Source organism: Balaenoptera musculus, chromosome 6 (genome assembly GCF_009873245.2).
Source record: "Balaenoptera musculus isolate JJ_BM4_2016_0621 chromosome 6, mBalMus1.pri.v3, whole genome shotgun sequence".
Lineage (NCBI taxonomy): Eukaryota > Metazoa > Chordata > Mammalia > Artiodactyla > Balaenopteridae > Balaenoptera > Balaenoptera musculus.
The window spans coordinates 21,917,282-22,035,073 of NC_045790.1; the positions used below are offsets into that span (position 1 = coordinate 21,917,282).

General features: G+C 37.3%; 2 protein-coding genes across 2 annotated transcripts; both read left to right on the top strand.

Moving 5' to 3' along the window:
* The first annotated feature begins 4,079 nt into the window (after nt 1-4,079).
* LOC118897252 (serine/threonine-protein kinase MRCK alpha-like) lies at nt 4,080-59,107 on the top strand. The gene is made up of 13 exons (XM_036856287.1): nt 4,080-4,176; nt 4,552-4,682; nt 7,390-7,454; nt 10,213-10,289; nt 32,218-32,301; nt 36,079-36,218; nt 45,095-45,176; nt 46,801-47,017; nt 48,148-48,210; nt 50,975-51,571; nt 55,849-55,946; nt 57,084-57,168; nt 58,812-59,107. The coding sequence occupies exons 2-13, from the start codon at nt 4,555-4,557 to the stop codon at nt 58,940-58,942; spliced, it is 1,767 nt and encodes a 588-aa protein (XP_036712182.1). The 5' UTR covers nt 4,080-4,176; nt 4,552-4,554; the 3' UTR covers nt 58,943-59,107.
* Nucleotides 59,108-85,091: 25,984 nt separating this feature from the next.
* LOC118896969 (V-type proton ATPase subunit B, brain isoform) lies at nt 85,092-102,548 on the top strand. The gene is made up of 14 exons (XM_036855642.1): nt 85,092-85,101; nt 85,858-85,913; nt 90,211-90,309; nt 91,419-91,512; nt 91,644-91,721; nt 92,192-92,331; nt 92,972-93,073; nt 93,454-93,551; nt 94,201-94,324; nt 95,928-96,078; nt 97,895-97,977; nt 99,254-99,358; nt 100,203-100,332; nt 102,273-102,548. The coding sequence occupies exons 1-14, from the start codon at nt 85,092-85,094 to the stop codon at nt 102,410-102,412; spliced, it is 1,410 nt and encodes a 469-aa protein (XP_036711537.1). The 3' UTR covers nt 102,413-102,548.
* The last annotated feature ends 15,244 nt before the right edge of the window (nt 102,549-117,792 follow it).

The window sequence follows — 117,792 nt, forward strand, 5'->3', positions numbered from 1 at the left end:
TTAATAACATTCAGGTAAGAATGATCAGTGGATGAAAGTTTGATGAGGAACAGGATAACTGCTTAGTTTTGAAATATTTTCCTACAGAACAGCTTATTAGTTAGAAATGGAGAACAGAAAATTTACAGTAAAGAAACAATCTGGTTATCCAAAGTTAATATCACCAACAAATAGACATCAAGTGTCCCTGGGGCGCATGGTGTTGGAGTTTGTGCCATCTTAGAGGGTGCAATTGGGCAGAACGTCAGTTTTATGGAATTCCTCTCCAAGCTGCTAACATGGATCTAACCATGTGGAAACCAAACTGAAAATAATTGATCTGTATTTGTCAAAGTCTCCAAGTCATAAAAGACAAAGACAAACTGAGGAACGTCTCCAGATTAAAGATGTCACCTAAATGCAGCTAGCAGTCCTGGATTCCATCCTGAACCTGGAGAAAAATAATTACAAAGGACATTATTAGGACAATTAACAAAATTTGAATAGAGTCTATATTTTAGTTAATAGTGTTGTGTTGATGTTGAATTTCCAGGTTTTTAATTTTGTACTGTGATTATGTAAGGAGTGTCCTTATTCTTAAGTATTTCAGGGGTAATAAAACTTAATGTCTGTGACTTACTTTCAAATGATTCAGAAAAAAAACAAAACAAAACAAAGAAACAAATGGAGTGAGAGAATAAGAGAGAGGTAAAGTAAATGGGGCAAAATGTTTAAAATGGTAAATTTGATAAAGAATTTACAGGAGGTCTTTGTCTATTCTTAAGCTTTTCTGCAAGTTTGAAATTTTATCAAAATTAATGGTTACCAAAAGGAAATATCTCAACAAAACAAAACAGAATAAAAAAATTATGAAATGACTTATAGCGATTTCTGCTTGTCCTATATATATATATAAAATCATATATATTTTGTATATATATGTATGTATATGGAAGTTCAGAGTTCAAAGGCTATGTTGAATGATTCAGTATCACAATGTCATCACCAGAATGCCCTTTTGGATTTCTCCCACCCTATGATCCAGGGAAGGATTTCCTCCTTTCCCACACGATGGGCCATTATACATGGATGCCCATCAAGCCTGTACAGTTAGGTCTTCTCATTTAACTGCCACTGAGGCCAGTGCCTTCCTTGGAATCCTGGAGCAGGACCCTTCCAGCCTCAGGGAGCAGCAGTTGGCCTCACACCAGCAGCTCCTTTGGACAGTTGCAGGACTTGGAGCTAGACTTTCAGGCCTCCCTGCTCCACCAAGATCTCCAGGACGGGAAACCCTGGGACTGTTTGTGTCACTATGAGCAAGGACAGAACGCCCTTATTCTGTAGGGTGAATGATTTTAAGCCCCTACAGAATGCCTCAGGAAGGTACTTAAGGCCCATGTCTGCAGTTCTTTTCCTATTAATTTACCAGTAATAACTCAATTACACTTTTTAAAAATACATGCTAAATAGTGTTTATACTTAGAGCTGGGTTTTAGGGCTTCTGCTTTCAAAAGAATACTTATTTTTTTAGCTAAATTTCTATTTTCTTTTCTTACAAATTATAACAGGAAATGGTGCTTTGAAATACAGGTAGCACTATATTTAAATACATCATGAAATTAATGAATTAGGAAATTAAATGTGTTTATTACTCTTAAACATTCTTCAGCTCACTTTCCTGAATTATCAAGTCTAAAGTTTTGACTGAGATTAAAAATTAAGACAATTTCTGTAAGCTCTTTTTTGGTGTGTATTTAACAATAACAACAAAAAAACTGTGTGTCCACAATGTGCAAATATATATATATACACACACATATATATAAAGAAAATTAACAAAATTTAAATATAGGCTGTATTTTAGTTAACAGTGTTGTGTTGATGTTGGATTTCCAGGTTTTTATTTTTGTACTGTGAGTATGTAAGAAGTGTTCTTATACTTAAGTATTTAAGGGGTAGTAAAACGTAGTGTCTGTGACTTATTTTCAAATGATTCAGAAAGAAAAACATATGGAGAAAGAGAGTGAACAAGAGATAAAATAAATGGGGCAAAATGTTTATGTGTATATATGTATATATATATCTATATGTCTATCTTCAGATGCATGTATACACACACACAATTTTTTGAATGTATATATTTCAGATGCTTCTAACTACTCTGCCAGTTAAATACATATTAATACTCCATTTTGTGTCTTAATTCAGATATGCTTTTTTAAAATTTTATTTCTTATTTTTATTTATTTTTTGGCTGCGTTGGGTCTTCGTTGCTGCACATGGGCTTTCTCTAATTGTTGTGAGCGGGGGCCACTCCTCTTTGCAGAGCGCAGGCTTCTCACTGTGGTGGCTTCTTTCGTTGTGGAGCACGGACTCCAGGTGCTCAGGCTTCAGTAGTTGCAGCACATGGGCTCAGTAGTTGTGGCGCACTGGCTTAGCTGCCCCGCAGCATGTGGGATCCTCCCGGACCAGGGATCAAACCCGTGCGCTCTGCATTGACAGGCGGATTCTTAACCACTGTGCCACCAGGGAAGTCCCCAGAGATGCTTTTAATATACTTAGGTTCACATAAATCCTAGCAGCTAGAACCAAATTGGTTCCCAGGAATATGTGACCCAATGCCCATACTAGTTTCACTGTTGTTTCTTCCCTGCACATATTTTGGTTTGCGTTTGTCTTGTGTTTTGCCTAAACTTTTTAAATTGTGATTTGTTCGTAGGCAGTTATTTCCTTTTAAATTCCATAAGAATTTGTTCAAGCATTGTGCTCAGTTTGCTTCTTTGATTATTAACATGCAGGGAAGCCACACAGGAAATATTTTTTTCTCCTGAAAGCCCTTCATATCATGTATCACATGTAAGTATATGTGAGATGCAGCTTTATTTCAAAAATTTCCACTATAATCACACTTAATACAAAAACATCATAATTGAGCCTAACAAAGTTTCTGGAGATCAGATTCGAAGAAATGTATTTTTCAAGTTCAGTGATATGAGAATCTGTGATATTACCTCTTACTGTAAGGATACAAGATGCTCTAAGTTTTCATTAACAATAAAAATATTCAAAATTGTGTAATTTGTTTCTATAGGGCACATCTTTTCTAAGGTGCTCAAAGAATTTGCTTATTTACTGGTAGGCGTTGATTTTGATCCAACAGAGTCATTATTCTATGACGACTGCTGCTTCATGAAGATTGAATGCCCAGTGGAGACAGTGAGAGTAGGACTCTTGTGTTCTCCCTGCATTTGGCCCAGAACTCTGAGAGTTCCACTCCAGATCTAACGCTGATATCATATGGGATTTTAGATCCAGATTATAATTTATTGACAGTATATTAGACTTAATCATAAGTTACAATTATAGTTGTTGCCACTGTTCTTGTATCCTGTTTCCCTCTCTCTTGAATTCAGCTTTTGTTTTGCAATAGAGAACATCCTGGAAGAACTCTTTCAGAAAAGTCTGTGTGTTATAAACTTTCTACCTCTTTGTATGTCTAAAATTTTCTTTCGTTCTCTTTTATACCTGAGTTTTTATTTGCCAGCACAGAACTTGCTAGGGAGTGATGGGACTAACCATCTCATTAACTGAGCAATCCTTCTGGGAATGGAGGTTTAAGGCTGTTATAGTAATAAGTGGTGTAGACTGTACGTAATGCTTACCAGTAAGCTATTTTACAGATGGGTGTAGTGTAGATTTTCAATGCTTACATTAATATTTACATTAATCTCTAATTAAGAATAAACAGTTCGGAATAGTGACATTTCTTAATTAAGTCCATAAAACTGTCTTTGCCTTGAATTAATGATTTCCCCAACTACGTGGTCTGAACCTAGGAATTCGTCTACTCCTGTCCAATGTTCCTTAAATCTAGCCAGCCACTTCACATTTTCTAAGAGCATTGTGAAAATCCAGGGCTATATATTTTGGTAGCATCTCTAGATTTTTACTCTTTTCTGTTGGTCGTAAATTACTTGTTATGACTCCTTAAATAGTCTTATGCTAAGATTTGCTGTCATGTATCTTTCTCATATCCTCATTTAGGTTGATTAATTTTTTTCCATGTTTGCATTTTATATCTGTTTTTTCTTTCTATATTGCAGCATCAAGGACGAAAAAGATGCCCAGGACTTGATCTTAGAAAAAACCAAAGAAGTGGAGTCTTTACGAAATTCCAGCTTGATTAAAGGAGCAAGAGTGAGTGTCAGTCACAGCCCAGGAAGACTCATAGAATGGAAAAAAGGAAAGCTAAAAATGATGATAATAAAGTTGCTGAATAATGTCAATTTGTCTAGATCTCAACCTGAAAAATGCCTTTTCATAAGAGATGAGCCCTGCTTTTTTGGGAGGGGAGGCAGCTATCATAGTTATAAGCAGAAAAATGAGACTGTTCATATGAATCTTTAACAATATCCCCAAATTTAATGAAAATAATACAATTTAACAATCAGTTTTTCTATTCACTATTCAAGAAAACTAATGGTCCCCAGCACCTCCTAAGTTTTTCTAGAAGTGATTTAAAATTTTGTAAATATAAGATGGAAATCAAAACCTTCTTATCTGATTTTGTAGAAAATGCCAGGGGCAATGGAGCGATTTGATAAACTGGATATGTCAGCTATGCTTAAGCTGGAGCCGGCTTTCCACAGAGAGCGAGTTTCCAGAAAGATCCTCCCAGAGGCTGCTCCAAGCACTCTAAACTGGTGAGACCGACTGACACCATTTTTAAAACGACTTATTTATAATCTGGTTACAAAGTACTTAAAGCATAGTTATGTGTTTAGTTTCTTACTATGACATAAAGTTTAGTGTTTTTTTTTAAAGAATAGTTTTTTTTCTATGAAATGAAAAGTAATGAAAATTTGAAAGCAATTAGTTACTTTTAACATATGTACTTTCAACAGGCTTTAATTGATTCTGGCATCTCTACAAAATGGTATCAATAATACTGAAAACTGAATCATCTGTGAATGAAGTTTCTGTTGTTTTCTCCTTATTTGCAAAATTTCCTTGATTCACAGGCACCCAGAATCCTCTAGTAAGAAACACCTCGTATATGTAGAAAAAAAATTTTTGAATGAAAATAGAATGAGGTAAACTCAAAATGTGGCCTATTTCCCATAGACCTTTAACTTCTAAAGGGTCTACTGAGGTTGGTTTTCTCATATTTTTAATTATAGCTTGTAACTTGTATATTGCAACATGTATATTTTTTAAAGGGCTCCTCTCTCCATTCTGTTTGCTGGTTAGTGAAGCAGTTTGTTTCATTCTTACCACAAAAATAGAGCAAATTAAACTCCAACACTGTGGATGATGATCATACAAATAGACAATAAACATAGCTAATGAATACATCAGTGTAGGTGAGGTGGTGTAATATTGGAGAGTAAAAGGAAGAAAAGAAAGAAAATTCAAACCAGTGTGAAAAACTATATATGACATCCATTTCTTACATAAACGTGCTCCAAAAGAGTCATTTTAGTGAGATGAGAAGAAACATAAGCCTCTGAGGGCCACTTTCATGCCTAAAGCCTTATTCACTTAACTGTAATCGTTAACATGTGGATCAACTTCAGTGCAAGAAGTTGAATTATTTAAAGCCAAAAGCTTTATATGCTGCAAATGATCCAGTTATAAGACCAGTATACTTTATTAAACATGAAAAGGAAAAGACATTTCTCATTGTGTGAATGATACAGTGTAAAGAGCTATCAAATAACATCTGTGTAATCGTCCACAATAAACATGTTATTTCATCTTATGCTTAGGGCATCTCAGTTCTCATATCTGCTCAAAAGTAGGCATGTAAATCAGATTGAAAGTTAATATATATACACATTTATTTGCTCCATTATTTGGGTTCCTTATGAAACAAACCTTGATGCAGTTGTCAAATCTTTCAGTGGAACTACTTTTTTTCAGCATCATGATATATTTCCTAAAAACATGTTTGTCATTGGTAAAATTTTTCAATTCATACCAGTCACTTCCCAGTTTTGGAATGCTCCCATGTGTTGCAGCATGAGGCAAACCACTCTGGCGATGGGGAAGTCGGCTGTTGTTCAAATTGGACAGAGTCGAGGCAACACGGGTCCGTGTGTTCAGAGCTGTAAGAGGCAGAGTGGGATACGGCAAAGCACAGCTGCGGAGACGTCATGGGAGACTCCCTCAGACTTGCATCTCGATGCCCCTGATCCTCCTCCGCTCTTCATCCTCCGCGAGCCCGCTTTAAGCCATTTTCAACTATCTCTTAACCTTTTTGTTCTCCACTAGGATTTCCTGACATTTGCCCATGACTCTGGAAGCTAAGAATGTGTCACCCTTTTCAATACATGGATTTCTTAAATTTTTCTCATTATGAGGGTATTAATAATATGAGAATTTAATTAAAAAAATACAACTGTGGATGTTACCTTTAACTGAAGGGATATTTTATTGTCTTAACAGAAGCCACTTCTTAGGCAAATGAGTTAGCGGAGCTTCTACTTGTGTGAGTTCCCCTTTCCTTTCATGCCACAGTTTTTTGGCTCACATTGGACTGAATTAGAGTCCAATGACTCTGGGCCTGCGCCAGCTGATGAATATTCTGGAAGGGAGAGAGTAGGATCATAAGGAATTCAGGATAGGCAAACTCTGGAAGTAAATATTTGTCCAATAAATAGTTGTGAGTGTACTTTTTTCTGGACAATAGAAAAACCAATGTCAATATATAGAAATAAATATATATCACGTTGATATACTCAAATCAAATGTATTTCTATATATGAAGAAGAAATATTAAATAATTACCTTTTTAAACACACACCATTTACAATAGCATAAGAAATCAAGTATTTAGAAACAAATCTAACAATAGCTAAAAGGCCTCTAGGAAGAAATATTATAAAATTTAAAGAGGGACACTTGAAAAGGCCTAAGTTAAATAGAGAGTTATACTATAATCCGAGATTGAAAGACTCAATATTATAAAGATATTAATTCTCCCTTAACTGATAATGTATCAATTCAATCAAGATTCCATCAGGATTCCAGTTATAGGACTAGTATACTTTATTTAAACATTTCTCAGTGTGTGAATGATACAGTGTAAAAAGCTATCAAAGAACATCTGTGTAATCTTTCAGAATAAATATGTTATTTCATCTTATGCATAGGGCATCTCAGTTCACACATTTGCTCAAAAGTAGGCATGTAAATCAGATTGAAAGTTAATAAATATACACATTTATTTGCTCCATTATTTGGGTTCCTTATGAAACAAGGAATGTTATTTGGAATGTTGTAAGACGTTCAGCTTGACTGAAGACTAACTGTATTAGCCCCACATTCCAGTTATGTGGGATCCAATTATAGGTCAGTCTCTTGCACTTAGCACTTAATGATGTCTTCCCTTCTTTCTGCCTCTTTTAGTAAAATGAAAGCCAGAGAGAAGTACCAATCTGACCTGTGGTTAGAAATTGAACACCTGAATAAGGGTGAGGAACTCAGATCTAAAAGGGTATGGGGCTAACTGTTGCCTAAATCAGGACCTATTGCGCTACACTTCCATGGGCCCAGCTGGCTACAAGGGAGCCAGTTTACTATGAAGGTGGGAGATTAGCTCTTGTAAGCCAGCTTAGAGCCCAAGGTTAGTGTGTGTGTGTGTGTGTGTGTGTGTGTGTGTGTGTGTGCGCTTCTACTCTCATTTGGTAAAATATTCGAAGAGCCATTTTGTTGGGTTTTATTTTATACAATTTAGAGATTTTTCTATCACAAAGAAAGCAAAATATTATGCTTAACTGGAACTACCTTTTTTTCAGCATGACGAAATATTTCATAAAACATGTTTGTCATTGGTAAAATTTTTCAATTCATACCAATCACTTCCCAGTTTTGGAATGCTCCCATGTGTTGCAGCATGAGGCAAACCACTCTGGCGATGGGGAAGTCGGCTGTTGTTCAAATTGGACAGAGTCGAGGCAACACGGGTCCGCGTGTTCAGAGCTGTAAGAGGCAGAGTGGGATACGGCAAAGCGCAGCTGCGGAGACGTCATGGGAGACTCCCTCAGACTTGCATCTCGATGCCCCTGATCCTCCTCCGCTCTTCATCCTCAGCGAGCCCGCTTTAAGCCATTTTCAACTATCTCTTAACCTTTTTGTTCTCCACTAAGATTTCCTGACATTTGCCCATGACTCTGGAAGCTAAGAATGTGTCACTCTTTCCAATACATGGGTTTCTTAAATTTTTCTCATTATGAGGGTATTAATAATATGAGAATTTAATTTAAAAAAAAAAACTGTGGATGTTACTTTTAACTGAAGGGGTATTTTATTGTCTTAACAGAAGCCACTTCTTATGCAAATGAGTTAGTGGAGCTTCTACCTGTGTGAGTTCCCCTTTCCTTTCATGCCACAGTTTTTTGGCTCACATTGGATTGGATTAGAGTCCCATGACTCTGGGCCTGTGCCAGCTGATGAATATTCTGGAGGGGAGAGAGTAGGCTCATAAGGAATTCAGGATAGGCAAACTCTGGAAGTAAATAAAACTGTCCTATAAATATTTGTGAGTGGACTTTTTTATGGGCAATAGAAGAAACAATTAAAGAGAACTTGAGTACCCTTGCAAAGATGAGAACCAAGACAGGTTCTAATTCAAGAGAGGCGTAGGAAGCACTGAATGTAGGATAAGTGATGTAGCGTGCTCAGGTGGTGGTGCTTCCGGGGCTGAGGCTGAGGCTCCAGCAGAGAAGTCAAGGCCAGAGTATCGCTCACTACACAGCACCAGCGGATGGGGTACTTTGGATAACAAAACACTGATAGGTGGGAGTAATGATAGGTTTGACAATTTTTAGAAGGAACCTAAAAGAGAAAGACTACATATATATCTATCTATATCTATCTATCTATATATATATAATCACAATACTTTATCAAGTTAACATTTTTATCCTGCAATTTTATTTTTACCATTAGTTTTTCTCTAAATGCTGCAGAGCAATACAATCTTTGTGCGGTATTATGTGGCATTTCTGAACACCTTTCCTTATTTGACTATTAAGCAATTGTGTTTAGTAATTTATAGCTGGAAAATTCATACTCCCGGCAATGTCAGTTGCTAAAGGTGTGCTTGTTAGAGAAAGTCTGAATTCGTGCTTTTTCTTCTCTCATATTTAAGTAAAATTATAATCTTACAATAAAACTTCATTTTGAATATATTTAAAGTTAGTAAAATTGCTAAATGATAATGCATGGAATTTCTTTAAAGTTCCTTTTAGGAAAAAAACCTTGTAGTTGGATATTTTATTCTGTCTAAATAAATAAAGCCTTGACAATATGATAAAAGTTTTAAGTATAATTAACATTTGTTTTATGTCTGCCTGTGTTCTTCTTATAGAAACTTAGCCAAAGAAATGCATACATTTGACCCTCCATATCTGCGGGTTTCGCATCTGTGGATTCAACCAACTCAGATCAAAAACATTAAATTAAAAAATTCCAGAAAGTTCCAAAAAGGAAAACTTGAATTTGCCATGCACCAGCAACTATTTACATAGAATTTACGTTGAATTTGCCACCTGCCAGCAACTATTTACATAACGTTTACATTGTATTAGGTACTATGAGTAATCTAGAGATGATTTAAAGTATACAGGAGGATGTGGGTAGGTTATATGTAAATACTACATCATTTTATATAAAGAACTTGAGCATCAGAGGATTTTGGTATCTGCAGCGGGTACTGTAATGAATCTCCTCTGGATACTGAGGGGTAATTGTACTAGGTACCTAAGAGGAATCATTTGAAATTGATTCCTGAAGTGGGGAGAAACTAGCATAGGAAAAGCAGCCATCATTGGCTTGACCATATTGCTGAAATCCCCTTGGGGCTTCTAAAATTGTTTCAAGTTCTATATAAACCTAATACTATTAGGGAAAAGAAAGCTATGATTTGACACACAGGAGTTAATTCATGAAAACTTATATAATTTATTTATATACTTCCATTATAAGTTTACCATAAATTTGCTAAAAATTATTGTTTCGTTTGAGATGCAGAATGCTTAGATATATTAAATGTACTTAACACACACAAATAAATATAAACATACTTTGACTTAAGTATATATAGATGATAAATCAGATTACCTCTGAAAATATGGTTTGAGAACAATTTTAAAGAGATTAAGGTCCAAAAAGGCATGAACGTTAGTTTCAATTTTCTGAGTTTAATAAATGTTTGCTGTTGTGTTCCAGGTTTAGTGCTACCAGACCCAAGTTCATCTTCCTTGGCACGTTTTAATACAACTACCTATGCCGTGGCTCAGTGTGAAGTAAGTACTAAACTTCTTGAGTATGTTCTACAGCCACTTCAGAAGTCACTGATGTGCTCAGAGTGGCACTTTCTTCTTGCAATAAAACTGTTTTTAATATTATTCCCTGAGAGAGGCCTGAAGTCTTGATATAAGCACATAGGAAAGAAACAGTTTTCATGGAAAGTAAGGCTGCAAGTTTATGTAAGTTACAAGGTCATCTGTATTAGAATTAAAATAACAAACAAAACATTTTACACTGTAAACTATGACACACGTACAGAAAAGCGTAAAAACACCTCTATAGCCCGCACTCAGGTGAAGACAGGAAACACGACTGATGCCCCAGAAGTGTGCCCTTCTAGTTGGTAGCAAGCCCTCCATCTCTGCTGTGGGCAACTGCTACTCTGCTGCTCATGGTAAGGACGTCCTTGTTTTTGTTATGTTTTTACACACGATGTATGCATCCCTACACAAGAGGATTTAATTTTAGAATGTATGTAAGTGAAATCATACTGTATATGTCCTTTTGTGTCGCAGCATGGGTGAGTTTCATCCACGTGCAGCAATAATATGTTCAACTGTATTTCAATATATATGATGGTCCGTTATATGAATATATTGTAGTTTATTTACCCATTCTATTATTGAGGAACCCTTGGATATATGTCTGGCTCCAGTCAGAAAAATAGGAACTATAACAGTTATTTTAATGGAGACATTTTATTTTATCTATTTATTTTGAAAAGCTTTATTTAGGTGCAGTTGATATACAACTGATGTACATATTTAACGTATATAGTTTGATGACTTTGTACATACACATACACCCATGAAACCATCACCACAAAGTAATAGATATATCAATTACCTCCAAAAATTTCCTTGTGCTTCTTCTTTGTTGTTGTAAGAACACTGTTTTTGTTTGTTTTTTATGCTTCTTTGTTGTGTGGCATGCGGGGTCTTAGTTCCCCAACCAGGGATTGAACCCTGGGCCCCAGCAGTGGAAGCTCGGAGTCCTAACCACTTGACTGCCAGGGAATTCCTGTAAGAACGCTTAACATAAACCCTTTTAACAAGTTCTTAAGTGCATTTAACCATATGGTTAACTATCGGCACAACGTTGTACAGCAGATCTCTAGAATTTATTCATCTTGCGTAACTGAAACTTTGCACTCACTGACAGACATTTCCCCATTTTCCTCTCCCCGCAGTCACTGACATTCACCATTCCACTCTCTGCTTCTATGAGTCTGACTATTTTAGATTCTTCTTATAAGTGGAATCATGCAGTATTTGTCCTTCTGTGACTGGCTTATTTCACTTAGCATAATGTCCTCTGGGTTCATTCCTTCATTTTAAAACAGAGAATTGGTTAAACAGACATTGGAGGACTAAAAATGCAAAAAGCAAACGGTGAGGTGACACAGAGGCAGGAGAAGCTACCATCTCTGGAGCTTGAAAAACAAAAGGAAGGGGCTGGGGTTTAAGAACCTAGAAGCTTAGAAGACGGGGCTGGTTCACAGAGTGTAGAAGGAGACTGCAGACCAGGACCCACTGCTGCTGGAAGGAAGGGCTCTGCAGGCAATTACAGAATCGTTGTGCACTAGGCAAAAGGAAACACCAGACTTTTCAGAGATGGTAAACACTGGCTCTTTGTCAATGCTAATTTCTGGGACACAAAGCACCACCAATGTCCACAAGTCAGCCTGGAGCTACATCATATAGGAGGTAAATGACATTTTGGGCTGGGACTGTGTCTCAGTGGACTCAAAGGGACCGTGAATCTAACCTGTGGTTACTGAATATATAATTTGAATAAATATACTAAAAAACTGGTATGATCCATGCATGATCTCTGCAGTCTGGGGAGTGAGGGAGGCCTATTACAGTAAGAAGAGCCAGATGGAAGCCCTGAGGCCTTCTCTTTGGGGTAGTCTGGTAGGCAGAATTTGAATTGACCTTTAGAATTAGTTTTTGCCACCTGCTGTACATACCCTGTAAAATCCCCTCCCCTTGAGTGTGGGGAGGATCAGTGAAAATGATAGAATATCATTCTTATCATTAGGTTACTCATCAGTTGACTTTGAATTAATGAAAAGGGAGACTATGCTAGGTGGACAAGACATAATAAGGTGAACTCTTTACAAGAAGGTTGAGTGTCAGAGAGATGCTATTATGCTGACCTTGAAGATGCAGCCCCCGTGAGTTTTATAGCTGCAAGGAAATGAGTTCTGCTAACAGCCACATGAACTGGAAAGAGGACCCCAAACCTCAAATGGGATACCAGCCTTTCTGATACTTTGATTTCAGCCTTGTGAGACTCTGAGCAGATTACCCAGCCATGCCAAGCCCAGATTCTTGACATGCATGACTGTGAGATAATAAATGGGTATTGTTTCAAGGTGCCACGTTTGTGGTAAATGGTTACTCAGCAATAGAAAACTAATGCAAATAGTAAAGCAAAAGCAATACCAATGTCCTGGGGGCAGTAGAAGAGGGTAGTGCAAAGATTTGAAAAATGCAGGGCTGGTTGTCTTTTTCAATCTCTTTTAATCACCTACTTGCCCTGTGCAAAAGCACATAGATATTGGAGAATGCAGTAGTTTATTGAAGCTTAATCAAATGGTGGCTGTAGTTTCAGCTCCTATTCTGCATCTCTTATATTTATGGGAGAAAAATTTTAAGAAGCTCTTGTACCTGGTTCATAGTTACCAATCTTACAAATGCTTTTGTTCCTTTTATACCAATTTGTAGGTTCGGTTTTGTGCACAAAATGATTTGGTTGCTTTTTGGCTGATGAAAATTGTAAAATAATAGTGATTTTCAGAAATATCTCTATTTCAAAGATGTTAAAATGTAAAAAAAAATGTGCATCTTAGAATTTGTAGAATATGGTCAATGATAAACTTGGTAATAAATTCAGGGAAGCAATAATAAAATATGGCATGGCATATTTAAAAAAAGAATCAGTGGTCATAACTGGCAGCAAAATGAAGACAGTGGAAGGGAGAATTTGTGAATTAAAAGACAAACCAGAACAAGATGGAGAGAGAAAATAGAAAATACAGCAGAGAGGATAAAAATTGTAGGAATTAAGTGAGAAATTCCCAGCAGTTGGCCCAAGTCCTGAAAGGTGAGTAGAGAGAGCAGAGCAATAGTTAAAAATGTCATAGCGGAGACTTTTTCAGACTCAAGACTAGATCCACAGATGCAAGAAGCTTAGAAATTCCAAGCATGATAAAGGAGAATATATTCATGTCTAGATACATTGTAGAGCTGCAGAAAATGATGAAGAACAAAATCTTTAAGTCATCCAGAGAAAAAAGATTGATTACCCTAAAAATAATAACAGAGGGAATGATAGTTGAATTCTTAAAAATTTCAACAGAAGCTGGAAGAGGAAAGATATATTCAATGTACTATAAGAAAATAACTGTAAACTATCTATCAAAAATGAGGATGAATTTTTTATTTACAGATAAATGAAAATTAAGAGAAGAGGATCTGTCAGCAACAAAATCTCATTAAAGGAAATTCTAAAGAGTGTAGTTTAGGCAGTAGGAAACTGATCCCAAATGGTAGGTCTAAGATAGGAAAGGAAAAAAGAACAAAGAAAGTGGTAAATATATATGCAAATGTAAATTAGCATTGACTGAATAAAACAGTGATAATCTCTACAGAATTAAAAAACAAACCAAGATGGACTTTCAAATGGAGATAATAACATTTAATTCAAAAGAGGGGTAAATGAATTGAAAGTATTCCAAGATCCATGTATTGCTCAGGAGGAGGGTAAGGATTTGATCAAATTCAGATTTGTGGAGTTAATTGTACATGCTTTAATTTCTAGGGAAACTACAAATAGGATAGGAACAGTATTAACAAGTTCAAAGGTGAAAAAGTAATTATAACCATATTTGGCTAATCTAACAAGACAAGAAAGGAGAGGAAAAGAAACAAGGAATAGATGGGACAAATAGCACAAACTAAGATGATAGAAATAAATCTCAGTAAGTCAGTAACTAAAATGATTAAAAGTGAAGAAAATTACGCCAGTGAAAAAATAAAGATTGTCAGACTAGATAAAAATAAAATCTAACATATACTGTCCATAAGGGAAACATCTAAAACATAAGTATACAGAAAGCATTAATATCTAAACATTAGCTAAAACAAGTTACATAAATATCAGATAAAATAAAATCTAAAGCAAAAAAAATTATTGTAGGTAAAGCAAGTCAATTATATAATAAAGGTTATTTTACCTGGAAGTCACACTAATCTTAAATATATATTGACCATATAATGTAGTCTAAATATAAATAATATGGAATTTGACAGAACTACAAGAAGAAATAGACAAACTGACAACTACAGTGGAAGATCTGAACACACATTTCTCAGTAATTGACAGACAATATTTGAATAAAATGATTAGCAGAAGTGGACAAATATGGAAAGTGGACAAATATAGAACAGTTCACATAACACATGCTGAATGCATTTTCTCTTTAAAATCACAAAAACATTAACAAAAATAAGCAGATGGACCACAAACTAAGACTCAACAACAAATGTAAATGGATTGGACTCATGGAAAGTATGCTCTCTGACCATGAGAAAGCTAAGTTATAAATCAATATTTTAAAATATATGTTAACTTCCTAATGTAAATCAAGAAATACCTTTTTAAGTAAACTATGAATCAAAGGAGAAATTCTAATGGATATTAGAAAATAGTTTGAAGTCAGTAATAAAATACTACATATCAACACTTGTGGAATGCAGCTAAAGCAGTATTTAGAAAAAATTTATAGCCTTATGTACATAAGCTAGACAAGAAGAAAGACTGAAAAGTTAATGGACTAAGCATCCATTTTAAGAAGTTACAAAAAGAAAAGCAATTTATACCCAAAGAAGGTGGAAGGCAAAAGTAAAAAAATAATGAAGTAAAAAAGTAACATAAAATAGAATGGAACAGTAAAGCCAATAGTTTCAACCTTGATAAAACTAATAAAATTGACAAAAGTGTGACATGGTTCATTAAGAAACAAACAAAGACACATAAAACCAATATGAAAAATGATAAAACAGACATTATATCTGGGGCAGATAGTTAAAGATAATAAAGTATATAATAACTTTAGACCATTTCAAAATATGCAGAAAATCATGTCACTATATGAAAAAAAGGACAAATTGTTAGAAAGTATCACTTATCGTAATCAACTCAAGAAAAAAAATGGAGAAAAGCTTATATTCCTATAATCATTAAAGAAATTGAATCTGTTTTTAAATATCTCCCCACACATAAAACTCCAGGCCAAAATAGCTCTATCAAACATTCAAGATGAAATAATTTTAATTTACACAAAATCTTCCAGAAAATAAGAAAAGAAGGAAATCCTTGTGATGGTTAATTTTATGTGTTAACTTGAGTAGACCACAGGGTGCTCAGACATTTGGCCAAACATTATTCGAGTGTGTTTGTGAGTGTATTTTTGGATAAGATTAACATATAAATTGAGGGACTAAGTAAAGAAGATTGCTCTCCCCAATGTGAGTGGGCCTCATCTAATCAGTTGAAGACATGAATAGGTCACAAAGACTAACCCTCCAGAGAATCACTTCTTCTGATTGACTACTGAGCTGGGACATCAGTCTTTTCCTGCCTCTGGATTTGAACTGGAACTTTGGCTCTTCTTGGGTCTGAAAGCCTGCTGGCTTTTGGACTGGAACTTACACCATCAGCTCTCCTGGTTCCCAGGCCTTCAGATTTGACTGGAACTACATCATTGACTCTTTTGGGGCTCCAGCTTGTTGACTTCAGGTCTTGAGATTTCTAAGTCTGCATAATCATGTGAACCAATTCCTTACAATAAATAAATATATATAAAATATACATATAAATATATATTTATATAAGATAAAAACATATATATATATATACACATACATAAGGATACATAAAAAGATACAGATATTAAAAAGAATTGGCTCACATGATTATGAAACATAACCAATAGGAGATATAAATATATAGATACAGATACTGATATACATTCCTGGTGTTTCTGTTCCTCTTGAGAACACTAAGACAGATTTTGGTGCTTAGAAGAGAAGTGCTGCTGTAACAAATACCTACAAATGTGGATGGCTTTGGAAGTGGGTAAAGGAGAGAGGGTGGGAGAGTTTTGAGGTGCATGTTAGGAAAAGCCCAGATTGCTATGAAGGGATTGTTGGTAGAAATATGGACATTAAAGGTGATTCTGCTGACAGCTCAAAAAGAAAAAGGGAGAGGTGGAGAGAAAGCCTCCATCTACTTAGAAAAATATATAAATATTCATGAACAGAATATTGGTGGAGTGTAGATGTTCAGGGCCATTCAAATGGAAATGAGGAAGAGCTTATTGGAAATTGGAGGAAAGGTGATCCTTGTTATAAAGTGGCAAAGAACTTGGCTGAAGGGTGTTCTAGTGTTTTGTGGAAGGTAGAACTTGCAAGCAATGAGATTGGATATTTAGCAAATGAGATTTCTAAGCAAAGTATTGAAGGTGTGGCTTGGGTTCGCCTTACTGCTTACAGTAAAATGCAAGAGGAGAGATATGAATTGAAGAAGGAATTATTAAGCAAAAAGGAACCAGAAATTAGAAATTTAGAAAACTCTCAACCCAATCATATTGCAAAAAAAGAAAGCTTGTTCTGAAGAGAACACTGAGGGTGTGGCTGAACAGCCACTTGATAACAAGATCACGGGTATGACGCAGGGATTTAATGAGTCATCTCAGCAGAGGCCAGGAATAGAGATGGCATTAAACCAGCAGAGACACTGCCAGTTTGAAGTAAAGGGGACCGAGAAAGCCAGGGAGAATGAAGGAAAGCTGTCAGACTTCTTGGGTTCTACAGAAGAGGACCTAGAGCTATGTGGCTGTGAACTTGCACTATTCTTAAAGGAAAGGCAAGAATGACCCGAAAGGCAATTCAGAGATCATAAGGGCTGCCACTCGCATCATAGCCCCAGGGGACAAAACTATTTGCTCCTCTGTTTCAGAGGCAGAGCTTCTGTAGAAAGCCATGTGGGCAGGTCCCATCTAGCTGAAGGGGCAGGGTCACCCCACAGAGGAGTGGGGGGTGAGGGTGATGCTGCCACCTCGGTGGGCCAGGAAGGTAGGACATTGAGGCAAAGAGGATTATTCTGGAGCCTTAAGATCTAATGGAGTCTGCCTTGCTATGTTTTGAACTTGCTTGGGACCTGCCACCCCTTCCTTCTCTCCTATTTCTCCCTTATGGAGTAGGAAAGTCTATCCTATGCCTGTCCCAACATTGTATTTTGGAAGCACATAATATGTTTGGTTTTATAGATTCACAGCTTGGAGAGGAAGTTTGCCTCAGGATGAACTGTACCTCAAATCTCAAACATACTTGATTTAGATATTTAGATGAGACTTTGGACCTCAGGCACTAGGGATGATGCTGAAATGAGTTAAGACTTCGTGACTGTTGTGCTGGAATGAATGTATTTTTCATATGAGAAGGACATGAATTTTGTGGGGCAGAAAACTATGAAATGAATTTTGTCCCCTGCTAAATTCTCATATTGAAACCCTGATCCCCAGTGTGACTGTATTTGGAGATAGTGTTTTTAGGAGGTAATTAAGGTTAAATGAGATCATAAGGGTGAGACCCTAGTCTGTTAGTATTGGTGGCCTCTTCCATGTGAGGGCATAGTGAGGAGCCGGCTGTCTGCAAACTAGAAAGAAAATTCTCACCAGAAACCAACCACGGTGGCACCCTGATCTGAAACTTCCAGCCTCTAGAACGAAGAGAAATAAATCCCTGTTGTTTAGTCACCTAGTCCATGGTATTTTGTTTTGGCAGCTGTAGTTGACTAAGACACTCTCCAAATTATTTTATGTGGCTCCTGTAACCTGATACCAAAACCCGATGAGGACAATATTAGAAGGGAAGATTGTAGTCTAATCTTACTTGTGAACATACAGAATTCTTCTTTTGACATTAATGAGTATATTGTTGGTTTTATACCTGTTGTGAAAAATAAAGGTTTTGTCTTAACTGAAAACAGAGCTTTAATTTTTAGCCACTGATTTAAAAGATTATTGAGGGTAAGGCTAGGATAACAATGTTCCTATGGCTGTTAAAGACAAAGGTACACAATCCAGGCTTTTGGCTGAAAATACAGAAGCATTCTTTGAACTGTAGTTTGAATTTTAACAAGAACATGTATGGCTTTATCTGTGCTGATAGCAATGACATTCCTTGGAACACTTCAAAGATTATATACATTGTTTTCAGTATATTTCATCATTATTGCCCAATGGTAGAACATCTTCATAAAACACATACCAAATCTGATCTTTTGTACACTCTTAGCTCTACAGTGGGAATTCCCATGAAATGCTGAACATAATGAATTCTTTAAAAAACATTGTTAAATGGAATCCAGTTATATATAAAAAGAATAACACAGCATGACTAATTTGGTATTATCCCTGATACACAAAGTTTGACTTTAGAAAACGAATGAGCATAACATAGTAACAGATTAAAAATAAAAACCATATATCAATAAAAGCATAAGAACATCTGATAAAATTCAACATACTTTTATGATACAAAAACAAAAGCAAAACCCCTCTTCCCAACTAGAAATAGAAAAGAACTTCTTTAATCTGATGGAAGGTATCAGCACCAGCAACAGAATTCATAGCAAACAGTGTAATTAGTGGTAAAATACTGAAACTTTTCCATTTTTATATTTAGGGACACCACAAAGATGCCTGCTATGACTATTTCTAATCATTATGAAATGGAGGGTCTTTCAATAAATTTTTAGAATTAATAAAAGAATTTTGCAAGGTGGTTAACTACCATGTCAATGTACAAAAATCAATATACAGAGTATATTGTATGTACAGAATATATTGACTACAATGTCAATATACAGAAATAGATATATATCATATCAATATACTCAAATGTCTTTCTATAGACGAAGAAGAAATATTAAATAACTACCTTTTTAAACACACACCATTTACAATAGCATAAGAAATCAAGTATTTAGAAACAAATCTAAAAATAGCTAAAAGGCCTCTAGGAAGATATATTATAAAATTTAAAGAGGGACACTTGAAAAGGCCTAAATTAAATAGAGAGTAACACTATAACCCTAGATTGAAAGACTGAATATTATAAAGATATTAATTCTCCCTTAACTGATAATATATCAGTTCAATCAAGATTCCATCAAGATTGAAGATTCAATATAATATATCAAGATTCAATATAATCTTGATTAAAATCCTATTTTTTTATGGAATTCGCAATTTATATGGAAACACAAAAAGCCAAGAAAGTAAAAATGCTTTTGAAGAACAAATTGGCACTAAAAAGTATCAAGACATTATAAAACTACAGTGATTAAAACTGTATGGTATTTGCAAAAGCATAGACACATAGACCAGTGGAACAAAACAGTTCCCAGAAAAAATGTATTAGGAATACTTAATTTATTATAATGCTAGTAGTGTAGAACAGTGGGAAAAAGACCATTAAAACACAAGCCTTAGAGTGGAGATAGATACTTGTAACACATACAACTAACAAAGGCTCATATCCAGAATATGTGAGGAGCCCTGTAAATCAATACAAAAAAGACAGTCAACCCAGTGGGAAAGTGGCAAGAAATTTAACAGGCTACTCATAAAAGAGGAAATCCAAATAGACAATAAACGTATTAAAAGTTCTAAACCAAATGAGATGCCACTAGTTAAAATAATTAAAATAAAATGACTATAAAAGCAAGTGCTGGTGAGTATTTGAAGCAATATGAACATGCATATACTATAATTTCATTTCTAGAAATACATCCTACAGGAATGCTTGCACATTTTATGCAAGGAGATACATAGAAGAATGTTTGTAACAGCTAAAACACAAGTGTTCATCAAAGTGTAGAATGAATAAAGAAATTATGTTAATATAATGGAATACACTATAGTAATAAAAATGAATAAATTATAGCTGCATACAACACCATGAATGAATCTCTCAGCATAATGTTGAGTGAAAAAAGCCAGGCACAAAAAAGAACACACTATGAGCAAAATTAAACTATGGTTTTTGTGTTAGTTTCAGTCGATTGGTAGTGATGCTCTTGGCTAGGAATGCCCGGGGCACTCACCTGGCCCATAGTACTTGTAGTGAGTCCCACAGACATTCCTCTCCACCACCACAGGGGCCATTGTTGTGGCTGGACCAAGCCTTGTGGTTCTTATTATGATAGCAGGATGTGCTTCAGTAAAAACTATCAGAGAACTTTGAGGAACAGGATTGATCACTCACAGGTCCTGGAGGGTATATGGCATACCCAGTGGCCACACAACGAGGTGGCAGGTAGAGAGAATGGGAGAGAAAGTGGACCCAGGGCTCTGCTTTTGTTAGGATGGAGGGTAGGGTGTCTCGGGTTTCAGGGTTTCACTATTGTCTAATTTAAAGCTTAAGAGCAGGATTCAGGGCATGGGAAGGGATAAACGGGTGGCTCAAGTGGTCAGTTATCTAGGTTGCTGAGGGCTTTCTGAAAGGAAACTTCATGGCTGGGGGTGACAACTCCTTATATGGTTGTTATGCTGGTAGCTGAGTCATAGGCAGGCAAGATGTTTATTCACGATGGATGTCTTTTGTAATGGATGCCTCAGCAATCCAAAGTTTAATATCATGCACTTACACTACAATCCAAAGTTTAATGTCAGGCACTTACACTACAGTAGTGTTTAGGGATGCAGATGTAATGTGCTAAAATTCTAAACAAATGCAAAGAGATGATCAAAGGTAGTTTCCTTTGGGGAAGGAAGGCAGTTGACTGGGACACAAGAGGGGCTTCTTTTGCCATAGGCGGTATGTCCCTGGTTGTTTGCATCATAATACTTAATTAGCATTATATATTTGAGTTATGCCCTTTTTCCATTTAGTTGCTACACCTCACACTGAAAAACTAGTTTGCAAAAAAAAAAAGGAGAGAGAGAGAGGATATAAACAGACCAGCTGGTGAAGTAGAGGGTAGTGATTGTGAAGGATGTGGCTGTGATCTGAGGGTGGGAGGGTGGCATATGGAGAAGGCAGCTAATGGAGGTGGGAAGACTTGAGTTTCAGTTGTGCCAGGCATTGTGCTGAGAGTTGCACACGCACGGTGGATGAGGACTCTGTCCCAGTGAGGCTCATGGCCCTACCAGGAAACACGTCTATTAGCAACAGGCAAATCTTGCTGGTTTTAAAGTTCCAGCCTTCAGTGTTAGGCTCAAGTATTTTGTTGGGAGACTTGTTGATCTCTAAGGTATTAGCCACATAGAAAATTGTACCAGGAATCAATCCAAAAGCAAACTTTTAAATTCGCCACACCAAAAAAAAAAAAAAAAAAAATTAATCAAATGTTATATGAATAGTAGTACACTGTATTTCATAACAGTGGTCACATGAATTAACAATGGAAGATACTCAGAAAATAAACTGGGCATTTGGGGATTTAAGCCACATGTCTGATGCCACCTTGAAATGAAAGCAAGCTTAAGAAGTAATTTACTAACCAAAGCTTTTTGCTTTGCACATCATCTATTATTTCTGTTCCTTATTATTTGGCCTTATTCTCTAAAGAGAGTTTATTCTGTTGGCCAAAAAACGTGCTCATACAAACCCATAGGACTTTCTAAGAGTCTACGACTAAGGTGTGCTCAGGGCTGTGTTAGCCTTTCTATAATCTCTACCAGCTCCCCCCACCCCTAAATCCCAGTTACAACTGCTATCACCACCACAACCATCTCATGTATATTACATATTATGTGTAAAGAAAATAGCAAAACACTATTTTTATTCTCTAGAACCATATGAAGTACCATATGGAGGGTATGCAACTCCAGGAGGGCTGCCCTATAGCCTCCTCACTAAATTATGCACTACAGTGTAACAGGGAAGAGCAAATTCTGACTCCATGATTCTGTTTCTTTTACTTTAACATTTGCTTTTCATTGTTTTTGTTATTGTTACAATCACTGGCCTGCCACAGGGAACCCTGTCTCTCTTCCTGACTGTTAAACTAAAAGACCTTTGTTCACCTCACAGGGAGACATTCTGACCCTGCCCACCTGTGAATTGCTACAGAAAAGAAGAAATTAACACATCCCCTCCCCAATGCGGGCCAAGTGAGCAGGAGATATTTTGCAATGATAAATGGCCTTTTCACTTTACTTCCTCCCCTCCTCCCCCTCTCTGTTCTATAAAAGAAACTGGCAACCAGACCCCATAAGATGGGTTTTTTGGGTACACTAGTCTGCCATTTTCTCAGTCCGCTGGCTTTCCGAATAAAGTCCTTATTCCTTGCCTCAGCACCTTGTCTCCCAATTTATTGCCCTGTCATGTGGTGAGCCGGCTTGGTAACAATATGATCTTCCAAAGTAAAGTTTAAAAATTTCCAAACATAAAAGATGGCGACCCCTGAGTGCCAGTATTTCTACACTGTGAAATAAGCAGGGGTTTGCATTTGCACTATTAGTCACAATTATTAATCACAATGATTAGTTTCTTTTACTTTCATTTAATGCCTAATCTGGTGTGGGGGAGGAAAAATTCTTGTCTACCTTCTTTGGGTCTTTGGCTGGGCCTAAGACTTAAATTGACGTAAGACAGATTAACAGGAGAAAAGCATACACATTTTATTGAATTTTTACATGTACATGGGAGCCTTCCCAAGAGAAAGAAGACCTGAAGTGACCAGAGTAAGATTTTATACTTTTTTAGTCAAAGAAACAGTAAATTTGTGAAGAATTGATAGACAAAGTGGTTTGGGTTATGGGTAATGAATGGTGAAGTAACAAGGAAGATATGGGTTGTTTAACAAGGTTTGTTTATGCAGCCTTCATGGCCTTAAATTCGCTGTGTCTGGTGATAAGAATGTCTTCCCTCCTCCTGGTACAGGGAGGGTGCCTTTCACAGGGGAGGTCTATATCTTGCCTTCAGGAGGACAAAGGAGGGTCACAGTGTCCTTGCATGGCTGTTTCTCAAGTATTTAAATTCAAATAATTAATATGTCAAAGTGGCATATTTTGGGGTGATATATTCTGAATCTTTTTACTAGGTACCCTCAGGGATAGAATTCTTATCTTTAGTTTCTAGTTCATTTCTCTATTACCCACTGTGGATGAAAGCTACCTGCTCAATTTTTTTTTTTTTTTTTTTTTTTTTGTACCTCCACATGGGATGGAATGATGGATGTGAAACAGCACCTGCTAAAGAGAAGGCGCAGGTGGGAACAGCTGTGTCCACTATTGAAGCATTATGGCTATGGTTTTGTAGGTTGACATATTTCTAACAAATATACTAAAATAATAATTTTGTCACCCATTATTAGGAAGCATTGTAATGTTCATGACTTCCATTAAGAGTCCTGAATTCTTCACAGTGATCTCTTAAATTTTTGTTTTCCCTAACTTGTTTTTCTAGGCTGATCCAATTGAGAACATATTTGAACAGAATCTAAATATCAAGTTTTACATCAGTTCCAGATCCACATCTCCATCCTCATACAGTGGAGACGAAGCAGACCCAGTGAAGGTGCCTCTCTGGGGTAGCTTTGCTTCAGAACTTTTCACTTGTAACAAACAAAGGGAGACTGAATCCCATTCAGAAACATTGCTGTTTCTCTCCTAATCAGATGCATTGCTTAGGAAGAGTCTATAGAGAATATTAAGTTTAACTGATAACACAGGAAGATTTGAAATTCAAATGAGAAAACTGCTCCTGAAAATCAGTGAAAAAAGAAAAAATTCTACCTGCACTTGAACAGAGAACTTAATGATGGGGTCTACTATGAAGCGAGGATTTAAAAGAGCAGAGAGCACAGTTAGGTGAATGATGAAATGGTCAGTAAAACTTGTGGTACAAAGCATGAGGGGACATGGTCTGGCAGGGAAAATTTTCTTGTTATTTGCATTGTTTTAATTAACATTACAGAGTCATGCTATAACAGGAAAATTTTACACAATCATATCATAACATCAAGTCTGGTATTATGTAAGGCATAAAAATACATTTGCTAAACAGACTCACAGACTTCGAAAACAAACTTATGGTTGCCAAAGGGGAAACATAGGGGGGAGGGATAAACTAGAAGTTTGGGATTAACAAATACACACTAGTATATATAAAATAGATAATCAACAAGGACCTCCTTTATAGCACAAGGACCTCTACTCAGTATTCTGTAATAACCTATATGGAAAAGAATCTGAAAAAGAATGGATATGTTTATATGTATAAATGAATCACTTTGCTGTACACCTGGAACTAACACAACATTGTAAATCAACTATAATATAAAATCAAAAAAAAAAAAACCAAACAAAAAATACAAATAGCCCTCAGAGGCCATCCATCATGCAAGAAACCACAAACAAACAAAAACAAAACAAAGAAATACATTTGCGACTGCACTTAAAATTAAAGATAATTTCATATCTCCTATATAATGGAACATAAAACAACTATTTGCCCTTCATGTTAATCAGAGAGCTTGACTCTCTGCAAAAGAAAATGTTTCCTCAAGTGAAAGGGTTTGGTGTCTCCCAGCTCATATTCTCCCTCTTCAAAAATGCTATTCCCTTCTTTCTCTGCATCTCATTCACCCTGAATAATCTGGGCAGGGTTCTTTGCTGCACATTTTGGAATCCTGGAGGCTAGATGGAGAGTTCTTCTGGAGACATGTGGTCTGCTTTGGAAAATTTCAGTGTGGTTTATAGCCAGGCCAGACCTTGTTTTCAAATTCTGCTCAGAGCCTCTAAAATTTTGATAACACTTTTATTTTATTGTTTTAAATTTTTAATAATAAAATATTTCCATCATGGAAGAAGGTACAAGGAATAATCTGTCACAAGCCCATATACCTACTACCCACAAATTTAGCAAAACAGTTTGCCATTTTTGATTCAGATAAAAAGAAAATTAATTTGATACTGAACAGTTGAGCCCATCTAACTTCATTCTTCTTTTTCCTGGGAGGTGATTGAATATTCTGAAATGGTGTGCATTCTTCCCTTCACCTTCTTATATTTTATATCATAAGCAGGTATCCTTCAAGTTCACAGGATTTCTTGGTCTGCTTAAAACACACAAATATTATCCCTATTGTTTTACAACTTATTATTTTCACACTATTTATTCATGTCAAAACAGCTCATTAATTTTAACTTCTGTGTAGTATTCCAGTGTATAAATATACTTGGATTCACATAACCATGCTCCTTTTGATCGGTTGATGACTTTTTTTCCTTACTACAATTTCTCTATTATAATGAGCCTGTTGGGACCCACTTGCCTATATACATATGGGAGAATTTGTTAGTTGTTGGGTGGTGAAATGCATATTTTCAATGTAAAAGTTTGCCAACTGATGGCTTAATTTTTTTGAAACAATCACAAATTTTACAGAAATATTTCAAGTAGAGTATAAATTTATTTTTCCTAGACTATTTGAAAGTTGTCATTTGATTTTCCATCACCTTGAGTTCTTTATCTTGTACTCTGACCAATAAGAATATTCTCCTACTTCCTATACATATATAATACAACCATCTCACTAACATTGATGCATTACTATCATCTAATCCTCCGACCACTTCAGGTGTCACGAACTGTCCCCATGTGTCCATTATAGCAAAAGGATGCAGTTCAAAATTGTACTTTGCTTTTGGTTGTCATCTCTCATTAGTCTCTTTCCATATAGAAGAGTTTCTTAGTCTTTCTTTTACTTCATTACCTTGATACTCTTGAAAGTCACAGGCTGGTGTAGAAGAGAATGTCTCTCTTTTTATACAAGTGTTTCCTCACGACTTGATTCAGATTATGCATCTTTGTTAAGAATATCACAGAAGTGATACTGGGGTCTTCTCATTGTATCCTATCAGGTGGTATATGATTTTGATTTATTCCATTATTGATGATGTTTACTTTGACCTCTGCACTAAGGTGAGATTTTTCCAGGCCTCTCCATGTTGAAATTACTTTTTCTCCTTTGTAATTAATAAGTACTTTGTAGAGAGGTACTCTGAAATGGTAAGTACCCCATTTCTCACCAAACTTGCAATTTATTTATATCTGTATGGACACATAGTATTTTTAATTTTATCCATGGCTTATAATCCATTATAGTCTTAATTTATTCTGGCGTTCAAATGGCTGTACAGCTCATCTGTATTTTCCCAGCCCTAGATTTAGCCATTTCTCCAAGGCACTCTGATTGCTTTTAGTGGAAAATGGTATTTAGAAGTCAATATCTGGGTGTTAGGTGTGTTTATTGCTATTGGGGTATCAGTATTCCAGAACTTTTTATTGGATAGAGATGGAGAAAAATATATTATATATCAGTCTCTCTATATGTATCTATTTATCATCTATTTGTCCATCTATCATCTCTACCTACCTAGCTGTCTACTTACTTACCTATAAAAACTATGAGTTCATACACATGTTCATACCTCTAATTTCAATCCAGCGTTATAGGGTTCATTCTGGTTTTCTCTCTTTCCATATTTGTAGCTCCTTTCTGTGATGATAGTGAAAAACTTGCCTTTTATTATTCTCAATATGCTTATTATTTGAGTGACTCTATTCTCTGTGACCAATCTGCCATCTCTGCAGCTAACCCATCACTTCTCACACTACATGGGCTCTGCGTCCCCACCTTAAATTACCCTCCATGTGCATGCTCTTCTCACCTTGCTGGGCAATAGAGTTTTTAAAAACCAGTTTCCACTCTCACTTAGCAGCATGTAAGAGTTCTCATTTTGTTATACCCATGTCAACCGTTGCTGCTACTAGACATTTGAAATTTTGTAGTTCTGATGAAGTGGTGTCTTATTATTGCTTTCATTTTGTCATGCAGAGATTTTTAATTCTAATTACTAAAATTTATCAGTCTTTCCTTTTATTGCTTGAGCTTTTTAATTGTTTTCTAAGAAATCCATTTCTATAGTATCTTTCTGTCCCCAAAGCTTTGAAAAGATTTAAAGTTTTGCTTTTTTGCATTTAGGTCCTTAAATCACCAGGAAATTATATCTTTTTTTTTTTTTTAAATTTATTTATTTATTTTTGGCTGTGTTGGGTCTCCGTTTCTGTGCGAGGGCTCTCCCCAGCTGCGGCAAGCGGGGGCCACTCTTCACAGCGGTGTGCGGGCCCCTCACCACCGCGGCCTCCTCCGTTGCGGAGCACAGGCTGCAGACACGCAGGCTCAGCAATTGTGGCCCACGGGGCCAGCTGCTCCGCGGCATGTGGGATCCTCCCAGAGCAGGGCTCGAACCCACGTCCCCTGCATTAGCAGGCAGACTCCCAACCACTGCGCCACCAGGGAAGCCCCGGAAATTATATCTTTGTTTGCTATGAAGTAGGAATCTAACTTTTGCCACCCTGATACTATGAAAGTTAGTTGTCCAAGTACCATTCACTGACTAGTCTATCAGTTCCCTAATAATTTGTAATGTCACTTCTGTCACATACGAGCTATTTTTAGTTAGTTACTTATTTGTTTTGTTGTAAAATATACATAACATAAAATTTTCTATTTATTCATTTTAAGTGTAGAGTTCACTGGCATAAATTACGTTCACAATGTTCTGCAAACATCACCATTACAGTATTTATTTCTCAAACTTTTCCATCTCCCCGCACAGAAGTAAGTTTTATCCTCATTAAACAATGACTTGTCATTTCCCTTCCCTTCAGTCCCTGGTAAACTCTGAAGTACTTTGTGTCTCTATGAATTTGCCTATTCTATATATTTTATATAAGTAGAATCATACAATATTTGCCCCTTTTTGTCTGGCTAATTTCACTTAATATCTTCACATTTCATCTATGTTATAGCATGTGTCAGAATTTCAATCCTTTTTAAGGCAAAAGAATGGACAAGTAGATCAATGGAATATAATAAAGAGCCCAGAAGCATACAGTGGACCAAAGAGAGTCTCTTCAACAAATGGTGATGGAACAACTAGACATCCACATGCAAAAATATAAACCTAGACACAGACCTTACATTCTTTATAAAAATTATTTGAAATTGATCATAAACCTAAATATAAAATGCAAAACTACAACATAGGAGAAAATCTCATTGACCTTGAGATTGGTAATGTGTTCTTAAATATAAAACCAAAAGCATGATCCACTAAATTATTGATAAGCTGGATTTTATTAAAATTAAAAACCTCTGCTCTGCAAAAGACAATGTCAAGAGACTAAGAAGACTAGCCACAGACAGGGAGAAAATATTTGCAAAAGACAAATCTGATAAAGAACTGTTATCCAAAACATACAAAGAACTCTTAAAACTCTACAATAAGAAAACAAACAATCCTGCAGTTTAGCACCTTGGTATTTACCCGAATGAAATGAAAACTTACCTCTACACAAAATCTTGTACGTGGATGTATATAGCCACTTTATTTATAATTGCCCAAACTTGGAAGCAACCAAGATGTCCTTCAGTAGGTGACTGGATAAATAAACTGTGATACGTCAAGACAATAGAATATTATTTAGTGATAAAAATAAATGAGTTATGGAGCCATGAAAAGACATAGGAATCTAAAGTGCATCTTACCAAGTGATAGTAGCCAATCTGAAAGGGCTACATACTGTATGATTCCAACTATATGACATTTTAGAAAAGGCAAAACTACATGCTGTAAAAAGATCATGTAGTTTCCAGGGGTTGGGGGTGAGGTGATGAACAGGCAGAGTAGAGAAGATTTTTATGAGAATGAAACTATTCTGTATGGTGCCATAATGATAAACATATGTCATTATACATCTGTCCAAACCCATAGAATGTACAAAGCCAAGAGTAAACCCTAATGTAAACTATGGACTTTGTGTGATTACGATGTGTGTGTGTAGGTTCATAAAGTGTAACAAATGTACCACTATGCTGGGGGATTTTGATAAAGGGAGAGGTTATCCTTGTGTGGGGCAAGGGCTGTATGGGAAATATCTGTACTCTCCCCTCAATTTTGTTATGAACCCTAGAGTGTTCTAAAAAAATTAAGTCTCAGTAAAAAAGTCTATTTCCAGTTATTTATTGCTCTTATGTAGAAATATGATTAACTTTTGTGTTAATTTTGTGTCATGACTTTGTCAAATTCATTTAACAGTTCAAGATTTTCTTTTTCTTTGACATTACTAGGCATTTTCTATTCAGATAATTAATCATGTCATCTGCAAATAAGATAGTTTGATTTCTTGCTTTCTGATCTGTATGCCTATTATTTCTTTTTCTTTTTTTTAACATCTTTATTGGAGTATAATTGCTTTACACTGTTATGTTAGTTGCTGCTGTATAACAAAGCGAATCAGCTATACATATACATATATCCCCATATCTCTTCCCTCTTGCAGCTCCCTCCCTCTCACCCTCCCTATCCCACCCCTAGATGGCTTCACAGGACCAGATGGCTTCACAGGCAAATTCTATCAAACATTTTGAGAAGAGCTAACATGTATCCTTCTCAAACTCTTCCAAAATATAGCAGAGGGAGGAACACTCCCAAACTCATTCTATGAGGCCACCATCACCCGATACCAAAACCAGACAAAGATGTCACAAAGAAAGAAAACTACAGGTCAATATCACTGATGAACATAGATGCAAAAATCCTCAACAAAATACTAGCAAACAGAATCCAACAGCACATTAAAAAGATCGTACACCATGATCAAGTGGGGTTTATCCCAGGAATGCAAGGATTCTTCAATATACACAAATCAATCAATGTGATAAACCATATTAACAAATTGAAGCAGAAAAACCATATGATCATCTCAATAGATGCAGAAAAAGCTTTTGACAAAATTCAATACCCATTTATGATAAAAATCCTCCAGAAAGTAGGCATAGAGGGAACTTACCTCAACATAATAAAGGCCATATATGACATACTCACAGCCAACATCATTCTCAATGGTGAAAACCTGAAACCATTTGCACTAAGATCAGGAAAAAGACAAGGTTGTCCAGTCTCACCACTATTATTCAACATAGCTTTGCATAGTTTTAGCCACAGCAATCAGAGAAGAAAAAGAAATAAAAGGAATCCAAATTGGAAAAGAAGACGTAAAGCTGTCCCTGTTTGCAGATGACATGATACTATACATAGAGAATCCTGAAGATGCTACCAGAAAACTACTAGAGCTAATCAATGAATTTGGTAAAGTAGCAGGATATAAAATTAATGCACAGAAATCTCTGGCATTCCGATACACTAATGATGAAAAATCTGAAAGAGAAATTAACGAAACACTCCCATTTACCATTGCAACAAAAAGACTAAAATACCTAGGAATAAACCTACCTAAGGAGACAAAAGACCTGTATGCAGAAAACTATAAGACACTGATGAAAGAAATTAATGATACAAACAGATGGAGAGATATACCATGCTCTTGGATTGGAAAAATCAACACAGTGAAAATGACGATACTACCCAAAGCAATCTACAGACTCAATGCAATCCCTATCAAGCTACCAATGGCATTTTTCACAGAACTAGAACAAAAAATTTCACAATTTGTATGGAAACACAAAAGACCCTGAATAGCCAAAGCAATCTTGAGAAAGGAAAATGGAGCTGGAGGAATCAGGCTCCTTGACTTTAGACTATACTAAAAAGCTACAGTAATCAAGACAGTATGGTACTGCTTATTATTTCTTATTCTGCCCGAATAGGAAAAGTGGTAGTGAACATCTTTGCCTTGTTTCCATTCTTAGGGGAAAGCATTTGGGTTTTCATCATTAGTGGTAGTGTTTGCCTTAATTTGTTGTAAATGCCCTTCATCAGGTTAAGGAAGTCTCTTCTATTCCTAGTGTGTTGAGAGTTATCATGAATGGGTGTTGAATTTTGTCAAATACTTTTTCTGCATCAACTGATATGATAATTCCCCCCCGCCCTTCGGACTGAAGATAGTCTCTTTTTAAATAAAATTAAATTAAATTGGAGCTAAGGCATCAATAAATTGCCTCATAGGAGGGATTCTTTATTATATTCATTCTATGAATCCATATGAAAAAGTCTATTTATTGGGATGCATAGTAAAGAGGCATTTTTTTCTTCATAACTTTGAAAATTTGGCAAATGTTCTGAATCTCCTGCATTTACTATCAATTTCTTGTATTTTTTCTCCATTGTATTTGTCATTATTCAAGTCTATGTACTTATATGCTCTGCTCAGCTGTGCAGCATCTTCACTTACAATCAAACCTTATTCCCCAGTAACATCTGTAAGCATCCAATTCTTTCCATTTCAAAACGTATTTTCTACTATTTCCTCAGAAAGAAAAATTTTATATCATATAGACAGCCAAATTTCATATGCTCTTGAAGTCTAATTTAAGAAATGTAATCTAAGTTACCTGCACCCATTTTTAGATTATTAGTATTCACAAAATCTTGCTGAACCCTCTATAATTGATTTTAATGTATTTCTACATATTTACAGCCATAAATCCCTTCTACATTTATAAGACAAGTAGTTCAAGAAATCTTTTGAAGATTCTGATCGTATATCTACTTAATGAAAGTATCTTTAAATACGTTTATGATTAATATTCTCCTTTTAATGTAGTCTACATGCACATGCTATGACACACATTTAAAAATAGCCAAATTGATATAAAGTATATGAAATATACATATATTTTGTTTGTAGAAATTGAAAGCATAGATTTAAATTACTTAAAATATATTTTCAACTTTGTGAGAATTTTAGTTTTATTGTGTTTTTGTCTAACAAGTATTATTCTTTTGTCTTACTTGAGAAATAATTTAATTCTTATAATTTTGGTGACATAGGTAACTTGCCTATATTTATTTTTGTCTCTTTGATTCAGATCACAGATTCTGCTCACCTTCCAGTTCACACACCAACGATAAAGAGAAAGGAGTATCATAATAGAATCCTCTTTCCAACTCAGGTACTTGATTTAGTTATAAACTTAGCAGGTCCTTGAAAAATGAGAATAAGTTCGTTTTGGTCTCTAACCCCTCCCTCCCTCCCTCTCCCCTTCCCTCCCTCCCTTTCTCCTTTCCTCCCTTCTTTCTTTTCTTCCTTTTTTCTTGGAGACTTCTGGTTAAACATAGTAGATTCAAAAATGCCTACACTTTTGCTTTCTAATGAAACTTGTTAAACAGACTAAAGAGAGAGAGTAGACAAATAAGTCAACATAATTTTGAAAGATGGAAGAACCTGAGTGAGGGGTTAGGAGAGCTGAGAAATATGAATGTCAGGTGCTTAGAAATGACTTGCCAAAAAGTCACAAGATAATTAATACTTTGGAAACCTAGAAGGATTCAGGGATTAGGGACACCAAGTCCTTTAGGAGGCAGAGGTGACATGTGGTGCTGAAAAGAGGGGAATAAATTGAAGATCTGAGAAAAAGCAGGTAGCCCCTGTACACACTCAGGGCCCATGGCAGGGACTGCAATCTGTCCATGTCACAAATCAGGAAACAGAGACAATGAAGGTGAGAAAATTTCCCAACTAGTATTTGGAGAAACTGGATTTTATTGTAATTTAGATATTGCTAATTTACGATAACAGTAATTTCAAGTCAAAGAGGCATGATACAGAAATGGAAAATCCATAGTGGATTGTCAAATTGTTGATAATTTTGTGAAGACATCTGCAGTTTTATTTGTTGGGGTTTCTACACCTAGAAAGTGTAATATGGCTTGCTTAATTGGAGTGTTCCAATTCCCAGAGCACATTATTTTTTTATTGATAATAGAAAATGAAACATAATTTTCTATAGAGAAAAAATTTAAAATTATTCTTTTTTTTCAAAGAAGGTTAAAAAAAACATATTATTTTTGCTACCCCTCCCCAGTAAAAATATGTATACATAGGCAATTCTGACTCCATTCCTAGTTAAGTAATCATTTGAAGAATTTATCAATCTAGAATTTTTAAATGTTCAGGATATATTAGCTCAAATAAAGGCCAGGCTTAATTTATTTGGTTCCAAATAGTAGTAATGAACATTTGGTCACCACTTAAATAATTCTCCTTCTTCTTCTCCTCCTCCTCCCTTCTCTTCTTGATAATTTTTGGATCCTTTAATCAGTATTTTCCAACTATGAAGTAATTAAGGGCAAGAATCTTAAATGCTGGTAAGAAAAGGGGGAGCTGCTTTTCTTGGCATATAAAATGATATTTTGGGCAGGGTGGGTTGAAGGAATCACCAGAATCACCTTTTCATAGTTATTTAACCGTCGATGTATGTTTGGTCTCTTCATTTTGTAGCATAAGACCCACAGGTTTTTCCTCACGTCCTTTACCGTTCCCACCAAGTGTCACCAGTGCACATCTCTGATGGTGGGCTTGATAAGACAAGGCTGAACCTGTGAAGGTAAGACCCGAGGAAGGGACACATGGAGTCAGAGCCATAATACTTGTACCTAAGTGTTTTAGTCAACTCGGTGGTTTAGTCAGCTGCCATAACAAAGCACAGAGACTGGGTGGCTTCTAAACACAGTCATATATTCCTCACTGGCTGGAAGTCTGAGATCAGGGCACCAGTATGGTCCAGTTCAGGTGAGGACCCTCTTCCAGGTTGCAGACTGCTGACTTCTTGCTGTGTCCTCATGTGGTGGAAGGGGCCAGGGAACTCTGTGGGGTCTCTTTTTTAAGTGCATTAATCCCATTCATGAGGGCTCCACCCCCCATGACCTCCCAAAGTCTCCACCTCCAAATACCCTCACATGGGGATTAGGATTTCAACATGTCAATTTTGAAGGAACACAAACACTCAGTCCACTGCATTTAGTTGGTAAGAAGAAATTTCGTTCTCTTTGAATTGTAGAAGCATGACGGTGAACTGATTACTTTACTAAAAATTCCTCTGACTCTGTTTCATATGAACAGGTGGTCATTGGGAGCATTTGAGGGGGACCTCTGCATTGTACAGCTCCAAAGAGCCTCATGCCCTCATAGCCTGTGTGAACAGCACCCCAGGGAGGCATGCTGTGTAGTCTGCCCATGCAGGCAGGGCCACACTTATTAGGAAAATGTGTTTAATGAAATTTTGTTCTCTGTAGCACTAGTAGAGTATGAGGATGACATCCACCAGCTTATGTGACAGGAAAATGGAATACTATCCTTGAGTTGTAATCCTTTTATTTTACTCAATGAATTTATTACAGTAGATATCGTTGAAAGAAAGAAATATATTTTTTGGAAATATCAAACAGTGGATCACAGTGCTACACAGGCACCTCATATGTCATCCTAGGGAACAGACTCCGTACTCATTGGTTTCCCCAGCCAGTCCTGTCGAGTGTCCACTCAGGGACACACAGCGCTGAGCAGGACAACTTTCCTGCCCTCAGCACTGTGACAGTCAGAGATGCCTTAACCATAAATGTGTCCTAGCATATTAAAGAAAATAGGATTTTAAATGGGGTATTATGTGCCCATACAATTCTCCTAGGGCAGCAGAGGCAGGCTCTGAGCTGAGCTCCCAGGAGCATCTCCTGCTGCCAGCATTACTCAGTCTCTGCTGAGCCTGGGACAGCTCCACCTTTGTCACAAGAAGATGGTGAATCTGGAAGCTGCCACCACTGCTGCAGCCCTCAGAACCTGCAACTTCTGCCAGAGTCAGGAAAGACCCTGTTGCTGCAGAGTTAAGAGAGCTTCCATCAAATTCAGAAACCACCACTGCAGCTGTGACCTCACACTCCCTCTGTCAAGATCCAAGCCAGTAAAATGGATGTGCTACATCAGGCATCTCTCCCATCTTGACTCAACTCAAAGTCTTACAGAGAGTTATCTTATTAGTGGAGCTTACATCAGGTCCAAAACTTAGTTCCAAGGGAGTCTGGGAAATGTAGTTTTTAGCATTTCACCTCTACAGTAGTAGACAGAATTGCAATGGGGGTTGAGGGAGTCAAACCATCATATCCCCTACAATCATATCTCTTTATTTCCCTCAAAAAGCATGTGGGTTCTCATGTCACACAACCTGTGTAGAAAAAGCTCCAAAAACTTGTCCCGTGCCTTTTCATCAGAAGAAAGGTGCCTTCTGTCTAGACTCACAGAAAGGCATGGGAACAGCCTATGAAGGCCATGTCTGGGTAAGTGTCAATATTTTTGTTTCAGATGAAGTCTTAAAGAGTTTATTAATCACTTTTCACAATGTGTGCACAATATTTTTCAGAAATATTTATGATATGTTATATGATATTAATTATATGCAATTGAAAATCATCTGAAGAATATGATTTCAGAATAAAGTTTAAGTGTCCCCGATAGGATATTTTCAAATTTCCCAAAGTTTTCTGTTTAGACCTTACTTTGCAATGAACAAATGCTAAAATCCCTTCTAATGGTGTAACTTTGACTTCCGGTCAATAATAATAAATTATGAAACTAAAAGTGAAAGAATCTTCTTCAGAAATATTTAAAATCTGAGTTGAATTTGAGGCTATCAAAATTGAATTTAATCTTAGGTAGAGGCAACGCTGTGACTAGTGTTAATGGAAATGGTATTGATCTTATTTTCACAACCTAAGAATTGTTTAGTCCTCAAAGGAATTATGTTATATAGTTCTGTTCCAATCTTTAACAAGTGGTAGATTTGTAACACATTTTTTTTTCATTTTTATTATTTTAATTTTATATGTAATAATTGGGTAGTATTTGATGTTTCAGCTTGGATTGCTTTTATTTGTTTTTTGAAAAATAAAAACTAAAGATTCCAAAGAAAGCAGGGATGAAAAAAGGATGGCAGAGGGCATTGGCTGTAGTGTGTGACTTCAAACTCTTCCTGTATGATATGGATGAAGAAGAAGACTCAAAACCCAATGTTGTAGTTAGTCAAGTGATTGACATGAGGTAAGCTTCGAAAGGGAGAGTATTTTTTATCAAAAAAATCTGGGAATAAAAATGGTTTCTGAAATTTTTAAAAATAGTGTTGTCATTTAACTTATGTTAAGTTTCTAATTTTCTCCATTGCCATGTGAACTTTAAAATAGAAGATTTCTGCCTAAAGTTTGCATCATTACCTCTTGGGTATGGATTATAATTGTGTAATATTTGTAATAGTTTATTTATTTATTTTTTTTAGTCAGAAGTTTATATTCTTATGTGTGTGTGTGTGTATGTGTGTGTGTAGCAGAAAAGGAAATACAACCTTAAAACCAGATGCTCTTTATATTGAGATATAATTCATATATTATAAAATTCACCATTTAAAAATGGGCAACCCAGTGGTTTTTAGTATATTCAGAAGGTTGTAAAACCATCACTACAATCTAATTTTAGAACATTTTCATCACACCAAAAAGAAACCTTTATTAGTTAGCAGTCACTCTACATTCACCCCTGCCCCCAGCCCCAGCAACCATTAATCTGTTTCTATCTCTATGGATTTGCCTAGTCTGAATTTTATATAAATGGAATCATACAACATGTGGAGTTTTGTAACTGGCTTCTTTCACTAAGCATAATGTTTCAAGACTCACCCATGTAGCATGTATCAATACTTCATTATTTTTCATGGCTGATGCCCTTTATCAGGTTGAGAAAACAGCCTTCTCTTCCTGGTTTGTTGAGTGTTTTTATCTGTAAGGGGTGTTGGATTTTGACAAATGCTTTTTTTGTGTCTATTGAGAAGATCACATGATTGTTTTCCCCTTAATTCTCATGATGTATTACATTAATTGTTACTTGTATATAGAACCAATCATACATTCCTGGGATAAATCTCACTTGGTCATGGTATATAATCTTTTTTATAATATGTTGGATTGGGTTCAATAGAATTTTTGAAGATATTTGCATCTATATTAACACAGGATATTGGTCTATAGTTTTGTTGCCTTGTGATATTTTTGCCTGGTTTTGGTATTAGGATAATACTGACCTCAGATTAAGTTGGAAAGTTCTCTCTTCTCTTTTATTTTTGAAAGAGTTTGTGAAGGATTGGTATTAAATATGTTTGGTAGAATTCACTAGTGAAGTCATCTGGTCCTGGGGTTTCCTTTATGGGATATTTTTTGATCGCTAGTTCAATCTCTTTACTTGTTATAAGTCTATTGAGATTTTCTACATCTTCTTGAGTCAGCTTTAGTACCTTGTGTTTTTCTAGGAATGTTTCCATTTTCTTTAGATTATCTAATTTTGGGAGCATACACTTGTTCATAGTATTCCCTTTTATTTTCTGAAAGGTCAGAAGTAATGTTCCCACTTTACTTCTGACTTTAGTAATTTGAGGTTTCTTTCATTTTTTCTTGGTCAGTTTAGCTAAAAGTTTATCAATTTTTGTTGATCTTTTCAAAAAACCAACTTTTGGTTTTCTTGATTTTCTCTTATTTTTCTATTCTCTGTTTTATTAATTTCCACTCTAAACTTTATTATTTCCTTCCTTCTGCTTGTTCTGAGTTTAGTTTGCTCTTCTTTTCCTAGTTTCTCAAGATGGAAAGTTAGATTATATATTGATTTGAGATTTTCATTCAGTTATCCTTTCTGACCCCTTTTCTTTCTCCTCTCCTTCTGGGACTCCCATTATATATATTTTAGTATTCTTCATGGTGTCCCAAGGAACTCTGGGGTTTTATTAATTTTTCTTCATTATTTTTTCTTTCTTTTCTTCAGACTGGATAATGTTAATTGACCTGTCTTCAAGTTCAGTGATTCTGCTTTCTGCCTGCTCAGTTCTGTTGTTGATCCCTTCTGGTGAATTCTTCGTTTCAGTTATTGTACTCATCAACCTCTGAATTTCTGTTTGGTTTTTTTTTGTATTTTCTATTTCCTTATTTATATTTCCTACTTGGTGAGACATCATTCTCATACTTTCATTTAGTTCTTTAGGCATGATTTCCTTTAGGTCTTCAAACATATTTAAAATAGCTGATTTAAATCTTTGTCTGGTAAATCCAACATCTGGGTTTCCTCAGAGATAGTTTCTATTGATTGCTTTTTTCCTGTGTATTGGTCATACTTTTATGCTTCCTTGCAAGTCATACAGTATATATTTTTTTAAACTGGACATTTCAAATAATACTATTGTCAGCTCTAGTTATCAAATTCTACTTCTTCTCCAGGATTTGTTATTGTTGTTTGTTGTAGTTGTTTGTTTGTTCAGTGAATTTTTCAAACTAATCTATAAAGTCTTTATTCTTAGTCATGTGTAGTTATTTGACGTCTCTACTTTGTTAGCTTAGTAGTTAGCTAATGATTTTGCAGAGATTTCTTTAAACATCTGGAACCAGTGAATCTCCCACACTTTGCTGAAGAGCTCTGTGTGCAAGTGGGGTCACTTCTTCAACACTCAGCCAGGCAGTTGACAACACGTTATACTTGTGCAAAGCCTCAAGAATATTGGAAGAGATAATGGCAGAAAACCTCCCAAATTTGATGAAAAACATTTATCTATGCATCCAATGTCAGCCAGAGGTGAGAACTTATGTCCTTCTCTGGTCTTTCCTGAGCATATGCATAACCCTAGGCATGTTCACAGTTCTATGCATGTGCATGATGCTCTAGATTCTTAGCAATATGTCAGACCTTTTCAAAACCCCTATGGATATCTCATTTTCTAACTTTTCCTTTTAAGAGTTTTGGTTAATCTATTATTTTGTCCAGCTGTTAAGCACTGCATAGGCAGCTATGCAGTTAAAATGCTTGCATGAAATAGTTTTTTATAAGTTCCCCTTGGGGAATAGACTTTTCCCTGGGAGACCTCTGAATCAAGCCTAATACTCCAGCTCCTTTCTCCTTCCTCCTCCTCTTTCCAGGTCCCTCAGGTGTCCAGTGGCTTCTAGGATGCACTGTGAATGCAGGCTGCCATTTTTCAAGGCTACTGAGGAGCTGGAAATGGAGCATGGGACTAGGGCGAGTTAAGCTACCACAAAGCTCATACTTCTTACCAAGATTCGGCTTTTTGTTACTTTTTTATTTTAAATAAATCCTCCTCAGATTGCCACAAACCTTGGTTAATTTATAGAGTTCTAAAAAAGTTGTTTCTGATGAATTTTGCTAGTTTTCTCATTTCTTTTATGAAGGAGAGAATCTTCAGAGATCCTTACTCTGCCATTGTTGCAAATGTCACTCCAGACACTCTTTAAGTGTTTAATAAAGAATATTGAATCGGTGAACTTATAGAAAGTGTATCCTTCGGGGAAAGGCAATATGCTCTCTGCTCCCCCTGATTCTTCTGCATCTTTTCGGCTCCTCTACACTTTTCTCTTAGTGTCTCTGAGCATCTGTCCTTGGCCTTCTTTTCTTCCTTCTCTGCACACTCCCTGGGTGGTCCCTTCACTTCCTGTGGCTCCAGGTAGTGAGACATTTTTTCATAGTATTCCTTTATACTTCTTTTCCAGGTGTAACCTGCACTGTGATGGCTGTGTGCTTGCTCAGCCTGAACTTTCTCCTTATCACAGATTCTGTGGGTCTCTACATTCATCCTGTCTTATTTTGATTCCTTACTCACAAACTTTGTTTTGTATTCTTCACCTCAGGTAATGTCATCTTTGTCAGAAATTTGGTATTACCTTGAATAACTGATACAGGAAACTAGATAATCTTGAAGGTGACTTTAGAAAGTTACTCTTGATGTAGATTTTTAATAAGTTGGTTTGGGAGTGTGTGTGTTTGTGTGTGTGTGTGTGTGTGTGTGTGTGTGTTTCATTTTGGGGACAGGGAAAATTAAAGTGGTGCTGGAGCCAAGGAGTCCAGCTTACAATTGTCCATCCTTCAGATCAAATGAGTGTCTGCATTAAAGTGGTGGCTGCAGGAATTACAAAAGAAGAGACAGGTGCAGGAAATATTACTAAAGTGACCTCATGGGACATGGTGAGTGGCAGAAAAAGGAAGATGAAGAAAAGAGTTGCAATACCAGATGGTACTGAGGTTTTAAGTCATCAAGACTGAAAAACTGAGGGTCACCTTGACAGCTGTAGGGATATAATGGAGAATGGTAGCATTGGGGGAAAGAAATGAGTTTGTTTTAAGTGTTGGAGAAGCCAAAAATTATCAAGTGAGCTGAATCAAACAGACTTCTACTTTCAACCACGACGGAGTAACAGGGGCCATATTTATATTTAACCTTCCCCGTGAAATAACAAAAGAACTGATTTAAGGTTCTGGATATCAGACAATGAAGGGAAGTAAATGAGGTGAGCTGTATACTTGCCCCAGGTTACTGCCTTGTGAGAGTTTCCAGTATATAACACAGAAATTGGAATCCCAGGCAGACCCAGGTGAACTCCCTGAACTGAAGAGATGAAGCTGAGAGTCCAGAGAGACCCAGTAGCCAGAGTTCACAGGACAAAGTACAGAGCTAGAGAGGAGAGAGTGAGAGAGAGAGAGAAAGAGAGAGAGAGAGGGAGAGAGGGAGGGAGGGAGAGATTGAGAGCATGCACTAGCTCTGCATGGATCTACAGAGGATCTAGCTTGAGGATTCAGCAGATTATTGATCAGCACATGCATGTGAGGAAAACTACAAAATGTTAGCAAATCGAATCCAATATTATGTAAAAATTATATTGCATCTTGAGCAAGTGTAGTGTATCTCAGGAAAGCTGGTTTATATTAAAAAATCAATGTATTTTACCATATCAAAAAATGAAAAAGATCATGTCAGTAGATACAGTAAACACATTTGACAAAATCATATATTCTTGATGAACACTTAGAAGGGAGCTTCTTCATCCTGATAAAGGGCATCTATGAAAATCCCACAGCTGACATCATAATTAGTGGCAAAAGACTCAATGCTTTCTCCCTAAGATCAGGAACAAGACAAAGATGTTTGATCTCACCACACTTATTTAACATTGTATTGGAAATCCAGGCCAGGGAAGAAATAGAAATAAAATACATCCGTGTTGGAAAGAAGGAAGCAAAATTATTCATAGACAAAATGAATATCTATGGAGAAAATTCAATGTAATCTACAAAGAAGCTATTAGAACTAATAAATGAATTCAGCAAGTTTGCAGGATGCTTGATCAATATATAAAATAAATTGCATTTCTTTATACTCGCAACAAATAATCAGAAATCAAAATTAAATAAGTAATGCCATTTGCCATAGCATCAAAACATAGGGACTTCCCTGGTGGTCCAGTGGTAAAGAATCCGCTTTCCAATGCAGGGGACACGGGTTCCATCTCTGGTAGGGGAACTAAGATCCCACATGCCCTGGGGCAACTAAGCCTGCGAGCCCCAACTATTGCGCTTGTGCACCTCAATGAGCGAGCCTGCGTGCTGCAAACTACAGAGCCCATGTGCTCTGGAGCCCTTGCGCCACAACTAGGGAGAAGCCCACACACCGCAACTAGAGAAGCCCAAGCACCACAACGAAGAGACCATGTGCTGTAACAAAAAGACCCCACATGCCTCAAGGACGATCCCATGTGCTGCAACTAAGACCTGACGCAGCCAAAAATAATTAAAAAATAAATAAATAAGGAAAATAAATAAAATAAATAAATATTAAATAAAATACTTAGAAATAAATCTGACAAAAGATGTGCAAGATTTGTACACTGAAAACTATAAAATATTGATGAAAGAAATTAACAAAGATCTAAATAAATAGAGAGAGAGACTGTGTTCATGCATTGCAGAACTCAATATTTTAAAAATGTGATTGTTCTCAAAATTGATCTATAGTTTTAACACAATCTTAATCAAAATCCCAGTAGGCTTCTTAATTCTTTTTGTAGAAATTGACAAGCCAATTCTAAAAGTCATAGGAAAATGCAAAAGAGTTAGAAGAGCCAAAACAACTTCGAAAAAAAAAAACAAACCTAGAAATATATATACAAATATATATAATATTTCTAATATACATATAAAATATATTTGCATATATATTTTTAACATGCACATAAAATATACTTTCATATATAAAACATTTGTAACTATATTTCTGCATTTTCTGTTACTTTAATATATACAATATTTTCAACAAGTTGCAAAATCTAGCAACAAATGAAATTGGAATTTTAGATATCTATGTGTAAAAAAATCAACTTTGATTTATACTTTTTACAATATACAAAATTTAACTCAAAATAGACCATAGAACTAAATGTAAAACCTAAAACTATAAAGCACCTAGAAGTAAACATGGGAGAAAACATTTCTGATCTTGGATAAGGCAAATAGTTCTTAGATACAACATAAAGCACAACAGGTAAAATTTAAAAATTGATAAATTGGACTTCATCAAAATTTAAAACTTCTGCTCCTTGAAATACATTGTCAAGAGAAGTAATAAAAGCTGCAGACTGGGGGCAAATCAAATATCTGGCAAAGGACTTATATCTAGAATGTATAAAAATTCTTAAAACTTAATATTGGGTTGGCCAAAAGGTTCATTTGTTTTTTTCTCTAAGATGGCTCTAGTAGCACTAAGTTGTCTTTGACTTCATTCGAAACAGTTTTGTTAGATTGTATGTGACAGCTGTCATATCAGCGTGCATTAAAAAAAAAAACTTATCAAAATTGGTGGATTTTTGTGTAGCCATTTTAATATTGAAGATGGAAGGAAAAAAGCAACATTTTCGGCCCATTATGCTTTATTATTTCAAGAAAGGTAAAAACACAACTGAAATGCAAAAAAAGATTTGTGCAGTGTATGGAGATGGTTCTGTGACTGATCAAACACGTCAAAAGTGGTTTGCGAAGTTTCGTGCTGGAGATTTCTCGCTGGATGATGCTCCACGGTCGGGTAGACCAGTTGAAGTTGATAGCGATTAAATCGAGGCATTAGTTGAGAACAATCAACGTTATGATTATGTGGGAGATAGCCGACATACTCAAAATATCCAAATCAAGTGTTGAAAATCATTTGCACCAGCTTGGTTATGTTAATGACTTTGATGTTTGGGTTCCACATAAGTTAAGTGAAAAAAACCTTCTTGACCATATTTCCGTGTGCGATTCTCTACTTAAACGTCATGAAAAAGTTCCATTTTTGCAACAAATTGTGATGGGCAATGACAAGTGGATACTGTACAACAATGTGGAATGGAAGAGATCGTGGGGCAAGAGAAATGAACCACCACCAAACCACACCAAAGTGTATATGGTGGGATTGGAAGGGAGTCCTCTATTATGAGCTCCTTCGGAAAACCAAAGGATTAATTCCTAGTGCTGCTCCCAATTTGACCAACTGAAAGCAGCACTCAACGAAAAGCGTCCAGAATTAGTCAACAGAAAATGCATAATCTTCCATCAGGATAACGCAAGGCTGCCTGCTTCTTTGATGACCAGGCAAAAACTGTTACAGCTTGGCTGGGCTGGGAAGTTCTGATTCATCCTCCTTATTCATCACACATTGCACCTTCGGATTTCCATTTATTTCGGTCTTTACAAAATTCTCTTAATGGAAAAAAGTTCAATTCCCTGGAAGACTGTAAAAGGCACCTGGAACAGTTCTTTGCTCAAAAAGATAAAAAGTTTTGGGAAGATGGAATTATGGAGTTGCCTGAAAAATGGCAGAAGGTAGTGGAAAAAAAGGGTGAATACATTGTACAATAAAGTTCTTGGTGAAAATGAAAAATGTGTCTTTTATTTTTATTTAAAAACCAAAGGCAATTTTTGGCCACCCCAATAATAAGAAAATAGCCCAATTTAAAAAAAATGTGCAAGGGATTTGAAAAGATACTTCAATAGAGAAGATACATATGTCAAATAAGCACATAACAGATACTTACATGCTCAACACCATTAATTATTAGGTAAATTCAAATAAAATAACCATGAGGTACCACTTCACATCATAAGAAAGACTAAAATTAAAGATTATTTCAAGTATTGGGAGGATGTGGAGGACCTAGATCTCTCATATATTGCTTTGTAAATCATATAACCACTGTTAAAAAGAGTTTGGCAGTTTCATAAAAAGCTAAACACACACCTAATATATGATCTAGTCATTCTCCTCCTAGGTATTTCTACCAGAGAAAGCATATGTCCATAAAGACATACATGAACATTCATAGCAGCTTCATTTAAAATAGCCCCAAACTTGAAACAACCCGAATGCCCATTAATGGGTGAACAGATATGTTGTGGCATATCCATACAATGAAATATTACTCAACAATACATAGAAATGAAGTGTTCATCCATGTGGCAACATGAATGCATCACAAAATTGTTATGCTGAGAAAAAGCCAGACAATAAGACCACATATTGTATATTTCATTTCTATAAGATGTTAGAAAATGCAGATTAATCTAGAGTGACAGGAAGCAGATCAGTGGGGGAGGAGGGAAGAGTGCTAAGGATGGGGGGTAGGGGTTACAAAGCTGTACAAGGAAACTTTTGGGGGTGATGGACATGTTCATTACCTACAGTGTGGTGATGGTTTCACAGGTGTATACATAGATCAAAACTTACCTAATTGTTCACTTTAAAAACGTGCAGTTTATTATATGTCAAGTCTATCTTGGTAACATTTAAAAAATATACAAATGAGCCCATATTCTAGGGACCATGGCTTTGGAGTCAGACAGGTGCTCCTTCCTAGTTCCCTGTGAATGGTGAGTCAGGGACAGCCCAGAGTTAACTTGAGCTTTCTGATAATATGCGACAGGCCGGGTACTGCTGATACAATATTTTGACCACTGTCAGTTACTACAGAAAAGAATGTTAAAAATCAGGGAAATTAAAATTGAGGATTATGTTTATGTATTGTTTTACTCACTTTCAGGTGATTCTACTCACTCCCAGTGTCTTGCTTTTCCTTCAGGGATGGAGCATTTTCTGTTAGTTCAGTCTGGCCCTCTGATTTTATTCCTGCAAGGAGAAAGGAAATGCCTCGTATGTTTAAGGTAAGCTTGCATACTGTCATTGGATCCCTTGTATGTTTTGTTTCATCCCTTTTTTGCCTGTTCCTAGGGGTCAGGGCTCCTTGGGTTACTGAAGGTACCTGGAGGTTGAGATTTTAGAAGTGCTGTGGGATAGTTTCCCTCCCTCTCCCACTTGCCACAAGAAATCTAGCCCTTTATTCTTATTCAAAAATACTATAAATAGCTTTTTTGCAGGTGTCACATCTTTCATTCTACAGTTAAATCTGAGACTTAAAATACAAATGTTCCTGAGGGTGTCCATTCATTCCACACTAAGGTAACAGGACAGATACAATTCATAGCTGAAAACAGGGGAGGCTTACAAAGCAGAATGGTACTGGGGTGGGGGGTGTGAAAGAAGAAGGAAAAAAGAGTAACAGAGGAAGAGAGACCATATACTTCCGGATCAGACATAGAGGAAGGTCGTCGATTCATGGACCTACAGTAGCATGAATGTGCAACTTCTAAAACTAGAGGTACTTTGTAAAATAAGTCTCCTCTGAGACAATATTTTGAAGTCATAATTCAGATTCAAACCAAGAGTACAAAATGGAAAAATTGGGGAAAGATGTTGTTTTGCAAACTCTAAAAAATAGACACTCTGCTCTTTAAAATTCATGTAAAAAATAAAAGTGATTCTGGAATGGATTAAATAAAGTGACAGAGAAAGCAAAGGACTGTTATCCCCTCGAGACCCATGTGGTTACAGTCAACCTAGGAATCTTGGTTTAACAAAGGCCAGACAGGAGTATTCTTAGTTCCTTAGTGCAAAGATAGACATCTATTTAGACTGTACCCAACCACCAAGAGACTACAAAGACCTGGCCATTTGGAACTGACTTACAGTGGGAATTTATGATGTCATTGCTGCTAACTTCATGCTCACAAAAGAAAGTTTTATATATTAGAGTTCTGCTAGCTTAATTATATACCTTAAAATTTAAATCTGATTTGCCATTTACTAGTATAATGTAAGTTATAGGCATGTAGCAACCAGGAAAACATGTGTTTTTGAATATTTCTAACTTAACAACAAAAAACTCCTGAACATTCTGTAATATCACAATTGATTATGATGATTGCCATTGCAAAACACATTGCCGTTTCAGAGATAATCTAAAGATGCAAAGCTGTGTGTTAGAATTAAAGCAATAGAGAGACTCAGAGTGGAGGTTCTGGCATCAGACTGCCTGCATTCTACCCTGCTGTGCTCCTGTCCTCTCACTGATAAAATGGAGAGAATAGCAGTAACTACCCACTGAGGTTTCTGTGAGGATTTAATCAATTAACACATGTCAATTTCTTAGAGCAGTTCCTGGTACAGAGTCAGCATTCAATAAATGGTAGCTATTTTCATTTGATGAAGTACAAGATTTTAGGTAGTCAGAGAACACCGGTGGTTTTATGAGGATCAAAATAGAAGTGATTCTGACACTTTGCTTTTGGCCTGCTTCTGATACTCACGTCATCTATTTTACTACCAGGAAGAGGGTAATGTTGTTACAAGTGTCGTTTAACAATGGTGAGTTTTATGAAAAATGCTAGACAGGCTGGCATAAAGAATGTTTGTTTTCTTATAACCTAGATATTCCTTAAATCATTCTAGGTCACAGCTTCCCAGCTCTCAGCACCTAGTAATAGATATTCAATCCCAGTCTTAGCAGATAGCGAGAATGAGAAGAGTGAGTGGGTGAGCGTGCTGAGTGAATTGCACAAAATATTGAGAAAAAGTCATTCCAGAGACCGCTCAGTCTATGTTCTGAAAGAGGCTTATGACAACAATCTACCCCTGATCAAAACCACCCAGACAGCTGCAATCATAGGTATGGATTTACAACATTTATCCCGCTAGGTTCCTACCTTTCACCACAGTCCCAATGTTGAAATCTGAAAACCTTAACTTTATCCACAATTCATTTGTCAGCAAAACCTGAGTGAATGAGGCTTACCCGGGGGTGGAGGGTTGTCTTTCCACTTCTATCCCACAGGTACTCATCAGATTCTCTGCAAAAATATATTTGATTATATGATGGCTCCCCAGGTCCTGCCTAAAAGGGTGTTTCTTTAATCTACCTTTCAAGTCTTTTCAATCTACCTTTTCAAGTCTGAAAAATTATGAGCTCCCAAACACATCTGGCCCCAAACACATAAGGGGTGTGACCTTGTGTGTAACTGTGAACTACCTACCTTAAGGGCAGAGACTGTCTTTCAAATCCCAATGCCCAATACTCAATAAATAAGTGAAAATCAAGTGAATCAATGAATGAAATGCTAAGATCGATACTGAAAGTTTTATCAATAGACAAGAATACTTGCATTTCTTAAACAGCATTTCTTCTGCATTAGATACTGGTGACAATAGAGCCACTTAGCTATTTCCTCCTGGGGGTCACGGAGCTAGTTACTAAACTTCATGTGTTAAATGCAGATAATTCCAGTTTTTCAGTTATGGAGAGGATTAAATGAGCTTATATATGTAATATCTGTGCTTTGTATTCAAAGCCTTCACGTAATGTGCTATCTTTGCATTTTTTTAGTTCTTACTCTGTTGTGACATACCTCCCTATGCTGTTTTAGCTCAGGCCAAGGTCACCAAATTATTTTATAAAATTTTTTCATTCATGAAACATCACTTGTTTATAGCAAATTTGACAGTTTATCATTACTTGAATATTATACTTTCTCTAAGTATTCATAAAGATTACTTTGTAAAATGATCTTTCTGCTGAGAAAAGTAATGTTTTATTATGCTTATTTCTGTAATGTGAAAGAAAAATCATAGTGCCAATTATTTATTTTTATGTTTCTTTTCACTGTAGTATTGCTAAATATATACTTAATTTGACTTCTAAACTTTTTCAACATTGATAAACTTGTCCAGTTTATCTTATTAGCTTCACTTAATGTTTACCCCCCAAAATACTTGATATTTTAATTTATGTGTCAAACATAGATCACAAAAGAATCGCTCTGGGAAATGAAGAAGGGTTATTTGTTGTCCACGTTACCATAGATGGTAAGGAGAGTATTTACTGTTCTGGAATAACTTTAAACTCTAATAGTAATAATATCAGGTTCTTCTCTTCTTTTCTGTAAAAGAAATTTTCCACATCTGGTTCGATGTGTTTTCAAGTCAACTGATGACTTTTCTACTTTCAGAGATCCATAATCTTCCAGAGTCCAAATATCTTTTTAAAAAAAATTTTATTGGAGTATAGTTGATTTACAATGTTGTGTTAGTTTCAGGTGTACAGCAAAGTGATTCAGTTATACATATACATGTACTCATTCTTTTTCAGATTCTTTACCCATATAGGTTATTACAGAAGATTGAGTAGAGCTCCCTGTGCTATACAGTAGGTCCTTCTTGGTTATCTATTTTATATATAGTAGTGTGTCCAACTATCTTCACAAGTGATTTTATCTAATAAGTGCACTGTAAGAACTTAGTTTACCATCTTCAAGTTGGTGCATGAAAGGAAACACTTCTGCTTGAATCCCCCTCCCCCACTAGTACATTGACACCACAAAGAGTAACAACATAAAGTGAATACTTCCCAGATAAGACCGCAGAGTTCTCTGTTTCTGTTTTGTTTGTTTTTGTTTGGCTCTCATGGTTGTTTGAGGGAGAAATGGGGGAGTAGATGAAATGAAGAGGAGTCACTGTAATATAGATGTTCTCTTGAATGTCTTGCACTCTAATGATAAGTTAGTTAAAGGAGAACCTGCATTTGAAGGGCATTAGCTATTCTCCATTGAAGGCTTCCCATGCTGTGTGGGTGACTCAGTCCTGGTGAGGAGACCCATGAAAGGTCCACCAGGTGCCAGCATAAGAGCAGGGACTTGTCTCTTTTTGTTCAGCACTGTATCCTATGCACTTAAACAGTGCCTGGCACATAGTAGTCAATCAACAAATATTTGTGTAATAAAGGAATCAATTTAGTGCCAGAAAAAAAAGGACAGTTTTTTTCCCTAAAGAAGCAGTATATTGGGAATTCCCTGGTGGTCCAGTGGTTAGGACTCGGCACTTTCATTGCCGGGGCCCTGGATTTGATCCCTGTTTGGATCTAGATCCTGCAAGCTGCATGGCAAGGCCAAAAAAAAAAAGAAAAAGCAGTATATTTCCACTTGTCAGACATTGAGGGTGTTCGCCTTGCTGTCTGGAATCTCAGGACTGAGTTTAGTGCTTTATTATGCTAATTTTATGTTTAAGGTAATTATGTTATCTATGGAATAATTATCTTTTTTTTTTTTAACCTATATAATTTTTGATCTCTTATCCTCTTTCTATCCCTTTTTGGTCCTTCTCAAACCTACCCTTTGAGTTTATGTCTGTGATTTTATTAGAACCTGATTTAAATCCATTGGAGTAAAAATCGGAAAGAATTTTAAAATAGGAAAACATTCTTCTGCACAGCAAAGGAAACCATCAACAAAAGGAAAAGGCAACCTATCGAATGGGAAAAAATATTTGCAAATCATAGCTGATAAGGGGTTAATATCCAAAATATATAAAAACTCATAAAACTCAATAGCAAAAAACCTAAGCAATCTGATTAAAAGATGGACAGAGGATCTGAATAGATATTTTCCCAAAGAAGACATACAGATAGCCAACAGATACATGAAAGGTGCTCAAGATCACTAGGGGAATGCAAATCAAAGCCACAATAAGATATCACCTCATACCTGTTAGAATAGCTATTATTAAAAAGCCAAGAAATAATGTGTTGGTGAGGATGTGGAGAAAAGAGAACGCTTGTTCACTGTTGATGGGAATGTATATTGTTGCGGCCACATGGAAAACAGTATTGAAGTTCCTCAGAAATTAAAAATAGAGCTACCATATGATCCAGCAATTCCACTTATGGATATTTATTCGAATAAAACAAAAACACTATCTTGAAAAGATATCGCACCTCCATGTTCCTTGCAGCATTATTTGTAATAGTCAAGATATGGAAACAACCTAAGTGTCTACCAATGGATGAATGGGTAAAGATGTGAGATATATATACATACATACATATATATATATATATATATATATATATATATATATATATAAAATTCAGCCATAAAAAAGAAAGAAATCTTCCCATTTACAACAACATGAATGGACTTCGAGGTTGTTACTCTAAGTGAAAGAAGTCAGACAGAGAAAGACAAATACCATATGATCTCACTTATATGTGGAATCTAAACAAATACGTTCATAGATGCAGAAAACAATCTGTGGTTGCCAGAGGTGGGGGTAATGGGCAAAATGGGTGAAGGGGTTTTAAAGGTATAAACTTCCAATCATAAAATAAATAAGTCCTTGGTATGTCATGTACAGAAACATGATCATAGTTAATAATACTACATTGTGTATTTGAAAGTTGCTAAGAGAATAGATCTTAAAAATTTTTATTACAAGAAAAAATTGTAATTATCTACAGTGTTGGATGTTAACTAGATTTATTGTGGTGACAATTTCTCAATACACACAAATATTGAATCATTATGTTGTACACCTGAAGCTAGTATAATGTTATATGTCAAATATACCTCAATAAAGAAAATAAAAAAATAAGAAAATATTGCTATTTGAAGGTGACTTGCTGTTTTATTTGTAGAGAAATTACTCAAGTTAATGACGCTAACAAGATTTATCAGGTCATTTTTATTGGGAAAAATTTCTTAATTGCTTATGAGTAAAATTTGGAGAACAGTTGAAATAAGTAAACAGAAGTTATTATGAATTTTAAAATGACTTACAAATATGCTTATTTGTGTAGAAATTATTCGCATTGGCTACATGAAGAAGATTCACCAGATTGAGCTTATCCCCCATGGCCAGATGGTTGCAGTGATCTCAGGACGAAGTCACCATGTGCAGCTGTTTCCCATGTCAGCTTTGGATGGACGAAAGACTGATATTCACAAGCTGGCAGAAACCAAAGGGTGCCAGACCGTGACTTCTGGAACAGTGTGCCAAGGGGCCCATACATGCCTCTGTGTGGCTAGGAAAAGCCAAATCTTCTGTTACAAGCTGTTTCAGAGCAAGAAAATTTCTCACAGAAAATTTAAAGAGCTCCAAATCCCAACCAATGTCCAGTGGATGGGCATCTTCAGCGAACAGCTCTGTGTAGGATTCCAATCAGGATTCCTGAGATACCCCTTGAGGAGAGAAGGAATTCCATACAGGATGCTGCACTCCCATGACCCTACACTGTCATTTATTGCACATCAACCAGTGGATGCTCTCTGTGCAATTGAGATCTCTAGTATTGAGTATCTGTTATGTTTTAAGAGCATTGGAATTTACACTGACAGCAGGGGCCTCAGATCTAGGCCAGCTGAACTGATGTGGCCAGCAACTCCAAGTTATTGCCGTAAGGCTATCTTACAATTTATTTCCTTGTTTCTCTGTACATTTCCAACCTTGTTATTACAATTCTATATCATATGACTAAATATTGTTAATGACGGTTTTATTTTTGAAAACTACATCACTGAAGAATTTTCCTAAGTTGTCTATGTCTTTTTAAGTAGAATAGCTCTAAAGAAGTTATATCTAAGTCATACATGTGAAATAACTTAGCCTTTAATTTATACTATATTCATAGGATAATTTACCTTGAATATATTCTTAATCGAGGTTGTTGCTTTTTGTAAGCTCCTAAGTGGATATCTTCATGGTCACTGAAAACCACATAAGCATTAATTAACCATAAGAAATAGTTACTAAGTAGATTACTTTTTGCCTTTTCGATTTAGCTTATGTAAAGTCTACATAGAATGTTCCTAAATAATTTTAGCCTATTTGATATTTCATTGATGCAGGCCATCATTTTATAAATTTAATATAGCATTTTTTATTCACTTAGAGAATAGTAATTGAGCACTTAATATGAACTTACTATGCTAAAAGTTAAGGGCACAATATTAAACATGGTGAAATAGTCTGTATCTTTATTGAGATTATAATCATGATATGAGATCAATAATTAAGCAAGTGCTGTGATAGGGGAGTACAGTATTCTACAGGAGCACGTAGGAGGGACACAATCTAAACTGGTGAGTCTGGAAAGGCCAGCTAAAAAAGCGAGAAGCGTTTTTTTCTTTCAGCACTTAAAAAATGTCATTCTATTTTCTTCTGGTATCCATTGTTTCCAGTGAGAAATCAACCATTTTTATTGTTGTTCCCTCTGTCTTTTCTATTTGGCAGACATTAAGATTTTCTCATTATCTTTGGTTTTCAGCAATTTGACTGTGATGTGCTTACATGTGATTTTCTTTGTATATATTCTGCTGGGGATTTTCAGGACTTTTTGGATCTGAAGATTGATATCTTTCATTAATTTTGGAAAATTTTTAGGCATTATATTTTCTAAAAATTTTTTTAACCTATTTTCTCTTTTCTGGAGATCCAATTACATGTATATTAGACCTCTTGACTTTGTTCCACAAATCACTGAGGCTCTGGGGAGACATATTCATGTTGAGGTGAGTAGTTAGGAGCCATAAGAGGTTATTATTAATAAAGTGGAAAGTTCCAAAAATGTTCCTGGCTGGAAGTTCTTTCTGCTTTGTTCATTAATTTCACTCCCCAGATATACTTTTCTAATCTTACACCATATTCTTTTTGGGAGTTGACCTGGTTTAGGAGCCACAGATTTTGAAATGTTATGGAATTTCTTAAAAAAGCTGCTGTTAGATGTAGGTGTTAGAAAGATTTTTGTCAGATTTTACATACGTGTTGTACTATATAATTGGACCCATGTGCATCATTTATGTGCCATTTTAATTTATGTTAACCCTGTGTATCAAAAAAAAGATTTTGATAATTATAATATTATTATGGGATTCTCTTTGGATTCCACTCTGAAGGTGTTTTTATAATGTATTTGGGCGTAGCAGATATAATTAATCATGAATACCATATGATTCCATTTATTTATTTAACATCTTTATTGGAGTATAATTGCTTTAAAATGGTGTGTTAGTTTCTGCTTTATAACAAAGTGAATCAGCTATACATATACATATATCCCCATATCTCCTCTCTCTTGCTTCTCCCTTCCACCCTCCCTATCCCACCCCTTTAGGAGGTCAAAAAGCACTGAGCTGATCTCCCTGTGCTATGTGGATGCTTCCCACTAGCTAACTATTTTACATTTGGTAGTGTGTATATTTCTATGCCACTCTCTCACTTCGTCCCAGCTTATCCTTCCCCCTCCCCGTGTCCTCAAGTCCAGTCTCTACCTCTGTGTCTTTATTCCTGTCCTGCCCCTAGGTTCTTCAGAATCATTTTTTTTTCTTTTTTAGATTCCATATATATGTGTTAGCATACGGTATTTCTTTTTCTCTTTCTGACTTACTTCACTCTGTATGACAGATCTAGGTCTATCCACCTCAATACAAAAAACTCAATGCCGTTTCTTTTTATGGCTGAGTAATATTCCATTGTATATATGTGCCACATCTTCTTTATCCATTCATCTGTCGATGGACACTTAGGTTGCTTCCATGTCCTGGCTATTGTAAATAGAGCTGCAATGAACATTGTGGTACATGACTCTTGTTGAATTATGGTTTTCTCAGGGTATATGCCCAGTAGTGGGATTGCTGGGTCATATGGTAGTTCTGTTTTTAGTTTTTTAAGGAACCTCCATACTGTTCTCCATAGTGGCTGTATCAATTTACATTTCCACAAACAGTGCAACAGGGCACCCTTTTCTCCACACCCTCTCTAGCATTTATTGTTTGTAGATTTTTTTGATGATGGCCATTCTGACCGGTGTGAGGTGATACCTCACTGAAGTTTTGATTTGCATTTCTCTAATGATTAGTGATGTTGAGTATCCTTTCATGTGTTTGTTCGCAATTTGTATATCTTCTTTGGAGAAATGCCTATTTAGGTCTTCTGCTCATTTTTGGATTCGGTTGTTTGGTTTTTTTGATATTGAGCTGCATGAGCTGCTTGTAAATTGTGGAGATTAATCTTTTGTCAGTTGCTTCATTTGCAAATATTTTCTTTCATTCTGAGTGTTGTCTTTTCGTCTTGTTTATGTTTTCCTTTGCTGTGCAAAAGCTTTTAAGTTTCATTAGGTCCCATTTGTTTTTTTTGTCTTTATTTCCATTTCTCTAGTAGATGGGTCAAAAAGGATCTTGCTGTGATTTATGTCAAAGAGTGTTCCGCCTATGTTTTCCTCTAAGAGTTTTATAGTGTCTGGCCTTACATTTAGGTCTTTAATCCATTTTGAGTTTACTTTTGTGTATGGTGTTAGGGAGTATTCTAATTTCATTCTTTTACATGTAGCTGTCCAGTTTTCCCAGCACCATTTATTGAAGAGGCCATCTTTTCTCCATTGTATATTCTTGTCTCCTTTATCAAAAATAAGGTGACCATACGTGCGTGGGTTTATCTCTGGGCTTTCTATCCTGTTCCATTGATCTAAATTTCGGTTTTTGTGCCAGTACCATACTGTCCTGATTACTGTAACCTTGTAGTATAGTCTGAAGTCAGGGAGCCTGATTCCTCCAGCTCTGTTTTTCTGTCTCAAGATTGCTTTGGCTATTCGGGGTCTTTTGTGTTTCCATACAAATTGTGAAATTTTTTGTTCTAGTTCTGTGAAAAATGCCATTGGTAGTTTGGTAGAGATTGCATTGAATCTGTAGATTGCTTTGGGTAGTATCGTTATTTTCACACTGTTGATTCTTCCAATCCAAGTACATGATAATTCTCTCCATCTGTTTGTATCATCTTTAATTTCTTTCATCAGTGTCTTATAGTTTTCTGCATACAGGTCTTTTGTCTCCTTAGGTAGGTTTATTCCAAGGTATTTTATTCTTTTTGTTGCAGTGGTAAATGGGAGTGTTTCCTTAATTTCTCTTTCAGATTTGTCATCATTAGTGTATAGGTATGCAAGAGATTTCTGTGCATTAATTTTGTATCCTGCTGCTTTACCAAATTCATTGATTAGCTCTAGTAGTTTTCTGGTGGCATCTTTAGGATTCTTTATGTATAGTATCATGTCATCTGCAAACAGGGACAGCTTTAAGTCTTCTTTTCAAATTTGGATTCCTTTTATTTCTTTTTCTTCTCTGATTGCTGTGGCTAAAACTTCCAAAACTATGTTGAATAATAGTGGTGAGAGTGGACAACCTTGTTTTGTTCCTGATCTTAGAGGAAATTGATTCCTTTCATATAGCATTTTTGAAATGACAAAATTTTTGAAATGGAGTACAGATTATACTGATTCCCAGGGATTAAAGAAGGAGGGGAGGATGGAAAGGAGGTGAGTGAGATTATAAAAAGGCATGATGAGGGATCCTTGGAGTTATTTTGTATCTTGACTGTGGCTGTGAACACCTGAACCTACACAGGTGATATAATTGTCTATACCTTCACACACACAAACAGACACACACATGAGTGCTAGTAAAAGTGGGGAAATCTGCCTGAGATGGATAGGTCAGCACTATCAATGTCAGTATGCTAGCTTTGCAAAATGTTACATTGGGGAAAACTGAGCAGAGCATGCAAGAGATCTTTCTGTGTTTTTCTTACAAGTGCATGTGAATCTATAATTATCCTAATAAAAATTCCAATTAAAAAATGAATCATGAACCCCATGCTTGCTGTCACCTCCTCTCCTTTTCCCAGGTTACAATGCCCCATATCTCTCAGTGTACAGTGAAAATGCAGTGGATATCATTGATGTGAACTCCATGGAATGGATCCAAACCATCCCCCTCAAGAAGGTGATTTGACATTGAGATCATGTGACTGATGAATTACTGACTGAAAATGGAAACTCAATTGTGCCTTTGCTGGACTTACTAATGTGTACTTGGTGATTTGAAGGCTTAGCTAAGAGTGAAAATAACCACCAAAACCCACATGGGTTAATTTTTTTACTAGTACAAGAGCTATTTTGTGATATTTAGTTGCACTATATAAGGTAGGATTATCATGATATAAATAAATGTACTATTTATTTATATAGATAATATAATATGAATATTTATATCATACATTATAGATGTTACTTCCCACATTCAGTTTAGTTACTTGTGTTTATTACTAATTTTCACTTAGTATAATTTTGCATACTGTGAAGGAAAATTTTACTGGCAAAAAAAAAAAAAAAAAAAGGAAAAGTATATAGCCAAAGCTGTTTTTAGGATTCTCAATTAGATTCTCACAGATTCATAATAAAATAAAAATTTTGTATCTTTACTACAAATAATTTAAAATTTACATAAAATTTAGAAGTAAAAACCTCTATTTTGTTAAAAGACCACTGAAGATTTAAGAATGATTAAATTCTGGCATATGTGGAGTATACGTAGCAGGAGCCACCAAAAAGGAGTTTATACAGGAAAGGATGAAGGAAGTATTTACAATTATATGTGAGATTTTGCCTCACTTTAAACAATATAAGCAATGGGAAAAGCTTTTGTAAGGACGGTCCCACTATATAAAATATTAAAATACACTTTTCCAGCATTCTAAACGTGAACCAGTCACATTTATTGTTTGATAAAATGAATTCACAAGGCAGATGAATCTTCTCAGGATAATTTTTTAGTTACTAATAATGTTTTAAAAGTTAATATAAAAATTAAATATATTGCTATTTAAGTTAGTAATGTTCAGATTTCTTTAATCTATGATATTCATGTTTCTGAAATTTTATCAATATGAGTTTGTAACACCATTTATTTTCTTTAATTGATGTTTTGGGGGTCTTTTTTTTTTTGAGACTACATTATTCTGAGGGGGGAGTTTAAGTAGAATATATTTATTCTTAATTCTTTATATGTAAGCAAATAGTCATAACTTAATTTTAAAAAAGTATTCATTGAAATGGTAATCTTGCTTTTTTATTATTTTAGGTTCAACCCTTGAATAGTGAAGGATCCCTAAATATTTTGCTTTTGGAGACAATTAGATTAATATATTTCAAAAATAAGAAGACAAGTAAGAAATGACTTCTTCTTAGTAGAAGTAATTCTAAGAGACCATGTCTCTAACTGACTGCCCAAGGTCACAGAACTAGTGAGTGGAGAGGGTCTGATTTGGACACCTGTGCCCCTTACACACAGTCCTGGGATGCGCTCCCAGCAAAGTGGTTCTCCATCCTCGCATAGCAGTAGAGATAAAACCATTTACTTGTGGCACACTCCAGCTATTTTTAAGCAGGACTGATGGTTGGACATAAGCACCTGGAAACACTAATCTACCATTTGAATGCTCACTGTGAAAATTCATTCACTTCCCAGCAGGCTCTGCGTCCAGATGTGCTCCAAGCTGCAGTGCACACGGGGGAAGCAGACGCGGCCCACCCCACCGCCCTGCTCCAACTTCTCCCACCTACATTTTAGACTCTAGCAGATTTGGAGTGTGAGAAAAGCCACAGGGATTCATTTATCTTTCTTTCTTATTTTATTTATAGGATGGAATACTTAATGTAGCAGAGAATTATTTTGCTGGGGCTGCTAAAAAGTGCCACAGGGTTGGACAGCTTAAACCACAGAAATGTATTGTCTCACAGTCCTAGAGGCCAGAAGTCCGAGATCAGGATGTCAGCAGGGTTGGTTCCTTTTGAGGGCTGTGAGAGAAATCCTTTTCCCGGCCTCTCTCCTAACTTCTGGTGACTTGCTGGCAATCTGTGTGTTCCTTGGCTTTTAGATACATCACCCCTGATCTCGGCTTTCATCTTCATGTGGCATATCCCCTGTGCATGTCTGTGTCCAAATTTCCACTTTTTATAAGGACACAATCAGATTAGGGCCCACCCCAATGATTTCATCTTAACTTGATGATCTGCGAAGATCTTAATTTCAAATAAGGTCACATTCACATGCTCTGGGGGGGTTAGTATGACAACATCTTTTGCGGGGACACAATTTAACCTATAAGAAGCTCTCTTATTTTCTTTTTGTAGTCTAAGACACTTTTGAGTGTTTCTGGGTGACATTTTGTTGACTTCTAGATATTAAGAACTTAAACAGAGTAAGTCTTAAGTCTAAAGAGGGGTGCATCTTTCCCCAAGATCAGAAGAGGCAGCAAGTAGAGAATGACTTTTACCTCCAGGAGAGAAGAAGTGGTGTCTCCTTACCCCACCTCAACACCTCTTCCTCCAGCAGTGGACCTCAGAAATGCTTTGCTCAGTTACAATTATTGTAATTGTTTTCATTTACAGAATGACTGGCCCTTTATGCTTGCCCCTGAAGCATAACAGACCGTTTTGATACCCTTTAGCCACAAAAATCTGATAGGAGAAAAACATAGCATAGAAATGTGAGGGCAAATCAAAGTGGAAAGACACCAACATGATTGACCTCTCCTTCCAGTGAAATGATGTCATTTCATAGATAAGAGTCACAATAAATTCATTTTTAAGTGTTGCTTACACTGAACATTAAATTCTGTTCATTAATACTCTGCTTCTATTCTTGAGAAATTTGCCATATTCATCCATTTTTAACTTTAAAAAATCAGAGCAGTGTGATATTTGTGCAGTTAATGAACAGTTGTGAAATTAACATGAGAAACTGGGTGGGAGGCCTCTTAACAGTTTAAAGAATGACATTGCTTTTTTTGTTTTAAAATACGTATAGATGGAGATGAGCTGGTATTTCCAGAAACATCAGATAATCAACAGAAGCAAATGGTCCGACACCACAGCAGCAGGCATCGTTATTCCTTCCGGGTTCCCAGAGGGAAAGGGATGCTACTGAAGGGGCTCTGATGACCACCCTCTCACGTGTGGTCCAGAGGGACCACTTGAGGACCACGTGATATTTTATGTAATTCGGAAGAAAAAGAAATAAATCTGTGAAACTCAGGTGGAGACATTTGTTTGCAGCAGTGTTATGTTTATTTTTCTGTGCAGCTTTAAAGAAAACATTGATGTAGTGAGTATGAATGGAAGTATAATACATGGATACTTTTCTCTGTGAATGTGGAATAACTGAAATTCGGTACTTAAGCCTCCACATAATGCAAATATAGAACACACGTGTATACACACCATAATGTATGTCACTGAGGCATTTTGCGAAGGAATAAATAGTACTGAGCTGCCTGTGGATTGATTACTCTCTGACTCTGGAGATGCCTTCCTTTGACTTTAAAAGAACATTCATTCTCTTATTGCCTATTACTTGGTGGTAATTTCTATAACTGAATAAGTGGAAAAATAAGCTGATCTTCTTTGGATTACAAATAAAAACTTTTCTAGAGCAGTGCTGTTTCTTTTAAAGGACCCGTAATTATATGAAAAATATATAATAGTACAGAGCTTCTTTGATGTCTGTGGCTGTTAAATGTCATGTGATTTGTACCAAAAACTTTAAGATACTTAATTTTTAAAAGTATCTGGGAAGCACAGAATAACTGAATATTCTCTCCATTCACCAAATTTGTAATTGGATATACCTATCATTTGCCCTTGAAAAAGTCACCAGTACAATTTTGTCTTTGTCTTTTAAAGTTGATTGCAGTAGCATCTCTGTTGATTAATACCTAAAGTAATAATTTTTAATAAAGTAGTACTTTTGAAAATGAGGCTGAAGATCTTCTGATTTCAAACATGAGAATTCATGAAGCATTCACCTAAATTGACTGTTTCCTTTAAAAAAATTTTTTTTTCATCTTTATTGGAGTTTAATTTCTTTACAATGTTGTGTTAGTTTCTGCTGCACAACAAAGTGAATCAGCTATATGTATACATATATCCCCATATCCCCTCTCTCTTGCGTCTCCCTCCCACCCTCCCTATCCCACCCCTCTAGGTCACCACAAAGCATCGAGCAGATCTCCCTGTGCTATGCAACAGCTTCCCACTAGCCATCCATTTTATATTTGGTAGTGTATATATGTCAATGCTACTCTCTCACTTCGTTCCAGCTTCCCCTTCCCCCCCCCCCAAGTCTGTTCTCTAAATCTGCGTCTTTATTCCTGTCCTGCCCCTAGGTTCTTCAAAACCGTTTTTTTAGATTCCATATATGTGTGTTAGCATACTGTATTTGTTTTTCTCTTTCTGACTTACTTTACTCTGTATGACAGATCTAAGTCTGTCCACCTCATTACAAATAACTCAATTTTGTTCCTTTCTATGGCTGAGTAATATTCCATTGTAACTATGTGCCACATCTTCTTTATCCATCCATCTGTTGATGGACACTTAGGTTGTTTCCATGTCCTGGCTATTATAAAGAGTGCTGCAGTGAACATTGTGGTACATGACTCTTTTTGAATTATGGTTTTCTCAGGGTATATGCCCAGAGATGGGATTGCTGGGTCATATGGTAGTTCTATTTTTAGTTTTTTAAGGAACCTCCATACCGTTCTCCATAGTGGCTGTATCAATTTACATTCCCACCAACAGTGCAGAGGGTTCCCTTTTCTCCACACCTTCTCCAGCACTTATTGTTTGTAGATTTTTTTGATGATGGCCATTCCGACTGGTGTGAAGTGATACCTCATTGTGGTCTTGATTTGCATTTCTCTAATAATTAGTGATGCTGAGCATCTTTTCATGTGTTTGTTCACAATCTGTATGTCTTTTTGAGAAAGAAAAACAGAGCTGGAGGAATCAGGCTCCCTGACTTCAGACTATACTACAAAGCTACAGTAATCAAGACAGTATGGTACTGACACAAAAACAGAAATATAGATCAATGGAACAGGATGGGAAGACCAGAGATAAACTCACATACATATAGTCACCTTATCTTTGACAAAGGAGGCAAGAATATACAATGGAGAAAAGACAGCCTCTTCAATAAGTGGTGCTGGGAAAACTGGACAGCTATATGTAAAAGAATGAAATTAGAACACTCACTAACACCATACACAAAAATAAACTCAAAATGGATTAAAGACCTAAATGAAAGGCCAGACACTATAAAACTCTTAGAGGAAAACATAGGCAGAACACTCTATGACATAAATCACAGCAAGATCCTTTTTGACCCACCTCCTAGAGTAATGGAAATCAAAACAAACAAATGGGACCTAATGAAACTTAAAAGCTTTTGCACAACAAAGGAAGCCATAAACAAGACAAAAAGACAATGCTCAGAATGGGAGAAAATATTTGCAAATGAAGCAACTGACAAAGGATTAATCTCCAAAATTATATAAGCAGCTCATGAAGCTCAATATAAAAAAAAACAAACAAACCAATCCAAAAATGGGTGGAAGACCTAAATAGACATTTCTCCAATGACTATCTTCTGTTCTTTCCCTTTTCCACCATTAGAGAAGAAGTGGTGCTGGAGACAGCCCCACCTGAGACTGGCCTGTTCTCATGCCCAAGGACTGAAAAATGCACTAGTTTCCAGACATGTATTTTATGGCGAGGTATTTTTATGTATGCAATAACTAGTCTGGTTGCTTCTGAATTTTTTTCTATGAAAAATTCCTGGTTTCATCTTTACTAAAAATATTAACATTAATAATTCAAATCTGTTTAATGTCTTATCTGTTGGAAAGTATTTTATTTTGAGAGATTTCTGTGACAGGGACAGCCAATTGGGGTTTTATTTTAATAGTAAATTCATAATCATGTCTTAAAGTAAAAATAATAATAAGTGAAATAATAATAAAATTCCTTATATTTGAATCTCATTCCTTTGAGGCAAGGACATTAAGTTAAGAAGTATTTACATGATATCTTCCACCAGTTTAAGTGGCTTTTCTTTTTTCTTTTTTTCTCACTACCTGTATACTCTTGAGACTTCCTATGTGCATTTGATAATGCTGGTGTTAGGATTTTCTGACTGCATTGCAATGCCTATATTTCTGGGTTGGAGGATTTGCAGAGGTTTCTCTGGACAGGCAAGGAAGGGGAGAAGCTTATTTGACTCTTCACATCAAAGAAGGAAGTGAGAAAGACAAATATCATATGATATAGCTTATATGTGCAATCTAAAAAAATGGGTACAAGTGAACTTATCTACAAAACAGAAGTAGAGTCACAGCTGTAGAAAACAAACTTATGGTTACCAGGGGGTAAGGGGTGGAGGGATAAATGGGGAGATTGGGATTGACATATGCACTCTACTATATATAAAAGAGATAACTAATAAGAACCTGTTGTAGAGCACAGGGAACTTTACTGAATACTCTGTAACGGCCTAAATGGGAAAAGAATCTAAAAAAAAAGAGTGGATATACGTATATGTATAACTGATTTACTTTGCTGTACACCTAAAACTAACACAACATTGTAAATCAACTATACTCCAATAAAAATTAAAATAAAAAAAGAAAGAAGTGAGATGGTGAGGGGTGTGATGAGAGAGGGAGGGCACTAGGAAATCCATCTTCTCTGGAGCTCCTGCTCTCCGAGTCCCCTGCATACGTCTCCCAGCTGGTTTCACTGCTCTCTCCTTGGTGAAGTAGGCCTTCGACATGTGGTCTTAGCATAACCTGGGTAACAGTCTGTATCTAGGGCAGTGGTTCTCAAAGAATGGTCCTCTGACCAGCTGCGTCAGCCTCACCTGGGCACATGTTAGAAATACAAATCAGAAATGGGACGGGGGCAGCAACCTGTGTTCTCACAAAAATAAACAACATATAAATCAAAACAGATTTCAGGAGGAAACAAGAGGGAAAGGAATAATAAACAGGACAATCTTAGTATATATGCATAATTATGGCTTAATAAATAAGAATATATGAGTAGTATTTTATATCACTCATGTTATAAATAAGAATCCTTGAAACAAAAGTGATGTGGTATACAGCTAAGCTTAGTAACTGACCAAATAGGAAATAAAGACTCCAAAGCATCTTTGGAGATCTTTTTAGATAGAAGCCTTCTAATTGTCTCCTCCAGAAGATTATTTTCATTAACAGGAGCATGAATAGTTGGAGCATGAAATATTCAAATATTAGGTACTACTAAGCAATCAAAGGAACTACGGATCCACAGAACGCTGTGGACGAATCTCAAAAACATTATGTTGAAACAGAGGAGCCAGAAACACAAAAACCAAACAAAATGAACAACTATGTGACATGATTCCATTAATATGACGTCAAAAGCAGGCACACCTAGTATATGGTGATGGAGGTCAGAGGAGTGCTTCCCTCTGCGGAGGGGAGGGGTAGTTATTAATGTCAAAGGGGAATGAAAGAAATTCCTGGGGAAGGAAGTGTTCCACATCCCACTCTGGGTGGCAAATTACATAGGAGTGTAACCGAAAGTGGGGTCCAGCTTCTCACTGCTCAAAAGCCAATAAACAGGCAAGGTTGATGGAAAGGAAAGTTTGCTTTATTTTGGATGCCAGCAACCGGGGGTGGACACCTGTCCAAAGGCTGAATCCACATCACTGACAATCAGTGGGCAAGAGCTTTTATAGATGGAGGGACGGGGCTATATGTAGAAACAGCACAGTCATCTCTGACAGTCATCTTGAAATTGGTCATTGGTGGTCTGACCAACGTCATCTTGATTGTTTTAGGTACAGTTAATCTTCAGTTCCAGGGTTGATTTGTTTCCATTTCTTTGAGGCCAATTCTCAGAATTGTGGCAGCTTATGTCATGGCTACAGCCTGGTCATCATGTAGTTAACTTCTTCTACCTGGTGGGGGTTTCATTGTCCATAAGACAGCTCACAGGACGTGGCTCAGAATATTACCTGAGACCTTAAGGAGGAACTAAATGTCCTTGACTATGCTTCATGACTAAACTATTATTATTTTGTCTCCTTTGACAGTTTTCCTTTGTTTCTGCATTTTCCCACTTCTCTGATTAAACTTATTCCTTGGCTAAAGTTTTTCCACAGACAAAAGCAGGCTGAGGACATGGCGAGGTGGGGGAAGGACCATAGGGTCCTGCTCCATTTCAGGAGTCTACGTATGGAAAACTTCATCCAGCTGTATATTCAAATACATGCCCTTTAGTGCTATTTAAGCCATATCTCTATTAAAAGGAGTAAAAAGAAATGAAAAAGTAGAGAGCAAAAATATGGGACAAATATGAAAATGTTTATAATTGATTCATTTGAGAATATGGGCATATGCTTATTACATTATTGATTGTAACTTTAAAAAATGTCTCAAAATTTTAAAAATTAATAAAAAAATAATGAATGAACTACCCATTCCCCCCAGATCCTCACTCTTAAACTGAAAAAATCAAGACCATAATACAACAAACACATATGGGAATGCTCTGAAAGGTGGGAAGAAGAAAGGGATCTCGGTCCTCGAGGAATGACATGGCGGTGTGTACCCTTGTTCCCTTATTGTTTCCCAGTACCCCAGAGAGGCTGCTGCAGAAGCTTCTTACCCAGAACCACTAACAGGCATAGGAAAAAAAAAATTCCAAGAAAAGCCTGTTTCTCCTAGCCAAAGGACTAGGAAAATTGTGCCTACTAGAACAGAAAACCTTTTTGACAATACATGATCTATTCACGTTAAAAATCAACAGGAAAAACATCCTCTCCCACTGCCATGTGGCTTTGGTGGGGCTTGGCAATGAGCTGCCCTTTCAGTCTCCTTACTCCTGCTCTGCAGAAGCTGATGGCAGTGCTTAGATTCCCCCACCCATGGTGTCAGGGGCCAAATAGGAATCTGATCTTCCATCTCCGGCTTGGCAGAAGCAGGAAGTGCTCTAATTCCCCAGCCTTCATAAAGCCAGAGAGCTGAGGGCTTCCACCCACCCTGAGAAGACAGAGGACTTAATGAAAGGTGTGAGTTGAGGCTGGTCAGAATTTCACCTTCCCCCATCCCCGATGTGGACAAAGTGCAGTGGAGAACTGAAGCCCCAGACCCAGCGGCTGCAATGAGACTGACCATGGCAGGGCTAGTCAGCACTCCACTGTCCTCCTTCCCCATCTGGTGTCAGTGGGGCTCAATGGGGAGCTGAGCATCTGCTCCCACCAGGCACCCACAAGTTGGGACATGTAGTGAAAAGAAGACTGGTCAACAGACTGCATAACCCACCCTGGTTTCAGTAGGACCTGGTATGGAGCTGAGCTTATACCCCAAATTGGAGGCAACAAGGTGGTGTGAGACAGTGCCCCTCCTTGACTGGGAAGTTTTCAGTAGAGCCAGGACGGAGCTGGACTCTAGCCCACCCTTCAGCAACGAGACAATGGGAGTCAGCACACCAGTTTTGCAAGGGTGATGTCAGTAAGTCCTTGCAGGAAGCTGATCACACACCTGCCTGGCTCTCATGCTACACCTCAGTAAAGGGTCTGCCTGCTAAAATAGGATATTACATAGGATCCAGTGTCATAATATAACACCCAAAGTGTCCAAGATACAACTGAAAGTCACTAGTCACACTAAGAACCATGAAATTCGCAACTTGAATGAAAAAAGTCAATCAATATACATGCACATGGAGAGGGATCAGATGTTGGAATTATCTGACAAAGATTTTAAAGCAGACATCACAAAAACGCTTCAGTAAGCAATTACGGATTCGCTTGAAACAAATTTATAAATATAAAATATCCGTAAAGAGACAGAAGTTGCAATAAAGAATCAAATGGAAATTACAGAACATAAAAATGCAATAAAAACAAAACAACAAGTCTCTGGGTGGTCTCAGCAGTAGTGTGAAGGAAACAGAGGATAGAATTGGTGAATTTTAGGACAAAGCAACAGAATTTATCCAATCTGGACAACAAAGAGAAAATAGAGTGGGGTAAAAAATGAAGAGTCTCAGGGACCTCTGAGACTATAAAAAAAAACCTAACATACGTATTACCAGAGTCTCAGAAGGGGAGGTGAGAGAATGAGTGAGACTGGAAGAGTATTTAAAGAAACAATGGCCAAAAATGTCCCAAATTTTCCTGAAGACACAAACCTACACTTTCAAAAAGCAGAGCAAAATCCAAATAGGTCGAGATCGATCAAGATAGCAGAGTATGAGGATGTGGAACTCACCTCCCTCACATGAACACATTAAAACTGTATCTACTCGTCGAATACTTCTCACTGAAAACTAACTGGAAACTTGCAGAAAGAATCCTGTACAAACAAGGCTGTAAGAAAGATATGCATGTAGATCGGGTGGGAAGGGGAGAAAAGTAATCGGGGCAGGATCTGTGCCCCGGTGGAAGGTTACTGCTCCCCATCCCTCAGCCAGGATGTCCCCAGTAAAGCATGGGGCCCAAGGGTCAGCACAGTTTGCCAAACCTCAGGCGTCATCTTAGCTCTGGATGCCCTGGCCAACCACTGGTCCCATCTGCACATTTTTACAAACTCTTGGGACATCATGCAATACTGGTCCCTGTTGGGTAAAGAACTCAGGGAATCTGTTGCCTCACAGATGCCCCAGATATAAATCAAGGTCACAGATGTCTCTACATGGACTAAGGCCACAGTTCATGGCCTCACCAGGACAGTTCTTATCCCCTTGGGAACTCTGATAGGACCAAGGTCCTCTTTTTGCTTCTCAAGATGCATCATTGCTGGCTCTTGACAAAGGTATTCTATGGCGCTTCCACTCCCCCAGAGGCCCCAGCAGCTGGTTTAACTGCGAGGTATAATGGCTCCTCAAAGACTCCTGTTTAAGTTATTATACAAGGTGGTGAATGGACTCCCAGGTGGGCGTCACTGTTGCCTCAGGCATTAATTAGTCTACATTCACAACCCCTGGGCACACACACGTCCAACATCAATGCCACATGTTTTCATAGGTCATTCAATTGCCTAAAAAGGGGACCATCTCTAAAGTTCATGTTTTTGATGATCCGTTATCAAGGTTCAATATTAGGTGCTGCCTTGACATCTGGAATTGGGGTGGGGGACGCAAACAGCCTAACCATCACTTTCCCTCCCCATTGTGTTCCTACAGATGAGGTCCCGTAGTCAAACAACCATCTTCATCTCAGGGAACAGGCACGGTACCTGCTTATGCCCAAGAGGTGAGTTTTCATTCCCTGCCCACGTTTGCTTTTCTGTCTCCCCACTGGAAAGAATTTTGTGCTCAGCAAAGTGTCGTGTGGTCATTAGAGTGAGTGGTCACATTCTAACCTCCCTTTGCCACCTGGCCTGGGTGGCTCCCTTTGCTCTTTTTCTAGCTCAGCTGTGTATTTAAAAGGTGGTTATCTACCCTATGCGTTTGTATGAGGAGGTGGGGCCTTTGGGAAGTGAATAGGTCATGAAGGTGGAGCCCTTACAAATGGGATTAGTGCCCTTATAAAAGAGGCCCCAGAAAAACTTCACCTCTTCTGCCATGTGAGGATACAGCAAAAAGATGACCATCTATGAACCAGGAAGTGGGTTCTCACCCAAAACGCTGTTGTTTATAAGCTACTCAGTCTATGGCATTTTGTTATAGTGGCCCCAGTGAACTAAGACACATAGTAAGTAGCAACACTGACTCCACAGCTTATGCTCTTTTGTGTGCTATTGTAAATGGAATTGTTTTCTTAATTTCTTTTTTAGATTGCTCATTGTTGGTGTATAGAAACACAACTGATTTTTGTGTGTTGATCTTGTACCTTGAAACTTTATTGATTGGTTTATTAACTTTAACATTTTTTTGTGAATTCTTTGTGATTCTCCATGTATAGGATCTTATCATCTAAGTACAGTTTATGTCTTCCTTTCCTAAAAAAAATAAAAAATAAAAAAAATATATAAAAAATAAAAGGTGGTTATCTAGGTGCTATTCAGTATGGGAATGTGTTTGCATAGTCTGCCTGTGGCTGGACCCAGAAATCCCCAAACCTGGAAATCATTTCTACTGCCAGTGTGAACTTGCTGGGGACCTCACTGCATCACCTTCAAGAGCTGGTCTCAGGGAGATCTTAGGTTGCCTAGGCAATGATTGTAAACATGGCTTTTGAAATCCTAAGCAGTATAAAGAGTGTTGGCAGCCTGTTTACCAAGGCACATGGCCTATGACCATTGTAGGCCTAGTAACATCATCTTTGACATAAACAATATTTTAACTCTTAAGATCTACTATTAGATATTATTTTCTTGACTGCTACTCATTTCTTTTTATTTCCTGTGTTCATAGGAATAACACTGGTGGCAGCTCTAGCTCTCTTTTAATTTGGGGAAGACAACGACACCCCTTGAATACGACACAGTAAAGCCTGAGTAGGCATGAACGAAATATTCATTGTGCAGTGTTTTTAGCAAAATTAAATTTGGAATGGGTAAAAGTGTAGGCGTGCATAGTAATTCCTATGTTTCATGGCAATTAGACACTCAAATGGAAAGGTCACAAATCACTGAGTAACGTTACTTCTACAGATAAATCAGTGTTTATATTTCTTCTTCTTTTTGCTTTGTCATATGTTAGTGTTCACTTTATCTCTGATGGCTTGTGGTTAATTATCATCGAACCACGTTAGTGATTACAGCTCTAGGCCCCAAACTATCTTATCCATCTGTATCTTAGACACAGTTTGGTTGGAATTCAGCAAACATTTGTTGAATGAGTGAATGAATCCCATTTCAGCTTCTTGCCAGCTAGTGGTCTGTGCCTTTTCTCTCTGAGTACTGCATAGACCCAGGTGTCTGAGTCTGGGGCCAATGGCTAAATTTGGATCAGCCTCTCCTCTGTGCTTTGGAAGTCACCCTCACTCCTCATTTATTAGGAGCCCAGTCCAGGCTCAGGTGCAGGAGGGAAGGCAGAGGGTAGTGTGGAGGCTGTGGTGAGCCCGAGGCGGGGGAGCATGTCCAGTCCCCTCTGCCCAGCCGGGGCCTGAGACCCACACGTGCAGGAGGAAAGCCAGTGTCCAGGGCATCCTGAAATCATCCCTTCCCACCAATGCCAATACCAGAAATGCTCCCAATGGATTTGGAACCAGCAGAATAAAATTCTGTAATTTCTAAATTTTCTGAAATGAGCATGTATAGCTTTATAAACAGAAAAACAGTGATTAAAACACACCACACACACAGCGTTCCATGAGTCCTGGGAAAGCAGAGTTGGTTGGGAGGTTAAGAGGTATCTGACATTTTTCTGTGTGTCTTAGTTAATGTTCTTTTAAAAACCTGTCAGAATTTAACTTCCGGAAATGCAATGTTCAGGAATGTAAACATTCACACATAACAAAATATTAAAATGTATTTGATGTGTGAAAAACATGTAAATATCCTAGTCCCTGTGTCTTTGCTTATGGGTTGTATATATCTGGTTGCTTCAATTGCTGTTTATGATTTTTTTGAAAGATCGTATCTTTAATATGAATTTAATTTGGGGTTGCTGTGTAATAAGGTATTTGGCCACTAGGTGGCGGTGTTACACAGTGCAGACCTGGTCTAGGTTCTGATGAGACTAAAAACAGGCTCCTTTGACTATGTCCATGTTAAAGCTCTAGAGCAGTAAATACGACCAAAACACAAGACAAAAAATAAAAATAAAAAATCAATTATGTCAGTAGGAGTTATTCATTGTTCTTTGTTAATGCTTAATATTTGTTGTTTCAAATTCCATGTAAAGTATATGTACAGTATGTGAAAATTATATTAAAAGAATTCTGTACTATCTAAAATCAAATTTCTGTTTATATATATGTACATACACAGAAATATATAAATCTTACTGTTGTAGTTACAGCAGGAAACAATGACCTTTTCTGTCATTAAACAGCATTTGATTTTTCCACATATATTTCTCTTTTCCTCAGCTACCAAAAAAGTAACAATGAAGTTTATGTACTTATTTATTTTGTCTAGACAGTTGCTGATTACAAAATCAATAACTTGGACTATCAGGAAAGGTAAAATTACATGTCAAAATGGCTTTTGAAAGTTCTGTCATGTTAATATCATTCTGTTGTCATACAGAACTCAAAAAGCCTTTGCTCTGAACAGATTTTTTTTTTCTTTTTAAAAAATATTTTTCAATTTAATTTTATTTTTTTATACAGCATGTTCTTATTAGTCATCAATTTTATGCACATCAGTGTATACACGTCAATCCCAATTGCCCAATTCATCACACCACCACGCCCCCCCCCCCCACCGTTTTCCCTGCTTGGTGTCCATATGTTTGTTTTCTTTTTTTATTTCCACAGTTACCTGAACCATAACCATTTTATTTTGAGGGATGATTAGTGTACTGAAGGAGAGTGATGATGACAACTGCTTTTCTTGCTGAACTTGAGAAGATAAAAAAAATAAAGAGGTGAAGAACAGGTTAATGAGGTAAGATTATATTTTTATTTGTTATTTCCGTGCTACTGAACCTCAGTATTAAAAATACTTCAGGTTAAACATTATCTTCCTTATGATAGCAATTATACTGCCCTTGTGAATGTTTTACTATACCTTTAGAGCTATGAATCTGAGATTGTAAGTCTCCATGTCATGATAGGAGTTACTCATCTGTACTTTTGTCCAACTCTCCCATTTTTCTGCCATGTTGCCTATTTTTCATTAATTTGCAAGAGTTGTTTATATATTCTTTCAATGAGCTGTTTGATACTTACAGCATAAACTGCTGATCACTTTTTTTGTGGTGGTTTATGATAAACAAAGTATTCCATTTTAAGTTCCTAAACATCAATATTCTCTTTAAAGCTTAGGGCTATTTATTCATTGTTTTGGTGACACATTACAATTTTATTTCATTTTCTTACTTTTAAAGTTGAGGTAAAATTCATACAACATTACATAAAATTCACACAACACAAACCATTTTAAAGCAAACAATTCAGGGGCATTTAGTATTTTCACAATGTTGTGCAAACACTGTCTCTATCAAAACATTCAACACATATTCATCGCCCCAAAAGAAAACCCCATACTCACTGAGGAGTTACTCCCCACCCCCCTTATTGTTAGGGTTGAATAATATTTCATTGTATGTTTACAATGGATAAACACCACAATTTGTTTATCCATTCATGTGTTGATGGACATTTGGGTTAACTTTTTGATTATTGTGAGTAGTGCTGCTATGAACATTCAATAAGTTTTTGTGTAGACAGATGTTTTAAGTTATCTTGGGTATACACATAAGGGTGGAATTGCAGGGTCATGTGGTAACTTCATGCTTTCCAAGTTGGCTGCACTATTCTACATTTCCACTACCAATGAATGAGGATTCCAATTTGTCCACATTTTTGCCAACACTCAATACTGTCTGCCTTTTTAATATATCCATCCATATAGGTGTAAAGTGCTATCACATTGGTTTTTTTTTTAACATCTTTATTGGAGTATAATTGCTTCACAATGGTGTGTTAGTTTCTGCTTTGTAACAAAGTGAATCAGCTATACATAAACACATATCCCCATATCTCCTCCCTCTTGCGTCTCCCTCCCACACTCCCTCTCCCACCCCTCTAGGTGGTCACAAAGCACTGAGCTGATCTCCCTGTGCTGTGCGGCTGCTTCCCACTAGCTATCTATTTTACATTTGGTAGTATATATAAGTCCATGCCACTCTCTGACTTCGTCCCAGCTTACCCTACCCACTCCCCTTGTCCTGAAGTCCATTCTCTACGTCTGCGTCTTTATTCCTGTCCTGCCTCTAGGTTCTTCAGACCTTTTTTTTTTTTTTAGATTCATTATATATGTGTTAGCATACAGTATTTGTTTTTCTCTTTCTGACTTACTTCACTCTGTATGACAGACTCTAGGTACATCCACCTCACTGCAAATAACTCAGTTTTGTTTCTTTTTATGGCTGAGTAATATTCCATTGTATATATGTGCCACATCTTTATCCATTCATCTGTCGATGGACACTTAGGTTGCTTCCATGTCCTGGCTATTGTAAATAGAGCTGCAGTGAACATTGTTGTACATGACCCTTTTTGAATTATAGTTTTCTCAGGGTATATGCCCAGTAGTGGGATTGCTGAGTCATATGGTAGTTCTATTGTTAGTTTTTTAAGGAACCTCCATATTGTTCTCCATAGTGGCTGTATCAATTTACATTCCCACCAACAGTGTAAGAGGGTTCCCTTTTCTCCACACCCTCTCCAGCATTTATTGTTTGTACATATTTTGATGATGGCCATTCTGACCAGTGTGAGGTGATACCTCATTGTAGTTTTGATTTGCATTTCTCTAATGATTAGTGATGTTGAGCATCCTTTCATGTGTTTGTTGGCAATCTGTATATCTTCTTTGGAGGAATGTCTATTTAGGTCTTCTGCCCATTTTTGGATTGGGTTGTTTGTTTTTTTGTTATTGAGCTGCATGAGCTGCTTGTGTATTTTGGAGATTAATCCTTTGTCAGTTGCTTCATTTGCAAATATTTTCTCCCATTCTGAGTGTTGTCTTTTCGTCTTGTTTATGGTCTCCTTTGCTGTGCAAAAGTTTTTAAGTTTCATTAGGTCCCATTTGTTTATTTTGGTTTTTATTTCCATTTCTCTAGGAGGTGGGTCAAAAAGGATCTTGCTGTGATTTATGTCATAGAGTGTTCTGCCTACATTTTCCTCTAAGAGTTTGATAGTGTCTGGCCTTACATTTAGCTCTTTAATCCATTTTGAGTTTATTTTTGTGTATGGTGTTTCATTCTTTTACATGTAGCTGTCCATTTTTCCCAGCACCACTTATTGAAGAGGCTGTCTTTTCTCCATTGTATATTCTTGCCTCCTTTATCAAAAATAAGGTGACCATAGGTGTGTGGGTTTATCTCTGGGCTTTTTATCCTGTTCCATTGATCTATATTTCTGCTTTTGTTCCAGTACCATACTGTCTTGATTACTGTAGCTTTGTAGTATAGTCTGAAGTCCAGGAGCCTGATTCCTCCAGCTCCGTTTTTCTTTCTCAAGATTGCTTTGGCTATTTGGGGTCTTTTGTGTTTTTATACAAATTGTGCAATTTTTTGTTCTAGTTCTGTGAAAAATGCCATTGGTAGTTTGATAGGGATTGCTTTGCATCTGTAGATTGCTTTGGTCATTAGAGTCATTTTCACAATGTTGATTCTTCCATTTCAAGAACATGCTATATCTCTCCATCTGTTTGTATCATCTTTAATCAGTGTCTTATAGTTTTCTGCCTACAGGTCTTTTGTCTCCTTAGGTAGGTTTATTACTAGGTATTTTATTCTTTTTGTTGCAGTGGTAAATGGGAGTGTTTCCTTAATTTGTCTTTCAGATTTTTCATCATTAGTGTATAGGAATGCAAGAGATTTCTGTGCATTCATTTTGTATCCTGCTACTTTACCAAATTCATTGATTAGCTCTAGTAGTTTTCTGGTAGCATCTTTAGGATTCTCTATGTATAGTATCATGTCATCTGCAAACAGTGACAGCTTTACTTCTTTTCCGATTTGGATTCTTTTGATTTCTTTTTCGTATCTGATTGCTGTGGCTAAATCTTCCAAAACTATATTGAATAATAGTCGTGAGAGTGGACAACCTTGTCTTGTTCCTGATCTTAGAGGAAATGCATTCAGTTTTTCAACATTGAGAATGATGTTGGCTGTGCGTTTGTCATATATGGCCTTTATTATGTTGAGGTCAGTTCCCTGTATGCCTACTTTCTGGAGGGTTTTTATCATAAATGGGTGTTGAATTTTGTCGAAAGATTTTTCTGCATCTATTGAGGTGATCATATGGTTTTTCTCTTTCAATTTGTTAATATGTTTTATCACATTGATTGACTTGCATATATTGAAGAATCCTTGCATTCCTGGGATAAACCCCACTTGATCATGGTGTATGATCCTTTTAATGTGCTGTTGGATTCTGTTTGCTAGTATTTTTTTAAAAAATAAATTTATTTATTTATTGTTGGATGCGTTGGGTCTTTGTTGCTGTGCTCAGGCTTTTCTCTAGTTGTGGCGAGGGGGTCTACTTTTCGCTGTGGTGCGCGGGCTTCTCAGTGTGGTGGCCTCTCTTGTTGTGGAGCACAGGCTCTAGGTGTGCGGGCTTCAGTAGTTGTGGCTCACGGGCTCTAGGGTGCAGGCTCACTAGTTGTGGCACATGGGCTTAGTTGCTCTCCATCATGTGGAATCTTCCCGGACCAGGGCTTGAACCTGCGTCTCCTGCACTGGCAGGCAGATTCTCAACCACTGTGCCACCATGGAAGCCCTGTTTGCTAGTATTCTATTGAGGATTTTTGCATCTATGTTCATCAGTGTCATATTGGTTTTTAAATTTTTTATTTCCTTGGGACTTCCCTGGTGGCACAGTGGTTAAGAATCTACCTGCCAATGCAGGGGACGCGGGTTTGAGCCCTGGTCTGGGAAGATCCCACATGCCGCAGAGCAACTAAGCCTGTGCACCACAACTACTGAACCTGCACTCTGGAGCCTGTGAGCCACAACTACTGAGCCTGCGTGCCACAACTACTGAAGCCTGCGTGCCTAGAGCCTGTGCTCTGCAACGAGAAGCCACCACAATGAGAAGCCCGTGCACCTCAACGAAGTGTAGCCCCCACTCGCCGCAACTAGAGGAAGCCTGCACACAGCAACGAAGACCCAATGCAGCCAAAAATAAATAATATGTGAATAAAATTTGTATTTCCGTAATGTCTGCTGTTGTTGAGAATCTTTTCATGTGCTTATTGGCCATTTGTATACCTTCTTTGGAGAAATGTCTACTCAGATCCTTAGCCCATTTTAAATTGGATTATTTATTTCTTATTGATTTGTAAGAGAGTTCTTTATATATTCCAGATACACATCCCTAAGATACAGGATTTGAAAAAAATTCCTATTGTGTGCATTTTCTTTTATCCTTCTTGATAGTGTCTTTTGAAACCCAAAGCTTTTACTTTTGTTTGATGAAGTACAATTTATCAATTTTTTTCTTTGGCTGCTTGTGCTTTAGTTGTCCTATTTAAGAAAACCTTGCCCAATCTGAAGATTTACATCTGTTTTCTCAAAGCTTTATAGTTTTACTTCTTACATTTATGCCTATGATCTATTAATTTGTGTGTATGCTGTGAGATAAGGTTCCAACTTCATTCTTTTGCATGTGGCTATTCAATTGTTCTTAGCACTATTTGCCCATTGAATTTTCTTGGCACCCTTGTTGAAAACCAATTGACCATAAATGTATGAATTTTTTCTGGACACTTAATTCTATTTCATTTATCTCTATGTCTATTCTTATGCCAGTACCACAGAATCTTCATTACTGTAGCTTTATGGTATATTTTGAAATGTGGTAATGTGGAGTCCTCCAACTTTTTGGGTCCTTGAGACTGGCCCTTTCTCACTGAATGGTCTCAGCGCTCTTGTCAAAATCATTTGATCTTATATGTGAGGGCTTATTTCTGGGTTGTCTATTCTGTTCCATATATATATATATATATATCTTTATGCCAGTACCACACTGTTTTGATTATTGTAACTTTTTAGTATATTTTGAAATCAGGGATGGTGATTTCTCTAGTTTTGGTCTTCTTTTTCAAGATTTTTTTGGCTATTTGGGGTCCCTTGAGATTTCATATGAATTTTATTTCTGCAAAAACCTCTGTTGGGTTTTGACAGGGATTGCATAAAATCTATAGATCTCTTTGGCAAGCATTTACCTAGTAACAACATTAAATTTTTCAATTCATGAACATAGCATGTCTTTCCATTTATTTGTGTCTTCTTTAATTTCTTTCATCAATATTTTATAGTTTTCAGTGTACTAGTCCTTCACCTCCTTAATTAGGTGTATTTCTAAATATTTTACTATTTTTGGTGCTATTTATTGTAAGTGGAATTGTTTCTCAATTATCTTTCAAATTGTTCATTGTTAGTGTAGAGAAATCTGATTTTTGTGTTGATTTTTTATCCTGCAACTTCACTGAACTTATTTAATGGTTTCCTTTGCTGTGCAAAACTTTTAAGTTTAATTAGGTCCCATTTATTTCTTTTTGCTTTTATTTCCATTCCTCTAGGAGAGGGATCTAAAAAAATATAGCTGTGATTTATGTCAAAGAGTGTTCTGCCTATGTTTTCCTCTAGAACTTTTATAGTATCCAGTCTTTTGTTTAGGTTTTTGATCTGTTTTGAGCTTATTTTTGTATATGGTGTTAGAGAATGTTCTAATCTCATTCTTTTACATGTAGCTGTCCAGTTTTCCCAGCACCTCTTGTTGAACAGACTGCCTTTTCTCCACTGTATATTCTTGCCTCCCATGTCATAGATTAATTGATCATAAGTGCATGGGTTTATTTCCGGGCTTTCTATCCTGATCCATTGATCTATATGTCTGTTTTTTGTGTCAGTACCATACTGTTTTGATTGCTGTAGCTTTTCTGAAGTCAGGTAGTGTCATTCCTCCAGCTCTGTTCTTCTTTCTCAAGATTGCTTTGGCTATTCAGGATCTTTTGTGTTTCCATAGAAGTTAAAATTTTTTTGTTGTAGTTGTGTGAAAAATGCCATTGGTAATGTGATAGGGATTGCATTGAATCTGTAGCTTTCCTTGGGTAGTATGGTCATTTTAACAATATTGATTCTTCCAATCCAAGAAGAGTAGATCTTTCCATTTGTTTGTGTCATCTTCAATTTCTTTCATCAGCATCTTATAGTTTTCGGAGTACAGGTCTTTTGCCTCCTTAGGTAGGTTTATTCCTAGGTATTTTATTCTTTTTGATGCAATAGTAAATGGGATTGTTTCCTTAATTTCTCTTTCTGGTATTTTATTGTTAGTGTATAGGAATGCAACAGATTTTTGTATATTAATTTTGTATCCAGCACTTTACCGCTGAGGTCTAGGAGTTTTCTGGCGGTGTCTTTAGGATTTTTTTATGTATAGCATCATGTCATCTGCAGACAGCGACAGTTTGACTTCTTCTTTTCCAATTTGGATTCCTTTTATTTCTTTTTCTTCTCTGATTGCTGTGACTAGGACTTCCAATACTATATTGAATAAAATTGGCGAGAGTGGGCATCCTTGTCTTGTTCCTGAAGTTAGAGGGAATGCTTTCAGTTTTTCACTGTTGAGTATGATGTTAGCTGTGGGTTTGTCATATACGACCTTTATTATGTTGAGGTATATTCCCTCTATGCCCACTTTCTGAAGAGTTTTTTATCATAAGTGGTTGTTGAATTTTGTCAATTTTTTTCTGCATCTTTTGAGATGATCATATGGGTTTTATTCTTGAATTTGTTAATGTGGTGTGTCACATTGATTGATTTGTGGATATTGAAAAATCTTTGAATCTCTGGGATAAATCCCACTTGATCATGATGTATGATCATTTTAATGTATTGTTGGAGTTGGTTTGCTAGTATTCCATTGAGGATTTTTGCATCTATGTTCATCAGTGATATGGGCTTGTAATTTTCTTTTTTTGTGACATTGTTGTCTGGTTTTTGCTATCCGGGCGATGGTAGCCTCATAGAATGAGTTGGGAAGGGTTTCTTCCTCTGCAATTTTTTGGAATAGTTTCAGAAGGATATCTGTGAAGTCTTCTCTAAATGTTTGGTAAAATTCACCTGTGAAGCCATCTAGTCCTGAACTTTTGCTTGGTGGGAGTTTTTTAATTACTGATTTAATTTTATTACTGGTGATTGCTCTGTTCATATTTTCTATTTCTTCCTGGTTCAGTCTTGGGAGATTGTACCTTTCTAAGAATGTGTCCATTTCTTCTAGGTTGTCCATTTTATTGGCATATATTGAATAGTTGCCTGTAGTAGTGTCATATGGTCCTTTGTACTTCTGTGTATTTTTCATTTCTAATTTTATTGATTTGGGCCCTCTCCCTTTTTTTTCCTGATAGGTCTGGCTAAAGATTTGTCAGTGTGTTTAACTTTTCAAAGAACCAGCTTTTAGTTTTATTAATCTTTTCTATTGTTTTTTTAGTCTCATTTATATCTGCTCTGACCTTTATGATTTCTTTCTTTGTACTAACTTTGGATTTTGTTTGTTCTTTCTCTAGTTGCTTTAGTTGTAACATAAGGTTGTTTATTTGACATTTTTCTTGTTTGCTGAGGTAAGTTTGTATCAGTATAAGCTTCCCTCTTAGAACTGCTTTTGCTGTGTCCCATAGGTTTTGGATCATCATGTTTTCATTTTCATTTGTCTCTAGGTATTTTTTGACTTCCTCTTTGATTTCTTCAGTGATCCATTGGTTGTTTATTAGCATGTCATTTAGCCTTCACATGTTTGTGTTTTTTGCAGTTTTTTTGCTTATAGTTGATTTCTAGCCTCATAGTGTTGTGGTCAGTAAAGAAGCTTGATATGATTTCAGTTTTCTTAAATTTACCAAGGCTTGCTTGGTGGCCCAGCATGTGATCTATCCTGGAGAATGTTTCATGTGCTCTTGAAAAGAATGTGTATCCTGCTGCTTTTGGATGGAATGCTCTATAAATATCAATTAAGTCTGTGTGGTCTAATGTGTCAGTTTCCTTTAGTACATTCACAATATTGTGCAACCAGTACCTATAAGTTCCAAAACATTTTCATCACCTCAAAAAACACCACATACCCACTGCACAGTCACTTCCATTCTCCCCTATTCTAACTCCTCATAACCATCCGTCTTCTGTGTCTATATGTTTACCTATGGATATTTCATATAAATGGAATTGTAAACTACATCATCTTTTGTGTATGACTTCTTTCATTTAGCATAGCTTTTATTTTTATTTATTTATTTATTTTGTTTATTTTTATTTTTGGCTGCGTTGGGTCTTTGTTGTTGTGCATGGGCTTTTCTCTAGTTGTGGCGAGTGGGGGCTACTCTTCGTTGCAATGCACGGGCTTCTCATTGTGGTGGCTTCTCTTGTTGTGGAGCATGGGCTCTAGGCATGCGGGCTTCAGTAGTTGTGGTGCACAGGCTTAGTTGCATCCATGGCATGTGGGATCTTCCTGCACCAGGGCTCGAACCCGTGTCCCTGCATCGGCAGGTGGATTCTTAACCACTGCACCACCAGGGAAGGCCCTAGCTAGCTTTTAACTATTCACCCACATTGTAGCATTTATGAGTACTTCATTCCTTTTTATGGCTGAATAACATTTCATTGTATGTATATATTACAATTTGTTTATCCACTTATCTGTTGATGGACATTTGGGTTGTTTCCATCTTTTGGCTATTATAAATAATACTGCTGTAAAGATCTGTGCTCAGGTTTTTGTTTGAACCCCTGTCTACAATTAGTTTGAGTCTATAGTTAGGAATGGAATTGCTGGGTTGTATGGAGTTCTGTTTTTAACTTTTCAAGGAACTATCAAACTGTTTTTACACAATGACTGAACCATTTTATACTCCCTACAGCAATGTACAAAGGTTCCAATTTCTGCAGATCCTTACCAACACTTGTTACTTTTTTCTTTCTTTTTTAAAAAATTTTAGCCATCCTAGCGGGTGTGAAGTGGTATCTCACTGTGGTTTTGATTTCCATTTTCCTAATGACTAATGACGTTGAACAGTTTTCATGTTGGAGAAATGTCTATTCAAGTCTTTTGCCCATTTTTTAATAGAGTTGCTTTTTGTCGTTGAGTTATGAAAGTTATTTATATATTCTGGATACCAAATACTTATCAGGTATGTGATTTGCAAATATTTTCTTCTATTCTATAAGGTTATCTTTTCACCTTTTGATAATCTCATTTGGTGCACAAAAGTTTTTAATTTTGATGAAGTTCAATTTTTTCATCCTCAATAATATTAACAGCTGATTTCTCATTGGAAACCATGGAGGCCAGATGCAGTAGTATTGCAGGAAAATGGGGCATAAGAGGATGGTCAGGTCTCAGGTGAGTTCCTGGGATGGGCTGCCAAGAAAGGGTCTCTGGCTTCACGCAGGAAAGAATTCAAGAGCAAGCCATCGTAAAGTGAAAGTGAGTTTATCTAAAGTGATACACCTTCAACAGACAGAACGCAGGCCATCTAAGAAAGTGAGAGTGGCCCTGAGGTATGTGGTTGTTAGTTTTATGGGCTGGGTAATTTCATAGACTAACAAGTGGGAGGATTATTCCAACTGTTTTGGGGAAGAGGCAGGGATTTCCATGACATGGGCCACTGCCCACTTTTTGGCCTTTTATGGTCAGCCTTGGAACTGTCATGGCACCTGTGGGTGTGTCACTTAGCATGCTAATGTATTACAATGAGCATATAATGAGGCTCAAGGTCTACTGGAAGGTGAACCTTCTGCCATCTTGGACCTAATCAGTTCTAACCATGTTTTGTCGTATCCCATTCTTCTCAACGGCTATGTCATTCTTTTAATGGTTGTGCCCTGCCTCCTTCCATCTTGTCTCAGTATGAGGATATATTCAAGTGCTGAGAGGAAAAAAAGCTTGTCAAATGAAGTATTCTATATCCAACAAAACTATCCTTCAAAGATGAAGAAAAATTAACATATTTTGAGCTATACAAAAACAAAGAATTCATTGGTAACAGACCTACCTCACTAAAGGGGTGACATTAGCAAAAATGTCAGAGTAGATAGTTCCAGGGGCCTATCCCTCAATAGAAACACTGAAACACCGAGTAAAAGTGATAAGAATCAACTTAGTCAGAATTGTTGAAAACAGGTTTATAGCAACCAAGAGAAGGCTGAATCAAGAAAAAGTCAACTTTAAAATGGTAGGAAAGCATTGCAACATTTTTACTTGTACTTGACCTACACCCTTCATCAGCTTGGCAGCGGTCTTGAGAAAAGAAGCTTTCATTCCCAGCATGGGACCCTGGTCCCTGGTTCTAGAGGGAGCAGAGAAGACCTTATTTGCAAAGAATTGTGTTTGTCTGCTTTGACCTGTCTTGGATACTACCTGAAAGACTGGTAGAAGGTGCCTGTCTGTTTCATCTAATTTGGAATTCTCTCAGGCCAAAAAATTGACTACACAGATGGCATTCCTCAGAAACATTGTAAGGCAAATGAACAAACTTCTTCAGCCCAGGGCAAAGGATTACAGTTGAGGAAAATAATAAATACGCAAAAGCCTGGGAAGAAAAGCTAGGGAAAGACTTCCTTTGGGAAATTAGGGCTTTCAAAAGTGCCTGTGTATAGTGGGTAATTTGGAAAGACATCCATATAACCTAGGTGTGACACATGCTCAGAAAAGACCTGAGAAGATTCTGAGCTTTCATCTCTGGCTGATCTCTAGGCTCAGCACAAACAGGAAGTGAAGGTGAAGGCAGAGTTGTAAGTGGCCTGGCTATGCAATAAAGGAGTGCCTAAACACAGAATCAATCTGAGAAAACTGGGAGAAGTTTTTATTTTCCTTTTTTTATTCTTAGGCATTAGGGGACTTTTAGCTTCCTAGCAACTTTTCAAACCCTTATGAACATCTCATTACCCAGTTTTTCCTTTTACACTATTTGGCTGGTCTATTGTTTGCCCCCACTATTATTCACTGCCTCAGGTCACTGCAAATGTAAGCAATTGCCTGTAATTGTTCTTGACAAACACCCCCAAAGAAGGCTTTTCACACTGAGCTCTAAGGTCAAATAAAGTTAGTCCTCAAAGCAGGGTTTCCAGGGAACCACTGGTCAGATCAAGTCATGATAATTCTCTGGTAATGGAGCTTTGAAAAATCTCCAAACTTGTTCTGATCCTTCCAGTGGCTGGCAGGCTGCTGGTTTTCACTGTGATTGGGGCTGTTAGTTTTCAAAGCTACCATGGATCTGGAGAGTGGAGGATGGAACTCGTGCAAGTTAAAACACAACAAAACAAACTTAAAAGTTTTTGCACAGCAAAGGAAAACATAAACAGAACAAAAAAGACAAGCTATGGACTGGGAGAAAATATTTGCAAATGATGAGACTGACAAGGGCTTAATTTCCAAAATACACAAACGGCTCCTACAACTCAATAACAAAAAAACAAGCAATCCAATCAAAAACTGGGCAGAAGATCTAACTAGATATTTCTCCAAAGAAGACATACAGATGGCCAACAGGCACATGAAAAGATGCTCAACATCATTAATTATTAGAGAAATGCAAATCAAAACTACAATCACCTCACACCAGTCAGAATAGCCATCATTAAAAAGTCTACCAATATAAATGCTGGAAAGGTTTTGAAGAAAAGGGAAACCTCCTACACTGCTGGTGGGAATGTAAATTGGTACAGCCACTATGTAAAACAATATGGAGGTTCCTTAAAATACTAAAAATAGAGTTACCATATGATCCAGCAATCCCATTCTTGGGCATATATACAGAGAAAACTCTAATTCGAAAAGATGCATGCACCTCAATGTTCATACCAGTACTATTTACAATAGCCGAGACATGGGAGCGACCTAAATGCCCATCGACAGATGAATGGATAAAGATGTGGTATGTATGTATATGTCTGTGTATATATATTGATTAACCAAGATGGCGGAGTAGAAGGACGTGCTCTCACTCCCTCTTGTGAGAACACCAGAATCACAACTGGCTGCTGGAGAATCATCGACAGGAAGACACTGGACTTCACCAAGGAGGATACCCCACGTCCAAGGACAGAGGAGAAGCCACAGTGAGACGGTAGGAGAGGCGCAATCAGAGTACAATCAAATCCCATAACTGCTGGGTGGTTAACTCACAGACTGGTGAACACTTATACCACAGAAGTCCACCCACTGGAGTGAAGGTTCTGAGCCCCATGTCAGGCTTCCCAACCTGGGGGTCCGGACAACGGGAGGAGGAATTCATAGAGAATCAGACTTTGAAGCCTAGTGGGAATTGATTGCAGGACTTCGACAGGACTGGGGGAAACAGAGACCCCACTCTTGGAGGGCGCACACAGAATAGCGTGCGCATTGGGACCCAGGGGAAGGAGCAGTGACCCTGGGGGAGACTGAACCAGACCTACCTGCTAGTATTGGAGGGTCTCCTGCAGGGGCGGGGGCTGGCTCTGTTTCACCGTGGGGACAAGGACACTGGCAGCAGAGGTTCTGGGAAGTACTCCTTGGTGTGAGCCCTCCCAGAGTCTGCCATTAGCCCCACCAAAGAGCCCAGGTAGGCTCCAGTGTTGGGTTGCCTCAGGCAAAACAACCAACAGGGAGGGAACCCAGCCCCACTCATCAACAGTCAAGTGGATTAAAGTTTTATGGAGCTCTGTCCGCCACAGCAACAGTCAGCTCTACCCACCACCAGAGCCTCCCATCAAGCCTCTTAGATAGCCTCAACCACCAGAGGGCAGACAGCAGAAGCAAGAAAAACTACAGTCCTACAGCTGGTGGAACAAAAACCACATTTACAGAAAGACAGACAAGATGAAAAGGCAGAGGGCTATATACCAGATGAAGGAACAAGAAAAGACCCCAGAAAAACAACTAAATGAAGTGGAGATAGGCAACCTTCCAGAAAAAGAATTCAGAATAATGATAGTGAAGATGATCCAGGACCTCGGCATAAGAATGGAGGCAAAGATTGAGAAGATGCAAGAAATGATTAACAAAGACCTAGAAGAATTAAAGAACAAACAAACAGAGATGACCAATACAATAACTGAAATGAAAACTACACTAGAAGGAATCAATAGCAGAATAACTGAGGCAGAAGAACGGATAAGTGACCTGGAAGACAGAATGGTGGAATTCACTGCTGCGGAACAGACTAAAGAAAAAAGAATGAAAAGAAATGAAGACAGCCTAAGAGACCTCTGGGACAACATTAAATGCAACAACATTCGCATTATAGGGGTCCCAGAAGGAGAAGAGAGAGAGGAAGGACCAGAGAAGATATTTGAAGAGATTATAGTTGAAAACTTCCCTAACATGGGAAAGGAAATAGCCACCCAAGTCCAGGAAGCGCAGAGAGTCCCATACAGGATAAACCCAAGGAGAAACACACCGAGACACATAGTAATCAAAGTGGCAAAAATTAAAGAAAACATGTTTCTAATGTAGTTCACTTTGCATATCCACATAGCAATTTTAGAAAGTAATTGAAAAAATATTTGGATTATTGTAAAATGAGAACAATGAGGGAATTCCCTGGAGGTCCAGTGGTTAGGGTTCGCCTGGCCCTTCCACTGCCATGGCGTGGGTTTAATCCCCAGTCGGGAAGCTGAGATCCTGCAAACTGTGTGGTGAGGCCAAAAATAAAAATAAAATAAAAGAGAACAATGAAGAAATTGTTTTAGGGGTAGGACTTATTTTTAAGAGTATTAGATTATTTTAAAACAATGGGGAGGATTAACATAAAAGTAGCAGAATATATGACAACTGGGATATTTATTTGTAATTATTTATTTATTTATTTTTTGGGCTGTGTTGGGTCTTCGTTTCTGTGCAAGGGCTTACTCTAGTTGCGGCGAGCCAGGGCCCCTCTTCATCGCGGTGCACGGGCCTCTCACTATCGTGGCCTCTCTTGTTGCGGAGCACAGGCTCCAGACACGCAGGCTCAGTAGTTGTGGCTCACGGGCCTAGTTGCTCCGCGGCATGTGGGATCTTCCCGGACGAGGTCTCGAACCCGTGTCCCCTGCATTAGCAGGCAGATTCTCAACCACTGCGCCACCAGGGAAGCCTCAACAACTGGGATATTTCTAATAATCTTGGAGGCATGATTAATTTGTTTACATTGCCATCCATTCAAGTAACTTAACATTTAAAATTTGTGACTTGCTTTTTATCTAAGGTTGAAAAAAAAAGAAGTAATTAGGAGCCTCTGTTGATCATTAGAATTACAAATGTCTTCAAGCAAATATTTAGTGTGAGGATTTAAAGGTCCTCAGTATGAAAGACTAGGGTTCGTGACAGTGCTCGCCTGCCCTGTCTCAGTGTTTCTACCAGGGCACTTGCTTCCTGGCTAAAGAAATTACGTTTTTAAATTCTGAAGCCCCTTGAATGGACAGACTGGTTATTAAATGGTTTCCTCATTCTTGGGAGTCTACATTCATGCCAGAAATTTCTGTCTAAGACATCATAAGAAATCAAGCAAGTGAAAAATTCCCAGTTGGTTGACAGCTTCTTATACATTATTCTAGGTCTTGTAAACACTTACTTCATTTGTTTTTTCAGCTTTTCTGATCATGAAATTTAGTTAATTCTGACATTGTTAGAATTGCTTTCCTGACTGTTCTGATTTATACCTGATTACCATTCATTATACTCAGCATGTATGTAGGTGTGATACAATTCAATGACAGCTACCTCCTTTCTAAAATGAGAGATTTGGGTAGTTTGTTGCTAGGGCATAATTTGCAGTAGAAAATAAAAGCTTCTACAATGACAGTAACGTTTGACTTTTTTTTTTTTAAAGGATACTTATATGATCTCTGACCTTTCATTCCATCCCCCTTCATAAACTCCTTTTTTTTTCATAGTTTTTATGATACTATTTAATCATGGCATTTTATCTTAACAGACTACATTTTGTCAGATTTCTTTTGTGAGTTTTGTCACTTCTGCTTAAAGTTAAGGATTCCCTTCTCCTTCTCTATCTACTTTGCTAAGTGCTACCTTTTCTGTAAAGCTTTTTCTTTTCTCTTCTAAGTGAGAACCATTGCAGGGTCTTTCCTGTGCTCCCACAGACCCTCAGCACACCTCTGGTAGAGCCCTTACCTCCCCCTTCTCCATATAAAATTGTGAACTCTTGTGGGAACGCTCCCTCTTTACCTTTGTTTTTGTATTCTGGGTCCTTGAAACAATGTGACTTATAGTAAGAATTAAACATGTTTTTGGTTTGATGAAGGGGATTATGAGAAGTTGTACAGATGCAGGCATATGTTATCAATTCAATGAAAAATTTCCTACTTTTTGAGCGTTCCGTATAATAATAGATACGATAAAGTAGAGAGAGGTTCTTTTTGGTAGTACCAGAGAGGTCATTTAGACTGTTGTCCTGTTTGACAAGAACTGACTTTTTTGTGTTTCTTTCCAGCATACAAGACAGTATCAGGAGTTAATGGTCCACTAGTGATCTTAGATCATGTTAAGGTAATACCACTATCATTATCGTCTAACCATTTAAGAAGTTAAAAGCATAGTATTAAGTACTGTTTAGTACACTTTAAGTTTTTTGTTATGATTCTTTTAAGCCATTCCTTGGTCGGAATGTCAGTGCTATATGGAGACAAGAATTTAAGTCCGAAGTCAGAAGATGGGATTCTAGTACTGGATCTGTTGTGGATTCTGTTTGTGGCTTTGAGTCCCTCGTCTGTAAAATTTAAAATTTTATTTGTTTGTTAATCATACCTCACAGGTTTATTAGGAAAACAACAGTAATATTTGTGTGTTTTATGACTTGTAGGATATTATTTAGATATATGGTATCTTGTGGCTCTTGTCATAGACTACTGTGTGTTCTAACTACTTGTTACATTTTTGTCTTCTCTACTAAATTTTAAGGTCTTTGAGTGAGTAAACAATGTTACTTTTGTCTTTGAGGGCCTGACACTGGTATTCAAGTAATGAATAAACAACAGATTATCTCAACAGTGACTAAAACCATAAAGCAGAGAATAGTTTTTAGTTATTCAGTTTGTTGAAAGACTCTTTAGTTACATGGGGTTTTTTTTTAGCCACACCTATACATAAGAATTATCTTAGAAAAAGAGGCATAGAATATAGTCTATAACTGAATAGACTTCACCCTGGGTGAAGCCTCCTGCCTAAGTTCAGTGATTAAAATATCTTCAGAGGAGATAATTTGTATAATATGCTCTGTAGAACAGTAATTCTGCATTGGTTGTTGTTGGGAGTGGATGAGGGGGAAAGGTACACAGTTATTAGTTTGTGGAGAGAAGTAATGGCAGAAGTATGTTTGGCATGTGGCCCCTCTGGAAGCAGAAAATAAAATGAAAACCATTTCTTAAAGGAAAGGGCAAAGTGCACTGTCTCTTCAGCTTTATCACTAAGATATTTTTGTGCATGACAAGGTACCTATACAAATTAATTGCAAGATTAAGCATATAGCTTACTCCTGGCCACAGTTTCATACTAGTCTGCAGTTTGATTCAAAGCCTCAGTATACAAGTTGTACAGGGTTTAGGCAGGTGCCCGTTAATATTTTGTGAAAGGATGAAGCATACACTTTTATTTTTGGGGGAAGTATTGAAAGCATTATTTGCTTCTTTGTCCTTTATTTCTTCTTTTTTATATACTTTTTATTGGATAAAATTGTTGACTCATATTTTAAAAATATGGAGCTTTTATATTAGTAAATATATTTTCAAAAACAGTTAAAAATATTCATGCTTCAACTATGTTAAGCGCTGAACTCAGCACCAAAAATACACAATACAAATACGTAAGTGTCTAACTGGTAAGTGCTATGAAGGGTGAGTGCAGGATGCTATGAGAGTCAATAATGGGAAGGACTTAGAAAACATCTTGGGGGAAGTAATTTTAAGAAAGCTGAAAAAGTTTTATTGAATGTTTGTTTGGGGTATAACTCCAGCTGAGGAAAAACTGGTAAATAAAGTTTATGTAGTTGTAAGAATGGCTTTATACCACCAGATTTAGAGTGTTTTTTGTTTGTTTTCAGTTTTTGGCTCCTGTTTTTAACTTAAAACATACACATAGGATCAAGGAATAGATAATTTTATACAAATTGTATCAGAATAGACGATGATGGAGACTGCTGTCCAACTCATTTTCTGAAGGTAGCACATCTTTGATTCCCAAACCAGACAAAGGCTAGTATCAGAAAAGAAACAATGTAGCTAGTCTCATTTACAAGCACAGATTCCAAAATTCTTAATAAAAATGTTCTCATGTATTGGATATTAGCAAAAATACACTTTACAAACTCAACAGAATTATGACAAAGTAGAATTTATCCCAGTAATACAAAGATGATTTGATATTAGCAAATGTCAGTATAATTCAGGTCATTCATAGATTAAGCTAGAAAAAGCTTACGCTCTTCTCAGTAAATACGGAGTATGTACCTGATAAAATTACTTGTTTCTAAAAAACAAAACAAAACCAAAGAAGAAGGTGGTCTTAGAAATAAGGGATAGAACAAACTTTTAAAACCTCTTTAAGGATATCCACCATAACCTACAGCAAACAGCGTACTTAAGGAGAGACTCTAGCAACATTCCCATTTAAATCAGGACCAAGATGAGGACCCCTGTTGTCAGCACCACTATCCATCTTTGTTCTGTCTTTGTGCTTGGACCCTAATCAATGCTGTGGGGAAAAGGGATTAAAAGGAAGAGGCACAGCTGTCATCATTTCTTGGTAGTATGATTAACTAAACAGAAAACACAAGTCATTCAGTGGACAAACTATTAGAAACAATGGTGTAAAACAGTGTTGCCGGATACAGAGGATGTCTATAGAAATCAGTAGTGTTTTGTATGCCAGAAGTAACTACTAGAATAATTAGGAACTTTTTACAAAAAACTGTGAAACTTTGTTGAAAGACATAAAAGAAGACTTCAAATAACTGGAGATTCCACATTCATGAATGAAAAGACTCAGAATAGAAAAGATGTTGATTCTCTCCAGGTAACAAAATCAGTTAGAAATAGAGTAAGAATAAAGATTTGGTGAGGGAGTAAGCAGATATTTCAGTGGAGCAAAGTTAAGATTCTTAAAACCAACTCTCCTCACACCTGAGAATTTGACTTGGTAAATGATAAAGGCTACATTACAAGTCGTGCTACTTGTAGCACAAATTACATTTGTGCTACTCAGTAAATATTGTTGGGGTATTTGGCTTCCTGTATGAAAAATAAAGATAAAAATGAGAAAAAATTACATACCAAAAATAAATCCAGATGGATTAAAAACCAAAACATGAAAAACCTATTAGAAGACAGTATAGAAGGCCATTTTTATGACTTCAGATTGGAAGGTTTTCCTACACAAAAGACACAAATCATAAAGGAAAACAAGTCATTTTATTGCAAAAACTTCTGTATGATAGGATACCATAAACAAAATTAAAAGACAAGGAAGACTGGGAGCAGATATTCGCAAAAGGATTGATATCCAGAATCTATGAAACTTACCTAAAAGTAAATAAGAAGAAGCATATGTAGCTGAAAAGCGAGGAAAAGATATTATTAATAAGGCCATTATAGGAAATGAAGTCTGAATTGTCAGTAAACATGAAAAGATGCTCAATATTAGTAGAATCAGGAAAATGCAAATTGAAAGATACTATTTTTTATTTTATCAAAATGGTAAAAATTAAAGTTTGATAATGTAAGATTGGCAAAGATGTAGGGAAAAGATACTTTTCTATCCTACTAGGGAGTTTGTAAAGTAACAGGTTCCTTTGCAGAGTAATTTCACATAACAATGGACACAACCTATAGCCCACCACTACGGAACCAGCTACCTTAGGGAAACTTGGGCCCACATGTGAGAATGTTCATTGCAGCATGTTTGTAGTAGTTTAAATTTGAAACAGCCTTGAACACCAGTGGTAGAAGAACAGCTGAATAAAATGTAGTGTCACTTGATTTTATTTTAGCTATATCTGTTCTAACATTGATTCTAGATGCCCATTTATTCATATTAGCATCTCCAGAATCAAGTGTCCTACAGTCAGTGTTGATTCACAGATGCATTGGCAGATGTTTTCCTTCACATCACACAACGTAGTGATGCATTTTTCAAAAGATTCTGTTAATCAAATAAGGTAAATATGACTATGACAGATCCAAAACATACGGTGAAGTGGGAAAAAAACGAGTTGCAGGATGATACATTTAGTATGTTGCCATTTAGGTAAGTGAAACACTACAGTATATTTTTGGAAACATGCAATTTAAAATATTAAAAATGGATTAGAGGAATACATTTCTGGTTAGGAGAATTAGATTGAGGAGGGAATATTAGCATTATTTATTATAATAGTAATTATTTTATTGTTCAGTTGCATTTTATTCCTGTCCTCCCAAGGCACAAGGTGATTACACAGCCCAGAAGCAAACATCATTTCTGAGTAGTGGGAACATAGTTTTTTAACTTTCTGTAGTCTCAAAGCTTAAAAACATACACACAGAAGGAAAGAATTTAATTGCCGTGGTTTCATAGATTTAAGATCCTTCTCTCTGTACCTTATGCTGTGTTTGCCAGTACATGTGCCAGTGATTAGTGTTCTAAGGACTTAAACTACCTGAGGATATTCTAAACTCTGGATGTATACCTGTGTGCTTCGGGGAGGTGTGGGGTCTGCCTGTGCATACATGCTGTGAAAGACATAGAGCATATAGAGTATTTTGAGGAGCTTTTAAAATGTTGGTTATTGAGCCTTTATTTTTTTCCTATTTAGTTTCCCAGATATGCTGAGATTGTGCACTTAACACTACCTGATGGCACGAAGAGGAGTGGGCAAGTTCTAGAAGTTAGTGGTTCCAAAGCAGTGGTTCAGGTAAGCATCGCTTTCAAAACCTGGCCAGTTGAACGTTTTTCTGATCACAACAAACATAAGAAACACCAATAGTTCTTTTTAGTAATTATCACATAAGTATACAGATCTTCATCAACTTATAGGTGGGGTGACATCTTGATAAACCAAGCATAAGCTGAAAATATCATAAGTTGAAAATGCATTTAGTACACAGAACCTACCGAACATTATAGCTTAGCTTAGCTTACATTAAAGGTGCCCAGAACACTTATATTAGCATACGATTGCACAAAACCATATAACACAAAGCCTATTTTATAATAAAATGTTAAATATCTCATGTGATTTTTTTTTTTTTTCTCATGTGATTTTTCTGAAGTACGGTTTCTACCAGATGTGTATTGCTTTTGCACCATCATGAAGGTGAAAAATCTTAAGCCAGGGACCCGACTGTTTACTGGCTGTGAGGGAAGAAAAGTATTTTTTCATGTTTTCTTGCTAAATGCCAGCCACCAATATCCATTCTAGCCCAATAGCTCCACTGGTAAAATGGCTTTTTAAAAAAATTTTTTTAAGGGATAAAATGAAACAGTCACATAGAAGGGGAGAGATGAAAAGTAGAATTCAGAGCTTATGGGCTGAAACCAAAACGAGATCTGAGTCTACTCCTTTAAATTGTCTCTGATAATTCCTAGTTTTTAATGTTACTGATTATAGGAAGTGCCAGTTTTCTCAAATAACATATTGCCCTAAAAAGTAATCTAGAGCAGAGGTCAGCAGAATTTCTGTAAGGGGCCAGATAGTAAATTTTTTAGACTTTGTGAGGGTTGTGCCTAAGGTCTCTGATGCATGTTCTTATGCTTTCTTTTCCTTTTTTTTTAAAAAACAACCCTTTAAAAATGTAAAAACCATTCTTAGCTTGCTTGATGGATTTGGCCTGCAGGCATGACTCTGGGTAAGAGGTTGACAGTTTGGTTCATCGTCCACCATGAACACTTCTTCAGTCATGAGGCTACAAGTAGTATATATATACGTTGATGTATTTTACTTTATAAGGGCTGACAAATAAATCTTAAGCGCTTATGATCTAAATTTCCTTTACCCTTCTGTTTACTTTTCTTTCTTGATAGGTATTTGAAGGGACTTCAGGTATAGATGCCAAGAAGACATCCTGTGAGTTTACTGGGGATATTCTCCGAACGCCAGTGTCTGAGGATATGCTTGGTAAACAGATATTATTATTCATGCTGAGCAGAGATCTGCTTCCTTTTTAACGTATTTCCATGAAGTCTTTTTAAAGATTGTGAACATTTGAGTCATTGTCCACTCTGTACTGTCTCGTTACTGTTTACCAGGTCGGGTATTCAATGGCTCAGGAAAACCCATCGACAGAGGTCCTGTTGTACTTGCTGAAGACTTCCTTGATATCATGGGTAGGGACAGAAAATGGATTTCTGTGTTTTGGGGAAAATAGCATCTACCTATCTTATACCTTTGTTAGAGAAAGGGTGATTTTTATGATACTTTAAGTAGATAACCAACATACTCCATGTTTGATTAATTATGTTTTGTTTATTATTTAATAAATTTATTTTTCCTAGAGGTTATCTTAAATTTTTATATTTTATTTATTGTAAAATATCACCAGGATATATCTGAGATGTAAAAGCCATACTGGCTTTGAAATTAGGATTTCTCTCTTATTTGCTATACATTACGTTTCACTTTACTACCATATAATTTGTGAATCTACAAAAGATTAATGCAAAAGAATATTTAAACAGTTTCAGATTTCAAAAATAACTGATTTTTTAAGAGTAGAAAGAAATGCTTTATATGCTTTATATGGTTGTAGTCTTAATGTAGAGACATATTAAAATTTTCCCTTTTGGAAATGCATTAGGCCAGCCAATCAATCCTCAGTGTCGGATCTATCCAGAGGAGATGATTCAGACCGGCATTTCGGCCATAGATGGCATGAACAGTATTGCTAGGGGGCAGAAAATTCCTATCTTCTCTGCTGCTGGCTTACCGCACAATGAGGTGAGACCTAGAATCTGTTTGGTATGAAATTTAAGGAGAAAGAATTTCCGAGTGCTTCACTCTTAGTGAGAAACCAAATATAGGATTTTCAAGGTAAATGCCCAATGTTACTGTTTATAATCCAATTACATTGACTCTTTATCCACACATATCTGACTTCTTGCTTACTCTTAGGAATCTGCAAAAATTACAAAATAGTTTCATTGGGTAAAGCCCTTTAAGACAACCCAGTTTCATTTATGATTACAGTTCCCCAAAGTTTAGGGTAAAAGTTATTTTGTTGTAGAAATATTATTTTAGATTTTTTTTTTTTTTAATTTTTATTTATTTTATTTATGGCTGTGTTGGATCTTCGTTTCTGTGCGAGGGCTTTCTCCAGTTGTGGCAAGCGGGGGCCACTCTTCATCGCGGTGCGCGGGCCTCTCGCTATCGCGGCCTCTCTTGCTGCGGAGCACAGGCTCCAGAGGCGCAGGCTCAGCAATTGTGGCTCACGGGCCCAGTCGCTCCGCGGCATGTGGGATCCTCCCAGACCAGGGCTCGAACCCGCGTTGCCTGCATTGGCAGGCAGATTCTCAACCACTGCGCCACCAGGGAAGCCCTATTTTAGATTTTAACTTGGTTCTTTTGTACTCCTCATCAGATTGCAGCTCAAATCTGTCGCCAGGCTGGTTTGGTAAAAAAATCCAAAGATGTAGTGGACTACAGTGAGGAAAATTTTGCGATTGTATTTGCTGCTATGGGTGTAAGTATTATCTTTTTCTGTTTTAGTATGAAATGTAAAAGTGCTTGTGTTCTTAGAACAATATAGAAAACTACACATATATTATTCGATTTATCTCTAGGCAGAGAAGTTGCAAGTTGGCATTTTGGGCAAACCATGGATTAGTATTTAGCATTGGACTGTGGAATGTAAGAATAATTCCCTTTGTGCCCAAAGCAAGCTGTTTACTCTGTTGGCTTTTGTGAACGTTTTGGGGGTACTTGAACCTTTAAAAGAAGGAGCAGTGCAGATCTGTAGCTTGGCCTTCATCAGAAATAAATATTGGGGGGGAAAAAGAAAAAGAGAGAAAAAATATTGAGAATTTTTCTTCTCCCAGCACTGATGAAGTCATTGCCATTTAGGTAAACATGGAAACTGCCCGGTTCTTCAAATCTGACTTTGAAGAAAATGGCTCAATGGACAACGTCTGCCTCTTTTTGAACTTGGCTAACGACCCAACGTAAGTAAACAAATAGAGCTGTTTTCCCCCTACTCATGCAGCCTTCTGGTCAAAAATGTCACCTTACACTAAGGAGGTAGAACATTAGAGTGAAAGCTGCACAGGCCTAGGTATGAGATAACCGTATTTAAATTCCAGCTCTGCTTCTTGCAAGTTATTTGGTTTTGGGTAAGTCACTTAGGCTGTGAAGCTCAGTGTCTTCTTTCATAAAATGTGATAAATAATACTTGTCTCACAGAGTTGTTGTGCATATGAAATGAGATAATAGTGTAAGTTACCTAGCACACAGTCCATACTCAATAAATGACCTTTTCCTCTTACCTGCAAAATCTGGCCCCTACTTCTTTCATCCCTTTCTCCTTCTCTCTCTCTTCCTTTCTTGCTCAGTTTTGAGAACTATATAGTTCTGAGAAATTATGGGGCATTTATAAAGTAAATCAATTTAGCTGTGTAGCACTAAGTAATTCTTATTATGTAAATGCATAAAAGAACTCTGCCTTACTTAAGAACTTTTAAAGTAATAATTGCTTAACCTTCCTCAATTTATGTGAAACTTTAAAAGGGAGACTGTACTATTATTTCTGGAATCATTTTGTTTTGTTTTCGGCCTTTTTGTTTGAGTGACGTAGGACTTAATGTTTCATTTCAGTATTGAGCGAATTATCACTCCTCGCTTGGCTCTAACCACGGCCGAGTTCCTGGCCTATCAGTGTGAGAAACATGTATTGGTTATCCTAACAGACATGAGTTCTTATGCTGAAGCACTTCGAGAGGTAATTTTTTTCTTAATTAAAATGAATTATCTTGTCAGGGTTATCTTGTCCCTGTGCAAGTTTTCAATTTTTTTTAAATCATGTTTTTTAAAATGCATTGCTCATATATTAGTAGAATACCTTAATTAATCAGAAAAGAAAATATTACTTTTGTCAACCTAGTTGAAATGATTAGAGGACGAGATTTAAATTATTAGCCTATTTATCATACTCTCACTGTCTCCATTGATTAAGACTGGATTCTTAGAGAGAGGAAATGATGCAAGCTATTTAATCAGTTACTCTCCCAGGTAGTTCTGTCTCTGTCCAGACTGTCAGTTTTTAGCCCTTTTCAAGAATTCCATTTTTAATGATGTAAGTTTTTATTTATTTACATAAGTAAAGACTATACTGTGGCAGAACCCTCTTCAGAACTTTTTTTTCCTTCAGAAAACTCAGTGATTATTTAGAAACAATATAAGATTCTAGCAGTTACCATCCAGAAGTGTGGGGTGTTTGTTCTAATGCAAGTTACTGAAATTTTGAGTGACTTGCTCTTTAAAGTGTGCAAAAAAGGGAAGAAGACTTTTGAAGAGACAGGCTATATAAATATCTAGCTTAAGATTCCCTAAGATCCATCATCATATCTCACTCGGCTACAGTGCTTTTTCATTGAAGGACTTCTTTTCTCCCATCCATCACAGATACTTTTCTAAAAGGCAGTAAAAATAAGTATTAGAAAAGTGAAAATTTAAAAAAAAAACACAATTTACAAACCCTTTTATTAGTATTATTAGATTCGACAGACAATTATTCTATCAAATTGCCACTAAAGTTTTCTATATGTTTATCTTGCTTTCTGCATTATCTCCTTTCACACTGATAAAAGCTGGTCTGCAGGCAGGCCACGCTTTGAGTAGCACTGCTGGAGCATACTCTTGGAGGAACCAAAGTAGCAGTTAGAAGTTGGGCTTAATGATTTACAGTTCTTGTTGGCTGTAGATTAAAATGTATGCATATATTCTAGTGTGCATGTCTCTAAGAGAAAGACCATTTATTACTATTCTTGTCTTGTGCGGTGATCCAGGGAAATCATCTGGCCCTTGATTGCGGTTGTAAGTTGGGGTTAATAACATTAACTTCCTCATAGGGTTGTTGTGAGGATTAAATTAAATAATGTATGTAAAGTGCATCAGATGATTTCTGATATATGTATTTCCTTCCCTTTTGATCTTTTCAGGATTAGCTTATGTAAATCTGGCAAGATCCATAACATGAAGGAAACCTTGTGAACTGAGAATGTTCTCTTAGTTTTAAAATGTACTACCTTTGATTTATAAGATTGCAAGCAGATTTTCTTCTAGCCAGCTATTTGAAGATTTGTGTTATGGCAGTATGATTTTAGCAAAAAAACTTCTGGTCCCCAATTGTCAACATTTTTGTTGCAGAATAATCTGAATTTATGTTGCTAGATTTTTCTAAATCGTTTCTAGAGGTGATATTTAAAACGAATAAGATGATATTTCCAACTTTGTAATTTGGCATGTTCAAACAAATGTTTTCTAACCAAGCTTTAATTTTCATTTTCTGGTATGTGATACTGTTCTCCTTGACTCACTGTCAGGTTTCAGCAGCCAGGGAAGAGGTTCCTGGTCGACGAGGTTTCCCAGGTTACATGTATACAGATTTAGCCACAATATATGAACGCGCTGGTAGAGTGGAAGGTAGAAATGGCTCTATTACTCAAATTCCTATTCTCACCATGCCTAACGATGGTAAGTTTTGGGTCTTTGGATTATAGCATCCCTAATCGTTGTAAGGACTTTGATTTGAAGAGAGAAGACCATCTATCTTCTTGAGTTGAAATTCTTTTGAGAGTTTATCCTCCAGAAGTTTACCTTACCTAGTGATTTGTTTCTAATAAAATTTTTCATTTCAAAACTACCCATAGTTTTGAAATTTTTCATTTCAAAACTACCCATAATTATTATGCTTTTGTAGAAAAATTTTCTTGCAATTTTAATTTTTAATTTGTATTTATTAGCTAGTATTTAGTGTCTACTATTTGCAGGACACTGGTCTAGATGAAAGAAACGAATTTTTAAAAATTGTATGGGCTCTACTTAATGTAAGCCTCTCATTCTAGTTTGATATTTTTTAAATGTATGTGCATCAGTCATTTAAGGTAGCTTAAGTGCCAGATACGGAGCACAAATGGTAAATGCCACGAGACTCTAGAGATAGAACGATCATCAAAGACTTGCTAAAAATTACTTGGTTTTATCATGTGTGTGTAAGTGCACAGTGCAGTGCCTGCCTGGAGGTATGCCCAGCAGCTCCCGGGTGAGACTTTCAGCATTCCCCTTATGTTAGTGTCTTTTTGTCTTTATCTCAGTCTTTTAAAAACACTTTTTCAAACTATTTTCAGAAACAGTAATAACTCATTATAACTGAGCACTGTTCTAAGTGTTTTGTAAGTTTTGACTCATTTGATCTTCATAGCGACTTTTTAGATGCTCTCGTGTGAGGCACAGGAAGGTAAAGTGTCACAGTTAGGAAGTTGCGGCTTTAGAACCCAGGCAGGGGCTTCCCTGGTGGCGCAGTGGTTAAGAATCCGCCTGCCAATGCAGGGGACACGGGTTCCAGCCCTGGTCCGGGAAGATCCCACATGCCACAGAGCAAGTAAGCCTGTGCGCCACAACTACTGAGCCCGTGCGCCACAACTACTGAAGCCCGCACGCCTAGAGCCTGTGCTCCACAACAAGAGAAGCCACCACGAGAAGCCCGCGCACCGCAATGAAGAGTAGCCCCCCCACCCCCGCTCACCGCAACAAGTGAAAGCCCTTGCGCAGCAACGAAGACCCAACAACAGCCAAAAATAAATAAATTAATAAATTAAAAAAAAAACCCAGGCAGTCTGAATACTACCTCTGATGTGAAAATGATTTGTTCCAAGGAAGTAGCTACAAAATTACTCTCTGTAATTTAACAGACTTAGAGATGTCTTGCTCTGTAGGACCTGCGTGGTGCTGCCTGTGTAGTGTTGCTTAACTTGTTGAGCCTCTCCGTATTTTCCATGTTGAAATGTTGTGTATCCCTCTGGGATAGCTTATGGACTGAGAATGTTCTCTCAGTGTACATCAAATTGGCAAATCTCTGCAAATGAACTTTGTGTTTAAAATGGAACTTTATATTTGGGGGAGAGAGAGCATAACTAGGAGAAATAGTACTTTTTATGAAGATAGCTAATTTAACTTGTGTCAACACATGTCTAACTGTGCTGCAACCAAATAAGTGAGACTGGCCAATACGGTAACCTCTAGCCACATTTGGCTGTTTAAATTCTAAAGTTTATTAAAATCAGATAAAGCTTGAAATAAAGTTTTTCAGTCACATTAGCCGCATTTCACATGTTCAGTAGCCACATTTGACCAGTGGCTGCCATATTGGACAGCACAGATAAAGCACTTTTCCATCATCACAGGAAACTATTTTCTATAGCACTGTTTTAAGTAGTGCAGATTGACTTCCTGTGGTTTTGTTTATATGAGATGGACACTTTAACTAACATCAGGTGTCTTTCTCTGGTAGATATCACTCACCCCATCCCTGACTTGACTGGATATATTACAGAGGGGCAGATCTATGTGGACAGACAGCTACACAACAGACAGGTATTTGAGAGTTGAATGATGCTCTAAGCCTACAGATCTATTCTTCACTTATTCTTTAGTGACTCTGACTTTGCTCTTAGGAATTATTTATTTAGAAAATATCAAATTGAATTGTTTTTAATATGGCTATAAAATTGTCATTTCTGTAATACTAAAATCCTGGTGTGGAAAAGAGTGCCAGAATTAAGAATTAAATTTCCACTTTCTTTATTATGCCTTAAAATGGAGTGAGTTGTCAAAGAACTTTTTTGGGTCTTCTGTTCCATAACGGTATAATCTACCACTTTTGTTATTAATACAAGAACAGATTTTTCAGAGTTTTTTCTTTGTCTTTTATTGTTAAAATTTTTTTAATTGAGGTATAATTGACGTAACATTACATTGGTCGCAGGTGTACAATGTCATGATTTGATGTTTGTATATGTTGCAGAGTGATCACCACAATAAGTCCACTTAACATCCACCACCTCACATAGTTACAACACTTTTTTTCTTGTGATGAGAATTTTGAAGAGCCACTCTTCTAGCTACCTTTAAGTATGCAATACAGTATTATTAACGTACATAGTCACCATGCTGTGAAAGTTCCATCCCCATGACTTACTCATTTTATAACTGGAAGTTTGTACCTTTTAACCTCCCTCACCCATTTGGCTCACTCATCCCCTGCCTCAGGCAGCCACCAGTCTGTTCTCTATCTGTGAGCTTGACATTTTTTTGTTTGTTTTTTAAGGTCCCACATATGTGAGATGATATGGTATTTATCTTTTTCTGTCTGGCTTATTTCACTTAGCATAGTGCCCTAAAGGTCCATCCGTGATGTTGCAAACAGCAAGATTTCATTCTTTTTTATGACTGAATAATCAAAAACAGATTTTTTATTGGTTCTTTAATAGATGCCAGCTTCTGATATCAGCTTTTAGGTGAAATTATTGTTAATCTTTTTATGTGTGATTTTATGAGTCAGAGTTCAGAAGACCATTTGGATTTGCTATTGTAGGCAGATGTTGAAAATTCAGTTTTTTAATAGAATCTTGTACTGTTTTGTAGATTTTACTTTTTGGATTTGATTCTCAAAAAGAAATCTTAACCTGTAAAATGTTTCTTACTTCCTTTTCTTACCAGGAAGAGATATTAGGAATCATCTAGGAAACAAATGTAGCAGTTTTATGCAATTTAAGCAATAAAAATGAGTTTCAAAATCCTCCTTTACTACCAGTAAAGCTTGAATTTTGTACTTAAATATCATATTTTCCCCCTTCCCCTTTTACCCAAGATTTACCCGCCTATTAATGTGCTGCCCTCGTTGTCTCGGTTAATGAAGTCTGCTATTGGAGAAGGTATGACCAGAAAGGATCACGCCGATGTATCTAACCAGCTGGTACGTATGTTTTCTCCAGGATTGTGTTTAAAGAAATGAATACTTTCTCAGTTCATGCTGCTGTCTTATACCTCTTGTCTTTCTTCCATATCACTTTTCTTCTCCCCCCATCAAAGTAGAATTTTAATATAGAATATATAATATAGAATACTGGAATACAGAAACATTCATTAGAGCCAAACAGTCTTTTTCATAAGGATAACTGCTCATGACAAAGATTAAAGATCACATGCTTGAAACCCACCTCTAATGCTGTATGAGGTAGTTTTTAAATAAAAAAGGCATAAGACGATTAAGTTTTTATTAGTAACCTTTATTATAGAGTATTTCTGAAAGACTATTCTAACTAATTTTTTGTTTAACATATTAGGCAATCACCAGAACGCTAAGGGATACAGCTGTGTATATTCTATGAAATCCTTGGTTTCTATAGTCCTGAGATTGTATACCAAGCATAATTAAAGAAAAATACATTTGACCTTAAAGTAGAAATGATAAATAAACCTACTGATAACCCAGATATTTTTTTTTGAATAGAATTTAGAGATGGATTTCTCCTATTGCGTAAGTTGTGATTTTTAAATGCTCTACAAAATGGAAGCTCATTGATATATTGAGGGAGTGTATTTTTTGTAGAGTGTTAGTAATGTCTATGTATTGCATGCCTGAAGACTCCTTCCTTAGTGAGACTGCTGTATAATAAAGTCTTTCCAATACTTGCATATGTGAATTATGTTTGGAAATAATGTGAAATACTGTGAAGATAGCTACAGCAATACACTTATATAGCCCAGAGTACCGTTACCATTTATAAAGGTTCATGTAAACCTTTTTTTCTCTTTAGTATGCATGCTATGCTATTGGTAAGGATGTGCAGGCCATGAAAGCCGTAGTTGGAGAAGAAGCCCTTACCTCAGATGATGTGCTTTACTTGGAATTTCTGCAGAAGTTTGAGAGGAACTTCATTGCTCAGGGTAAGATTACTATTTTCCTATGAATAGAAACAGCATCATATGTAGTTTTGAGGACTTCTTTCCTAGTCTGAGAGAATTTACATTGGTCTCCATACAATTTTCCTTCTGATTAGAGAAGAGGTTCTTCCAGCCGCCTGCCATGTCTTTGTTCTTAGCCCTCTGGTTCCTTCCCCTCTACCTTCAATTTCTTTATCCATTTATTTAGCTCCTGTCTTATTTTTTATCTTCCTTACAACCGGCCTTCTGCTCTCCTACCTCCATTGCCACTTCTCCTCGCTCTTAACCTCTCTGCAATGCTCTCCTCTGGCTTTGGGGGTTTTGGACTTTCCCAGTCCCTCTGTTTTCATCCTCCTGATTTCTTATCTTCCTGCTTCTTAATTGTTAATGTTCCCAAAGGCTTCATTACCTGTTCTTTCTGTGCTTTTTTTCCCCTATGCTGATGACTAACTTGCTATGTATGAGCCTTTACCCTCTTTCTGAAGCTCTAATCCCACATCTCCAGCTAGGAAGCCTGTGTTTATGCCACCATCCTCTCTGGCTCAGCGTGGTGAGAACCAAAGTCTTTTCCCAACTGACCACCTGCCTAGCAATTCCCTTTTCAATTTCTGTCTACCTCTGGCATGACCATTACCCTAGTTAGCCCAAGCTCAGGAATTGGGCATTCTTAAGCCTCTTCATTTATTCTCCAGTCATCAAATATTTGCTAATTTGCATTGTTCTCCTTTGAAACATCTTATCCTGTTCTCTTTTCATTCCTATTAAAAAAACTTAGGCCAGTGTTTCTCAAAGTTGAATATGCTTTTGAATCTACCAGGGATCTTGTTGAAGTGCAGATTGTGATTCGGTAGGTGTGGGTGGGGCCAGAGAGCCTGTATTTTGACAAGTTCCTGGGCGATGTTGAAGCTGCTGATCTCTGACCACTCTTTGTGTCCCAAGACCTAGTCCAGACCTTTGTCCCATCATCCTTGGCCGTTAGTGCCAGCATCTTCACCAGTCTCCCTGACTCTCTATGTGCCATTGCCGGGGTAAATTTAGTATTAATTTTATTGATTGTCCTTCTGTTAAAAAGTCTATAATGGTTTTTATTACATAGCATGTGTAGGGCTTTCAAGCTGTTTTGTTTGGTCTCTTCCCTGCCACCCCTGCTAATGCTGGTAAACTCTATTTTTGACCTCAGTGATACTTACAAACGATGTGTTTATTTTGGAATAATGCATCAGCTGCACACTTAGGATTTGTGCACTTTTCTATTTGTGTGATACATTTTTTAAGTAACATTAAAATCCCCAGAACATATGATTGTTGGGTTTTCTAAAAAAAAAAAAAAAAAAAATTTATGCAGAACCTTAATATCTTAAAAAGATAAAAATTATTCTGGTAGAGAAAAGAATGCAGAACTCTAGCCACTCTAACTCCTTAGTTAAAAAATGAGATTTATTTGCAGGATAAGAATGATTCTGCTATTAAAAATAATAATAGCAATAGCAAGTTTGAAAACTTTCACGTGGACCTATTCAGGTGCTTAATTGGCATTTAAGGCCTTCTAAGTATCTGTACTAGCCTCCTTCAGGTCAGCCTGTGTTGCTGGGAAACTGCTTTTCTCACTACTCTCTGGACAAAACTCTGGGTCTAGTTTCCATTATTCCGTGGAGTGTTTTTAGATCCCACCCGTTGTTAAACACACAGCACGCACGCACGCACGCACGCGCCCAACGTCTCGCCTGCGGGCTTTCTCGCTTTTCTCTGATTCCCAGGGGTACTTACTGTCTAGACCCTCATTTCCACATTTGGTCACATCCAGTCCTGGGAGACCTGACTGCTTTGTGTCTCTTTTTTATACTTCATGCTCACAGTGCTAGACCCATAACAATAAATTTTGAATAACGCTGATAAGTTGGAAGTACTTGGCCTTTATTCATCTAATCTCAATTTTTTGTAAGGTCCTTACGAAAACCGCACTGTCTATGAGACTTTGGACATTGGCTGGCAACTGCTCCGAATCTTCCCCAAAGAAATGCTGAAGAGAATCCCTCAGAGCACCTTGAGCGAATTCTACCCTCGAGACTCTGCAAAGCATTAGCTGCTACTTCATCGCTGGCTCGATGCTCTTGTGAAATACTGGTTCTGTTTTCTTTATTCCTTTTGCACTCCCCCATCCCCACCTTTGTGTTGGAGTTTACTGTGTTACCCTGTAATTAAAAACAAAGAATAGGTAACATATTGTGCCAGTGTTGCAATGTTTTAAACTGCTAACAGACTTTAAAATATCCCCTGTTCCGAAAACCTGGAACTGCAGTGCTTTGTTTAAAGTAGCTGAGGGTTGGAGGTGAAGGTTTCTTACTGATGTGTGTATTTGTACGTAGTGGTGTAGTTAGCTGCCTAGTGTCCTCATTATTTGGGTCTCTCAGACCTTCCCTGTCCACCCCCTCCAGAGTATCACTATCTGAAGTTACAATGCTTTGATCTCCAAACTAGGGACAAGATAGGGTCTGAAAGACGCTTCCTCTCCGAGCCGAGACGCTTTCCTGAGCGCTTGTTTTTAGACTTTGGTGTGCCTCTGGGTCTGCTCTAAGCAGACGGCTTTTCCTGTCCACCTGCTGTTTCCTATTTAATGAATAGGTTAGAAAAGGAGTTTCCTTTTCCTCTTTGGTGCGGATAAGTTTCAACTCCTGTGTCTTACTGTTCTCCCTCCCTCTGAGTAACACAGAATCATGCAGCTTTTGCCCAACTGGCATTGATCTGATAGTAGTGAGATGCCCTGTCTTGATGATCCCTTACTGGGTTTCCATGCAGAGGAATCATAATGAAAATAATTAATAGAATTGTTGGTTGGAAAGAGTTGGGATACAATTTTTTAAGAAAGAAAAAACCTATATCGGTTCTACATTCGGACATGCTAACAGTGGTTTTAAGTTTCTAAAGTGTTGACCGGATGCTAAAGGCAAGGTGGGGAAGAGAAAGCTCTTCTGTGTATGGAATCTTTTATATATATATAATCTATGGATATTGTAAACTCTGTTAGATAGCAGCCTTTGGAAAATCCCCTATTTGGTCCTGCTTTCTGACCTATCTGCCTTTTCAGGGTAATCTTGTGGCACAAGTGATAGCATTTAAAAGCTTTAGTCTTTTAATTCCTCCTCCTTCCTGCTGCGAGCCCTGAGCTGTCTTCTGTGCACTTCTGACATGTCTACTGTTTGGTCTCTCTGTGTTCTTTGTTACTTGGGTGCAGTAGCAACTTCTCTGTGCATTCCATCTTTCTTTCAAGTTGTGTAAAGTTCTTCACTTTTTTTCTCTGAGGGTATAGGGGGTGGGGGGAGTCAGCATGATTATATTTTAATGTAGAAAATGTGACCTGGATATAAAATGAAAATAAATATTAAATTAAATGGAAGTTACCTAAAGTGACTCTGTATCTTCTAATCAGAAAAGCAATAGCAACAAGCAAATATATAATAATGCACCTCTCTTTGATTGACAGTTTTGAACATCATAACCAGTATTGTGAACCAGCCCCTTGATTCACAATATTATGAACCATGTCCCCTTTACAGGGACATGGCCCATGTTCTGTACCCTCTGCCTTTTAGGCTGCCCTTTCAAGCTCTTTTCAGTAATACCTCTTCCAACATATTGTAGTTTGATCCAAGGTTGAGAGTTGCTAGGGTGTGGGGTTGTTTGTTTGTTTATTTGTTTGTTTTGCAGATCGTTAGTGGCTGTAAGTTCTCTGAAACTTGAAGTTTTGATTCAGGGTCCACTTAGCATTTTCGAGAGTTACTAAGGTGTTTTATAGCATTCTTTGTTTCAGACATTCTCAGGACCTCTAGAGCCTGTCTGCCATGAATGAAAGAGGGTAATAAATAGAAAATGAAATACATACTGAAGCAAGCCAAAACTTGCTTCAAATAAAATCTGAACTAGATGGTCCAGTATATAAAGGAAACATACTTGTTAAAGCACAGGGATGTGGCATCACGGTGGTCTCCCATTTCTTTCCCCTCTTCAACTCAGAGTGACATTTAGGAGATGTAGAGGAAGAGGCTCAGTCATAGCAAGAGTAGGTAGACCTGTGTTCTGATTCTGGTGCTGCCACTAACTGTATGGTCTTGCTTAGTCATTTAACAGATTTGTGTTCCTTTTAGGGTTATTATAAGGACTAGAGATTTTGCTTTTTATATCGCTTTTTAACTTATGTAAAAAAAAAAACAGTTTGTTGCATTGGCATGTGTCTATTTCTGTATTCTCTATCCTATTCATTGAACCATGTATCTATCCTTCCACCAATACCACACTGTCTTACTTATAGCTTTACAGTAGGTCTTAATATCCTCTAACTATATTCTGCTTTCTCAAAATTGTTTTACTTATTCTGGTTCCTTTGCCTTTACCTTTTGTTCATACATTTTAGAATAAGCTTGTCCATGTTGACAAAAAAATTCTGTTGGAAGTTGACCTTTTATTATGTTGAGTCTTCCAATCCATGAATGCGATATGTCTCTCCATTGATTTAGGTCTTGTTTGGTTGTATCATACAGATCCTCTATTAAAATATTTATAATCAAATATTTCATGTTTTGGAAGCATTGTGTATGGCATTGTGTTGTTTTTTTTTTTAATTTTTCTTTTTTTACTTTTGTCTGTGTTGGGTCTTCGTTTCTGTGCGAGGGCTTTCTCTAGTTGTGGCGAGTGGGGGCCACTCTTCATCGTGGTGCGCGGGCCTCTCACTGTCACGGCCTCTCTTGTTGCAGAGCACAGGCTCCAGACGCACAGGCTCAGTAGTTGTGGCTCACGGGCCTAGTCGCTCCACGGCATGTGGGATCTTCCCAGACCAGGGCTCAAACCCGTGTCCCCTGCATTGGCAGGCAGATTCTCAACCACTGCGCCACCAGGGAAGCCCCGGCATTGTGTTTTTAGTTTTGGTTTCCAGTTGTTCATTGTTAATATTTGGAAATATGACTAATGTTTTTGTGTTGATCTTGTATCCTGAGACTTTGTTAAAGTAATTGCCACTTATTAATTGCTTCTTAGAGATTTCTTGGGATTTTCTATGCAGACAGTCATGCTATCCATGAGTATGGACAGTAATATTTCTTCCTTTCTAATCTGTGTGTCTTTCTTTCTTTTTCTTGCCATGCTGCACTGGCTAGTACCTACAGTACTAAGTTGAAAAGGAGAGATGAAAGAGGACATTCTGGCCTTCTTTTGAATTTAGGAGGAAAACATTCATTCTCTCACCATTAAGTATGATGTTCACTGTCGGTTTTTTGTAGATATTCTTTACTGGGTTGAAGTAGAGCCCTTCTATTCCTGAGAGTTTCTGACATGAATGTGTGTTGAAGTTCATCAAATGCTTTTTTCTTCATTAATTGATGTGGCCATGTAGAGTTTCTTCTTCAATCTATTAATATGGCAAATTACGCTGATGATTTTTGAATAGTAAACCAAGCTTGTGTTCCGAGAATAGACTCCAGTTGATCAGAGTGTATTGTTATTTGCTGCCTTCTTCATGTGTTGATTTTATTGTGCAATTTTTTTCCCGTTTCCGTGTGTGAAAGCTTAGATTATTGATCTGAGACCTTCCCTCTTTTCTATTATAAGCATTTAGTGCCATTCGTTTCCCTCTTAATAGTGTTTTATCTGGATCCTTCCACATTTTATGTGTTGTATTTTCATTTTCACTCAGTTCTATTTATCTTAAAAATTTTCCTTGAAATTCCTCTTTAACCATGGATTATTTAGAAGTGTGCATCTTAATTTCCAAATGTTTGGAGGCATTCTACTTCTCGTTCTCATTTTTATACAATTTAAAGCTTAGGCTGTGGACACAGTGGAATAAAATGCGATTATGTTTGTTTAGTTATTTTATAGAGGTTCTTCAAATATCACTGGAGTGAAGTTTTCAAATATTAGTTTTACATAGTAGTTCTCAGTCTTTTGCACTTGTAACCATAAGAGAGTTCCCTAAAAATATGTAACCCTGGCTGCTGGAGCCATGTTTATCAGGGGCAGTTCACAGTCACAGGAATAGTGGGGAGTTTGTGGGTCCCCACTGCACACTTTGTTCTGGGCCAGCACACAGGGATCCAGTAGGGATCCAGGGTCCAGGAGAGGGACCCAAACTTTGGGCTCTGGTGTTGATATTGCAGAATCAGGGAAGCCCAGGTCCCGTGTGGGCAGGAACTAGGACCAGCACTGGGACACACAGGACCCAGGTCCAGTCCCTCTCCATGGAACGAGCAGTCAGGCTGAGGGAGGCCCAGCCTCTCTCCTGCTGGTCAGGGCTGAGCCAAGCTGCGGTGGCAGCTGTATTGCTCAGTAGGCCCATGGCTGAGTCACCAGCTATGACAGCCGTAAGCCCTGGCTATGGGTAGTGTCCATGAAGTCTTGAGGAAGGCCGGCCTTCCTCCTGCAGGGAGGCAGTCTTGAACAAGTTAGCCCTGCCCTGTCACTACTTCAACAACCAAAATTTTCATTACTCCCTCTTGCTCCCCAACCCCACTCAGATAAAAGCATAGTTTCTCATGGGGTGGCCAACCTTTTATTTTTCAAACATTATCAACATCATTTCATACAAGAAAGGACATTCGAACCCCAATTAACTAAGAAGCACATATTGCAGAATAAGCTCGTTGGCCCTAAAACAAGACCCTTAGCTATTTCCATGGACCATCCTTGATTTCTCCATTATGCTGCTGAGTAGTGCAAAGTTGGTGCTCAAGAACTCCTTGGATGATGGTGTGCTATCAACAGCTGCTGTGAACGCAAGCAGCTGGCACCCTCGGTGGCTATATGGGCAGAGGAGTTGAGGAGACAGTAGGTGATGGCTCTGTGCTGTCAGTGAGGGCTGTCCTCTGCCCGCACCCCTTTTAATCCCTTTGTATCCCTACCACCTGAGGAATGAAGGCAGTGATGAGTTATTGGCAGAATTGCCCTGTCTGATAAGAGGGTCACCTGCAAGCCAGAGGGCCCAAATCCTCCCTGGAACACATCACTCCCTACCCACCACTTAACAATTCCCTTCAAACAAAGGTGCAACTTTGTAATAGCTGTACCGTTAAGATATGCCGTCTGTGATTCGGACAACTGTGACTCCTTGCCCTGTTCTTGGAGGAACATGACATTTTGTAGGGAGAACCCAGGCCAGGTGGCCAAAGTCTCTGTCAAGTCTGTTTCTTCAGCCAATACTTTGATTCAAGTTGAGGGTGGTGGAGATGAGTGGGCCTTCACCATGATAGCCTTTCCCTGGTATCACTGGCCAAGGTTCCCTTTGGTGAACATTACATACAAAAGCTTGCCCAGCACATGCCTCGCTCTCAGCCGAGCCGTGGCCATGCTGCTCCTGGGATTAGGCACCTCCTTTGCACACCCTGTGGATGGTGCTCATTTCCTTGATTCTGTGAATGGGGCATTTGTTAAACTATTATTTCTTGAGGCCTGTAAACTATTATTTCTTGATGTCTGTGCAAGTTTCAATTCTGCAATTTCTATTTCCTTCTTCTTACGGATTGAAAAACACTAGTGAAATTCCTCATCTTACAATCTCTGCTCCTTAACATTAACCGTAGTCTTCTTAAAGTCCTTGGTCTTGCTCTCTCAAAGGCTCCCTGGGGCTTGATTCCAGTGGGCTGGTGAGGTGGACACCACTGAGCTTGACAACATGCCATACTCCACCCCAGCCTGGAGATCTCCGGTGTCTGGGGGAAAAGGCAGGGGCCGTGAGACAGGAGACAAGAATGGAGGTAAATTCAGGGGTAAAGCCCAGGGAAGAGTCCATATGTCAGTTACAGGTCAGCTATGTGCCCTGTGTCCGAGAAGACGCCCCTCAGTGTGGGATGACCAGCTGCTCTCAGAGAGAGCGAGGCTCCTGGCCCCGGCTTCTCATGTGATACTGGGGCAGATCCTATGCACAGAGGCTGTGGCCTGCAGGGGGCGTGTATCAGCACCTCTGCAGGGTTGAGGGGCCAAAGGGGGCCATGGGCAACCTCTCCCAGGAGAAGTCACCTGCCCTGGGGCTGGGGCATCAGTCCCTCAGACCCACACCATCTACCTTTCTACCTGGGTTCCAAGCCCAGCAAGGCACAATCCTGACTTCCCCAGTGTAGGATTTCCCCAGTGTGTGACAAGCCAGGCTGTGGCCACCTACCCCGAGGGTATAGTTCAGCGGGGCAAAGCCCGTCACTGCCCCCTGGTGAGGCAACTACAACAGAAAGGTGAGCTTTTGAGAGCAAGGGTCAGGAGTCAGGGAGGAGAGGCAGAAACCCAAGAAAGGACCCATCGCCTGAGCCCACATCCTTGTCCACCTCTGTGGGGTCAGTCAGCCTCCAGTGTCTGCTCTGAGATCACAAGACCCCACAGTACTGGCCATCACAACCACCTGCCTCAGAACAAAACAAGAGGGCACAAGAGCAGGAGGCCCATATGATAAGTGGGGTCTGTTGAGGAGGTGCTCCCTGGGCCAAGTGACAAGACATGGCTTCTCAGGGCACAGCTGCCCCCAGACTCAGCATAAATGTCTGGGCTGTGAGCCCATTGATTCTGGGAAGGGCACCAGCACAAGGTGAACAGATGCTCCATCCTTTGCGTCAGGCAAGCCAGGAGCCAAGCACTGACAAGCAGCCTGCGTTACACCCTCGTGTTTCACAGCGCAGGAGCCTCGGGGCGGGGGGGATGGGGCCTGCCCTGAGGTCACAGCAGAGAAGGTTTGCTGCTGGAGGGCCACACACAGGACAGCTGTATAGAATGTGATCAAAGGCTCTCTGGTGCTTCATGCCATTCAAAACCAGGGGCTCTTAAACAGCCCGAGGGTAAGATACCGCCAACTCCTTGCTGAAATTTCTGAGCCCATCCTCAGATCCCAAATTTTGCCCAGATTGCCAAAAGTTTCATGGACTTCTGGTCAAGGACCCGATTCATCTGGACTGCTCAGTGCACAGCAAGATTGCCAGGACGGGGCCTAGGGATCTTGCCCACACAACCGTCCCTGACATTTGCTCCTGGAGAACCACCTGCCCAGCTACCGACATCTCCTCCTTCCCTCTCATCAGGCTAAATGCAACTGGGAGAAAGGCAACACAAAAGGAGGCAAATGTGGAAACATAAACCCGACAGTGCTGTCTCCCCCAGCCAAGACTAAGAGTCCATGAGTCTACCCACTGCACTCACCTGAAAGCTCCCACATATCACCAGGAGCACAGAGAGCACACAGGCCATCAGATACACCTGACCTCAATTTCCTCCTGAGAGAGCACTCAGGGGCCTCCCTGGGATTTGGAGGTGTCAACAATTCACTGCATTGTGGCTTATGCCACAGAGCAATTTTGAACAAGGATTATAGTACCAGTAAACTTTAAGCACTGCTTTAAGTCCAATCACTTTATGTTTAAAGAGAGAGGAATTGGGGCTCAACCACCAGAGGGCAGACAGCAGAAGCAAGAAGAACTACAATCCTGCAGCCTGTGGACCAAAAACCACAGTTACAGAAAGATAGACAAGATGAAAAGGCAGAGAGCTATGTACCAGATGAAGGAACAAGAAAAAACCCCAGAAAAACAACTAAATGAAGTGGAGATAGGCAACCTTCCAGAAAAAGAATTCAGAATAATGATAGTGAAGATGATCCAGGACCTCAGAATAAGAATGGAGGCAAAGATTGAGAAGATGCAAGAAATGATTAACAAAGACCTAGAAGAATTAAAGAACAAACAAACAGAGATGACCAATACAATAACTGAAATGAAAACTACACTAGAAGGAATCAATAGCAGAATAACTGAGGCAGAAGAACGGATAAGTGACCTGGAAGACAGAATGGTGGAATTCACTGCTGCGGAACAGAATAAAGAAAAAAGAATGAAAAGAAATGAAGACAGCCTAAGAGTCCTCTGGGACAACATTAAATGCAACAACATTCGCATTATAGGGGTCCCAGAAGGAGAAGAGAGAGAGAAAGGACCAGAGAAAATATTTGAAGAGATTATAGTCGAAAACTTCCCTAACATGGGAAAGGAAATAGCCACCCAAGTCCAGGAAGCGCAGAGAGTCCCATACAGGATAAACCCAAGGAGAAACACGCCGAGACACATAGTAATCAAAGTGGCAAAAATTAAAGACAAAGAAAAATTATTGAAAGCAGCAAGGGAAAAACGACAAATAACATACAAGGGAACTCCCATAAGGTTAACAGCTGATTTCTCAGCAGAAACTCTACAAGCCAGAAGGGAGTGGCATGATATACTTAAAGTGATGAAAGGGAAGAACCTACAACCAAGATTACTCTACCCGGCAAGGGTCTCACTTAGATTTGATGGAGAAATCAAAAGCTTTACAGACAAGCAAAAGCTATGAGAATTCAGCACCACCAAACCAGCTCTACAACAAATGCTAAAGGAACTTCTCTAAGTGGGAAACACAAGAGAAGAAAAGGACCTACAAAAACAAACCCAAAACAATTAAGAAAATGGTCATAGGAACATACATATCGATAATTACCTTAAACGTGAATGGATTAAATGCCCCAACCAAAAGACATAGACTGGCTGAATGGATACAAAAACAAGACCCATATATATGCTGTCTACAAGAGACCCACTTTAGACCTAGGGACACATACAGACTGAAAGTGAGGGGATGGAAAAAGATATTCCATGCAAATGGAAATCAAAAGAAAGCTGGAGTAGCTATACTCATATCAGATAAAATAGACTTTAAAATAAAGAATGTTACAAGAGACAAGGAAGGACACTACATAATGATCAAGGGATCAATCCAAGAAGAAGATATAAAAATTATAAATATATATGCACCCAACATAGGAACACCTCAATACATAAGGCAACTGCTAACAGCTATAAAAGAGGAAATCGACAGTAACACAATAATAGTGGGGGACTTTAACACCTCACTTACACCAATGGACAGATCATCCAAAATGAAAATGAATAAGGAAACAGAAGCTTTAAATGACACAATAGACCAGTTAGATTTAATTGATATATATAGGACATTCCATCCAAAAACAGCAGATTACACGTTCTTCTCAAGTGCGCACGGAACATTCTCCAGGATAGATCACATCTTGGGTCACAAATCAAGCCTCAGTAAATTGAAGAAAATTGAAATCATATCAAGCATCTTTTCGGATCACAACGCTATGAGATTAGAAATGAATTACAGGGAAAAAAACGTAAAACAGACAAACACATGGAGGCTAAACAATACGTTACTAAATAACCAAGAGATTACTGAAGAAATCAGAGAGGAAATCAAAAAATACCTAGAGACAAATGACAATGAAAACACGACGACCCAAAACCTATGGGATGCAGCAAAAGCAGTTCTAAGAGGGAAGTTTATAGCTATACAAGCCTATCTCAAGAAACAAGAAAAATCTCAAGTAAACAATCTAACCTTACACCTAAAGAAACTAGAGAAAGTAGAACAAACAAAACCCAAAGTTAGCAGGAGGAAAGAAATCATAAAGATCAGAGCAGAAATAAATGAAATAGAAACAAAGAAAACAATAGCAAAGATCAATAAAACTAAAAGTTGGTTCTTTGAGAAGATAAACAAAATTGATAAGCCATTAGCCAGACTCATCAAGAAAAAGAGGGAGAGGACTCAAATCAATAAAATCAGAAATGAAAAAGAAGTTACAACAGACACCGCAGAAATACAAAGCATCCTAAGAGACTACTACAAGCAACTTTATGCCAATAAAATGGACAACCTGGAAGAAATGGACACATTTTTAGAAAGGTATAACCTTCCAAGACTGAACCAGGAAGAAACAGAAAATATGAACAGAAGACTCACAAGTAATGAAATTGAAACTGTGATTAAAAATCTTCCAACAAACAAAAGTCCAGGACCAGATGGCTTCACAGGTGAATTCTATCAAACATTTAGAGAAGAGCTAACACCTATCCTTCTCAAACTCTTCCAAAAAATCGCAGAGGAAGGAACACTCCCAAACTCATTCTATGAGGCCACCATCACCCTGATACCAAAACCAGACAAAGACACTACAAAAAAAGAAAATTACAGACCAATATCACTGATGAATATAGATGCAAAAATCCTCAACAAAATACTAGCAAACAGAATCCAACAACACAGTAAAAGGATCATACACCACGATCAAGTGGGATTTATCCCAGGGATGCAAGGATTCTTCAATATACGCAAATCAATCAATGTGATACACCATATTAACAAATTGAAGAATAAAAACCATATGATCATCTCAATAGATGCAGAAAAAGCTTTTGACAAAATTCAACACCCATTTCTGATAAAAACTCTCCAGAAAGTGGGCATAGAGGGAACCTACCTCAACATAATAAAGGCCATATATGACAAACCCACAGCAAACATCATTCTCAATGGTGAAAAACTGAAAGCATTTCCTCTAAGATCAGGAACGAGACAAGGATGTCCACTCTCACCACTATTATTCAACATAGTTCTGGAAGTCCTAGCCACGGCAATCAGAGAAGAAAAAGAAATAAAAGGAATACAAATTGGAAAAGAAGAAGTAAAACTGTCACTGTTTGCGGATGACATGATACTATACATAGAGAATCCTAAAACTGCCACCAGAAAACTGCTAGAGCTAATTAATGAATATGGTAAAGTTGCAGGATACAAAATGAATGCACAGAAATCTCTTGCATTCCTATACACTAATGATGAAAAATCTGAAAGAGAACTTATGGAAACACTCCCATTTACCATTGCAACAAAAAGAATAAAATACCTAGGAATAAACCTACCTAGGGAGACAAAAGACCTGTATGCAGAAAACTATAAGACACTGATGAAAGAAATTAAAGATGATACCAACAGATGGAGAGATATACCATGTTCTTGGATTGGAAGAATCAACATTGTGAAAATGAGTATACTACCCAAAGCAATCTACAGATTCAATGCAATCCCTATCAAATTACCAATGGCATTTTTTACGGAGCTAGAACAAATCATCTTAAAATTTGTATGGAGACACAAAAGACCCCAAATAGCCAAAGCAGTCTTGAGGCAAAAAAATGGAGCTGGAGGAATCAGACTCCCTGACTTCAGACTATACTACAAAGCTACAGTAATCAAGACAATATGGTACTGGCACAAAAAACAGAAACATAGATCAATGGAACAAGATAGAAAGCCCAGAGATTCACCCACGCACCTATGGTCAACTAATCTATGACAAAGGAGGCAAAGCTATACAATGGAGAAAAGACAGTCTCTTCAATAAGTGGTGCTGGGAAAACTGGACAGCTACATGTAAAAGAATGAAATTAGAATACTCCCTAACACCATACACAAAAATAAACTCAAAATGGATTAGAGACCTAAATATAAGACTGGACACTATAAAACTCTTAGAGGAAAACATAGGAAGAACACTCTTTGACATAAATCACAGCAAGATCTTTTTTGATCCACCTCCTAGAGTATTGGAAATAAAAACAAAAATAAACAAGTGGGACCTAATGAAACTTCAAAGCTTTTGCACAGCAAAGGAAACCATAAACAAGACGAAAAGACAACCCTCAGAATGGGAGAAAATATTTGCAAACAAATCAACGGACAAAGGATTAATCTCCAAAATATATAAACAGCTCATTCAGCTCAATATCAAAGAAACAAACACCCCAATCCAAAAATGGGCAGAAGACCTAAATAGACATTTCTCCAAAGAAGACATACAGACGGCCACGAAGCACATGAAAAGATGCTCAACATCACTAATTATTAGAGAAATGCAAATCAAAACTACAATGAGGTATCACCTCACTCCTGTTAGAATGGGCATCATCAGAAAATCTACAAACAACAAATGCTGGAGAGGGTGTGGAGAAAAGGGAACCCTCTTGCACTGTTGATGGGAATGTAAATTGATACAGCCACTATGGAGAACAATATGGAGGTTCCTTAAACAACTAAAAATAGAATTACCATATGACCCAGCAATCCCACTACTGGGCATATACCCAGAGAAAACCGTAATTCAAAAAGACACATGCACCCGAATGTTCATTGAAGCACTATTTACAATAGCCAGGTCATGGAAGCAACCTAAATGCCCATCGAGAGCCGAATGGATAAAGAAGAGGTGGTACATATATACAATGGAATATTACTCAGCCATAAAAAGGAACAAAATTGAGTCATTTGTTGAGACGTGGATGGATCTAGAGACTGTCCTACAGAGTGAAGTAAGTCAGAAAGAGAAAAACAAATATCGTATATTAATGCATGTATGTGGAACCTAGAAAAATGGTACAGATGAGCCAGTTTGCAGGGCAGAAGTTGAGACACAGATGTAGAGAATGGACATATGGACACCAAGGGGGGGAAACTGCGGTGAGGTGGGGATGGTGGTGTGCTGAATTGGGCGATTGGGATTGACATGTATACACTGATGTGTATAAAATTGATGCCTAATAAGAACCTGCAGTATAAAAAAACAAACAAAACAACTAATACTAAACTTTCGTTGGGTTATTTGTATGGAAATATGTTAATATAAATGTTTCAGACATTACATGAAATTTCTAAAAATCTTATATTTGTATTTGTATGGAAATATGTATGGAAATATGTTAATATAAATGTTTCAGACATTACATGAAATTTCTAAAAATCTTATATTTGTATTTGTATGGAAATATGTATGGAAATATGTTAATATAAATGTTTCAGACATTACATGAAATTTCTAAAAGTCTTATATGTTCTGGTATAATGTTATAAGTAATAATCCTAGTTATTACTTTAAAATGTATATCTCAGAAATAACTAATTTTCTTGTCAACTGCATTATTATGAACTTTCATCAAATCTTTAACCGTGGTCATTTTTAAGTCTTTTGTCATTTACAGACAGTTCTGGGTGTACTCTGATGATTTTGCAAATATGTTCCTATAAAAGGGTTTCATCTTCAAGAAATTCATGGAAAAGACTCTGACAAGTACAGGTTTCTGGTAACTGACTGTACTGCTGAACTGAATGAATAAGCATTTTCAGAACTCTAATGAAAAACTGATGAACTCATATAAGTGCTAACAAAAGATCAAGATGAAAAAAAAAATTAATTACATGGGACTGAGTGAACTGATGAGGATGAGTATAATTTTTGTGACTTTCTGTCTGAATTAAAAAAAAAAAAAAATCCCACAAGGACTCAGAGGCAAAGAATATACAAATCAATTTTCACTGCAAAGTAAAGGAGCTGTTACAGTGGAGGATTACTGGACTGAATGTCAATATTATGACATAGTATGAGTGTGTTTCATGTTTGGTAATTGCAATCATTGTTGCTTTTGTTGTGGTCATCCATGTACAATGCTTGGTGTCAGTCTATTTATCTCTTGTAAAAATAAAATACAGTGTGTGTGTGTGTGAAAAAAAAAAAGTATATTAAAGGACACTTTGATTACTTCCATATTTTGTCTGTTGTAAATAATGCTGCAATGAAAATTGGGGTGCATATATGTTTTCTAATTAGTGTTTTTTTCTTCCAGTAAATACCTAGGAGTGGAATTGCTGGATCATATGGTAGTTCTATTTTTAATTTTTTGAGGAATCTCCGTACTGTTTTCCATAGTGGCTACACCAGTTTACGTCTCCACCAACAGTGCACAAAGGTTCCCTTTTCTCCACATCCTTGCCAACATGGCTTTGATAGTAACCATTCTGACAGATGTGAGGTGATATCTCATTGTGGTTTTGAGTTGTATTTCCCTGATGATTAGCAATGTTGAGCATCTTTTCATGTGCCTATTGGCATCTGTGTGTCTTCTTTGGAAAAATGTGTGTTCAGATCCTCTGTGCATATTTTAATTGGGATGTTTGTTTTTTTTGATATTGAGTTGTATGAGTTCTTTGTATATTTTGGGTTATTAACCCCTTATTGGACATATCATTTGTAAATATCTTCTCCCATTCAGCACAGCCACTATGGAAAGCAGTACGCAGGTTCCTCAAAAAATTAAAAATAGAATTACCAGACGATCCAGCAGTTCCACTCTTCATATCCAAAGAAAATGAAAAAAAAAATTTGAAAAGATATATGCATCCCAGTGTTCATAGCAGCATTACTTATAGTAGCCAAGACATGGAAGCAACCTAAGTATCCATCAACAGATAAGTGGATAAAGAAGATGTGATATAATGGAATATTTCTCAGCGATAAAAAAAGAGTGAAATTTTGCCATTTGCAACAACATGGATGGCCCTACAGGGTATTACGCTTAGTGAAATAAGTCAGACAGAGAAAGACAAATACTGTATGTTTTCAGTTTATATGGAATCTGAAAAATAAAACACATTAACGAATATAACAAAACAGAAACAGACTCACAGATACAGAGATCAAGGAGAGGGACAAGATAGGTGAGGGGTATTAAGAGGTACAGACTACTATGTATAAAATAAATAAGTTACAAGGATGTAATGTGCAGCACAGGGGAATATAGCCAATATGCAATAATAACTTTATATGGTGTATAAGCTGTAAAAACATCGAATCAGTGTGTTGTACACCTGAAACTAATATAATATTGTAAGTCAACTATACTTAAAAAAAAAAAAAAACTTCTCAGTAAAAGATACCATTAAGAAAGACTGACAGCACCAACTATTGGAGAGAATGAGGGTTTGAGTGGATCTACATTTATCTTGCATAACATACATGCCCCAAATAGATACACGTTTATACTATATAAAGAGCTCTTAAATAAGAACAAATTGTAAGGTATGAAGGATATAACAAGGTGATTCACAGAAAAAGAAATAGAAATAGCTAATAAACATAGGAAAAAGTGTTTCAATTTCAGTAAATAAGGAAATGCAAACTAGAACAATGATAAATCTCTTTTATCCACCTAACTGGCAACAAATCTTTAGAAATAAAATGTTGCATTTTGCCAGAGTTGTGGGGTATAAGGTGCTTTTTCATACGCACTTGGTGGAATTGTGAGTCGGTATAAACATTTTTCTCAGTGTTGCTATCAAATTTAAAGTGGAATTGTGTCTTTTGACCTAGCAAGTCTACTTCTAGAAAAATTTGTCCTAGAGAAATACTTGCTTATGTGTGTGTGGAGAGAACATGTATAAGGATTCCAGCATTGTTCATAATAGTGAAAAACTGGAAGCAGTCAAATTGTCAGCCTTTGTTATAGTTACTCAGAATATTGAAAGTATTTGTTTATTTATTTATTTATGACTGTGTTGGGTCTTCATTTCTGCGCGAGGGCTTTCTCTAGTTGTGGCAAGCGGGGGCCACTCTTCATCGCGGTGCGTGGGCCTCTCACTATCGTGGCCTCTCTTGTTGCGGAGCACAGGCTCCAGACGCGCAGGCTCAGTAATTGTGGCTCACGGGCCTAGTTGCTCCGCGGCATGTGGGATCTTCCCAGACCAGGGCTCGAACCCGTGTCCCCTGCATTGGCAGGCAGATCATTT

Coding starts and splice junctions, on each gene's coding strand:
- LOC118896969 (XM_036855642.1), top strand. Junction 93,552..94,200: donor AACTTGGCTAACGACCCAAC/GTAAGTAAACAA, acceptor GTTTCATTTCAG/TATTGAGCGAATTATCACTC. Junction 96,079..97,894: donor TCTCACCATGCCTAACGATG/GTAAGTTTTGGG, acceptor TTTCTCTGGTAG/ATATCACTCACCCCATCCCT.
- LOC118897252 (XM_036856287.1), top strand. CDS start 4,555: ATGCCAGGGGCAATGGAGCGATTTGATAAACTGGATATGTCAGCTATG. Junction 55,947..57,083: donor AAACCATCCCCCTCAAGAAG/GTGATTTGACAT, acceptor TTATTATTTTAG/GTTCAACCCTTGAATAGTGA. Junction 57,169..58,811: donor TTTCAAAAATAAGAAGACAA/GTAAGAAATGAC, acceptor AAATACGTATAG/ATGGAGATGAGCTGGTATTT.